The 141,609-nt window shown below is 37.3% G+C and overlaps 2 protein-coding genes across 6 annotated transcripts in view; both read left to right on the top strand.

Moving 5' to 3' along the window:
- The first annotated feature begins 42,693 nt into the window (after positions 1 to 42,693).
- Positions 42,694 to 117,585, top strand: LOC106096069 (cytochrome P450 4c3). Its single transcript, XM_013263615.2, has 7 exons — positions 42,694 to 42,928; positions 103,629 to 103,744; positions 109,991 to 110,107; positions 110,172 to 110,331; positions 110,523 to 110,592; positions 116,469 to 117,034; positions 117,111 to 117,585. Exons 1-7 carry the CDS (start codon positions 42,694 to 42,696, stop codon positions 117,449 to 117,451), a joined length of 1,605 nt encoding a protein of 534 aa, XP_013119069.1. The 3' UTR covers positions 117,452 to 117,585.
- A 15,601-nt stretch (positions 117,586 to 133,186) lies between these two features.
- Positions 133,187 to 141,609, top strand: part of LOC131995177 (uncharacterized) — a 10,334-nt gene continuing 1,911 nt past the window's right edge. For 2 of the 5 annotated variants that reach the window (XM_059363345.1, XM_059363342.1), the window contains exon 1: positions 134,825 to 135,226. The gene's annotated coding sequence lies outside the window, so the exon portion shown is untranslated. Of the gene's footprint in view, positions 133,384 to 134,823; positions 135,227 to 141,609 lie in introns of those variants that run through there. The other 3 variants (XM_059363344.1, XM_059363343.1, XM_059363346.1) reach the window with 3 other exon arrangements.

The following is a 141,609-nucleotide window of genomic DNA, read 5'->3' as shown; positions in this document are numbered from 1 at the left end:
TCAGATCAATATTTCGATGTGTGACAAAAAGAATGACAATATTCGTATACCCCCATCCTATGGTGGAGGGTATAAAAAAGGATTGAAAGACATCCTTGAAAGACATCTACTTAACATTTCAACATCTTACAATTTTCCTTAATATGTTTATGTGAAAATTACGGGTTTATATGCTAACGGTGTTAAGCGTGCATATTAATTATTTTTAGAATTATCCATATCATGGACAACAAGCCCAATATTTCATTCATTGGGTCATTGAGAACGTCCAATGGCGAGGTCTACTTGAAACTTCTTTATTTTGTAAATCGATGGATTGATCTTCTGCCATTTATTCTATCGCCTAAGCCAAAATAGCGCCCAACAATGGCCAAAGAGAAGATGTGATTAGTTAATTATTGACTTTAACCACGATTTACTTCTGTAACTGAAACGTGTTTTCCAATAGAGCTCAAGAAGTCGATGACTTTTGAAAGTGAAGTTGAGTCTGCGCTAACCACCCAGCAGTTTTAAAGCGATCGTTTGTATATTTGTTGGCTACATCTAAAGCATTTGTTTGGATGCTGTTGCTGATGGCGATTCCGCTTTATGACGATTGTTTGGCCGTATGGCCGGTCTGTGCGTTCAATCTCGTTTTCTTTTGTTATGGTAATTAACATCTAAAATTCATAAAAATGTGCTGTTATTTTTGAATCAAAGGTCAAGTTCATTTCCGCATTTTCAATGGCCATGCATGTTTCAACGCTAAGGTTTTAAACGATGCCGGCATAGGCAACTTCTGACCCATGGAGTTCCAATAGAAATATAGAAGCCAAGCATTAGAGGGACTTGTTGTTTTAGGTATGGTAATATAAAGTTTTTAAGTCATGCTTGTTGTTCTTTTCCCAGCAGAATAAAAAAATGCATGTGATTTTATAGATTTATTTTCGATTTGGTTGGTTATTTGTAAACTAACAGTTCTTGACCCATTAAGTGGCCAAAGTCATCGCCTATTAATATTTGTAATGAACGAGAAAATCTTATATTTTTTCAGCATTTTGTATACTTCCGAAGTTTTATTGGCAAAAGCAAATCAATTTATAATGGATTTTTATGGCAATATTGTGCAGAAACTAGAAGGTTTTCCGTAGCAAGTTTGCATGCACGTCATTCAGCATTAATGCCTATAAGTTTTGTCATTTGAAACCAGAAACAATAATATGGGTAATATGGGACGAGGGTTATCCCGAAACTAGCCGACCTGACTTATAGACGGCGATAGTGGTATGAAAAATAAATACTTTCGTAAAAAGTGTTAAGCTTCTAAAAAACACGTTTTATGCTTTAAGGAGCACTTAAAATTGAATAATCTCAGTGAATTTGTAAATATGAAAAATTGGTCACCTATCTGCAAAACAATACTTTCATGCGACTTTCATGCGACGGTCTCAGATCAACAAATACAAAAACAGAGCTGGATTTGGGGAGTCAGGGGCTTCGCTTACAACCATAAAAAATGGGTGGCTGAGATTAGAACCACTTCCTTCCATCCGAGAGATTTGTCCCAAAATTTAGATATCAGAGTGTTATTATTCTACCGAATACCCTTTAATCTAGTCCCGTTTTATTTCTACTACACGCAAAAAAATACAACATTTCGGACATTTTTACGACAAACAAAATACTTTTACCAAGTTTTTCTTTACTGTAACTGTACAACGATACACTTCAACATATCAAAAGTTAGCCATAAACGTAACATTATTGAATGTAGGTTAGGTTAGGTTGAAAAGAGGGTTCAGATAGTAATCCTCCCCATGGCACTATGGACATACACCTAACCCAGTAATCGGCTTGTTGTGCGCTCTAAAAACTATAAAGTAACCCCTAAAAAAATTTTTAATTTAGGAATCCTGTGCTACTTACAAAATCCTTAATTGTTTTCAATACCACTCCCCTAAGTTGGTTCATGTCTGATATTGTGTCCCCATCTAAGTACCGGTATCCGTTAGACGCGAAAGCCGGGCAATAACAAAGGAAATGCTCCAACGTCTAATCATCTTCCCCGCATGCCCTACACATGCTATCACTTGCCGCACCGATTTTACATAAGTGAGCTCGTAGTCCTATGTCCTTCCTTCTTGCTTCCTTTCAGTAATAGACTCGTCTTCTCACGATCTGGATCACCCCATAGGGTATTCGCCATCCTACCGACCGTTTCGCTGTTTCACAAAGTTGCATGCGCATTCGTCGCCCACTCTCTTAACTCGGACTGCGTCGAACCGAAAGGCTTCGGGTTAACCAAGTTTATTGATGGCAGTCCTTTGGCCTTTCTTGCCAAATCGTCTGCCCTTTCATTTCCCCTTACTCCGTTATGGCTCGGCTCCCAAATGATGCGGATTTTGCCATCCTCAGAGAAGGCGTTAATCTCCTTCTTACACTGCAAGACTGTTCGTGGCCGAATTATTGAACGTAACTAACTTTGTTTATTGTAAACCCTTTAGCAGCTTCGCCTACGGTAAAAATACCTTTCTTTTGTTGTAAAACCAAAAATTCTTTAATGGCAAAAGGGTTTCTATAGCCGCAAACAAATATTCGTTTGCAGTAGCAATAATTTTTCAATTAATTCTTTCCTAATAGAGAGAGAGGCTGAGTATTTGAGCGTATAGACCAGTGATTGGAAAATACACACACTATTGCAGATTACAGTGTACGTAAACCAGAAAATAATTGCAAGCAAGCCCACGGTCTTGCGCATAATTGCAATTCTATGCTCGTCACTGGTTTAGACACATTCTCACACACAACATTTTTTCCTTTTTTTGACTGCGCAAAGAAGAATTTGCAGGAATTTATCGCAAAAAACATTAACTTTCCAACGTTTTTCACAAAAGAGATTTACTTTGCGAAATTTTCCTTTGAGTCAAACGAATTGTTTTGTTTGCGTTTACGTGTCCATTTTTATTATCTCAAAAATCTGTATTACCAGTATGAAACAAAACCATAAGAATTGGGGGCACATGACATTTTGAAAATCGGTATAAAAACTTTTGTTTGTTAATTAATTTTAATTTGGAATATAAAAAGAACTAATACAACTATACATTTATTATTTGTATGGAAAAGAGATGCCTTGATTTAACATGGTTTCATTATTATTCAGAGCTAGAGTTTGAATTTTAATTTTTTAAAATTAATTTTCTAGAATTTAGCAAAAAAAAAAAAACAACTAAATTATAGACAGGAGCACAATAGAAACGAAAAGAATCTACACCTATTAAAAGTCAATGGCCGTCGAAATATTCATTTCCTATCCCACATTTGCATTCCCCAAAAAACAGAATTGAAATTTGCATTTCTCCAAGAGCAATGACCTATTTAAAATCTTTTTTAAAATCCGCCGGAACTGCGTTCTTCTTTCTTGAAAGTATGGAAGAAATTAAATCCAATTTCGTCTAATGCAGAAAATAACATTTTAAGCGCTTGTGACCGGTAATCAGTTGAAGATGTTGATATCATTTCTCACAAAAGTTCTTAATAAATTGGAATCGCGGTGATAATTAAAAGTCAGAAACTATGATAATTAATTGGTAAATTGTTTATAGAGTTGACCTTTAAACTAAAAACCGAATTAAGTAATTAATCTTAAAATTCGGTAAGTGAAGTTTTTAAATTCATAAAAAACTAAGTTTTACACAAGCCAATCAACAAGGTTCGATCTCCCCAATTTTACTACTTGAGCCTGAATAAGGGTTTTTTTTTATTGATTTCATTAAATTTTCTAGTTTTTTAGGAACTTTGAGTTGGGGCAATCTTGGTTTCAAAGTTAAAGTGAGTTCGAATTCGGTCTAGAATATAAAAAACGTTTTTCATTTGTAATTCTGTCAACCTTGTTAAACTTCTCTACAAAGATGTGTCATTCAATGACTGAATTGTCTCATGAATTTTATCCCAAAACGTAGCTAAATAAGAAAATCAAATTTGAAAGCTTATAAAAATAATTCTTATTAATTCAGGTCGGTTTAGATTGTAAGTAGACAAATCTGAAAGAGATAGGAGAAATAGAGATTTTTCTAATCGTCAGAAGTACACAGATAGGTATGTATGTTACCGCGAGCAGCGAGATTACTTGGTACAAAAAGAAATCTTTCGAAATAGAAGCTATAAGTTTCGAATTTAGAAAACTATAGACTAGCGATTCAACTTTCACGTTTTTACTAAAGCAATCTAGGTTTTGTTATATACAACCAGAAAAAATTATTGGTTGGACTTCGATTATAAGAACAAAAAGATAATAATGCTATCTTAAGCTAGCTACAATAGCTATCTGAACTATTATACAATAAAAAGGATGTTATTAACCGATATATTAGTTCCATCAACCATTTTCAAAAACAAAAGAATTATTTAGCTTGTACCAATTGTAACAACAACGTTTTATTTTCCCCAGTGCCATCAAAGAGTTAGTAAAAGACCCATACGATTTACTGCATCAAAATCCTCACATGCCACTGAAGATTTTGAAAAAATGTGCCCTCCCCACATTTTTTCAAAATCGAAAATTGCCAGAATTCTTCTGTTACAGTGAAATTGGTAAAGATACCAAACAAATTTAGTTTTTTGAAAATAGTGTTCGCTATTTGGTGCAGGAACTGACCCATCGGCGGTGGCATTTGGTCATAAAGTCAAAGCTGAATTTTGTACTAATTGCCAACAAACTACTTATAGGCCGATGCTTATCTATCAAAGTGTGGTGTTCTTTGCGAATGTCTCAGTTTTATAGTGAAAGTTTCGGCAAATAAGCTTCTGTATTTAGATGAAATTTTTTATTCGTATTCATATTTGCTCTCAAACTAGTTTTATGATTTCAACAGGTTAGTGTTTCAGTCGGGCTATTGGTTTTAAATGACTTTTATATCCCCAAAATTTTTCGCAATCAAATGATGTCGTTTACTTCTTCTTCGAACATAACTAAACACCATCGAAAATCCGCTTTTGATGGAAAATATGTCCGGTAAAAATTGTATCCAACTATTGTCGTATATGCTTATAATTTCCATCATGTTTTTATAAGTCCTAAAGTTTTATTTATTTATTTGTAATCAAACTCTCTTAGTGAAATATAAATTGATAGGACGGAAGTTTCATTACACAAAATAAAAAAAAGAACTATATATAAATATTTAGAATTTAAACACGCGAACATACAATCGAATTGGTGAATTTTTCAAACATTAACATAAAAAATAAAAAAAACTTTTAAACATAGGAAAGTAAAAATAAAAATCTAACACACTTTTCCCTACGTAAAAAAATTATAATAAAAAGCAAATTGTCAGGGAGACTCGAAAGAAAAGACCTTAAAATATGACTCAATAAAGTTTATGGTAATAAATTACAGCAACAGTTACTTTAGCTGCTTAAAGAACAGAAATACAGAAATAAATTTCTTTCGAATGCTGAAGAACTTACATCAAAATTTTTTAAATTTTGTGGTAAGGAATTCCACAGACGTGAAACCCGATTATGGTAAGAACTTTCAAGAATAGTACTACTGTAACGTTCATTAATAAGTATGTGGGAGTTTCTGCCACTAGTTAGAAAGTTGATAGTGTTAAACAAATAACAGGGCTGTCCATGTTTAGTAATGCAGAAGAGATAATATAGACACATAACGTTTATTTAATTTTCCTAATTTATTGGGGATAAAATAAGAAAAGGTGGAAGAACTAAAAATCAGAAACACGAAGAGATTTCTATGTTATGACAGTTGTAAACTTATTTCTTTCTTTGCTCACTAATTGATGTCAAATGACCTAGCGGCAAATTTAAGTGTAATATTAAACATGCTCTCATAGATAAATGTCTGTTGACCATTATTATCTTAACACATTTTCTTACTTATGGTAGGTATCATGTTCGTGTTTCACAGTGAAAATTAATATTTTTTACGATTACTCTTTGAAGATAATAGATTTTGAAGCAAAAAGACTTTCTGATTTCATTCTCTAGGGCATTCCCATTATTTATGATAACATTTTAATAAAAGTGTTACGTTATCAGTGATATTTTTATAGTTTTTTCAAAAAAGCAATAGTGAAAAACATGGGTATTTCACTGTGAAACACGAACTAATTACCCACCTTTTTGTAACCATGGCATTAAAGGCTTTCGTACATAACATTTAAGGAAATAATTATTCGCAAAATCTTTTTATTGTAAAAAGACTTTCTTGAAAAAAAATCACAAATTCCAATAGTAAATTTAAAAATGTTTTAAATAATATTTCACTGTGCTCAAATCTACGGTCAAAGCTAACAGAACTAAAAAATTTCTACTAGAATTTTCGCCCCTAAATCACTATGAGCTCTGTATCAATTGCCTTAAATACTGTATTGTGCATTACGGAATTCCAAAAAAAGTCGAAATATTTTATTTGAAATAATAATTTACAAATGTAAATTAATCTGGGTGATCAGAACGGGGTTTTAAAATTGTGTTTCCGAATTCTTAAAATTTTCATGCAATTGCTGATATAATTCGAATAATTTATAATTAAATATTGCTAATTATTCTTTGGAAAAGATTTTCAGACTAATAAGCAAAATATTTAATTTAAAAAAACATGTTTTAATTTACATTTTTTTTTACAGACAAAATTTCAATTAAAATAATAAAACGATAATAAATAGAGAGAATTCATACAGAAGTATTTCTTAGAATATAGCCATTAACCTTAAGAATATTGCCATTAACAATATATTTTTGTCTCTGGAAGAAAAAAGAAAAGTGGTCGCGTATGCTGATGAAGTGGCAATTGCGGTTAGGGGAAAATTTCCCAGCACTAAGAGATATACTTCAGGAATCTCTACGTGCAACAGCAAAGTGAGCTACCGAAAGTAGTCTGGGTATAAATACGTGCAAGACAGAAGTAGCTTTTGTCAGCAGCAGATACAAATTGCCTACAGTGGAACCTGTCTCCTTGGGTGGAGAGAATATTTCATTTACAGAAAGCGCAAAATACCTGTGGATGGACAGGATACTGAACTTCAAATCCAACATTTTGGAAAAGGCAGGAAAGGCCACTCCTGCCCTATACAACTGCAAGAGAGCTATTGGCAAAAGTTTAGACCGCGTATCATGCATTGGGTATATACTGATGTTTTCAGACCTATTATGCCATATGGTATTGTGGTCTGGTGGACGGCGCTTCAAACGTTTATCTACTGCTCAATACTTAACCGGATCCAAAGGATGGCTTGTTTGTGCAACACAGCCGCACTGATAACAACACCATCTGATGCAATGAATTTAATGGTACATCTTTTACCTCTGGACATTGTGGCTACCCAAATTGCAGCGACCATTGCTGTGAGGTTAAGGGAGCTTTTTAATTGGTCATGTGGCGGCCACGGACACTGTGTTATACTTGATACAATATCCGATGTTCCAGGCAGTTTGGATTACACTCTACCAGAGCCGCTTTTTGATAAAAATTACTGTACCATTATTCCAGACAGAACCGATTGAAACTACGGTATACATGGTAACAGAAGTTACATAGACTTCTGTACGGATGGTTCCCAACTAAATGCCCAGGTGGGCTTTGGGGTGTACTCTAAAGATCTAGAACTGGTCATATCGAAAAGGTTACCCGACGACAGTGTGTATCAAGACGAGATCCTTGCAATTAAGGAAGTGGTGGAATGGCTAAGGTATCCATTCCACCATTAAATCCCTGAAAAACGTATTTCTGAACACAAAAACCGCCCACGACTGTCGCAGATCTCTAAACGAGATGGCTGAACAGTTCAAAATTAACCTGTTCTGGGTGCTGGGCCACAGAGATATCCCAGAGTATTCTAAAGCAGACGAGCTTGCGAAACTAGGAACTACCTTACACACTCAAGGGACACTGGGTATGCCTCTAGCGACATGTAAGCTAAGTTTTCAGGACCAGGCCCGAAGGGCAACGAATAATAGATGGTCACAAAGAGGGGGCTGTGAGCATCCTAAAACTATGTGGCCTTATCTAGAGGTCTATTGCTTTCCTGTCGTTGGCTAGAATAGACGTCTCAATCATTGTGTCCGTCATGACAGGTCACTCTCTAATCGGAAAACATGCTGACAGACAGAAGGTTGCCAGCAACGACTTTTGCAGAAGCTGTGGGACATCGAGGAAGAAGAGACTATAGAACACCTTCTGTGTGTGTGTCCCGCACTAGCAGTTAGAAGGAGTTCCACTTTAGGTTCTCATTTCTTTGAGAACCCATCTGATTTAGCGGATATGAACATTCGCAAGTTGCTGGGCTTTTTAAAGCGATCTGGATGGTTCAACGGTAGGAACTAGAAGGCATCTTTCTTCTTCTGTTCCTGTGGTATGACAATGGACGAAAACGTTTAAGTGAGTCTGATGGCAGACTGTCACTTAAACCTAACCTAACCTATGCCTAAGAAAATTTTTTTTAAATGATAGTCTTTCGGAAAAATTTTAATAAAAAAATTTTCGGCAAGAAAGTTCCATGAAGATTTTGGTTTAAAGAAACTTTCAATAATTCACAACAATTTTATCTTTTGAAAATAATACATTGCGATTCGGCCTTTAAAAAAATTGCATTAGAGTAAAGTGGACGACTGAAATCAGTTACAACAATTTTTGCCGTCATGGTTTGGGGGGAAATTGGCTTGTCGAAAGTCAGTAATTTTTTATATCCCAAATCAAACGAAAAAAATTCTCAAAATTCTTAGCAGAGAGATTTCTGGAATTCGTTTTAATGTCTTGTTGCATTTGATGGTTTCTATATAAAAAAATACATTTTTGGCAATAACCCTACATATTCGATATATTCGTCCGATTTTAAGAAATATTGCAATAAAGTGCTCATTTGTTAACGGATTCTCTCGAAATTTGGCAGGAGGTATTTTATAAAGTCAGCACCGGTCGACTTTTACCTTTCCTTATTTGTTTATAAAAAATCAACTAAATATGTTTGAATGTTATTCATCTACATCCATCTGTAAATAGCTTGTAGAGTATCATCTCTAACAATAATGAAAAACTATCAAATCTTAACATACATTGTATAGCATGACAACTAGAAAAGCAGCTGTGAACTTTTGCCCAATGCGTTTTATTTCTTGACTACTGTGTCACGTTTGCACTTGTTTTTAATCACTTATTAAAAGTTTTATGGAAAATTTTTAAAAGTGAAACTATAAATTCAGGTATGACTGTCAACATTTTCTTATTATTGTTTATTAACTTTTTGAATTTTTTGCTCATAGTCATGCATAACATATCTCCGTATCATACTTGTTTCAATAAGTGGCAATGAACAGAATATCAGGATTTTGGTGGTTATTCGAAAGTGAATTTTATTAATGGTTAATCGAAAAATATATTCAACCCAAGGTTTGTTATAAGGTCCTATGCTTTCCTTTCCATTGTATTTCTATTCTTTTCTATGATGTGACTTGGAACGTTTATTTATGTTTGACTTATTTCCTAATAGAGAAAAACTCGAATAATAAGTTATCACAAGAAATCAGTGGGTTTGTGTTCTCTGACGGCGTGTGCCATTCTAATTTAAACTCGCTACTGATACTAATCAGCAATTGAAATGAATGCAATGTGTTTCATCAATTCTTTTTATACCCTCCACCATAGGATGAGGGGTATACTAATTTCGTCATTCTGTTTGTAACTACTCGAAATATTCGTCTGAGACCCCATAAAGTATATATATTCTTGATCGTCGCGACATTTTATGTCGATCTAGCAATGTCCGTCCCTCTGTCTGTCGAAAGCACGCTAATTTCCGAAAGAGTAAAGCTAGCCGCTTGAAATTTTGCACAAATAATTCTTATTAGTGTAGGTCGGTGGTATTGTAAATGGGTCATATCGGTCCATGTTTTGATATAGCTGCCATATAAACCGATCTTGGGTCTTGACTTCTTGAGCCTCTAGAGTGCGCAATTCTTATCCGATTGGAAAGAAAGTTTGCACGACGTGTTTTGTTATGATATCCAACAACTGTGCCAAATATGGTTCAAATCAGTCCATAACCTGATATAGCTGTCATATAAACTGATCTTGGTTCTTGACTTCGTGAGCCTCTAGAGTGCGCAATTCTTATCCGATTTGGCTGAAATTTTGAATGACGTATTTTATTTTTACTTTCAACAGCTGTTTCAAATAAGGTGTAAATCGGTTCATAATCTGATATACTTTACTTTAATTTGCTATGACAGAATATTTCTTCCACTAGCCGAACGTAGAATAGCGTTCCAAGCGCCTCGATCTTCTGCGCTCATTCTAAAATCTCTGACACCAAGTTTCGAGGTGTCTCCCACAAATTGATCTTTCCATCGGGCTTTTGGTCTTCCCGGTTTGCGTGTACCACCGTGTTTGCCTTCAAAAAACTTCTTTGCTGGAGCTTCTTCATCCATTCAGACAACATGACCTAACCAACGCAGCCGTTGTATTTTGATGCGTGTAACTATGCTATCGTCGTCATACAGCTCATACAGCTCATGGTTCGTACGCCGCCTATATTCTCCGTTAACGCAAACTGGTCCATATATTTTACGAAGAATCTTTCTCTCAAATACTCCAAGCACTGCCTCATCTGCTTTCACAAGTACTCATGGTTCAGAACCATAACAGCACGGGTAGTATCAGTGTCTTGTAAAGTGTAGTCTTCGTCTGTCGAGAGGTGGCCTTGTTTCTAAACTGCTTACTTAGTCCAAAGTAGCATCTGTTTGCCAGTATTATTCTTCGCTGTATCTCAAAACTGGTGTCATTCGTTTCGGTTACGGCGGTGCCGAGGTAGATAAAGTTACGGACTATCTCAAAGTTGTGGTTCCCAACTTTCTCCATGTTCTTTATCTGCTCAGTTGTACAAGGCTTTTTGGAAGTGGAAACCATCCATTTCGTCTTCTCTCCATTTACTGCCAGACCCATTTTCACTGACTCTCTTTCGATTCTTTCAAAGGCTGCAGTTACTTCTTCCGGTGACCGACCTATGATATCGATATCATCGGCATAGGCGAGTAGCATGTGCTCTCTTGTGATTAGTGTGCCATATCTATTTACTTCTGCATCTCGTATTGTATAATCTTCTCCAGCAGGATATTAAAGAGATCACACGAGAGGCTGTCCCCTTGTCTGAAAGCTCGTTTGGTATTAAATGGTTCGGAGAGATTCTTTCCTATTCTTACTGAGGAAGGCGTATCAGCAAGTGTCATCCTGTAGAGTCTTATTAATTTTGCAGGGATACCAAACTCAGACATGGCTTGAAATACCTTTGAACGAAAAGGAGTATCGAAGGCGGCTTTGTAGTCAACAAAGAGGTGGTAGGTGTTGATTTGTCCTTCTCGGGTCTTTTCCAGGATTTGGCGCAATGTGTATATATGGTCTAGGGTGGATTTACCTGGTCTAAAGTCGCAATTATCAATTGCGATCATTGACTTTAGGTTTTAATCTTTCACACAGTACGCTCGAGAGTATCTTGTATGCGATGGGGAGGAGACTTATTCCTCTGTAGTTGGCACATTCCGTCTTGTCTCCTTTCTTGTGTACGGGACAGGTATGCTGAGATTCCAATCATCGGGTATGCGTTCTTCTAGCCAGATTGCGCAGATAAGCTTATCAGTGTGTCGCCTCCGGTCTTAAATAGTTCAGCGGGTAACCCGTCGGCTCCTGCTGCCTTGTTGTTCTTTAGACGGGTTGCTGCTACTTGGACCTCATTCTGACTAGGAGGTAAACATTCTATACCATCATCAGGGATTGGTTCTGCGGTATCCTCTTCGCCGCCAACATCAGACACTAGCAGTTGGGTAAAATGTTCTTTCCATATCCTCAGCATGTTGTCTGTGTCAGTTACCAGATTTTCTTCTTTGTCTCTGCAAGAGGATGTGCCTACACCAAAGCCATCGGTTTGGTGTTTAATTCTTTGGTAGAATTTCCGGACTTCATTCTGATAGTTAATAGTTTGCCACTGCGCCATTATATCATCGGAACAGGGAGTGCTTTCATCAAGCAGTTGGGTCAGTCGAGTGGAGTATGCCGCTGCCATTTGATGTGTCTGCAGCTTTTCAATGTCCAGCTTCCGTGCAGTGTCAGATCGTACTTTCCTTGCCATGTTCAAACGGGTGCGAACCTTTGCTGCAACAAGGTAATGATCCGAATCTATATTCGCTCCACGGTTCGATCGTACATCTAACACGCTGGATGAATGCCTTCCATCTATCACAACGTGATCAATTGGGTTTCTCGTGTTTTGATCGGGTGACAGCCATGTGGCTTTGTGAATATTTTTATGTTGAAATCTGGTGCTACTAACTACCATGTTTTTTGCCGATTTTGGACGTTATCTCGTGGAGGCTAAACTTTCCGACTGTTGGACCAAAAATGTCTTCCTTCCCTATTTTCGCATTTAAATCTCCCAGAACGATTTTAATATCATGGGCGGGGCAGCGGTCATATTCTCTCTCTAGGCGCTCGTAGAAAATATCCTTGGTCTGCTCGTCTTTGTCTTCCGTCGGGGCATGGGCACAAATAAGGCTGATGTTGAAGAATTTGGCTTTTATGCGGATTGTGGCTAACCTCTCATCCACCGGAGTAAAGCTGGAGACTAGGTGTTTCAGTCTTCGACTAACCACAAATCCGCAGCCAAATTCATGCCTCGTGTTATGGCAGCTATAGTATAGTTCGTCACCGTTTGGTGTTGTAGTAACGCCATTCCCAGTCCATCGCACTTCCTGTAAGGCGGTTATATCTGCCTTGTACTTCTCTAATACATCCGCCAGCGCGTATACTGCACCTTCTCTATAAAGAGTGCGGACATTCCAGGTGCAGATTCGCAAATCACGGTACTTTTTTCGTTTGCGTGGGTCGTCAACGTTGGGGGGTCCGTTTTTACTATTCCTTTGTTTTTCATAGTAGTTCTATGTTTTCCGAGGGCGGGTTACTGGCCCAGCGCCCCAACCGCATGGGTTTGTGGGATTGCATGTATCCCTTGTTGTGGCGAGCCGCTTGCTCCAAGATCCGACGCTCGCCGCCAGTCGCCCCTAACCTGGGAACGGACGCTGATGTTGGCCATTGGTTATTTGAAGGCGCCAATAACTCGCCTTGTCATCTCGAGTATCATTGGCACTCAGTATTTAAATAAGAGCCAGTGCCACCTGACTCCTGAGAATCTCCACTCGAAAATCGCTGACTGCCCGCGGCCGCATTTGCAGCTACTCCGCATAAAAACGGAGCTTTCCACCATCCGCAACCTGTGGACGCGCTCGGTAGCTTTCAGCTAAGCTTCCCGTGATAACAATGGGCACCATACAAGTCGGAGCTCAAAGGTTCAGCCTGTGTGGTGCTCATAGTCATCCCGTATCGGCCGGTAGCTGCCTGATATAGCTGCCATATAACCGATCTGGGATCTTGACTTCTTGAGCCTCTAGAGGTCGCAATTATTATCCGATTTGCCTGAAATTTTGTACGACGGATCCTCTAATGACCATCAACATACGTGTTTATAATGGTCTGAATCGGTCTATAACCCGATAAAGCTCCCATATAAATCGATCTCTCTATTTTACTTCTTGACCCCCAAAAGGGGCGCAATTCTTATTCGAATTGGCTGACATTTTACACAGGTCTCCAATATATAATTTAATTGTGGTCCAAACCGGACCATATCTTGATATCGCTCTAATAGCAGAGCAAATCTTTTCTTATATCCTTTTTTGCCTAAGAAGATATGCCGGGAAAAAAAACTCGACAAATGCGATCCATGGTGGAGGGTATATAAGATTCGGCCAGGCCGAACTTACCACGCTTTTACTTGTTACATTCAAAAATATCCCAGAAATTTTTTTCTCAAAATTCTTAGGAGGGAAATTTTTGGAATCCATTTTAAAGCTTTGTTGCATTTGATGCTTTCTATAGTAAAAAAGTTTATGCCGATAAGCCAGCAGGTACTAATCAATGTAATTAAATTACAAATTGTGGTTTAGGAAATAAAAAGAAGATTTTTAATTTTTTCAAAAATTCTTGTCTGTTTCTCTTTCGAGACGAGCTCAATGATCGGAGATGCAAATGGAAAAGGAAAGCCAAAGATAGCAACACACACCAACCACTATGGGACACATTTTGTCTTTGGTTAGAAGACTTTTCAACGATATTAGGTGTGATGACTTTAAAATATTTTAAACTTTTTTTTGAAATTGTCTTTAAAAAAATTGTCGTTAAAGAAATTAAAAAAAAAAAAAAATAAATACGTCAATATAAATTCTCTAAATAATGAAAATATGAAATTTCATCCAGAATGGATAAGGGAATCCATTCATCCAGAATGGATAAGGAAATAAGCGGAGGGTCAAGCGTAATGGGTTAAAATATTTTCTTTAAAAAAATTTATTGAAAATTGTTTATAGAAAAAATTTTAGGCAAATGTTTTTGTGTCAAAGATGTCATTGAAATTTATCAAAATCTTTCTTGTAGAAAAAATAATTTCGAGGATGCCCGGGCCAGACCAACATTTTGTCTTTAGACAATATTTCATAGAAATGTTGCCTTTAGAAAAAATGTCTGTTTTATCTTAACATAGAAAAAATTTCATGTTGTGTTTTATTTTGTGATTTTTCATTTTGTTTTTGTTTCTATTTCGGACAGATAAAAAAAACTTAAGAAATGTTAAAGCAAACTGTAGAGTAGCATTGAGCAGGCGCAAAAATTTTATTGAAAATTTGGCATTATAAAATAATTTTTACTGAAATATAGTCCTTAAAAAAATCATTAAAATGTAGTCTTAAGAAGAATTTTTATTGAAATTTTGTCTATAGAATACACATTTTGCACATAGTTTTCTGTTATTACTTCCAACAACTGTACTAAGTAAAGTCAAAATCGGTCTTAAATCTGGTATAGATCCCATAAAAGCCGATTTGACGATTTGACTTCTTAAGCCCCTGGAAGCAGCACTTTTTGTGCCAAGTAAGGTCCAAATCAGTCTATAACCTGATATAGCTCCCATATAAATCGATCTTCGGATTTGACTTCTGAAGCCCCTGGAAGCCGCAATTTTTGTGTAGGTCGTTGGAGATTGCAAAAGGGCCACATCGGTTTAGATTTAGATATATCTATCATATAAAACGATCTCCCGATTTGATTTCTTGAGCCTCGGAAACCGCAAAGTTTGTCCAATTTAGCTAAAATTTTGGACATAGTGTTTGCTGGTTTGTCAGGAGTTTGGTATGTATTGGGTTGCCCAAAAAGTAATTGCGGATTTTTCAGCGTTGACAAATTTTTTCACAGCTTGTGACTCTGTAATTGCATTTTTTCTTCTGTCAGTTATCAGCTGTTACTTTTAGCTTGCTTTAGAAAAAAAGTGTAAAAAAAGTATATTTGATTAAAGTTCATTCTAAGTTTTATTAAAAATGCATTTACTTTCTTTTAAAAAATCCGCAATTACTTTTTGGGCAACTCAAAGAATAAAATTATGCCCCTCAACTATTTCGTATAAATTTTTGGCAGAATCCATGGGGGTGGGTTTCCAAGCACGCTTTTACTTGTTGATTTTAAATGGTACGTTAATAAATCCTTAACTTTGCGTCTTGTCACTAAAGACAAAAATCTAAAATGAAGGTCAAAATATCGTTCAAATTTAGGAAATTGACCTTGGGACAAGACAACATTGAACCGTAGATAAAGACGTAAAATAGCCATACAAATAGGAGCATCTTAAAATATTTAATTTTTTTTGGTTAAGAAGCTGAGTATAAAAAAAAGAATTTTTCAAAAGATAATAATTGGACAGTCATCAATGAAGTAAATTAAGAATTATTCAGCAATCAAAATTTGAAACGGATGGTCATGTCCTTTAGCATATAGGAAAGTAAATTTAAAGAAAGCATCTTTATTTTAAAATTTGTTTCTTTGGTTCCTTTTCATTGCTAAGGAAGGACAAATTTTAAATTTTAGTTCAACCTTTTTTTTCAGTGTACTTTGAAAAACAATGAAACCGATTTTTATGAAAAAAATGCATCTTCATGATAAGGCTAGAAATTTATATAGCAGCTCTCAGATCCGACAGATGTTAAAGCTTAAATTGGATAATAGTTTCGTCCTTCAGAGGCTCAAGCAGTATAATTGAGAGACCGGTTTAAAGGGGAGCTATATCTAAACATTTACCGATTTGGCCCATTAACACTCTCAACCGAAATATATAAATAAGAAGAGTTTGTGCGAAAACCGAGCGATTAGAATTAGTCGCTAAAAGTAAGCGTGCTTTTGACAGACTCACTCTGGGCCCAATGATCGGAAGCAGCTAGGACTCTAAATTTTTGAATCAGCGTAGTCTACATGATCTCTGCCACGCTTACTTGCAGTGGTGGGCATTGTATTTTTAACAAATAGAAGAAGCCGAATTTGGCTTCTGAAGACCCTGGTACCATCAATGATTACCTGATTTGATTGCTACAATATATTTCATACATAAATTGTAATATTATGTAGCACATTTTACATGGTGGCAATACTTGTTTTTATCTAATTTGCAAATTTTGCCCATGAACATTCCACTAAGGAGCAGGGGCAAACTTCTTACATATCAATGAGTGCAGTCCGATTCAAGTTGAAGCTCAATGATAGGGGGCCTCCTTTTAACAGCTGAGTCCGAACGGCGTGCCGCAGTGCGACACCTCTTTGGAGAGAAGTTTTACATGGCATAGTACCTCACAAATGTTCCCAGCATTAAGAGGAAAAAACCACGGCTGAAAAATTTTTCTGATGGTCTCGCCATGATTCGAACCCAGGCGTTCAGCGTCATGGGCGGACATGCTAACCTCTGTGCTGCGGTGACCTTTTGTCTAATTTAAAGATATCAAATCTAAAGCTACAACTCTTTCGCCACATGCAATCACATCCTTTTGGGTGACGCAATGACATTAGTAAAAGATTTTGAAAATGACAAAAGTATCGAATTTATAGCCGGGTTTTTGAATTTTGGATTTCGACTGAATACTGATAAATGTCGTCATTATTCTTCAAGTTCTGAATTCAAGTTGAAAAGAGTTGTTTTGGACATTAGGTGTGCGAGCTACCCTCTTCAAAAGAAAATCCAGTTTCTTTCGATTATGTTTTCTTATTTCATGTGGCTCGCGAGTTTGTTTACAAATTTATGTAAATATTTAATTTAGGCATAAAACAAAGATAATTCTAAAGGTTTGGATATTCTTGCGAATTTTGTTGTCCCATCAAAGATATTTAGAAAATAAATGAGAATCAACTGAATTGATAAGCTAGTTTTGAGATTTCTGAAAGTTGCCATTAATTTGCGATTTTATGAGATTTCTTAACTTTGACCAGGTATTTAGTTTCAATTTTTTTTCTTTGAATTTGGTGTTATAATTCTCATGAGGTGCGCGCCAGTCGCTTCTTCATTAACATTTTGATGGCTTAGGCCGTTGCTGATTTATTCACTGCTTTTAGAACAAGTTTGTAGAACAGGTGTAAGATAAACGATTCGCTAAAAAATGTTCAAATATTTCGGTTCATGTCTACAAAACTGACACGCATGTAAAACAGAACTCTGTCGCACGATTTACTGCTTCAAATTTATGTCGCAGTTTTACGTGACGTACGGTTCGGTTCAGACGAAGACGATATTTTGAAATGTATGAGGATTTGTAGTTATACCCTCCACCATAGGATACCCCATTTAGTATCTATATGTATTCTTGATCATCATAACATTTTAAGTTGATCTAGCCATGTCCGTCCGTTTGTCGTAGTCACGCTTACTTTCGAAGTAGTAAATTTACCCGCTTGAAATTTTGCACAAATAAAGGGTGATTTTTTTGAGGTTAGGATTTTCATGCATTAGTATTTGACAGATCACGTGGGATTTCAGACATGGTGTCAAAGAGAAAGATGCTCAGTATGCTTTGACATTTCATCATGAATAGACTTACTAACGAGCAACGCTTGCAAATCATTGAATTTTATTACCAAAATCAGTGTTCGGTTCGAAATGTGTTCATTCACCGTAACGTTGCGTCCAACAGCATCTTTGAAAAAATACGGTCCAATGATTCCACCAGCGTACAAACCACACCAAACAGTGCATTTTTCGGGATGCATGGGCAGTTCTTGAACGGCTTCTGGTTGCTCTTCACTCCAAATGCGGCAATTTTGCTTATTTACGTAGCCATTCAAACAGAAATGAGCCTCATCGCTGAACAAAATTTGTCAAAATTTGAACACATTTCGAACCGAACACTGATTTTGGTAATAAAATTCAATGATTTGCAAGCGTTGCTCGTTAGTAAGTCTATTCATGATGAAATGTCAAAGCATACTGAGCATCTTTCTCTTTGACACCATGTCTGAAATCCCACGTGATCTGTCAAATACTAATGCATGAAAATCCTAACCTCAAAAAAATCACCCTTTACTTCTTAATGTAGATTCGTTGGGATTGTAAATGGGCAAAATCGGTCCATGTGTAGTTATGGCTCATATAACACCGACCTCCCGATTATGCTTTTAGAGCCTCTTGAGAGCGCAATTGTTATCAGATTTGGCTGAACTTTTTCATATATGTAGACTTTTTCAAAGACATTCAACTGCTGTAATAAGTACGGTTTGAATTGGTCTAGACCCTGATATAAAGGGTGATTTTTTTGAGGTTAGGATTTTCATGCATTAGTATTTGACAGATCACGTGGGATTTCAGACATGGTGTCAAAGAGAAAGATGCTCAGTATGCTTTGACATTTCATCATGAATAGACTTACTAACGAGCAACGCTTGCAAATCATTGAATTTTATTACCAAAATCAGTGTTCGGTTCGAAATGTGTTCAAATTTTGACAAATTTTGTTCAGCGATGAGGCTCATTTCTGGTTGAATGGCTACGTAAATAAGCAAAATTGCCACATTTGGAGTGAAGAGCAACCAGAAGCCGTTCAAGAACTGCCCATGCATCCCGAAAAATGCACTGTTTGGTGTGGTTTGTACGCTGGTGGAATCATTGGACCGTATTTTTTCAAAGATGCTGTTGGACGCAACGTTACGGTGAATGAACACATTTCGAACCGAACACTGATTTTGGTAATAAAATTCAATGATTTGCAAGCGTTGCTCGTTAGTAAGTCTATTCATGATGAAATGTCAAAGCATACTGAGCATCTTTCTCTTTGACACCATGTCTGAAATCCCACGTGATCTGTCAAATACTAATGCATGAAAATCCTAACCTCAAAAAAATCACCCTTTATATCAGGGTCTAGACCAATTCAAACCGTACTTATTACAGCAGTTGAATGTCTTTGAAAAAGTCTACATATATGAAAAAGTTCAGCCAAATCGGACTATATCTTGATATAGCCCCCATATAGACCGATTTAGGGTCTTAGGCCCATAAAAGCCACATTTATTATCCGATTTTGTTGAAATATGGGGCAGTGAGTTGTGTTAGGCACTTCGACATCCTTCGTCAATTTGGCTCAGATCGGTCCAGATTTGGATATAGCTGCCATATATACCGATCCTCCGATTTAGGGTCTTAGGCCCATAAAAGCCACATTTATTATCCCATTTTGATGAAGTTTGGGACAGTGAGTTGTGTTAGGCCCTTTGACATATTTCTTCAATTTGGTCCAATTCTTCAATTTGGTTCAGATTTGGATATAGCTGCCATATAGATCGATCCTCCGATTTATGGTGTAAGACCCATAAAAGAGGCATTTATTGTTCGATTTCGCCGAAATTTGGGACAGTGCTTTGTGTTAGGCTCTTCGACATGTTTATGCAACTTGGCCCAAATCGGTTCAGATTTGGATATAGCTGCCATGTAGACCGATATCTCGATTTAAAGTCTTGGCCCCTTAAAAGGCGCATTTATAGTCCGATTTCACTGAAATTTGACACAGTGACTTATGTTCGGCTTTTCGACATCCGTGTCGTATATAGTTCAGATCGGTATGAGGTATATGAGTATAAGGTATGAAATTTTCACCGAATTTTGATGAAAGGTGGTTACATATATACCCGAGGTGGTGGGTATCCAAAGTTCAGCCCGGCCGAACTTAACGCCTTTTTACTTGTTTTATTCTAAACAATTTATTTTGTTTCAAAACTAAGTTCTATATCCATCAAACTTCGCTTAAGAACTCAAAATGATCCAAAAACAAGTAAAAGCGTGCTAAGTTCGGCAGGACCGAATCTTGTATACCATCCACCATGGATCGCATTTGTCGAAATGAGTGTTGAACATTATAGAAGTCATTGTGTAATATTTCAGTTCATTCGGATAAGAATTGCTCCTTGTAGGGGCTCAAGAAGCAAAATCGGGAGATAGGTTAATATGGGAGCTGTATCAAGCTACTGATCGATGCTGAAGGTCATGAGAGAAGCTGTTGTACAAAATTTCTGCCAAATCGGATGATAATTGCGCGTTCTAGAGGCTTAAGAAGTAAATATCCCAGATCGGTTTATATGGCAGCTATATCAGGTTATGTACCGATTTGCGCCATACTTAGCACAGTTAGTGGAAGTCATAACAAAAAACACCTCATGCGAAATTTTAGCCAAATCGGATGAGAATTGTGCCCTCTAGAGGCTCAAGAAGTCAAGATCCAAGATCGGTTTATATGACAGCTATACCAGATTATGAACCGATTTGAATCATACCAAACACTGTTGTTGGAAGTGATACCAAAACACTTCGGGCAAAATGTGATGGTGTGGTGCTAACGACATCGTGGAGTGTGAACATCTTTACGGACAGTAAAATGGCCATAAGGGCAATAACAACCAGGAAGGCAAGGTCACGAGCAGTCTTGGAATGAAAGAAGGAGATTAGCGCCTTCTCTGAGGATAGCACAATCCGCATCGTTTGGATGCAGGGCCCTAAGGGAGTAAGGGGGAATGAAAGGGCAGACGATTTGGCCGTGAAGTCTAGAGGACTGCCGCCAATAAACTAGGTAGCCCTTCCGGATCGACGAAGTTCGAATTCAGAGAGTGAACAACGAACGACATGTAAGACTGTGGATCAGTAAAACAGCCGGTAGGACGCCGAAAATCCTATGGGGTGATTTGGATCGTGAGAGGACGAGGCTATTACTGGATGGAGGTAAGGAGGAGGTCAGTATAGCTATTGGTATCATAACGGGGCACATAGGACTACGAGCTCACTAATGCAAAATCGGCGGCAAGTGATAGCATGTGTAATGCATGGGGGAAGAAGATAAGACGTTGGAGCATTGCATTGCCCGATTTTTGTGGCTAAAAGACACCGGTACCTAGGTGGGGATACAATACCAGACATGAACCAACTGAGAGGAGAGGTATAGAAAGCAATTGAGGATTTTGTAAGTAGCACGGAATTTCTAACTTAAAATTTTCTTCTGCGGGATTATTTTTTAGTTTTTTTAATGCTTAACAAGCCGAATACTGTCTTAGGTGTATGTCCATAGTGGCATGGGATGGATTAATATCCGCACCCTCTTTTCAACCCTACCTAACCTAATTTTTCTTTCCATATGAGCTTAATGATAGAAAATTTTATACAATTGAAAGCATCAGGAGATACACCACATCAACCACAAATCGACGCATTTGGACCCCTTTGGTAAGGGGGTCATCCTAAAATTTTTTTTTAGGAGATACACATGGTTCTGTACGCCGTTTGGAAATTGTATTGATGGCTCAGAACGATAAGACGAGGGCAACTGTTGCCCAGACTTCATGGAATCGCAATTTCTTATAGATAAATACAAGATACCAATGTACGACCTTTGACGACCTCACACCTAAAGATTTCTGATGGGGACCACCTTACCAATGGGTCGAAAAGCATCAAATCATGGTTGGTGTGTTGTATCCCCTGTACCTTTTACTTTTTCCATTGCATAAACTTTTCTATCATTAAGGATCAATAAAAAACGAATGATTTTTTTTTTTGAAAATTCCAATCAATTTCTGTCTTATAAACACAGAAGTTTTCTTCCTGGAACATGAACTTGAGGTGCGTTGCACAGTGGGAGAAAATCGAAAAAAAAAACTAGAAAAACTTGTGCCGTGTGAGAACGGGTAGAGATATTTCTTTGAAATGGTTAGAGCTGAAGTATTAACGAGCAAAATTGTGCAAAATCTAAGAATCTAAGACGATCTAGGCATGTCCGTCTGTCTATTGAAATCACGCTACAGTCTTTAAAAATGGGGATATTGAGCTGAAATTTTGCACAGATTCTTTTTTTTGTCCATAAGCAGGTTAAGTTCGAAGATGGGCTATATCGGACTATATCTTCATATAGCCCCCATATAGACCGATCCGCCGATTTAGGGTCTTAGGCATTGCTTTGTGTTAGGCTCTTCGACATTTTTGTGCAACCTGGCCCAAATCGGTCCAGATTTGGATATAGCTGCCATGTAGACCGATATCTCGACTTAAAGACTTTGCCCCATAAAAAGCTCATTTATAATCCGATTTCACTGAAAACACAGTAACTTATGTTAGGCTTTTAGACATCCGTGTCGTATATGGTTCAGATCGGTTTATTTTTAGATATAGCTACTGTACTTATTAGTATTTGGTCCAAATCGGAACATATTTTGATATAACTGATATGGGACATAAGGTATGAAATTTTCACCGAATTTTGATGAAAGGTGGTTTACATATATACCCGGGGTGGTGGGTATCCAAAGTTCGGCCCGGACGAACTTAACGCCTTTTTACTTGTTTGAAACACATTTTTTATTGCTTTTTTCATTGTTGGGTGTAGTTGCTTGAAACTCTTTTTATACCCTCCACCATAGGATGGGGGTATACTAATTTCGTCATTCTGTTTGAAATATTCGTCCGAGACCCCATAAGATATATATTTTCTTGATCGTCGTGATATTTTATGTCGATCTAGCCATGTCCGTCCGTCCGAAGAAAGCACGCTAACTTTCGAAGGAGTAAAGCTAGCCGCTTGAAATTTTGCACAAATACTTCTTATTAGTGTAGGTTGGTTGGGATTGGGCCATATCGGTCCATGTTTTGATAAAGCTGCCCTATAAACTGATCTTGGATCTAGATTTCTGGTTTTATTTATTTATTGCTGTTTTATCGCTATCACTTGAACATTGTCTTGTTTTGCTCACCACGCGTTTTCTGTGAAGTGGTGAGCTATTTTTTATGTTTGCCTGATACTACTGTTCACGTGTTTTGATTATTTTAAATATTTTTTATACCCTCCATCATAGTCATTCTGATTGTAACTCCTCGAAATATTCATCTAAGACCCTATAAAGTATACAAATTGTTGTTCGTCATGACGTTTTAAATCGATCTAGCCACGTCTGTCCGTCCGTCTGTCTGTCGAAAGCAGGCTAACTCTCGAAGAAGAAAACTAGCCGCTTAAAATTTTGCACAAATACTTTTTATTAGTGAAGGTTGCTTGTGATTGTTAATGGGCCAAATCGGTTCATGTTTTGATATAACTGCCATATAAACCGGTCTTGGGTCTTCACTTCTTGAGCCTCTAGAGGGCGCAATTCTCGTCCGATTTGACTGAAATTTTGCATGTAGTGTTTTGGTGTCAATTCCAATAAATGTATTTATGATACAAGTCGGTTCATAATCTGGTATAGCTGTCATATAAACCGATCTTGGATCTTGACTTCTTGAGCCCATAGAGCGAGCAATTCTCATCCGATTTGGCTGAAGTTTTACATGAGGTGTTTTGTTATGACTTCCACTAACTGTGATAAGCATGGCGCAAATCGGTATATAACCTGATATAGCTGCCATATAAATCGATCTGGGCTCTTGACTTCTTGAGCCTCTAGAGGGCGCAATTATTATCTGATTTAGAAGAAATTTGGTACAACGGCTTCTCTCATGACCTTCAAAATACGTGTCTAATGTGGTCTGAATCGATCAATAGCTTGATTCAGCTCCCATATAAACCGATCTCCCGATTTTCCTTCTTGAGACCCCAAAAGGGCGCAATTCTTATACGAATTGGTTGAACTTTTACGGATGGATTTCTACTATGGTCTCCAACATGCAAAGTATGGTTCAAATCAGTCCATAACCTGATACAGCTGCCATATAAACCGATCTGGGATCTTGACTTCTTGAGAGCGCTATTATTATCTGATTTGGGTGAAATTTTGTACAACGGCTTCTACTATGACCTGCAAAATACGTGTCAAATATGTTCTGAATCGGTCTATTACCTAATACAGCTCCCCTATAAAACAATCTCCTATTTTACCTTTTAAGCTCCTAAAGGGCGAAATCCTTATTCGGTTTGGCTAAAAATTTACACAATGACTTCTACTGTGGTCTCCAACATTATGGTCCGAATCGGATCATAACTTGATATAGTCCAAAGCATAGCAATTCTTTTCTTTCCTTTGTTTGCCTAAAAAGAGACACCGGGAAAAGAACTCGACAAATGCGATCCATGGTGGAGGGTATATAAGATTCGTCCCGGTCGAACTGAGCACGCTTTTACTTGTTTATCCTTTGTTTGCCTAATAAGATATACCCGGTAATGAACTCGACAAATTCCATCCATGGTGGAGGGTATATAAGATTCGGCCCTGACAAACTTGCCACGCTTTTACTTGTTTCTGGTTACGATCAAAAATATAAAAATACTACCACAACTACCACATTATAAATTAAGCAGCAGTAATTTTCTGTTCTGAAGTTGCAAAACATTTATCTATGACACCAGAACTACTGTGATAATAGCAGTAAAATTAACTACTAGCTACTAACAGATGTTTGCTACCATCAGCAGACTTTTTTCTATTATGTAATATATGTTCCGTGCGGAGTTTCCATGCTACTTCTCCCATCGGACGCCACCCCAGTTCGCGGATACGGCAAAGTTAATTAGACATGACGGGCACCGCAGAAATAAAATATGCGGGGCAAAGCAAAGCGATGTGTCCGTGCAATAGGGTCGGCTGCAGATGGGTCAAAGGAAATGGCCAACGGTGGCGCCTGCAGATCTCCAGAAGATTTACCATCAAGAAAGCCCGGCCTAGAGGGTAGCTGGCAGCCCCGGAACTAAGTACCGATGCGATGACCCAATCCTCCATCCGCCTAAAAATCATGATTACAGAAACATCAACAAGCAATAATTCAACTGACATCCCCCCGATGACGACCTATAGATTCAGAATACGGTTTATTATTTGAAATATACCGAGTAAACGGGTTCGGTTTTTATTATTGCCAAAAGCAAAGCGAGCTCTTCTATCATGCAATGTCATATCTCATGACGGCAAGATTAAATCAAAAATTCCGCAAAATATCTATTGTACAATGCTACGTGTCAACCGAACCCGATGACGACGAAACATAGGATCAATTCTAGGACGGTTGCCTTTTATATTTCGGAATTGTACAACCTTTGTGTTGCAATCTGTCAGCTCTATCGTAAAGCTTGACATTTTTGAGGTTATATGTACTCCGTTGACATACGTTTTGACATACGAGCGCTATTTGTGTTATTTACAATAACTTAAAAGATTCATATCAAAATCGTGAACATTTTCGTGCAATTATTTTTATACAATTTTCGACGTGGATTAACTCAACAAAAGTGCATCGATGAACTTAATTAAATTTTTTCGGTGAAGCTTCATCAAGGACCTGTGTTTATCGATGGTATGGTGAATTCAATCGAGGTCGTAGTTCACTCCAAGAAGAATTTCGTGAAGGTCGTGCAAAATCAGTTGTTGTTTCAAAAACCATTGATGCTGTGCGCCAACTGCAATTGCAAGATCGTCATGTGACCTATGGTGAGATTAAGACAACCTTAGGAATTATTGGGACCAGCATGCATTCAATATTGCTTGACCATTTGACCGTCAAAAAAATTTGTTCGTGTTGGATCTCAGACAATTTGTCAACCGCTCAAAAAAGGCTCGTGTCGATTGGTCGTAAGAAATGCTCCAAAAATAGGAAACAACAAAATTTTTGAGCACTCAAAACATCGATTTGTGGAGTCATCCGCCGTATAGTCTTGACTTGGCACCGAAAGACTTCTTTTTATTCCGATACGTACAAAATAAAATGAGAGGTTTTTCGTTTTTCGACACCTGAAGAAACAGTTGGTGCGTTCAGAATGCATGTTTTGGAGATACCTAAACTGAATGGCAAAAGTGCTTCGACAATTGGTTCAAAAGCATGCAAAAGTGTATAGATCTTAATGGGGAATATTTGAAGAACAATGAAGCGATTTTCGATGATAAATATTTGTTTTTGTTCTCTAATCCCGAAATATAAAAGGCAACCCTCGTATTCCCAAGTCGATTCAGTGAAACAGTATCTAACAAAAGGAGACATTAAACTTGTTTTGGGGGATTTCAATGCCAAGTTGGGCAATAACAACAATAATCTACAATTAATCATGTTAATGAAAGGTTTTGGCGAAACCAGGAATAACAATGGCGATAGACTGGTTGATTTCTGCACATAAAACCGGCTGTTATGGGAGACACAAAATTCCCCCATAAAAACATACACAAATACACTTGGGAATCACCAGATGGAAACACCTGTTATCAAATCTAGCATGAACTTATCAGCAAATTCTTTCTGGGATCAATGATGGATGTAAAAACTAGACGAGGAGACGACATCGGTAGTGATCACATGCTCTTAGTGTCCACTCTACGTCTTCGCCCAGCCATCGTAAAAAGGATTCAATCCAAAGGTAACCACTTTCACCTAAAAAAAAACCCGAAACCGCGCGCGGTAAAAATATCACCCGTACGGAGACGGCCATCTCTATTATTGGCACTGCTCGACGATCCCAAAAACCATGGATAAGCAACGAAACTATATAGGAAATAAAATACTGGAAACGTCCACGCAACGCTCTTCTATGGGGTAATTCAAGTGTAACAAAAATCGCATTGAATATCGCGCCTCCGCCTCGATGGCGCTCCAATGAGAAGGATTAGTTACCGAGGACGTATGCTCCGATCCTGTTAATCCCCCTGTGTGCCGAAACCCATGCAGGGATATAACTACAGCCCCACCCACCAGCGAAAAAATGGAGGTCGTTCTGGTCTCACTCATAAACGGCAAATCAGCCAGTCCTGACATCGTATCTGCTGAAATGTTGCGGTATGGGACACAGCTCATCCCATCACCCCAATAATCAGGGAGGTCTGGAATATAAACTCTGGAATGGAAGAATGGGATCATGGTCTCAACCAGTATAAAAACTGGAGGGGGATTGCGTTGCTAATCGCACTAAATAAAGTGATGGCAAGCCTTCGTTCATGTGCCGATCACATTAACTCCCTACACATAATCATTGAACAGCATGCAGAACTTAATACACACCTATACCTTTTTTTCATCGACTTTCGGCACAGTTTTCTCACAGTTCGATGTTGAGTAAGGGCATCCCTGAAAAGATCGTGACGTTAATTAGGGAGCTGTATAGCAATGCAGAAGTTTCAGTCTGTTTCAATAGAAAAGAGAGCCGTCCTTTCGAGATCAATAAAGGAGTGAAGCTGGGGTGCATCTTTTCGCCGACACTATTTTTGATTCCACTACATTCCGACAAATGCTGAGGCACCCTATGACGTTCGCTGGGGTATAAACGACTACTTTGGCGACATCGATTACGCGGATGATATATGCCCCTTTGCGTATGGCTTTCAGCACTCAAAAGGAAAATTCGAACGCTTAAATGAAAACTCGGCCAAAGAAGGCCTGAAAATAAGCATAAGCAAGATGCGAATGTAATTGAAGACGCAGATAGCTTTTCCCATCTTGGCAGCAAAATAACGAAGGGCGGAGCATCAGAAGCAGATATACGCGAATGTATCCACAAGGCTAGGATCGCATTTCTCAAACTCAACCAAGTTTGGAGATGTAGTGAGATCTCACATAATACAAAAGTCAGAATCTTCACCAGTAGTGTGAAATCTATGTTGTTATATAGTTTCACAGCTTGGAGCTTGACACAAGCAACTATCCGTAAAGTCCAAGTTTTCATAAATCGCTGCCTAGGACAAATACTTCGAATTTTCTGGCCAAACCATATTGTAAATAGGAACACTTCCCCCATTGATGTAGAAATCCGGAAGAGAAAATAGACTAGGTTGGGTCATATCCTACGACGACCGCACGATAATATAGCGAGAAATGGCCCAGATTGGAACCCGCAGGGACAGCGAAGGAGGAGACGCCCAAGAAACACATGGATCCGCTGTACGAAAAGAATCAACCCATATACCGTGGAATCAAGCCAAGGCTTTGGCCAACGATAGAGCTAGATTGAGAGAGCTTGTTGATGCCCTATGTTCACACTGAACTTTTTTACTTTTGGTCATATTTTATTTTAATATACGACAGGTTGAATTGGAGCAACCTGTCGTCTATAGTTGGTAGAGAAGACTTTAGTTGATTTTTCCGCGGTTTCGATAGGGTATCAAGAATCCTTTTGATATATAAATTGCATACTGCAGGATTGTCCACCATGAAAATATTGATAAATTACTATGACCAACTGAAAAGTCAAAATCTAGAAGCTCTATTTTCACCGTAAACGTATGATCTATAAATATTCAAGATCTGAAAATTTCAAAATATTTTTTGTGGGAAAATTCAAGTATTTGTTTTGATTTGTCTATTTGCTCTTTCTTTTTTCGTTTTAAAATCTTCCTGCGATTCCTAAAATTTTATATTAATTTTCAAAATTTCAAACAAATGCCAGGAAAATAAATGAATGCGGCACAAGGTTTCAGTGTGTCATGGCTCCAAGTTTGTATGAATGATTTAGTCCTGACCGTATTAATTAGTTATTTGTAGAATTCAAGGATTTATGATCAAGACAAAGTAAAGTCTTTTGGCCGAATCTCGACCAAAGTGCGACGTGGCTAGTCTAGAGGTTAGCTCAAGGTGGCAGTCTATCGTCTATCACAGAATCACAAAGTCTGTATTACTTATCATCGGTTAGAAGAAAACTGATGAATTACTTGCCTCTGTTGAGAGATTTCTGAGTGCAGTAACAGGACGCAATGCTATATATATATGTCCAAAGCCAGGAAGATAGAAGCGCACAGCATTAAAACATTTGTACACTAGCTTAATTTATATCCGAATCTACAGGAGTAGACACACGGATGGACGGATATTATACTAAATAATTGGTTAAGCTATTTTTACTTTGCTTATCTAATGTACAAATTTCTAATACCTTGTGCCAGTGGTAACTGAAGAACATTATAGTTCATGTTTATGATCCTGAACTAAAATCGAAAATCAACATTTGCATATAAGGAACAAAATACTCCGTGCGTTAGGAACTAAAGTTCCGAATCAACATAGCAACATATATTGCTGTTATTAGGGAAATGTGTACTAGGCTTCAATGCTGGAGAAGATGTGATTACTTACATAAGTGTGTGGGGGTAAGTGAAACAAACCCCTTACTTAATAACGTTTTATACAAAATTATAGCATTAATTATTCATAAAATTGAAACATAGGTCTTAAATATAGTAAAATAAGTTATTACTAAATCGGAGCTTGTTTCAAAAACGACAGGCACATCCATTCAAAAAAGCATGCTCGTGGAAGTGTGCTTGTATATTATTAACCTTTGATGAACTCTTAGCTATGTCGCAAATTTAAATTTTGTTTTGCCAAAAAACATTTTTTTTTTGATTTTTGCACAACTCTTCAAACGGTATGCGGTTTTATGCAAAAATAACTAGAACTGAATTTGTAATTCGTTGCCCGTGTGGCCATTATTAAAATTAAAATAATATTAAATATGTATGAGGAGTAATTCTGGCGATATGCTGCTATTTGTTTAAATTTGTGACGACGTTTGTGCTTATCAAAATAGATTTTTCGCCAATCGCATTGAGTTCTAGACATTTGAAAATGTAACCGAATATTTTAGCAAACGAATTAAACATATTTTATTCGAATCTTCAAAATGCAAATCACTTGCAAAAAAGTGAATGTTTCAAAAAAGTTGACGTTTTTATTTCAATAAAATTATAAAGAATTTGCTTGTAACGGTCGTAACGAATTTTTTAAATGTGTTAAATGCCAAATCCAATAAAATACGTAGCGCCACTTGTTCAAGCATATGTGGCGTATTGTTTGAATATGAATGGCTTTATTTTGGTTGAACATGGTTGATGTAATTGTGGATTTATCAACAGGAATACCATCTGTGCTACCGGTAGTAGAAATGTCATTACGTACAACATTCGATGAAGATCAAGAATAAGCAATTATTTGTGATAATAGAAAATATCATTATTATAACTTTGGTATTGATAAAAATGCCATTAAGAAACTGCGTGCAAAATTATCTCTGCTGTCCGTTATAAGGTTAAGCTAAATGATAAGGGACCTCCATTTTATTGGCGAGTCCGACTGGATTGGCCCAAAGCGACACCACTTAGTAGTATCGGAGGGAAATACAGGGGCGTTATTAATATAAAACACTATCTGAACCGGGCCCGCTCCGCTGCGCCTTCTTTTACTTTGTATGGAGCAAAAGTTTCCTTAGAATATTTAACAATTAAACAATTAAAGATCTTTTAGTGAAATACCATGCTACGAAAATAGTATATCGCTTGACTAACAGTTTAACAATATAAGTGCCTTTATCTGAATCCCATATGATCTTTATTGGTCTACGAATTTAAGTTTGGATGTAAGGTGTACTCCATTCTTAAAATACTTAATTTCAGCCCGATATTCTCATGATGTCTGATTTTGTGGTGATTTAGGGGGAGAGGCGGTCCACCAGATACTTGGCCCTGAAAAAATATCAGCATCATGGGGGTGTTTTGGGAAAGGGGTGATGCCCTAAATACATGGTCCTACATTTGGACATCAAATTTGTATTCTACTCCCAAAACCTTTATTTGAGCCTCATATTGCGATGGTCACTAAAAAATTGCTATTTGTGGGGTATTTTGGGTATCAATTCTTGTGAAAATGGGTATCAATTTTTGCTTACCCCCCTACACCTTTCATTTAATCTCCACATTGACATGGTGGTTAAATATGCCCTTTTTAGGGGTGTTTTGGCGATTTGGGTGGTCCCCCAAACACTAAGCCCGGAAAATATATCAGCAACGTACTCTATTTCCATATATCTATATATCATTAACCATTTCCCTCATAACGTGCCAACTCCTTAATGCAAAAGTCAGCAAATAAGTCCGGTTTGGGGTATTGGCCCTAAAAACTATAATTATTTAGTTCCACTCTCTTTAAGACCCAAATTGTCTTTGTGAGCAAATACGTCCTATTTGGGTCTTGTTATGGTGGTGGGACGTCCGCTAGACAGTTGGCCCCTAATGTTGATATCAGATAAGTAGTCTACTCCCACATATTTTTAATTTGAGCCCCATATTTCCATAGTCGTCAAACATGACAGGCTTGGGGGGTGTTTTGGGGGATGGGCGGCCACTTACTGAGTTGGCCTTGAAAATATATATCGGATTCGTGTTCCACTTTAAAAACCCTCTTATTTGAGCCTCATACTGCAATAGTCAGAAAATACTTACTATTTGGGTGGTATTGTGGGGTGGCCCCATAGGCACTTTTCCGAATATTGATATCAAATTCGTGCTTTACTCCCAAAGACCTTTCATTTGAGCCCTATATTTCTATGGTCGTAAATTTGTTCCCTTTGACGGATGTTTTTTTGGGGGTTGGGGTGCTCCCCCTAGCACTTTGTCCGACAATTGGATATCAAATACGTTTTCTTATCCTAAATACCTTTCATTTGAATCCCATCTTGTCGAGATTGGTCTTAATATGTGTTTGGTAGGTTTTAGGGTAGGGCAGCCCCCCTAGGTACCCCATCCGAAATTTGGATACCAAATTTTTATTTTTAGGGTACTATATGAGAGCACACAAAATTTTGCTTAAATCGCACCACCCATCTGCGAGATCTGACGTTTCTGAAAATTAGGGTAAAGGGGAGTGTTAAATTATAAATTATGCACCATCTGTGAAAATTTCAAGAAAATCGGTTCAGCCGTTTCTGAGTCTATAAGGAACACACAAACATACAAACAAATCTACAAACAAACACAAATTGATTTTTATATATAAGATTTTTTTAATTTTTTCCATCTGCCCACAAATCCGTTGATTGTTCCGCATGCTGCGGGCATAATTTTAAAGAAATAAAATAATTAAAAATCGTTTTGCTGGTCTGAGATTCGAACTCGGGACTTTTGTATTGTAAATCTTCTGATGTACGATCTGTGCCACAAAACTACTAAAATCACTCCCATGTGTTAGAATATTGTGTCTATAAACACAAAGGCATGACCACCTTTGATGAGCTAGAATTAAAGTTTGCTTTTGTGTTTTTAGCCAATATTGAAAGGAGAAAATAGTGTATTATTCAAACAATAGTTCAATGGTTCAACTCTCCGTTGCGATGAAGGTAAAGTTTTAATTTCATTTTTAATTTCAATTATTCATATAAAATTTGTCTTCTTCAAAGAAACTAAGCATTAAAAACGTGGTGGGGGGAAAGGCTTGACATGATTGAGTCCTAAGTAGTTATTTTTTAGCAACGTTCAACTAAGGTAATATGTCATTATTTTTTGACAACTTGTATGCTTAGGCATAAGTACTTATTTATATAACCAATATAACTATTGGTATGCTTGCGCGGAAAAACTTTCCTCCTAGGACACCCCCACGTAAAAGTAACTAAAACGATACCTAAAAATAAGTAGTTATTAGTTTTGGAATGACCTTACCTTTCTGGTTATTTGGTAATGTGAGTTTTTGCTGGGTTAAGAAGTGTTTGCATATTAAACATATTTTCCTGATGCCAATTCTATTGTATTATTGTCTATTTTAAGTTGTCATGTATTACGGAGTAGTTTTAGTTCATATGTGTAATTTCTAATAGGTCCGATGGCTTTTTAAGGTAAGGAAATCACGTCCCACAACTCCAGAAACCTCCCGCAGGAAACGTAGACTGATAGTGTGGAAATAAACAAGTAAAAGCATGCTAAGTTCGGCCGGGCCGAATCTTATATACCCTCTACCATGGATCGCATCTCTTCTTCTTTTCTCTTTTCCCGGCATCTCTTCTTAGGCAAAAAAAGGATAAAAGAAAATATTGGCTCTGCTATTAGAGCGATATCAAGATATGATCCGGTTCGGACCACAATTAAATTATCTGTTGGTGACCTGTGTAAAATGTCAACCAATTGCGCCCTTTGGGGGCTCAAGAAGTAAAATAGAGAAATCGATTTATATTATATTTGAGAGAGGATACGTCATGCAAAATTTCAGCCAAATCGGAAAGGAATTGAGTCCTCTAGAAGCTGAAGAAGTCAAGTTCCCAGATCGGTTTATATGACAGCTATATCAGGTTATGGACCAATTTGGACCATACTTGGCATAGTTATTGGAAGTCATAGCGAAACACGTCGTACACGTCGGAGAAGAATTGCGCACTCTAGAGGCTCAAGAAGTCAAGACCCAGCTATATCAGGTTATGGACCGATTTTAACCATACTTGGCACAGTTGTTGGATATCAGAACAAAACACGTCGTGCAAAATTCATTCCAATCGGATTGCGCCCTCTAGAGGCTCAATAAGTCAAAACCCAAGATCGGTTTATATGGCAGCTATATCAAAACATGGACCGATATGGCTCATTTACATTACCAACTGACCTACACTAATAAGAAGTATTTGTGCAAAGTTTCAAGCGGCTAGCTTTACTCCTTCGAAAGTTAGCGTACTTTCGACAGACAAATGGACGGACGGACGGACATGGCTAGATACATAAAATGTCACGACGATCAAGAATATATATACTTTATGGGGTCTCAGACGAATATGTTGAGTAGTTACAAACAGAATGCCGAAATAAGTATACCTCCATCCTATGGTGGAGGGTATAAAAATATGTGGGACCAGTGTGCGAATTAGACAGCCCCCTCTTTGTGACCATCTATCGTTCGTTGTCGTTCGGGCTTGGTCCTGAAAACTTAACGTACATATCGCTAGAGCCATACCCACAGATTACAGTATCCCTGGAATGTGTAGGGTAGTTCCTAGTCTAGCAAGCTCGACCGCTTTACAATTCCGTTGGATATCTCTGTGGCCCGGCACACAGAACTGGTGAATTTTGAACTGTTCAGGCATTCTCCAAGGATTTAATGACTGCCTGGCTGTCTGAGAAGATATTTATGCCAATCATCGTAATGACATTATATCATAGCCATTCCACCACTTCCTTAATTGCAAGGATCTCTGCTTGATACACACTGCAGTTCGGGTAACCTTTTTGATATTGCCAATTCTAGATCTTTAGGGTACACCCCAAATCCCACCTGGTCATTTAGTTGGGAACCATCCGTATAAAAGTCCATTCCACTTCTGTTACCAGTACCAATCGGTTCTATCAGGAATAGTGGTACAGTATTTTTTATCAAAAAATAGGCAAAAGTGTGCTAAGTTCGTCCGTGCCGAATCTTATATACCCTCCATCATGGGTCGCATTTGTCAAGTTCTTTGCCCGGTATATCTTAAAAGGCAAATAAGGGATAAAAATGTCCACCCTAGTGGAGTTTTATCTGGAAATGGACCCATTCGGAGGTCATTGTGCAAAATTTCAGCCAAATCGGATAAGAATTGCTCCCTATAGGGGCTCAGCAGATATTATAAGGTTATGAAGCGATTAGAACCATATTTGGCATAGTATTTGGGAGTCGTTTCATTCAAAACTTCAGCCAAATCAGATAGCAGTTGCATTCTCTAGACGCTTAAGAAGTCAAGATCCGAGATAGATTTATATGACAGCTGTATCAAAACACTAATAGAAAATATTTGTGCAAAATTTGAAGCGCCTAGCTTTGTTCGCCGCACCTATGGGTGACCACCATAAATAACCTATTACGGATGCTGACTGAGGAAGGATTTGAACCCGTCTGCTATGCAGACGATGTTATGATGTTTCTAAGGGTAAGGATCCGAACCAGAAGGGTTTTTGCAGATGGCATATGACTGGGCTAGACCCAGGGGTCTCAATGTTAATCCAAACAAGATTGGAGTCTGCCTGTTCACGAGAAAGAAGAATTTAATGCACCACGTTTCTCAGTAGAACGATTTCGATATCTGACAAGGTCAAATACTTAGGAGTGATCTTGGATAGGAAGCTTAATTGAAAATGTTACATTCAGGAGCATACTGAGAAGGCTCACAGATGTTGGACACTCGAAATGAGGCCTGATTGCGAGAATAGTCTACTGGCTCTACAGTAGCGTGATAAGACCAATACAAACTTACTCCTCAATGGTTTAGTCGACTGCTATGGAGAAAAGGTGCAACATAAGGACTATACAACAGGTTCAGAGAGCATGTTGTCTTAGCATAGGCGGAGCGATGAGAACCACTCCTACTAGGGCACTGGAGACTATTCTAGATATCCGACCCATTGACATATAGATTATGTGTGACGCAGCCACTGCGTCTATGAGACTTAAGGCGATGGGAGAAAGCTGGAAGGAAGGGAAGAGGTTTCCAATCCTATACCTAAGATGAAACTTGAAGTCGAGCGCGAGGCACTGCTGCCAGCGCCACAGTCTTGGATTGACGGAAGGATTGCCGTCTAGAAGATCATGTTACACGAATGGAAGCTAGAGGACAGAGTGGGCCTGGGGGCCTACATTGTAAACTCAGAGACTGAGGGGATGCCCCGGGCCATAGCGGAGTAAGGGGGAATGAAAAAGCAAACGATTTGGCATTGAAGGAACAGCGAAACGGTAGGACGATGAAAATCCTATGGGGAGATCCGGGTCGTGGGAAGGCGAGGCTTTCGCGGCCAACAGACATCGGTACTGATGACATCGGATCTGAGAAGACAAGGCTATTACTGAAAGGAAACAAGAAGGAAGTCAGTATAGCTATTGGTATCATAACGGGACACATAGGACTACGAGCTCACTTATGTAAAATCAGTGTGGCAAGCGGTGTGATAGCATGTGTAGGGGTGTGTCCAGGGAGATCTGAGTCTGAGTCGAGTGGGTATGGCTGGGCAGTTAAACAGGTGACGTGTGTCGTTTGGTCCCAGGTCATAATCGGGACACACATCCTGCACGTTGGCATCAATCCTTACTCTGTAGGAGTTGAGGCGGCTGCATCTGGCGGATCGTAATTGAGCCAGGACTACTCTGGTTTGCAGGAGGAGGTCAATTACTTCAGGTGCAATGAGTAGCGGTCGAAGTATCACATTCACCCGGTAGTTTTTCACGGCATCTTATACCGTGTCTGCATGAATATTATCTAGACCCGCTTATGTTAGAGGTTCTCTCTTGTAACGCTGAACCTCTCGCTTAAGAACATCATGATCCGCTTTGATGACTTGAGTTCGGAGAGCGGCTTTCTGACGGATCTGTATATTATTCCACCGCGTGTCACATAGCTGTCGAGACCACAACGGCGCTGGATAACTTACCGCAGACTGGTCCATTGCTTTGTACGTGGTCAACAAGGTTTTTTTGTCAGCACCCCAAGTGCTGCTGGCAACTGACTTGAGGACCCTGATTCTATATTTGACCTATTCGCAAATTGCTGTGGCATGTGAAGAGAATGTGTAAGAGCTGTCACGCATATTTGTAGTAAACAATGTGGCTGAAGATTTAGTGGCAGATATCTTAAAATTTTTTGCAACGAAATAAGCGGCAAGGTCGTTGAGGTAAACGTTTGAGCTATCGCAGATGTCAACAATGGGTGGTAGCCTGATGCCATGATAGTGCAATCGTTTGAATATGATACAATCTCTATGCCGTCTGGAGGGGGTGGAATGGTAGAGGTTAAAAAGTGTCGCATTAGAGGAATTTCCGCAACTCTACGATGTGACTTCTTATCCCTAAATTCAACAAACGAATTCCAGACAGTTTGGTATGGCCGACCGTGTTGGAAACTTTCAACGGGTCCAGTGCTACGAGGATAAATGTTACCAGCATTAGGAGGGGATAACCAAAGCTATTTCTAATTTTCCCGCCAGGATTCGCACCCTTGCGTCCAGTAGCCTAGCCGAACATCCTAACTTCTTTGCCATGGTGGCCTCACGGTGGCGAAAAGCAATGAGCAATCTTTTTTAAGTTTTTGACAATTTTCAAGGGACGCCAGGTTTGTCAAGTTATAGGAACGCTAGGATTCTGATTCCCTCAGTTCGTTGTTACATACCCAATATGTAGCAACCAGAGAAACTTATCTACTTGAAAGGTCAATGAAAACAAAAGTACTTCAGTTATTGTTTTAATTATATTATTTAAAAATACAATATCCCAATTTTTTTTCATGTATCGGGTAAATGGCGACCCCCATTGTGCATAAACTGATTAAGTAAATTTTTGAAATTCGTGTCCACTCTTTGCAGCATATCAATCGGTATGCTGGCAATGGCGTCGCGAGTGTTGTTCTTGAGGTGTGCTATGACGCATCTACAGGCAGGTTGTCAGTGGCTTCCGAAATTTTTACAGCAGCTGCCTGTTTGCGTGCCCAGCGCCGGGGAGAACGCACAACCGACTGCCTCTCTCATTTGATATTTTCCGGAGTTCTGATGGTCCCTTAAAGTCCACTTCTGGGTTTCATTTCATTTATTTAACAACACTTCCATACTCCCGAAATAACTTTACCCACGACAGAATCGAATTACGGCCAGGAAGGAGTCTGTGAGACGGAATTCAAAGCCAGCGTAGCAACAAGTAAGCGATGGTTAGAAAGAGCTCTCGACGACGAAGACCTCCAGATGCTCTCTTCAAATGCGCCCCCACCTTCGTTCTACCAATCATACATGCCTCGTGTTTACCCTTTGCCCACCCACGATTTGTTCTGCCGATACGTGCCATTTGTTTGTTCCTCGGCTACTTTATTCCGCCAAACGAACTTGTCTACCCAGTGAACCAAAAGTTCAGAATTCGGTCAGAAGTCTGTCCTTATTCTTAACGAAAAATATATGAAGTGGTTGGCACGACTTTCGAACAAAATTTCGAAAGAAAAACCGGTGATTTTGCCTATATTTCCGACAGAATGCTTACAGAATTCTGAACCGAAATTATGGGAAATTCGTAAGGGATCTTAGAATTGTCATTATGACTTTTCACCGAATTGTGATGTTGTCTTAATGAATACGGATGTGTCTTCCGACTTGTCATCGATTTCCAACCGAATTCTGAATTAAAATTTTTTAGAATTCGGATGTACTTTCCGACTTGTCTTATCGAATTCCAACCGGATTCTGAAAGAACTCTTCTCTTGGGGAGAAGTTTTTACACGGCATCGTATCTTAAAAATGTCGCCAGAAATATGAGGGGATAACCACCACTAGAAAAAAACAAGTAAAAGCGTGGTAAGTTCGGCAGGACCGAATCTTATATACCCTCCATCATTGATCGCATTTGTCGAGTTCTTTTCCCGGCATCTCTTCTTAGGCAAAAAAAAAGGATATAAGAAAAGATTTGCTCTGCTATTAGAGCGATATCAAGATAGGGTCCGGTTTGGACCACAATTAAATTATATGTGGAGACCTGTGTAAAATGTCAGCCAATTCGAATAAGAATTGCGCCCTATGGGGCTCAAGATATAAAATAGAGAGATCGATAAATATGGGAGCTGTATTGGGCTATAGACCGATTCAGACCATAATAAACACGTATGTTGATGGTCAAGTCGTACAAAATTTCAGGCAAATCGGATAATAATTGCGACCTCTAGAGGCTCAAGAAGTCAAAATCCCAGATCGGTTTATATGGCAGCTATAGAAGGTTATGAACCGATTTAAACCTTATTTAACACAGTTGTTGAAAGTTAAAATAAAATACGTCATGCAAAATTTCAGCCAAATCGGATAGGAATTGCGCCCTCTAGATGCTCAAGAAGTCAAGTCCCCAGATCTGTTTATATGACAGCTATATCAGGTAATGAACCAATTTGAACTATACTTTGCACACTTGGTGGACATCATAACAAAACACGTCGTGCGTAATTTTATCCCAATCGGATAAGAAATGCGCACTCTAGAGGCTCAAGAAGTCAAGACCCAAGATCGGTTTATATGGCAGCTATATCAGGTTAAGGACCGATTTAAACTATACTTAGCACAGTTGTTGGATATCATAACAAAATACGTCGTGCAAAATTTCATCCCAATGGGATAAGAATTGCGCACTCTAGAGGCTCAAGAAGTCAAGACCCAAGATCGGTTTATATGACAGCTATATCAAAACATGGACCGATATGGCCCATTTACAATACCAACCGACCTACTCTACTAAGAAGTATTTGTGCAAAATTTCAAGCGGCTAGCTTTACTCCTTCGGAAGTTAGCGTGCTTTCGACAGACAGACGGACGGACGGACAGACGGACGGACATGGCTAGAACGACATAAAATGTCGCGACGATCAAGAATATACATACTTTATGGGGTCTCAGACGAATATTTCGAGTAGTTACAAACAGAATGACGAAATTAGTATACCCCCCATCTTATGGTGGAGGGTATAAAAACCAGTCGTGGTTAAAACTCCATGCGACAGGATGTTCAGACATCGTTTCGAATTCTTTCAGAACTGGAGGAATAAAAATTTCTACAGACAAACAATGCAGAAACCATAAGACGTCGCACAGTGGGCCAAAGGGCAAAAAAAATTGCAAATAAGTCTTCTACTTTTTATCTGTTGAGCTTAGCGGTACAAAATGTTCTAAATATTTGTAAGGAACACATAGGCTTTCAGGGAAATACTGCTGTAGGTCCATATCTTTAATACAGTGTGTCATAGTTGACCACTTTTGACTTCTCCAACCTTCTGGGGACTATAACTTTTGATCTATTGACCCGATTTGCATGGTTTAGGACTCTAGAGAAAGAGATCCCAATCGAATAAAGAATACCCATTTTATCAGCTTGATATGTTTAATTTGGACATTTCTCTTTATGGCAGCTATACCAATCTCTAGATTATATATCTTAAGTTTATAAAATGCGTATTTTTTATCCGATTTGGAATATGGAGTTTTTTTTACATATTTACAGCTGTGCCTTATATAGTCCAGATCGGCCCAACTTTACGTGTAGGTCCCATACAACCGTACCCCCGATTTGTGATACTTTTGCTCTAGAACCCACATTTTTACTCAAATTTTTTGAAATTTGGCGGGGGATTTTTTTTCGGCTTGAAAAACATTTACCCATGGACGAATCGATCAATATTTTTATAAGGGTAAATTTCAAAAATAGAGATTTTTACACCTAGTTTAGTAAAGTCTAGATTGAATTTAGAGTAAATAGAATCCGAATTGGGAAAAGTTTTATATATCGCGAAAAAGATATGGAAATTTCCTTTAACGAAAAGTTTATTATGGAAGTAAGACGGACGTTTTTCATGGCTAATGAAGACGACAACTACAAAATTTGGAAAAGTCGACATTTTTGAAAAATTTACCTTCAAGTTGCCGGTTACATTAAATTGGATGGAATAGGGATATTTGCAAGATTCTTTTTGTGTTTTGTAGAAGAAGTGACACGGAATAAAAGTTTCTTACACGTATATGCAACAGCACTACTTGAAAATCAGCTTTTTTAGTATTTTAGCTGCCATGTCATCTCCTATGGAACTATATTTCCAGTGAGAAACTTTTGAAATTTATTAACAAAATTGGCCATATTAGTCTTAAGATAACGGGTTGGTTCGATATCAAAATGAGTCAAACTGGCACTTAATACTTTCTCAATACCTCTACATTTTGAAAATGGAAAGAAATGATAATACTTTCATGGCCAAAGTTAGCGAAAACTTGAAGGAAATGGGAGTTTCTTTTTTGAAACATTTTGCAAATTTTTGACAAAAAAAAAATATTTTCCTTATTGAAAACGATGCCATTTTTAAACGGCTAAGACATAATTTTTTTTTTATTTTGTTCAAAAATGTTCTGCCGCAGTTTGTGTGAAATTTGAATTATAGCTCAAAAAATTACGAAGTTATTAAAAAGCACTGAGCAAGCTTTCTCTCTAGAGTCTTAAATCATGCAAATCGGGTTAGCAAATCAAAAGTTATGGCCACAGAAGGTTGGATAAGACAAAAGTAGTCTACTTTGACACCCTGTATCTCACTCTGTTTTAACGATATGGACCTGCAGCAGCACTTATTTGATTTATTATTTTATTTGGTTTTTGCAGAAAATTTATTCCTCTAGCCAAAAGTAGAATAGATGTCCAAGCGCCTCGATCTTCTGTGCTTCCTCTCCAATCTCTGAGAGTTTGATTTTTCGCTCTCCACTTGGTCGCTCCATCGAAGTTTTGGGCTTCCCCTTTTGCGTATTCTATTATGGTCGCCTTCAAAAGTCTTCTTTGCTGGAGCTTCTTCATCCATTCTGACAACATGACTAAGCCAACGCAATCGTTGTATTTTGCTATCGTCGTCATACAGCTTATGGTTCAGCTCGTGGTTTATACAATCCCTATATTCTCCATTAACACAGACTGGTTCATATATTTTACAAAGGATTTTTCTCTCAAACACTCCAGGTACCGCCTCATCTGCTTTCGCTAGTACCCATGCCTGGGAACCATGCAACAGCATTGGTAGTATCAGTGTCTAGTATATTGTAATGTTCGTCTGTCTAGAGGTGGCTTTGCTCCTCTTCTGCTTGCTTAATCCAAAGTAGCGTCTGTCAGCCAATATTATCCTACGTTTTGTGTCAAAACTGGTGTTATTTGTTTCGGTTATGGTGGTGTCGTGGTATAAAAAGTTGCTGACTATCTCAAAGTTGTAGGTCCCAAATTTCTTCATTTTAAAATGAAACATATAAATATACATATAACACACTTGGGACCAACTTATAGAGTAAGATTTTTAAGTCAACCACTGCAATTCGGATGAAGTGTTTATGATTTTAAGACATATAACTTTTGCGTCTCCATTTCAGTATTTTCTGATTTTGGCCAGTGTGATGCGACGATTCCCACTAAGTTTTACATTTTCATAGAAAACAAAAATTAAAACTTTGGTATGGCAATACTACCACATCCGGAGCTAGTTCGTTACAACCAAATGAACGAATGGGCCAGCCGATTTTGATTCGGCTGGCTGTTTTCGTTTAGAGTTTTTTTTTAGTATTCGCGCATGCGTATATGACGTTGCTAGAGTGGCTATTGGTGTGAGTTTGCTTGTGTGCGCCCGAGTCTGGCTGTTGGGTAGCAGCATCGCAACAGCAACGAAACAGCAAAATCGGCGCTTTCGACCAAAAACTCAAAATTTATTCAAACCAACTGAAAATTTTAAAGACTTCTTTTAAAAGTTTTGTGCAATGCTCAAGTGATGGTTAGTTGACATTCGACCAGCAGAACCGAAGCGTCTCGTCGCGACAGCACCAAAACAAATAAGTGTTCGTTATTTTTTTTGAGGGAAGCGCGCGAATTTCAAATTTTCTTATCAACAATAAATTCAACAGAATTGCACAAATAATTAGTCCACATGAAGTGATAAGAAAAACCAATTGAATATTTGAAAATTACATAGAAAAAAGAGAAAAAGAAAAATATTTATAACTAATTGTTGCAAATACAAAAAACAAATTGAAAAGAACAGTGTGTATGTGTGTTTAAATTAGTGTAGCCCATTGATTTTGTTAAAGTTGTTATAGGCAAGAAATTCCCTAAAATGTCATCTCGTGTCATAAGCTCGTTGATGGCGGAGAGTTTCCTTCTCTCAAAGACCGTTAAGTACATTTCCGGTTATTCGCCAGTCACTGTCTTCCTAGCTGCTGCCATTCTCATTGGTGTGTTGATCTACAACAAACGTCGTTCCCGCTTGGTGCGTTTGATCGAAAAGATACCTGGACCGAAAGCAATGCCCATACTGGGCAATGCGGTCGAGATGAGTGTCGATCACGATGGTAAGTAAATAAATGTTCAATTATTTTCTTATTTCCTATTTGATTGCCTCAGCACTGCCTCGCTGTTTCTTTCGAGGTTGCAGTGAAACGTTAAGTAAATACAATCACTTTCATTTATGGGGTGGTCTTTGTTTTGGTCTCTGCTATAGCCATCGCCACCATCATCATCGGCGCTATGATGACGCTATTAAGTTTTTTGACTCTTTTTTCTATGTCTCTCTTTCTTTGCATCTCTTCCGTTGACGGGACACTTCGTTGCCATTTCATTTTGTCTGAATTTTCTGTTTTTAATCGAGATTGAATAATCGTGGCCCAAGGGTGCGAAACGTTTTAACCCTGAATTCTTACGTTGCTTTTGGTTATGATGATTTATTTGGAGCTTCCCTGTGCACTGGGTAGCGTCGACGATACCGTTTACTATTTGTTGACCACAACAAAAAGTGTTAATTAATTACTTAAATCTGTATCAGTTCGATTTGTGTAACTGAGAGATGGTCTTATAATTCATACTCATACTAGGTGTAGTGTAAATCAGGGTCCGAAAACACTTGGAAATTCAATAAGAAATCTGTCTAATCATCTAGTCCATTTTTAATTAATATTAATTAACCACTCACAATGCGGAAACAAAGAATTATTTTCTTGGATGCCTCATCTTTTCCTCATAAAGCACAACACATTTAAATAATATAAGAGGAACTAAATATCTACCAAAAAAATATTAATTTGCAGTTAGAAATAAATTAACTAATCTAATTTGTTTTATTCTTAGGAAGATTAAAAGTTGGAGGCCATAACAGAAATCGATATGTAAAAGTGTATTCAATGAGAAATGGGCTTTGCTGATACTCAAACATGGAAATGTAATCATCACTCTATACATGGTGGCCTCATAGGATTATATAGCTGCTAGGACTAACCGTGGCTAGATGATTGTAATCATAACTGGCCTTTCAATGCAAAAGTTCAGCCAAATCCGTAATTTCAAAAGTTCAAATTGCTGGACAGCTATATCTGGACCGATTTAAGCAGGCATTGCGAAAGAAAGAAAGCTTTGTCCTTCTTCTCTGTTTGTAAATACGTTAAAACTCCATAAGTGAACATTGCTACGTTTATATTTTAGAGCTCAAATTTAAATCGGGCAGCACTCATTGATATGTGAGAAATTTGCCCCCTGTTCCTTAGTGGAATGTTTGTGGGAAAATTTGCAATTGACATATCCAAACCTGAAACTATTTCCATTCAACTCGGTGATATGGTTAGAATTCACAAGAGTATGCCAAATGCAAAATTTCTAGAGAATTGCTAGAAATATGGACACTTCAAATTGAAATTTGAAAGAATTTTTCTCAATCAATAGATTTTGTCCTTGAACCAATAAAAACATGTGTAATATATAAAATAATGATCGCGTAAAAAGTGTGACATATACTTTGGTCACAATATATGGAAAGTAAATACTTCAAGGTGTTACTAACTACCATACTAAGAGGTATGAGGTGTAAATAGTAATCCATTAAAATTTAGTTTAGGAACCAAAATGTACAGAAAATGCATAAGGATTAGAATATTTTATGTATTTTAACTTAAATGTGTCATTATCAATGGTGGCCAAAATCCGAAGACGAATAGGCAAACAAAGAAGAAGAAGAGGTGTATGTTTATTAAGACCATATTTCCTCATAAATATCAGGTGGCTTCATAACGCACGTACAGGGCGTCCGAGATTTTCGACAGCAAATTTGTCCCAAGGCGCATTGGTGAAGACAAAACGGAAAATTTTGTTATATGAAGACTACGTGAAATATGTAATTCTTTTGAAATATGTATTCTTAGTTGTATTTGGATACATGAAATGGTAATTTTTCTATTTTTGAATATATCAAGATTTTTTTGAATATTTTTTTTCCAAGTTTTTTTGCCTGTTAGGGCGAGATCATTAAATTTTACAATTTTTGCTTGTTTCTCTTTCGAGACGAGCTAAATGATCGAAGATGCAAATGGAAAAGGAAAGCCAAAGGAAGCAACACACACCAACCACTATGGGACGCGTTTCGTCTTTGGTTAGATTTTTCAACCATATTAGGTGTGATGGCTTCAAGGGACGTGCGTTGGTATGTTGTATTTAAATCGTATTTAATTGCGAAAACGCATCTATGATACAATTACCACATTAACCAAAATTGACAACCCTGCTTTATTAGCTGTACCTTTTTCCAATGCATTTATTTTTGTGTAATGGCAGACATTCTGTCTGGTAAATTACATTTTCTTCCGTACCACACATGTAAAGTTGTATTGATTGCTTCGTTGGAAGTTGTATTGATGGCTTCGAACGCTAAGACAACGGCAATGGCTCTCGCCGTTGCTCCGTGGTCCCAGGTTCGAATCCTGGCCGGGCTCTGCCGAATCTTAAATTTTTCAAGTTTGTTTGCCTGTTAGGACGAGATCATTAAATTTTACAATTTTTGTTTGTTTCTCTTTCGAGACGAGCTGAATGATCGAAGATGCATATTCATTTAGAATATGTATAACGTGTTTTGGTGTTTTGCCAGCTTCATTTTGAACTAACAAAATTTTTTTTTAGACTTTTTGAATGATTTGAAAAATTAATAAAATCCTCTTAAACGAATTTGCCAACTCTTCAATTTTTCCAAAAATAATATCACAATTATGTTGATCATTTTCAATATTGAATGTTTAGAAAATGTTTCAAAAGAATTAAGTTTATAGAGAAAATTTTGTGAAGTGTCGTAAAAATTTTATCCGCTGAGAAAATTTTGTTGTTTTCATTGAAATTTTATTATTAGGAGTATTTTTATTGAAATCGTTACTGTTGGAGCAATGTTCACACCTAAAAGTGTCCGATGGTTGGTGTTGTTCTATCTTCTGGCTTTACTTTTCCATTGCATAGAAAAATTCTTCGATCATTAAGCTCATCTCGAAAGAGAAGTGGAAATGGGAATTATGGAATGAAAAGGATCTTCGCCTTAACAGGCAAAAAAACTTAAGAGAAAACATTTTTATTTGATATTGAATCATTTAAGCCTGCCCCTCGATTTCTTTATCCAATATAAAAGAAATTCTATATACATATTAACAATTTTTTTATTAATAAAAAATTAATTAAGTTTTAGTATTAAATTTATAAAAAATATGTATATTTGGATTATTTACATGAAGACATGAAAACTAGTGTTTTTGATGTTTGTTTTTTTTTTTTTTTGATAATTGTTTTATTCTTGAAAATCCTGTTGCCTGTTCTCTTCCACAGCAATTTCACTGAAAGTTGTTACATTCAAATATTAATATACACTACAAAAAAATAAACTTTTCTAACAATTCCCATAACTTCTGACAATGCACAGTGTTTCCAAATCGAAAAATCTTGGAAATAGTTCTGAAAACATTTATGGACCGATCAGATTGATTTTTTTTTTAAGATAGAGCTCATAAAACCCTACAAAAACGATGAATAAATGTTCAGTATATCTCTAACGGATTATGAGTCATTGGACTTACAGCGATTTTTTTGAACATTTTTGTCAAGGTATGGTCGATATTTCTGAAATTGTTAGGCTATTTGGAACGCGATTAAACATTTTTAGACATCGCTAGAAAGGTTCCAAAATTTTACGAGTGTTAAAATATTGTGGATTTTGCTCTTCCTCTTCCTATCAAAAGTTATTCGTTTCAGAATATAAAATTTCGAATAAGATCAAAATTTTGTTTTTTTTTTTGTAAGAAAAGTAACATTATTATTTCCTTTATAACTTTTTTTCTTGAAGTAGGTGTTGTTTTCTTTTATATGTTTCAAAGAGGACTAAAGGTTGATGCTTTAAATGCTACGGAAGTCCCAATTTGACTAACTCACATATATATTAAAGTCGTCCCAAAATTAGCTTTAGTATTTTTGCAGAGCACCGATTCCTAAGTTCCTAGCTATAAACATGCGAGAAACAGATATTTTATTAAAGGCAATTGAACAACTTTAAAGAAAAATTTGTTAACATTTTTTAGTACGCAGATAGCAATTGGTGGATAGCTAAATCCATCTTCGGATCATATATTTGCCCAATGGTATTATATTCTCGTACGTCACCTATTCACGTAATGTGAAAAGTGCAATGGTGGCAGCATGGTGCTTCAAAATGTTATACATATGTATTGCACCCATTTGCATCGTAGCGTTTTGTTTGTTGGGAATATTTGCATTTTGGCCTTAAAACCATTTTGAGTTAACGAGATGCTTCTATTTAGAAAGAGTCTTAAAATAACTAAAGCATATTTATTCTAATAATTTTCATCTGGTGAAATTGCTTCACTTCTCTTTAGAGAAATAAGAAAGTAAACAAACAATTTTTTAATCGGTTCTAATGCATATGTAAACATTAATATCAAATATAGAATAATATAAAAAATTGTGATAATTTTTTTAATTTTTCAAAAAAAGTTTTATTAAATAGTAAAGAAATATCTTCGAATCTGCAGCAGAGTTATTAAAATTTTACTTCTATTTTACCTCTTGGAGACAAATACCTAAGATTGGTCTTATAAAATGTGGTTGCATTTACATTGGTTACAACTCTTTCACCAGAAAATTTGTTAGATATCTAAACTGGAGAAAAGCAAATTATTTGGTTGTGACAGTTTTATGGTATTCACTTGATTAGAATGATTTATAGACACCGAATTGAAAACACAATTTAAACACTAGCTTACAGATATTTCCCAGGTTTAAATTGGAAAATGTAATTCAGTTGGACATCGAAAATCCGGAATGATCAGTATCGATTTTAAATGTTAATTGAAGTAAAAGTTTTTACAAAAATATTTCTTTTATTTGTTATATATGCAATTACAAAATATATTTGCAAATACAAAATATATTGGGTTGCCCAAAAAGTAATAGCGGATTATTCATATAGTCGGTGTTGACAAATTTTTTCACAGCTTGTGACTCTGTAATTGCATTCTTTCTTCTGTCAGTTATCAGCTGTTACTTTTAGCTTGTTTTAGAAAAAAGTATAAAAAAGTATATTTGATTAAAGTTCATTCTAAGTTTTATTAAAAATGCATTTACTTTCTTTTAAAAATCCACAATTACTTTTTGAGCAACCCAATGTTACATATTTACTTGAAAAAATATTTAAATATGGTTTGGGTTTTCTTTTGGGATTGCAAAACTCACGGATTTTTGAGGTAATCATGGAGAATTAAAAATATTTTCCTTAAAAAATACTTTTCCTTTCCTTAGCCGATAATCAATACAAATCTGATTATTTTCACAATAAATGAATGGCTTTAGTATTTTTCTCTTAAGAGAGTCAGACTTAATGACCATGACAAGTGTGCTGGAATGGAAGATTTAAATTTTGAAGGGTTTGCAAAGAGACAATCTAAGGTCCAAATTCACAATAACGTGCACTACCATGCGGGGAATGAATCTATCCCAATCAAGACTATATATTAAATTAACCAAATCTATTTGGGACTAGATTAAGAATTTGTCATTATGGTACTCCTATTATGATAAAGTAGGAAACGTTTGTTAAAAAAATTAAAAAAAAAAATAATGTCTTGCAAGGAGGTTTTCCATTGTGTGAAAACCCCGAAATACTAAAATAATAGTGGCTGAGATCCTCAGCATATACATCTAAATCTTAACTTTACCATGCCATAAACCGATTTAGGCAATTTTTGCCAAATAGGATTTTCACCTTTTGAGAAGAAGAAAATGTGGTTAAAAGCTTTGAAATGCCAGGCGGTATCCCTAGATTGAAACTATCCTGGAGAGAATATCAATAGCCTCGTGTCAAAATTTAAATCTTTATATTAATTTTAACGACGATAACGACGATTTATTGCGGACTCTTTATCTTAGCTGAAACCTAAATATAAAGGGCCATAAAATATAATAGTCTGAGAATATTAAAGGCTTTCAGTATTTTGGTTTGTTGACCTTGTAATGTAAAGAATTATAATAAATGCATCTTTACTGGATGTGTGGTTGTAAGGCACTAATTTATGTATTTGAGGCCACCATAGCGCAGAGGTAAGCATGTCCGCCGGTAACGCTGAAAGCCTGGTTTTGAATTCTGGCGAGAACATCATACAAAATTTTCAGCGATAGTTATCCACTCCTAATGGTAGCGACATTTGTGAGGTACTTTCTTCTTCTCCCCAAAGTGTTGCCGCTGCTATAAGAAGAAGTTCTCTTATTATTAAGCTTAAACTTTAATCAGAATTCCAATCTTTAAATTTTCTTTTTCGAGGTTACTTTTTAGTTTTTTGAGCGCACAACAAGCCGATTACTGGTTTAGGTGTATGTCCATAGTGGCATAGGGCGGATTAATATCAGCACCCTCTTTTCAACCTAACCTAACCTAAACTTGAATTGGGCAGCACTCATTAATATGAGGTGAGAAGTTAGCCCCTGTCCCTTAATGGAATGTTCATGTTGTTATATACTAACTAAAACTAGCAACAAAACTATAGATCTTATACATATTATACATACTGAACCACGCCCCAACTCGAAGGCGATAAGCACCCCATGCAAGCGCTAAGGAAATGCACTCATATGCAGTACAAGTGCTTATCATTCTGACTCAAAATATTTTATTACTATACATTACATGATCTGCATTTCATTATCTACACATTACCTATTAAAGACATTCTTTTTAGAGTCACACACTTGAAGTTTCCATATTCTCATCTACGTCCGCCCTTTCGAAAATAAAATTCTTAGTTAAATGAGTTTTAGAGCCTAAATTAATTTGAAAAAATCTTTGTTTAGAAATCGAAACAGACCTAGTATCTTTATCCTTACTTGAATTTGTTCACATTTGACAAAAAACAATTACCTTTCATAAGATCTCGAGCAGAATTTTCTGATACGTTAAGTGAAATTTTTGAATAACAGGGTAAAGTGCTTTCAATATCACACTAGGTGATAACAAAATGTTCCATATGCATACATATGTATTACTATTCATTTTCTAGCTATTAACTTTATCAGTAAGTCACAAAACATTTAAATATATATGGAGTTACAGAACAAATCGGCCACTTTATATTTGAATATGTATATGAATTGAATTAATTTTCTAATACTTTCCAAAAAATTCGTAATAAATCATACACATTGTCTGCGCTCCACACATAACTTTCGTGGGACTACTCGGACTTCTTGGTTAATTTTTAGTTGTGGTGTTTTCCATCAATAGATTAATACAATATTTTGAACTCTTCCTATACATTTTTTGATTTTATAGGTCAAGGTTCTTCCCACAAGTTTCTATTTTAACCGTCGATTGGAAGAGAGGCAAGGGCGATTAATAACTTTTACAATGTATATGTGTTTGACACAAAATATGTATCATACTGTTACACAGTGTATTTGAATAAATCAGCAATTTCTCACGCTGATTATGGAAACAAAACATAAAACATAGCGCATGCCACATGACAGAACGCTAGACCACTTAAGAATACTAATATTGATAGAAATTCCTACTAACGCTCATTCAAATGTTATTGCCTATTTATTTTTAACTTTTAATTGTTTGTTTGTTTGCTTCTTTTTTTTTTACTGTCAACGCCGTAAGTAGAAAATGTAGGAGATTTGAATATTAAACAAAACAAAACGATTAAATTGGGAAGCAGTGTTAATTTTTTCTCACACGCATATCATGGTAATTGAAAACTCAAAAGACATCAACAATAATTACCTGTCCAAAAAAATTGAATATTTGAAAGAAAAATTCATAATGAAATGATACAACATACTCGTAATATCTCGCTACAAACAACCACGTTAGGTTGAAGATTTACAAAGTATTATCTTAATTATATTTCAATTATAATTTTGGATTATGCTTCTTTATTTCGTTCCCGTCTTATCTTTATGATGCCACCAACTATAATTGTGACATATATTTTTTCTTTTTTTAAGGAAGTGGTTATTATTTCCACGTGTAATTAGATTTGATTAACTTGTACTTTCAACACATTTGTTTTAAATAGGGAACGAAATTGTATGATCTTTTTTATGTAACAATGAAAATTGTAGCAAATTGCACTAAAGGTTGACAATTGAAAAATTTTAGTGGTAATTATGAAGAAGCATGTAATTTTTTACTTTGTAATTTCAACAGCAAGTTTTGAGGTGTCCTGTAAAACTTGATCGTTGATTTCGATTCGTGCGTGGACAGTTATATTACTATGTTCGTCTTTTTTACATTCTCACAACTTTAGTGATGATGGCAACAATTTACCAGCAAAAAGCATTGTAAAAGGGTGGTACAATTTATTCTAAACAAGTAAGAGCGTATTAAGTTCGGCCGGGCCGAACCTTATATACCCTCATCCATGGATCGCATTTGTCGAGTTCTATGCGCGGTATCTCTTTTTAGGCAAACAAAGAATATTGAATAAGAACTGTTATGCTATTGGAGCTATATCAAGTTATAGTCCAATTCGGACCATAAATGAATGCTGAATATTGTAGAAGTCATTGTGTAATATTTCAGAAGCAAAATCGAGAAATAGGTTTATATGGGAGCTGTATCAAGTTATTGATCGATTCAGACCATATTAGACACGTATCTTCAAGGTGATGAGAGAAGCCGTTGTACAAAGGGAGCCCACTAGAGGCTCAAGAAGTCAAGATCCCAGATCGGTTTATATAATAGGTTATGTACCGATTTGAGCCATACTTAACACAGTTGGAATATATATCTAAATCTTAACTAAACCATGGTGTAAACCGATTTTGGCAATTTTTTCCAAATAGGGGTTTCAACTTTTGAGAAGAAGAAAATGCGGTTAAAAGCTTTAAAATTCCAGCCGGTATTCTTATATTGAAACTATACTGGAAAGGAAACCGATATGGCCATTTTTCAATATCAATGAACTGGTGTCAAATTTTAAATCTTTATATTAAATATAACGAAGTGTATCGAAAATTATTGAGTACTCTTCATCTTAGCTGGAGGTTAAATATAAAGGGCCATCAGAATTTTGTTTACTGATCTTGTAATGTAAAGAATTATAATAAATACAACTTTACTGGATGTGTGGTTTTAAGGCACTAATTTATGTATTGGAGGCCAACGTAGTGCAGAGGTAATCATGGCCGCTTGTAACGGTTTATATGGCAGCTATATCAGGTTATGTACCGATTTGCGCCATACTTAGCACAGTTATTGGAAGTCATAACAAAACACCTCATGCAAAGTTTCAGCCAAATCGGATGAGAATTGCCTGCTATATTGGCTATACCAGATTATTAACCGATTTGAATCGTACTAAACACAGTTGTTGGAAATGATACCAGAATACCATGTGCAAAATTTCAGTCAACTCGGACGAGAATTGCGCCCTCTTGAGGCTCAAGAAGTCAAGACCCAAGATCGGTTTATATTGCAGCTATATTCCAAAAATGGACCGATTTGGCCCATTTACAATCCCAACCGACTTACACTAATAAAAATATTTGTGCAAAGTTTCAAGCGGCTAGCTTTTGCTTCTTCGAAAGTTAGCGTGCTTTCGACAGACAGACGGACGGCGGACGGACGAACAGACGGACGGACGGAAATAGCTAGATCGACTTAAAATGACATGACGATCAAGAATATATATACTTTATGGGATCTCAGACGCACATATCGAGGTGTTACAAACAGAATGACGAAATTAGTATACCCCCATCCTATGGTTGAGGGTATAGAAACAGTAAAATAGCACTAACTTCTATTTATGGAAAATTTCCAAATACATTGCATTCGTATGAACTATTTAAAATCAAGCTAGTTCATTATGGCAAGATTGTTCATATTTGCATATGGCATCTAATTTCTCATTAGAAACAGGCTTTCCTTAAAATTGATAGTTTTTTTTGTTAAATTTTTATGCTCACCACCATAGGATGGGGGTATAATAATCTAGTCATTCCATTTGTAACACCGCGAAATATTCGTCTAAGACCTCATAAAGAATATATATTCTTGATAGTCTCGACGTTCTGAGTCGATCTAGCCTTGTCCGTCTGTCTGTCGAAATCACGATAGCGGTCGAATGCGTAGAGCTAGCCGCTTGAAATTTTGCACAGATACGTAATATTGATGTAGGTCATTGGTGAATGCAAATTGGCCATATCGGTTCAGATTTGGATATAGCCTCTATATAAACCGATCTTTCGATTTGACTTCTTGAGCCTTTCGATGCCGAAATTTTTGTCCGATTTGGTTAAAAATTTGCATGTGGTATCCTGTTATGACTTCCATCAACTCTGCTTAGTACGGTCCACATCGGTCAATAACCTGATATAGCTGCCATATAAACCGATCTTCCAATGTGACTTACAAGCCGCATTTTTTGTCCGATTTGCATGTAGTTTTCTGTTATGACTTCCAACACTGTGCTAAGTAGGGTCCAACAACTTTGTATTATATAACCTGATGTAGCTCCCATATAAACCGCGGTCTCTATTATTCCTGTTCGGTTCGTAGAAGCTTTAATTTTTGATGGTTTGGTATGTAGAATAAATTTATGCCTTTCAACTAGCAGTATCTGTGGTGGTGGGTTCCCATGATTCGGCCCGACCGAACTTAGCACGCTTTTACTTGTTTTATTTATTTTTTGATGGGTTTAAGAACAAGCGTTTATTTTTGAAATAAGGTTATTATGCGAAATATTTGATCATGTTTTTCTATGACAAAAATAAGGTGATTATATTTTAGTTTTTATGCAATGAGATCATATTTAAGAGTAGTCAATGAAAGAAAAAAATTTCAGATTTTGGGGTGTTCTTGTAGGAATACAATTTGAATGACAAATATTTGCAATAGTGGATTACTCAGTTTACAAATAAACCCACAATTGTGAACAGTCGCCCTCGAATGTTATCGCTTTTTCACAGCCCAGCTGTCGATGTTGTTGAATGATCAGAACGACGAGGTTCAAATACTGTAGGTGTTTGTTGTTGGAAGTTTTTGTTTTTCAAGGGAGAGAAATAATAACGCCATTACGGCGATTGTCAAAAATTATCGAATATATAAAACGAAAAAAGTAAGATTTTCCTTAATGTTATAAACATTATTCAAAGGAGTGAAGAAAAAAGAAATAGAGAAGAAATGCTCATCCTTTCGTGGTTTTGCCAAAAAAGTGCAGTGAAGTATCTTCAAACATGAAAGGAAAGGAATATAGCAATAAAACAAAATTCTAATATTCAATTCACATTTAACATATGTATGCGGTAAGAAGGTTGTTTAGAAAAAAGGACAAACTTAAATTTTGTCCCATAGAAAGGGTGGAACTGCATTTTTTGCAAAATATCAAAAAATGATCTATCCAGTACTCGAAACAGTTCTCAGTGATTCGATTTTTATATCCTACTAGCTGGCCTGTTGTGCTTCGCTACACCCTAACTGTCCCCTTTACGACTCGGTCCCATTTTAAAATTAATTTTTATTAGAATACCATACTGCTCCGTTTGGTATACATGACCATTTAGGTCATAATATTGAGGTAGGCAGACCCCCGGGAATCAACTCAACATATTTATATAAGTTTCTTATTTTACTCTCAATTACCTTTCGTTTGAGTCAGATATTGTCCCGTTCGGTGTACATGTGCGTTAGGTGCATAATTTTGGGGTCTGGGAATAGGCCTTGAATTTTTATACAAGTTTCGTATTCTACACTCAAATAACTTTGAACCTTATATGATCCGTTGGGGGCTGGTTTTTAATGTTGAACGCCCCCCCCCCCCCCCCCCTGAGATTTGACTAGTTCCAATTACCTTTCAATTGATATCGCGCCACTCGGTAAACATGTCATATTTTGGCAATTTTTGTGGATAGGGTGGGCCCGCCGACGAATGGTGGAAATTTTTTAACAAAAATCCCCAAATAATCGATTGCGGGCAAAGATGGTTTAAAACTTGGCATTTTTTAGTAAATTTGCTGTGGATGCTACAAATATTGTTTGCATGTGTTTAGGACTTATATGAAGTAAAACAAAGATTATGCCGAACGGGGAATATGGGCTTTGCATTTTGAGAACTCGAGGTTTTTCCAATATTTTAATTAACAACTTAAACCTTGAATTCTGCTAAAAATTTATGCAAAATAAATTTAGTTGAAGGGCATAATTGTATTCTACATGCCAAACTTCTGCCAAACGAGCAAAAATTAAAGCTTCTAGGAACCGAACAAGGATGATCGAGAGACTGGTTTATGTGGGAGCTATATCAGGTTATAGACTGATTTGGGCCGTATTTAGCACAGTTCTGAAAGTTGGATTACAACATCGCATGGAAAATTTAAGCCAAATCGGACAAAAACTGCGTTTTGTAAGGACTCAAGAAGTTAAATCGGGAGATCGGTTTATATGGGAGCTATATCAGGTTAAAGACCAATTCGGACCGTACTTGGCATAGTGGTTGAACTTCATAACAACATGCTCAATTACAGCCAAATAGGACAAAAATGAACGGGAGATCAGTTTGTATGTGAGCTATATCACGTTATAGACCAAATCGGACCGTACTTGGCATAGTTGTTGGAAGTCATAGCGGAACTTCAGGTGAAAAATTTTTGCCAAATCGGACAAAAATTGGGGCTTGTAAGGGCTCAAGAAGTCAAATCGTACTTGAAAAAGATGTGGAAGTTTTAATAAAACACTACATGCAAAATTTTAACAAAATCTGACAAAAAAATTGCGGTTTTTAAGGGCTCAAGAATTCAAGTCAGGAAATCGGTTTATACGGGAGCTTTATCAGGTTATAGACCGATTTGGACCATACTTGGCACAGTTGCAAAATTTCCGCCAAATCGGACAAAAAATTCCCGGGGCTCAAAAAGTCACATCGGGAGATCGGTTTATATGGTACCTATATCTAAATGTGAACCGATTTGACCCATTTACAATCCCCAATGATCTTCATCAATACTAAGTATCGGTCTAGATTAAGACATATGGCTATGGCTCCCATATATATCTTTTGTCCGATATGGTCTTTTAAGGCTGTAGAAGGCACTATTTTAGTCCGATCTTTGCAAGATGTAGTACGAGGTGTTTTATTTGACGTCTTAATACGTGTGCAAAATTTCATAAAATTCGGTTTAGATTTAGATATCGATCCCCGATATATCTTTCATCCGAAATAGACTTTAGCCTGTAGAAACCACAATTTTCGTCCCATGACGTTTTATTTGACGTTCCAATACGTGCGCAAAATTTCATTAAAATCGGTCCTGATTTAGATATAGCTTCAATGTATATATTTTATCCGATATGGACTTTTTAGGCAGTAAAAGCCACAATTTTGGTCACATCTCTACAATGTTCTTTTTGACGTCCCAGTATGTGTCATCAAAATTGGCACGGGTTTCGATATTACTCCCATATAATCTTTTATCCGATATGGCCATTTAAGGATGTAGAAATCCAAATTTTTTGCCCTATCGTAGGAAAATCTCACAAGGTTGAATTTAATATTTCAATAGGTATCCAAATTAAAGTCTGACTAGATTTCGAGATACGTTCTACATATAAAAAGTACTACATACACCAGGTGCTGTAGGGTAATATATAGTAGGCTCCGCCCGACTTTTTCCTTTCCTTACTGGTTTTAATATAAAAGTTACTTTTTCATGACATCGGTATAGGCGGGTAGGGTGTATAGTGTAGTGTATATTTTCTAATTTTATCTGAATCGAACAGTACTCTTAATATGAGTTTCAAGCTCGTTAATGAGATGCTCGTGGGAAAATTTGCTTTTGCGTGGTCTGGGATAAATATTCGCAATACTTAGTTTGAATAAAAAAAAAAAAAAACAATTTTTATATTGAATTCTAACTTATTCGCTCTTAAAACCTTCGCCTCATTATTCAAAATGTTTTTAAATAGACAAACCCTTGCATAACATCAAGAATGTTGGCCTTCTTTAAGATTTAAATAGAAAAAATTTATTAATTTATATTCTGTGATTTTTTTTTTCAAACCCTGCCCCTCAGAAGCTGTGAACCAGCTTTGGCGTTGACGAGCCGTCTAGATGGTGTTGTTTTTTCGGTTACAATGCTAGACTATTAGAATATGACAAATTTCTGTAAAAGCATGACCTCCATGAATGATAAGTCCATTGAATGGAAAAAAAGAAACACATGATTAATATAAAAATCCACCATAGCCACAAGAATGATCGAATATAATGACAGAGATGTTCTTCTTGGGAATCGCTGGCTGGCAGGCTGGCTGGGTTATAAACCGGTTCATTAATGCGATTAATGTTGGTAAATTATTAGAAGCAAAAGTTGACCTTTGAAGTGATGCTTCAGGTTTTAAATAGCAGAGGAAAGGAAAGAAATCGAAAGAGACCAAGAATTATGAATTGTATATATTCTGAATTGATTATGTGGCTTCGATTCAATAACCTCTAAGTACATTTTGTTAATTATTCTTTGAAAATATTGTATATGTGATAAGAAGCACCCACCACACCGTTGGCAACGAACGAACGAGCATACCCCAGAGGCATGCGTGACAAGCACATGAACTAGCAAAAATCGCAAAATAAATAAATAAATTATAATAAAGATCAAGCCATAATAGTTTGTTGTTTTCTTTTGCCTTTTGTTGGGTTAAGCCAAAGAAGTGGTCTGGTGTTGCTTGGAATTATTAACTCTTTTCAACTTCTGTCTGTGGCAAACCTTTTAAACTGCCATCAAGGTATCCAACTACCAATTATTATAGAATACATGGTGGCCGTAATTCGTAGATCTCCACTCTTGGCTACTCTGCATTTTGTTTGAGAACACGGAAATATATTTGGTAATATTTTTTCTTGGAATACGAAATAAGAATGTTTGTTTATAAAGTGCTAGATGGGGAGATTTTAATGTGGTTTTAGTTGTCTATTAAGTTTGTGGCTTAATATTGGCTAAGCTTTGTTTTGTACTGTTGCTATTTCAAAACTTCAATTCATTGAGGAAGTTTCAATTCAAATGGCCATTATTAGAAGTGTGATAATTTTTTTGTTCTCCACTTTGATTAGTTTGGTGTTTGGTTTTTTATGTTGTTTTTTAGCCGATGTCTTTCAATGGGGCTGCTAATGTTATAAAAATCAATTCTTCCGCCTAGGCTTGAGATTGGTTCGAATGCAGCTCATTAGCTGGACCATAAATAAGATCGCATGACTTAGAATGTGGACCATTGCATTGGTTCATTTAAAATTACTGGCGAGTCTAATAAATATTTATCACTCTAGTTAAGTTAAAACAATCCACTATTTTTGTTTAATTGTGAACGAGTTTTTTGGTTAGATATGACAGAAAAATAAAAACGTATTAAAAGGAGATGCTTAGATGCAGCTGTATCCTGATTCTGAGTCGTTCAGTGTACTAAACAATGGGTCTATCTGTTCTTCCACTTACGTTACAAACAAATTCGTTTAATAAATATAACACCCTGGATCACAGTAATGGAGTGGAGTATAAAAAGAATCGAGAATATTCATATTTTATGATTTTAAATATCAAAGGTAAATTTGAGAATATTCTGCCAATGCTACATATGAAAGTATTGCATTGTTAAGATTTGTGCTAAAAAATTTGCATCAAACACGTTTTGCCTTTGTATCACATTTATGAATGTGCCATAACAGTAAAAAATTGCTGAATTGCCGAATTGCGAAAACTGACAATAGGTGAGATGGTAGGTGTTGATTTGTCCTTCTCGGGTCTTTTCCTGAGTTTGGCGCAGTGTGAATGTCTGGTCTATGGTGAATTTACCAGGTTAAAAGGCGCATTGATAGGACTCAAATATCTCATTGACTTCAGGTTGTAATCTTTCACACAGTACGCTCGAGAGTGTCTTGTAAGCGATGGGGAGTAGACTTACTCCTCTGTAGTTGGCACATTCGGTCTTGTCTCCTTTCTTTTCTACGGGACATAGTATGCTGAGGTTCTAATCATCGGGTATGCGTTCTTCTAGCCAGATCGCGCAGACAAGCAGATGCATAGGCCTTATCAGCGTGTCGCCTCCGGTCTTAAGGATGGCAACCCGTCCTGCTGCCTGTTGTTCTTCAGTCGGGTCACAGCTACTTGGACCTCATTCTGATTAGGAAGTAAACATTCTTTACCATTATCGCCGCCATCGTCGGACACTAGCAGCTTAGTGAAGTGCTCTTTCCATATCCTCAACACACTATCTGTGTCAGTTACCAGATTCCCTTTTTTGTCTCTGCAGGAGGATGTGCTTTAACCAAAGCCATAGGTTCGATGTTTGGTTCTTTGGTAGAATTTCCAGACTTCATTCTGACTCCTGTACATCTCAATTCGCTCACACTCACGTCTTTCCATTTCCTTCTCTTCTGTAGAGTAGACGTTTTTCCTTTTCTTCCGATACCTCTCCTTGTTGTTGTTACTGCAGTGTTGCTCTGTATGCCGCATTCTTGGCTACAGTAGCATCTCGCCATTCTTGGTCGTATCATGGGTTTTTTGGCGCAGTACGGATTTCGCGGCATTTTCCATGGAGTAGGCAATGGTTTGCCACTGCGCCATTATATTATCGGAACAGGGAGCACTTTCATCAAGCAGTTGGGTCAGTCGAGTTGAGTATGCCATTGCCATCTGTTGTGTTTGCAGCTTTGCAATGCTCGGCTTTCGTGCACTGTCAGATCGTACTTTCCTCGCCATGCTCGAACGGGTGCGAACCTTTGGTGCAACAAGGTAATGATTCGATTCTATATTCGCATGGCTTTCATCTATTACAACATGAATAATTTGGTTTCTTGTGTTTTGATTGGGTGACAACCATGTGGGCGTGTAAATTCATCGATGTTGAAATCTGGTGCTGCTAACTACCATATTCTTTGCCACGGCGAACAATTTTTTAGCCTCAATCCATTATAGGAAGTTTCTTCGTGTTGGCTTAATTTTCCGACTGTTGGACCAAAGATATTTTCCTTCCCTATCTTTGCATTAAAATCTTCCAGAACGATTTTAATTTCATGGGTGGGGCAGCGGTCATATTCTCTCTGTAGGCGCTCATAGAAAATATCCATGGGCTGCTCGTCCTTGTCTTCCGTCGGGGCATGGGCACAAATAAAGCAGATGTTGAAGAATGTGGTTTTTTTGCGGATTAGGTGTTTCAGTCTCCGACTAAGCACAAATCCACAGGAAAATTCATACCTCGTGTTGTGGCAGCTTAGAATAGTTCGTCACCATTTGGTGTTGTTGTGATCTTGTAAGGCGGTAATATCTGCCTCGCACTTCTCCAATACATCCACCAGTGCGTATACTGCACCTTCTCTATAAAGAGCCCGAACATTTCTGGTGCAGATCCGCAAATCATGGTCATGGCCGCTTGCTCCAAGATCCGACCTTAAGCTGGGAACAGGCGCTTATGTTGGCCATTGGTTATTAAAAGGCGCCAACAACTCGCCTTGAGTTGAATCATTGGCACTCAGTATTTAAGTAAGACTCAGTGCCACCTGATCCTTCACTGAAATCGCTGACTGCCCGCGGCTACATTTGCAGCTACTCCGCATAAAAATTGAGCTTTCCACTATCCGCAACCTGAGAACGCGCACGGTAGCCCTCAGCTAAGCTTTCCGTGATTACGATGGTGGTGCTCATAGTTATGCCTTGTCGGCCGGGTTTGTAATTTGTTTAAGTAATTTAAAACCAAACGATATGAACAGCGAATATTGCCTTTGGAATGCTACAAAATACCTAATAGACCTAATAGTAGAAACGTCCCAATTAGAAACGAAGATGGTTTATGGTGCAGGTCGGATGAAAGTAAAGTTAGAAAATACATTCAAACCATTTTCTTTTTGCCCTGATGTCTAACCCTTAAGCCTTCTGCCTATTTTGGCAAAATTGTTTGAGAAAACTTATCCCAAAAGACTACATATAGTGGCGGAAAAAATAGTGGGGATAACAAAAAATAAGAAAACAGGATTATTTCTGTACTTTGTACACAAATTAACATGAAAAGTGGGACATAGTTAGATCGAATTATAAAGTGTTCCTGATTTTGATTTGTAAACTGAAATTGAAGTATTTAAAGTATTTTACAAAATACTTCCAATTGAATTTGGTCGTTGGGGATTGGGATTGAAAATGGTTCATTACGGTTAATATTTTGATTCAAATGAACCATTTCGATTGATAGTTTGATGTAAATGAAAATTTACCCATGAACAGTCTATTAAGGAACGTCAGGCGTATTTCTATCGTTAATTTAATTCACGTTTTATTTCAGTGATAAGGTACCTACTTTTTATAGCTGAGTTCGAAAGGCGTTCCGCAATGCAACACCATTTAGACGAGTTCTTTATGGCTGAAGACCTCGCAAATGTCGCCAGCAATAGAGAGGGAACATTTTGTTATACTCTTGTTATGATTGGAACCAAAATTTTCAGTGTCATTGGCGGAAGTTAAGTTTGAAACCTCTGTGGCGTATAGAAAGCAAACTTGGTCGTTGACACATGATGAAGCAAAATTAATAAGCTTGCCAGCATTTATTTGCCAGAAGGATTTATGTGGACAGTTTCGCCGTTTTCAACCAAAGCTCGTCCACGACGAGCGAGACGGTCACCAGTCGCCCGTCTTGCATATATGTTTTTTTTGAATTACAGCTACATCGGCTTACTATGGAAAGAAGATCAAGAATATATACAGGTCTCTGATCATTACTTCGATTAATTACAAACGGAAGGACGATGTTAGTATTACAAGATAGTTTTTGATGAGTAAATAAATACTTATTGAAAAAATTTCAAATAACGGATATTTTCGGACCTCGTATACGTTTGTGGGTAATAGATCAATATTACGAGGCATTACACACGGAATGACTAGATTAGTATAACTCCAATTCTAGGTGGTGGGTATAAAAGAAATATGTAATCCGTTTTTAAAAAGAGTTTCAAAAACTTAGCTTTTGCAGCCCAAACAGCAGTTTTTTGATACGAGGGGACCAGCTTTGAGGGCCTGTTAATAGGCCTCCAACCTTTTCGTTTTGCGGGTCAGGATGGCAAAATGCTTTACGCATGTGACGAGTACGTCTCTCGCCTTGTACCGGACTCCGTTATCAACGATACCGGCTAAAAACCCTTCCTATGCCACCCCTCGGGATTAATTCCAGCTCGAACCACATTCGCATTACTTCGAGGTTGACTCCATATCTGGTGATTATCCATATCATCTCCGTTGTGTCTGCGTTCAGAACTCCGCATTCAAAAAATCCTCGCGGCCTTTGTTGTCGCATGCCGGATTTGCTCTACAAAGGTCAGCTTTGAATCCAGTCGTATCCCTAGATATTTGACCAATCTCTTGGTCAACACCAGTGGGTCGTCTGCGCGCAAATCCACTTCCACTGGGATATTTTTTCTCGTCAGATGCTGGCCGTGGGAGTCCAGCCAGCACTTTACCTTCAGCATCACCATCCTTAGTTTGGCATTTTTGTGCGCAGTATACCATCATAACTGGCATTTCAAAGATCCGGCCCAAGTATGGACCTAAGAATTATAGATGAGTACCTTGTTATACAAGTCTTCCATTATTATCATCAGATACGCCGATATATTAAAGTCCTCTCTGAGTGCTTGGAGGACGTCAGAGTATCTGAGGTTATTGAATGAGTTCTTCACATCCATTTTGGCTAAGAGATCAATCGGCCTACTATCTCCACAACATCTCTGAGAGCTCCGATCGTGGACATTCCTGCCCGGAAGCCATGTTGTCTTATTGAGAGTCCACCTCTCTCAATGATGGCGTCCTGGAGCCGTGGCTTTATAAGTCGCTCCCAAACCTTGCCGGCAAAATCCAGGTTACTGTATGAGGATGTTGGATAACCTTTGCCCTTGCTTATGAGCACTAGCTTTTGTCTCTTCCATAACTACGAAAAGACACCTTCCAATAGACACCGGTTAAACATTTGAGAAGAAATTCCGGTCTGTTTTCAGTTATATGTCTGATGACCTAGGTCGGTATTTCGTCTGCTCTGCTTATATAAGAATGTGAGCATACAAGGGGACACACATACATTTTTTAAGCTTTTAAAAATGCAATATCGTAGTAGGTATACCTCTATAATGGATAGTAAAAGTGGATGGCTTGGTAAAAATCCCTTAATTTGTTGTCTAGTGTTTAATTAGTCACCACATGCTAATAGGGATTTCGGAGATGAAGACAAGATTGCAATTGAAACGGACATTTTTGAATGACGTTATTTTTGAAATACATTTTATTGAACCTGCGTTGAGCTATTTGATTATGATTGATATTGTTTAAGCACCTAGTGGCGAGTCCGCTACGTTTAGTACCCACATCACATAATTTAGCTAACAACGCTTTGTTTGGCAATAAGAAAATCTAAATGTACTTTGCGTTCTTTTAAGGAGGAGAAGAATAGCAAAGCCACTGAAACTGGTTGACGCTGGAGCTTTTCTTTAGCGCACCAACTAGATAAAGAAGTAACATTTTGGATTATTTAATAACCAGAGGCGTGAATTACCCCTACAGTGATCATACGATAATCATTAAAATTCGCAATCGCAAATCAGTAATTTGATAAAATTATCTATTTGGCATTGAGAACGCGCGCCGGCGCAACTTCATGCGAACAAATCGAGTCATTAACTAACTGCCGCTCACAATAATCGGTCGGTAGAACAATGGAATACGAAAATTCACTTTGAATCTTCAAACAATAGAATATGTGTTTTACGACTAAAATGAAACACATTAAAATCGACGGCAGTTTTACATTTTTTGACGAATTGCAAAAATTCAATTTTACTTAGAGAATTTAAAAGCCAATCTGCAAGTGACTTGATTGCATTATAGATTTATTAAATAAAAAAATTATCGAATATTTATTGCGGTGAAACATGAATTTTATGAACGTGTGCTACTTCATAATTAAACATCAGTTAAGAAATAATAAAATTCATACAAATATTATAATTTCATTATTCAACAAGAAATGTATCGGGTTTTCCAATAATGACTAGACAACTTTTTTTTAAACTTGAAGCACAATCGAAACATTTATGAATGGATTTCGACTTTGTTCCTATGACCATCTCGGGCACGTGTGTATCTGTCAATGCTTTGAACCCAATTTTCCATGACTCGGTCACATATTTTAGCCGAAAAGGTCGCTGTTTCCCGTTTAATGTTGGCTCTGAGCTCTTTCAACGTCGTCAGTTTGTTGACATAGACCAATGGCTTGACGTCGCCTCAAAGAAAATGGTCTACATTCAGATAAATTTGTTAGTAAAAACAGTGAAAATGTTTGCTAAAACAGCAAAAAGACTTCTGAAAAAGGGATAACAATAATTTTTTGCTAAAATGGCAATTACCTTTTGTTATTTTCAGACAGAAAAACGTTGTCATAATCCTCAAAACGTCGAAAATACTTCAAAGACTTGTGTACTACATTTAAGTCCTAAAGTTTTTCATTCTACAATGTTACCAAATTCAGTACATAACATTTAGGAAAGGGAAAAGTCGGGCAGTGCCGATAATACCTTACACCTACCCTATAGGTACTAAGTGGGAGCTATATCTTATTCTGAACCAATTTTTGTTAACCTCGCCGGATGTTTTTAGATGGGTTATTAAACAATGTTCAAACTGTAATAACTATGGTTGACAAATGAAAACATTATAGCAAATTACCCAAAATCTGACGATCATAAATACGGGAGCTATATCTAAATCTGAACCGATTTCAACCAAAGTCTTTAGATATTGTAGTAGTCGTTGAGGAAATTTGTACAAAATTTTGGCAAGATTGGTCAATAAATTTCATGCAGTGGCTCTAGAAGTGAAAATCGGGCGATATACATATATGGTAGTTATTTCTAAATCTGAACCGATTTCTATGAAATTCACCAGCGATATTAAGACTCATAAGAAAATCCTTCCTGCTAAATTTCGAGGGAGTTGGTTAAGAAATGAGCACTTTATTGCAATATTTCTCAAAATCGGACGAAAATATACGTGAGCTATATCTAAATCTGTTCCGATTTCGATCAAATTCCATAAATATTGTGGTACTCGTTGAGGAAAGCGTTGTACAAACTTTTTGCAATAAATGCTCTTACAGTGGCTCTAGGAGTGAAAATTTTGCGATATATATATGAGAGTTATATCTAAATCTGAAGCGATTTCTATGAAATTTACCAGTAATGTCAAGAGTTAAGAAAAAATCCTTCGTGCCAAATTTCAATAGAATCGGTTAATAAATGACCACATTATTGCTATATTAGAGCAATATGGACGAACATGTATATGGGAGCTATATCCAAATCGGAACCAATTTCAAAGGCTTCGCCTCTACATTAAAAAAATGTATGTGTCAATTTTGGAGACGATCGGATGAAAGTTGCGACTTGTAGTTTGTATACAAATTAACATCGACAGGCATACAGAAGGACATAGCTAAATCGAATCAGAAAATGATTTTGAGTCGATCGGTATGCCTATCAATGGGTATATCTCAATTCCTTTTGGGTGTTACAAACAAAAGCACTAAGTTTAAAACCCTGTTCCACAGTGATGGTGTAGGGTATAAAAATACAACAGCAGCCAAATTACTTAGTAATCATATGGGTTGTTTTATTTACGATTCTAGCGGATTCACTAGTTTATGTGCGTTAAAGTACAAAGCATTTAGTAGGAGCGGTTTATTTGCTTCCGCTAAATGCTTTGTACTTTAACGTTGGCAGCACTGACACACATCCGAAACAAGCAAAATATTGTGTTGCCCAAAAAGTAATTGCGGATTTTTTAAAAGAAAGTAAATGCATTTTCAATAAAACTTAGAATGAACTTTAATCAAATATACTTTTTTTACACTTTTTTTCTAAAGCAAGCTAAAAGTAACAGCTGATAACTGACAGAAGAAAGAATGCAATTACAGAGTCACAAGCTGTGAAAAAATTTGTCAACGCCGACTATATGAAAAATCAGCAATTACTTTTTGGGCAACCCAATAATTAATTTTAATTTTAAAAACTGTTCCTCGGAGTTCATATATGTGATTTTATTAAAATTTCAAGCAGTTGAATCAATTAAAAGTTAATAGAAAATTTCAATTATTTTTTTAATTAATTGATCCAATTATAATTATAAAAAATTAATTACATCAATTAATTTCGTGATTTAAACCGACTTTTACTTTTTTCTGTGTATATTGTTATTAAAATGTCTCTTCTAGAGCAGATAAAAACTAGTTGACACACATATTCTTATGGCGTTTGACTCATTTCTGCTGCAGCTGTTTAAGTGTTTCCAATAAATTTTTATGCAAATAAAAGAGAGATCGCACGGAAACCGTAGAATCAATCTACAGATCGCACGAATTGTTTATGTTTTGTTATCGCAAATTTCCGTGAAAATCGGAATGTAGAGACGATTAATATAATTATATATATACATATATAATATAAAAAGGGCATAACTCGTTTTTTTTATTTTACAGTATAAGGAAAATACTTGCCGTAGGCCTTTTCCTGAAATCGTTATAACTTTGCTATTTGCAATTGAAATTTTTCTTCCATAATAAATAAAAAACGCTAACTAAATTTTTCATTTCTTTACAGGTGAAGAAAAAAATTTTATTAGGCTTTTTTTTGAAATCGTTATAAATCCGTTATTTGAAATTGTATCCATCTGAAATGTTGCGGGAAGTTGAATCTGACATTTGTCTTCAGGAAAAAAGAAAACTCCACATTTAGAAAAATTGAGTTAGGCCATTTTTATATTAAGCCATCGATATATTCTTTTTGGGGTCGCAGATCAATATTTGTCCAACAAATGGAATGACTACATTAGTATACCCTCCATCGTATGGTGGTGGGAATAAAAAAATAAATTGCAAATGCAAATTTGCCCATGAATATACCATTAAGGAGCAGGGGCAAACTTCTCATTTATCAATGAGTGCAGTCCGATTCGAGTTTAAGCCCAATGAAAAAGAGCCTTCTTTTTGAAACCGTGTCCATACGGCGTGTAACAGTGCAACACCTCTCTGTCGAGAAGTTTTTCCTTTGCATAGTAGCTCACAAATGTCCGCAGCATTAGGCGGGGATAACCACGGCAGAAATTCTGTTCTGATGTTTTCGCCAGGATTCGAACCTAGGCGTTCAACATCATAGGCGGACAAAAAATATATTAATTTACTTTATAATTGCTGACATTTTAGTTTTAAGAATTAAACATAAATTCACTCGTGTTTTGCAGCTATGTATATTAGATCGTCCCATCTTACAAAGGAGAATATTTGTTTCTTTCAAATAGAGAAACGCATACCCTCAATTTTTTTCCTTTCGATCCCAATAAGCCAAATACGAAATATTATGGCGGTCGGCTAACGATAACCCGTGCATCCACTATGTACAAAGTTGGATGTAAAGCTTTCTGAGGAATCTAATTGAGTAGTTTGGGTCCTAACATGAAATTGGTTAACTATGTATGGTTAGGTAAGGTTTAAGTGGCAGTCCATCAGACTCACTTAGATATTTTCGTCTATTGTGATAACACAGGGACACACACACGAAGATGGTGTTCTATTATCTCTTCTTCTTCGATGTCCTCACCGCTTCTGCAAAAGTCATTATTGGCAACCTTCAGTCTGTTAGCATGTTTTCCGATTAGACAGTGACATTTCATGACGGACACAATGATTGAGACATCAGTTCTAGCCACCTCTAGACCTCTTCAAGTCTAGATTAGACATTTATATGTAATTTTTTACAAAACTACAAACTGTACTCTGAACCTATACTGTGGCTGTGATAAAATTTGTAGTTGGACTCAGAAATTACTGTTGATTCAGCTTAACCATATCTGTATGTCTTTTCTATGCGGATAGTCCGCATTCAAGGTTCAAAAGGAAAAAAAGATGGTATGCGTTTCAAAAAAATTTTTTCTTATTTTTTGGCACATCCTAATGTATATATTTCTTCTGACAAGTTGTAACAATTTTAACACATTATTCAAGTTTTACATTAAGAACTTTCAATTTGTTTCCACAAAAACTCTAATCATTATCATATCATAGTAAAGGGTTAATCTACTTCCGTGTTCTGACTCTTAAAATTTGTTAAGATTACAATTTATGTATATATGTACTAGCTTGTAAAGACAAAGAAGTTTTCTTGCTCAGCAAGATTTAAAATACATTTACAGTTCTTATGAATCAAAAATCGTGTTTAGAATCATAATGATATATATTCATGTTGAAGGCCACAGACCAAATCTTTCTCATAAAAGTATCTAGCAGATAATGTTGCCTTATCAGCTTCTTCCAATTTACATCATAAAGTATGGAGAATATTCTTATATGTATGCTTATATTTTATATACACATTTCAGCCACTCAAAAGAAACAAATATTATGTTGAATGTAACCTTGGTTAACATGACCAGAATCTTGTTCTCCGCATCTTAAATACAGCCAAATATTATTTCAATTGGAAATTCTTGTTTCAATGCCTGCTTAAGAGTAGCTAATATTCGTTAACGTTCGTTCATAACTCTGCACTAACTTAAGCAAATATACAAAAATGAGCTACCAAATTTGCAGACAATGTAAAGAAACCTGTTTTAAAATTACATACATATACTCTAACCACCAAAAAACTGCATTCTGCAACAAACCGTGGTTGCAACTTAAATCGGTTTTCTAATAACCTGCCAAGGCCAACAAAATAACCAACTTGTGGCTGTGATCTCATATCAAGTTTAATGTAACATATAATTGCATATATAACACTATTTGATGCTTTACAGATGCCATGTAAAGTCATAAAATGGGCAAGAAATCCAATGGTTATTGTCATTAATGTTTGATTTGCTACTCCCTCGTTTGGCGCGAGCATGCCATCACATCACAACAGGTCAAGTGTAAAAGCTGTGAATGAATCGATTTTTCCAGACTATAATAGGAGTGTTTTGTTGATGTCTAAAAACAACAAGTGTCAGAAAGCCCAAATGAGTGCGCGAAAATGTATGGTCAGAAATGTCGAATAGCGAAATGTAGATTTGGGCACAATACAATTTTTAAGGAGCTTTATGTTATTTCGCACCAAGCAACAAATGTAACAAAGACCAGATGATGTCAGAATGTTATAAATTAAAAAAAAAACATTCTAATGCGAATACGCCCCAAGTTTGGTTGCGCGCACAAAAAGTGTAATTAAATTATTAGAATCAACCTGTAGTCACTCAAGCCCCAGCTATGGTCACCCTTAGCAAATAAATAAAATGTATGTATGTATCTACAGTTTGTTTACTTGTATACAACACACTCTAATGCCAAAAAATTCGCAATAATTTTTATCCCAAATTCAATTATACCCAGAAGCAAAATAAACTTTTATTGTTTAACATATTTGACAATTATAGCACCGATTTATGTGTAAATTTTTATTACTATGAAATCAGATAATACGTTTTCATACTACTAAGGAGTTTTATTTCTTTTACTAAAACGTCTCCATTAAAGACAATTTTTTGTGTTTTGTTATGCGCTGTCATATTTTTCAAACGATGCGCATGCGCCCGTGCTCACGTTCAACCGTCAGCAAACGCCAAACAGCTATGTATACAGACAGACACAAAAACATAAAGAGATCGATAATGTCGATCCATTTGGTTGGTAAGAAAGATTGAACTACTAACAACCTTTTTATTTATGCGTGGTACAGTGGTCTCAAAAGAATGAATCGATGACAATTGTATGGTTAGGATATTATACATACATATATACTTACCGAAGTTCTCGTTAAAGCTGCCAGATCGCTTAGGCGTTGTAAAAAAGCCACTTTATTGCGATATGGTATCCAAACAAAACTGCCCGAAATGGGTAAAATATATACTGCACCGTATTTTTATTCAGCAATCCATCGATTCTCCGAAGTAGTTTTTCTATGAATTAAGGTAAGGTAAGGTGGTAAAGAGCGTGCGGTTATTAATCCGCCCATGTCACTAAGGACATGCAATTAAGCCAGTAAACGGCTTTTTGTGCGTTCTAAATACTAACAAGTAAAAGCGTGCTAAGTTCGGCCGGGCCGAATCTTGCATACCCTCCACTATGGGTCGCATTTGCCGAGTTCTTCTCCCGGCATCTCTTCTTAGGCAAAAAAGGATATATGAAAAGATTTGCTCTGCTGTTATTATATTATTACATGTTGGAGATCTGTGTAAAATGTCAGCCAATTCGAATAAGAATTGCGACCTTTGGGGGCTCAAGAAGTAAAATAGAGAGATCGATTTATATGGGAGCTGTATCGGGCTATAGACCGACTCAGATCATAATAAACACGTATGTTGATGGTTATGAGAGAATCCGTAGTACATAATTTTAGGCAAATCGGATAAGAATTGCGCACTCTAGAGGCTCAAGAAGTCAAGACCCAAGATCGGTTTATATGGCAGCTATATCAGGTTATGGACCGATTTGAACCATACTTGGCACATTTATTGGATATCATAACAAAACACGTCGTGCAATTCCAATCGGATAAGAATTGCGCACTCTAGAGGCTCAAGAAGTCAAGACCCAAGATCGGTTTATATGGCAGCTATATCAGGTTATGGACCGATATGGCCCATTTACAATACCAACCGACCTACACTAATAAGAAGTGTTTGTGCAAAATTTCAAGCGGCTAGCTTTACTCCTTCGGAAGTTAGCGTGCTTTCGACAGACAGAGAGACAGACATGGCTAGATCGACTTAAAATGTCATATCGATCAAGAATATATATACTTTATGGGGTCTTAGGCGAAAATTTCGCGGAGTTACAAACAGAATGACGAAATTAGTATACCCCCCATCTTATGGTGGAGGGTATACAAATACTAAAATGTTACCTTGGAAAAAAATAGTCAGGAATACAGTACTGATAAAAAAATGCTTTTTTGTTCTCCGCGCCACGCTCCAAAGTCGGTTTATGTCTTGTATGGTGTCCCCACCTATATGAAATGCTCCAACATTTCATCATCTTCCTCACATGCCCTACACATGCTATCACTTACCGCACCTATTCTGCATAAGTGAGCTCGTAGTCCTACGTCTCCCATTATGATACCGAAAGCCATACTGATGGCCTACTTACTTTCATTGAGTAATAACCTCGTCTCAATCACCATCCGTATCTCCCCATAGGATTTTCGTCGTTCCACCGAAAGTTTCGCTTTTCCACAGTGCGTTCGTCGCCCAATCCCTTATCTCGGATTACGTTGCCCCGAAAGGTTTCGGACTAACCAAATTTATTGAAGAAAGTCCCTTGGCCTTCATGGCCAAATCGTTTGCCGTTTAATTCGCCTCACTCCGCTATGGCCTGGCATACAAACGATGCGGATCGTGCCATCCTCAGAGAAGACGTTAATCTCCTTCGTACACTCCTAGACTGTTCGTGACCATACCTTCCCGGTTGTTATTGCTCTGATGGCCAGTTTACTGTCCTTAAAGATATTCACGCTCGACGTTCTCTCGTTAACACCATACCACCTCACGCATTCCGTGTCAGCCCGAATGTCCGCAAGCAGGACCGTATTATGGTCAGGCAGTTTCTGGGCTTTCAAGTAGACCTCCAGGCTCTCACTGTTATCTAGCTTTGATCCATCCGTGAAATATGATCTCTCTGATGGCAATATTAGAGTTCCGTCCATCCAAGACTGAAACTCTAGCAGCAGAGTCTCGCACTCGACCTCAAGTGTCATCTCACGTATCCGTTCGGAAACCTCTTCTATTCCATCCAGGTTTCCTATCTACGCTTCGATTATATCGCGATGGTGTGACCTGCTCCTGTCCTCTATTTATCTCCCATCGCCTTAAGTCTTATAGCCGCAGTGGCTGCCTTACATTTAATATACAGTCTTTGGGTTGGATATCTAGAATAGTCTTCAGTGCCTTGTGATCTCGGTCCAAACTACAAGTTTCAACAACTTTTATAGCCGAGTCCGAAGGGCGTGCCTCAGTGCGACATCTCTTTTGGGAGAAGCTTTTGCATGGTAAAGTACCTTACAAATGTCGCCAGCATTTGGAGGAGATAAATTTAGAAGTAATATAACATCATCTGCATAGCAGACAGGTTCACATCCCTCCTCAGTCAGCTTTCTTAGCAGTTTATTTATGGTGGTCATGCTTCGGAATTAATGCACGACCTACCCAAGCTGTGTAAAAAACGGGCAGGTGGGGAGCTATATAGTGCAGATAGTAGGAAGCTCCTCAAGGATACCTTTACCATACCAAAAAGGCGTTGTCATATTGTTCTCCATTGTCTCTGCTCTCACTAACTTGTCGGTTACTAACGTTTCAGTATGGACATGGGTTTTTGAGAGAAACATTTTCATATCGACTTATTCGCGGAAAAATGTCCAGGAGGCACGTATTGCCGCTATGATCATCTTTTTGTATTCCTTGAACCATGTGTAATATACATCTCAACAAATTGTCGCTTTTTATACCCTCCACCATAGGATGGGGGTATACTAGTTTCGTCATTCTGTTTGTAACTCCGCGAAATTTTCGCCTAAGACCCCATAAAGTATATATATTCTTGATCGATATGACATTTTAAGTCGATCTAGCCATGTCCGTCTCTCTGTCTGTCGAAAGCACGCTAACTTTCGAAGGAGTAAAGCTAGCCGCTTGAAATTTTTGCCCAAATATTTCTTATCGGTTGGGATTGTAAATGGGCCAAATCGGTCCATGTTTTGATATAACTGCCATATAAACCGGTCTTGGATCTTGACTTCTTGAGCCTCTAGAGTGCGCAATTCTTATTCGATTTAGCTGAAATTTGGCATGACATGTTTCGGTATGATTTGTCCATAACCTGATATAGCTGTCATATAAACCGATCTGCGGTCTAGAGGGCGCAATTACTATCCGAGTAGGCTAAAATTTAGCATGACGTGTTTTGTTATGACTTCCAACAACTGTGCTAAGTATGGTTTAAATCGATTCATAACCTGATATACCTGTCACATAAACCGATCTGGGATCTCGAGTTCTTGAGCCTCTAGAAGGCGTAATTATTATCCAATTTGGCTGAAGTTTGGTTCAAATCGATCCAAATCCTGATATATCTTTCATATAAACGGATCTGGGAGCTTGACTTCTTGAGTCTCTAGAGGGCGCAATTATTATCCGATTTGGATGTACAACGGTTTCTTCCATGACCTTCAACATACGTCTGAATCGGTCTGTAGCCTGAAACAGCATCGGTCTATAGCCTGAAACAGCACGACAGAGATACCGGGAAAAGAACATGACAAATTTGATCCATGGTGGAGGTTATAAAAGATTGGGCCCGGCCGAACTTAGCACGCTTTTACTTGTTTTCATTTCCTGTTTGTTTTGCTGTCGTTTAAGCTCTGACGTGGGAGGCGGTGTCGAGACCCATTTGAGTGTATTCTGAAAACATTATTTGTTTCTTACCATAACATAAAGTATTCCCAAAAGATAAATCTGTAAATTTGTGCACGGTGGGATGGATCTTTTTCAATCACGAAATTAATTGATCCAATTCATTTATTAATTGAAACTGCTTGAATCACGAATATGATAATATCAATCACTGTTTATGGAAAAGTAATTGAAAGCAATTGCATGTTCAATTAAAAAATTTATTGACATTTTTGAAATTTTCAATTAATTTGTTTATTGATCCAATCGAAAAATTATTGCAATTTTTTTAAAATTCGATTTAATTTCTATTTTTGGTACACATATGTTTACCTCCTGCAACATGAACTTGAGGTGCGTTGTTTAGGCATAGGTCCGTGGGCACCCGTATAAAAAAAAAAACTTCCCTACGTGAGTTATCTAAAAATTCAGGTGTCGAGTAGTTATGCCCTATATATTTGTTGTTGTTGTCGTAGCAGTGTATTGTACACTGAGGCGGTAGCCCTCTGCGGATGAAGAACTCCATTGGGGTAATCCGGCACTGGCTGTCATGGTATTGCTATAGATTTGTCGAAATGTGGGACGTATGGGTCTTTGAAATCTCCTTCCCTTTATATTATAGGGGACAAAATAGCCTCTAATTGAATTTACTTAAGGACCATATTGGAAAAATTTTAAGATTCGAATTAAAAAATTTTTCAATCAATTAATTTTTTAATTAAAAACGGCAAATATTTAAATCACGACTATAATTGAAAAAAGAAAATCTTATTCCATTAAAAAATGGTTGAATCAATTAACTTTTCAATTGAATAAGATTTTATATTCAATTGAACGTTTATTTGCAATTTTTTTTGTACAGATTATTTAGATTTTGACCGCAACTGCGAAGAACAGCTTGGTCGAGAGAGTACCATCGACAAAATAGGTCTCTGTTATATAGATGTGAACCATAATCTTAATTAGGTTGGACTCGATATAATCAAATAGAAAAATTAATTGATTCTTCTATTGAAAATAATGGATTTTGACTGCTTTATAAAAAACCATTAGTTGGATTTGCTAAAAACGATAAATATTTTTTCTCTAAGAAATATCTTAATTCTTTTGATAACTTAAACTGCGCGTGTCTTCTTTATTAGGCTTTAAGTAAAGAACATTATTCTTCTTTGGCATCATTTGAAATTCAAACTCAAATGGGACCATTTTATGCTGATTTATAATGGAAAACCACGTCATGGATGGAGATACATACCTGTTTGATAATTAAAACGGTGAATCAGGACAATTTGAGGACTGTGCTCGATTCCGTCAACAGAAATATTGAATAAAAATATATATCATTTTGCGTTCAAAAAACTGAATGTTAAGCCCACAGTACTTTCAGTATTTGTTTTGGTCGTGTTCAGTTGATGCTACGCTTAGTAACACTACCGGCGCTTGTAGCTTTCAGACAGACATTCATTCATCGATCCAAATATGCATGTGTATATGTATGTATAAACATATGAAATATTTGTGGGAATGACTGTTGATTTGTAGAGACAACCTTACATTGATTTCTGTCTGCCCATATGGATGAGTGGATGGTCTTTTGGATGGTGATGCTTTGTCATCGGTTTCATTTAATTTTATTTAATTTAATTTGTAACACCGCAAAATCCTCTTCGGTAAAAGAGAGGCTTCATTTTTTTCAACTATGCGCAATGAAGATGTAAAGAAGACATTACCTATCTAAGATTGGGCTACACATATGCGTTCGTATTCCATTACCATGACATGGAGTTTAGTTTCTGTTTCATCTGTTTTTTTTTTGCTTTGGAAATTTTCACACACACATACTTGCATGTTGTCTATTCCAATATGTGTAGGTAAAGGTGTTTGTGTTTGAATGTTTATGTAATAAAATAATTAAATAATTTGTTGTTGCTGGCTGTATCTCTCAGATGTTCATTTTATGTGTGGCCACATTTTAATTTACAGCTGTCACAAATCGTTGGAGCCAAAATTAACTTCAAAACAAACGAACAAAAAATAAAAAATTCAATTTTGTTTGGTACTCAGGCATTAATAAGAAAAAATTTGCACCCGGCATTTTCAACTAATTTTGTTGTTTATTTACCCCCAAGAAGCTAGCGACGATGAAAGTGTACTTGAACTGATGTTGTTTTTATGTACGAACATTGCTGGGTATTCCCACTGAGGTGTGAATAGTTCAGAGCTTCACTTAATAATTGTTTGTCGACAAATAAAATTACAAGTAGGATTATTCTATTTAGTGAAGTAAACAAAGATGAGTTTAATGCCAAATTAATGTACCATAGCCAATTTGTATACCCTACACCACTAGTGTGACACAGCGTATTATAACTAAGTGCATTTGATTGTAACACACAAAAGCGTGAGTGATTTTCCACCCACGCCCACGAGACGAAAATTTTACTCAGGCACGTCCACGAGAAGTTCACGACTTACGAGACACTCGCGACTCACGAAACACTCACGATATAATCACGAGGAACTCACGAGAAAATCACGACTCTCGTAAAACTTACGAGTCACGGTTAAACAAATATTTTCCCATGAAGCGAATAATATTTTTTTCACGCGTCTCAAATTATACAGCATTTGAACGTACGCAACCGCCTAACCGGTTATTTGATCTTTTCATTTTAATGCGTCTGTAAATAGATTCGTACATTAAAATACCGTATGATTGGGTTGCATGAAAAACATTTTATTGTTCTTTTTTTTAACCTTAGTCGTGATTTTCGCGATCAGTGTCGTGAGTATTATTTTACTCACTCACGCTCACGCAAGAAGAATTGTGACTCACGCGTGATTCTTGTGACAACGACAAGTCACGACTCACGGTTCAGATTTAGATATAGCTGTCATATATACAATATATCGCCCGATTTTCACTTATAGAGCCATTGCAAACGCATTTATTGACCAATCGTGCCAAAATTTTTTACAATGATTTTCTCAACGACTAGTACAATATCTACAGAGTTTGGTCGAAATCGGTTCAGATATAGATATAGATCCCATATATATGTTCGTACAATTTTGAGAAATATTGTAAACAAGTGCTCATTTATTAACCGAAATAAGGATTTCCTTATGACTCTTAATATTACTGGTAAATTTTATAGAAATCGGTTCAAATTTAGATGTAGCTGCCATATATGTATATCGCCGGATTTTCACTTCTATGGCTAATTCAAGCGCATTTATTGACCAATCTTGCAAAAATTTTCCACAACGCTTACCTCGATAAATAGTACAATATCTATAGAGTTTGGTCGGTGCAGATTTAGATATGGCTCCCATATATATGTTCTCGAGATTTTGAGTAATTTGCAATAACGTTGTCATTTATCAACCTTAGTTACTACAATTTGAACATATTTGCTCGAAATGTAATATGGATTGCTTAATAACCCACCTGAAAACATCTGCCGAGGTCGATCAAAATTGGTTCAGAATAAGATATATCTGAATTAGAATACTATTAATTTGAAGTTAATTTTACGAAATATAAGAAGTCATTTTACATTGAACATTTATGTACTCTCAAAAATAGTTTTTTTTTATTTCCCGAAGCTCCCATATATATGTTCGTGCGATTTGGACCAATATTTAGCAATTTGTTAACAGATTCTAAAGAAATTTGGCACAAACAATTTTCATATGAATACGATTTTGCACAGGGAATTCTCGTGCCGGGAAATTTTGAAGACGGAAATTCCCAGACAAATTTTTGTATTTTTCCGGGAATATGGAAATGAAAAATTCGAAAATAGATTTCAAGACTTAAACTAAAACTTAAACTTTAAAAAAATTATGTTTTTTTTTATGTCTGAAAAGATTCCTTAAATCATCAAAAAATCTATTAAATGTGATCAAAAAGTCACAATGGAAGAAGTCAAAACCAGCTCTTTTAATGAGGGTAAAAGCATGCAGTCAAAGAAAAATGTTACATGTTAAGGGTGGTACTATATTCGTTTTTCACATTTGAAAACATAATTTTTTTAAGGTAGCCTTTTTGAAACTGTACAGAAATATCAATGAAAACATACTATTTTTATGAAAATTTTTTCCAAGTAATGCTGAATGAAATCAGCAAGGTTTTTTTCCTACAAAAGCTTTATCTAAAAAAAGTAATCACGAAAAATGTCTCGGAAAACGAATATAGTACCAGCTATTAAGTTAAACCGCACTTATTACAATATTGCTGACAAAGTTTTCAAGTTTTGTATCCAACGATACAACCAATATCACCAATGAGAAACATTTGTGCAAAATTTGGAACGGGTATTCTTACCCATCCTTAGGTTTACGGTATGAACAAAGTATTACAAAAGTTTCGAAAATATTACTTCTACTTCTGTGAAATGAAAACTAAACTCCAAACGCCGTTATTTCCATACTTTAAAATTTGGGAGCATCACTAAAACCTACAGTCCACTTGCAGCTACTTGCTACCCAGCATGTACATGGTGATTTGTTAACCGATCCTCACGAAATTTTACACTATTATATTACTCTTCTATAATTGGTACATACCACCTTGTCCCCTTTCTTTTGTATGGGACATAGTATGCTGAGGTTCCAATCATCGGGTATGCATAGCCAGCACACTATCACATATATCCTTAGCACACTATCAGTGGTAGTTACCGGATTTCCTTCTCTGTCTCTGCAGGAGAATATGTCTGTAACAAAGCCATCGCACAGTGGGGTATTTAACATTCAAAATAGAGATCAATTCAGGGAAGCATTCAATATTGATGAAAATTCACAAAAGTGTTTTTTGGGCCTAGGAAAAATATGAAAATGGAAAAAAAAGAAAATGGGAAAATTTAGATATGGCTCCCATATATATCTTTATGGTTGTAGTACCCTTATTTATAGTCCGAGCTTTACCAAATTTTGTAAAAGAAGAATTATTAGATGTCCCAATATATCGACCACATTTCATAGAAATTCGTTCATATTTAGATGTAGCTCCCATATATATCTTTCACCCGATATGCATTTTTATGGCTGAACTCGATGTTATTTTGGTACAAAATCTTTATAAATTGTATAGTAAAAAATTTTTTTTTGGTTTGCCGATAATTTCTTTGACGTCAACTTTTTATTTGTAGAATTTTCTTCTGAATATCTCGATTCGCTTACACTCACGTGTTTACATTTCAGTCATCTTCTTACGGAAGAGACGTTTTTCCTCTCTCCTTTTCTCCCGGTTCTGACGGTAAGGTTATCCTGTATGTCACATTCTTGGCTTCAGTAGCTTTTCTTGGCTTCGTACCATGGCTTTCTTGGGGGAAGCTTTTGGTACCAAAGTACGGATGTTGCGGCTCTATCCATGGACTGGACAATGGTTTGCCATGATCGATCGATAAGATAATGATCCGAATCGATGTTCACCCCTCGGATCAATCGTACATCTAACACGCTGATTAAATGCCTTCCACCTATCACAACATGATCTATTTGGTTTCTGGTGTTTTGATCAGGAGACAGTGAATCCTTCGATGTTGGAATCTGGAGCTGCAAACTAACATGTTCTTTGCCGTGGCGAAGTCTATTAGCCTCAATCCATTATCGGAAGTTTCCTCGTGTAGGCCTAATTTTCCGACTGTTGGGCCATAGATATTTTCTTCCCTATTTACGTTTTAAAATCTCCCTTTAATATGGTGGGCAGGACAACGACCATATTCTTTTTCTAGGTACCCATATAAAATGTACTTGGTGTGTTTGTCCTTGTCTTCTGTCGGGGGATGGGCGCAAATAAGGTTGATGTTGAATGATTTGGCCTTTATGCGGATTGTAGCTAGCCTCTCTTCCCCCAGATTAAAACTGGAGACAATGTGTTTCAGTCTACGACTAACCACAAATCCACAGCCAAATGCACGCCCCGTTTATGGCATATAGAGCATTAATTTCGGTGTTGTTGTGCAGACCTTCCTGAACCATCGCACTTGCTGTATGGCGGTAATGTCTGTCCTGTATTTCTCCAATACATCCGCCAGTGCGTATTTTGTGCCCTCTCTGTAAGGATTTCGGATATTTCAGGTGCAGATATGGAAATCATAGGGGTCGTCCACGTAGGGGGTATCTGTTTTTATTCTTCTTCGTTTTTTCAAACTAGTACAGTCGAATCCTCTAAATTGATAACAGGAAAATGTGTTTCAATTGTTCGATGTTTTCAATTAAACGGAGTTGATAACATTGAAATTTGATTTTTTCAGCCTAGTTTGTATTTAAATTAACCAGCTTATTCAATTAAACGATATTTAATTGTACGGATTTATGTTTATTGAAGTGATACAGGTGATGGGCAACTAACCCTACGTGTGAACTAGTGGAACATTTTAACCCGCTACCTTTGACGGATGTATCCACATTTGAGATGAAGGAAAACCAAGATAAGCCTGGATTTTGCTAAGTTAAAACCAATCAAAATCCTTGCTTGGTTTCCAACATCCCCAAGTCACCTAAAAATTTGTCACTAAGTTTTCTCATCTAACTCTTCTCGCTGTTGAAGTTCTTATAAATCGGTTAATATTTAGATATAGCTCCCATATATATGTAATTTCCGATTTTTACTTTTAGCGCTTTTGCAGACGCATTTATCAACCGATCTTCTCAAAAGTTTGCACAGCGATTCCATTTTCTACATTTAAATTTGAAAAAAATTGTAAAGTGTCCCACTTTAGGCCGTCCTTACTTGCTTATAATATCGGGTACATGGTTATAACATTGAAAACAACGTTTAACCGACCCAATGGATGAACCCAGGATAGCCAAGGCAAAAACAGATATCGATGTATTATATCGACTCTAATCGATTCAATGGAAGAGTCAAGCAAAAGAAAGAAAGGAGAAATATGTTGTTCTGTAGAATAATGTTAATGATCTCTGTTGTTATAATTAACAATATTATATTAATAATGAAAACTTTCCCAGCAGTTTTGCAAACATATACATACATGCATAACATTTATATATCTGCTAAATGATGAGTAACAAGTAAAAGCGTGCTAAGTTCGGCCGGGCCGAATCTTATATACCCTCCACCATGGATCGCATTTGTCAAGTTCTTTTCCCGGCATCTCTTCTTAGGCAAAAAAGGATATAAGAAATGAGTTGCTCTGCTATTAAAACGATATCAAGATATGGTCCGGTTCGGACCACAATTAAATTATATGTTTGAGACCTGTGTAAAATGTCAGCCAATTCGTATAAGAATTGGGCCCATTGGGGCTCACGAAGTAAAATAGAGAGAACGATTTATATGGGATCGGGCTATAGACCGATTCAGACCATAATAAACACGTTTGTTGATGGTCATGAGAGGATCCGTCGTACAAAATTTCAGGCATATCGTATAATAATTGCGACCTCTAGGGGTCAAGAAGTCAAGATCCCAGATCGGTTTATATGGCAGCTATATAACAGGTTATGAACCAATTTGAACCTTATTTGACACAGTTGTTGAAAGTAAAAATAAAATACGTCATGCAAAATTTCAGCCAAATCGGATAGGAATTGCGCCCTCTAAAAGCTCAAGAAGTCAAATCCCCAGATCTGTTTATATGACAGCTATATCAGGTTATGGACCGATTTCAACCATACTTGGCACAGTTGTTGGATATCATAACGAAATACTTCGTGCAAAAATTCATTCAAATCGGATATGAATTGTGCCCTCTAGAGGCTCAAGAAGTCAAGACCCAAGATCGGTTTATATCGCAGCTACATCAGGTTATGGACCGATTTAAACCATACTTGGCACAGTTGTTGGGTATCATAACAAAACACGTCGTGCGAAATTCCATTCCATTCGGATAAGAATTGCGCCCTCTAGAGGCTCAAGAAGTCAAGACCCAAGATCGGTTTATATGGCAGCTATATCAGGTTATGGGCCGATTTGAACCAAACTTGGCACAGTTGTTGGATATAATAATAAAACACTTCGTGCAAAATTTCATTTCAATCGGATAAGAATTGCGCACTCTAGAGGCTCAAGAAGTCAAAACCCAAGATCGGTTTATATGGCAGCTATATCAGGTTATGAATCGATTTGAACTATACTTGGCACAGTTGTTGGATATAATAACAAAACACGTCGTGCAAAATTTCATTCTGATCGGATAAGAATTTCGCACGCTAGAGGCTCAAGAAGTCAAGACCCAAGATCGGTTTATATGGCAGCTATATCAAAACATGGACCGATATGACCCATTAACAATACCAACCGACCTACACTAATAAGAAGTATTTGTGCAAAATTTCAAGCGGCTAGCTTTACTCCTTCGGAAGTTAGCGTGCTTTCGACAGACAGACGGACGGACGGACGGACGGGCAGACGGACATGGCTAGATCGACATAAAATGTCACGACGATCAAGAATATATATACTTTATGGGGTCTCAGACGAATATTTCGAGTAGTTACAAACAGAATGACGAAATTAGTATACCCCCCATCATATGGTGGAGGGTATAAAAACTGGATTGTATATATAATTTGTCAGCGGTTTTTGAGAAATCTGATGTAAAAGTCAATGTAAGAAACTGTTGATTTTTAACGAATTTTTGGCCCCCTTTACAACTGTTAGTGTTTTCGCCTAAACTGTAAGTTTTACTATAAAAACTGTGTTAATTTATTCAGCTTTACTTGAATTGGCGAAATGTTGCTAATCATCCATTTACAAAGACGAACATAAATTTGTAAATATTTATAAAATATCTATTTTTTGTTCACACTACCATTATTCAGATTTGACCTGTTGGTGTAAATGATGCTTTGCTGGAATACTCCACCCCAAGCGTCTTTTGCATCGTTGGGATTATGTCAACATCAATGCTGATACATTATTAAGCGCTTTATATGGTGACTATTGCCAACAAAATGACAGCCGATAAACACCCATCTGGAAGTTTTTACAGCCTAACACAGCGATTTCAGTAAGCCATAATATTGATTAAATTAAAATACCATTTGATTTGTTCCGCTTATTCAAGGAATCACATTTGTAGGGATTTATTCTTTTCGTTAATGATTGAGAACGTTATTACAAAAGAGATTTTGTTTCTGCGATGAAGCGTCGACCTATTTACGGTTAAATTTTGTACTTTTGTAGAAATCCTCAAAAAGCGGTTTTTGCAATAACAAGTAAAAGCGTGCAAAGTTCGGCCGGGCCGAATCTTTTATACCCTCCACCATGGATCGCATTTGTCGAGTTCTTTTCCCGGCATCTCTTGTTAGGCAAAAACGGATATAAGAAAAGATTTGCTCTGCTATTAGAGCGATAACAAGATATGGTCCGGTTTGGACCACAATTATATTATATGTTGAAGACCTGTGTAAAATGTCAGCCAATTCGAATAAGAATTGCGACCTTTGGGGGCTCAAGAAGTAAAATAGAAAGATAGACCGATTTAGACCATAATAAACACGTATGTTGATAGTCATGAGAGAATCCGTCGTACAAAATTTCAGGCAAATCGGATAGTAATCGCGACCTCTAGAGGCTCAAGAAGTCAAGATCCCAGATCGGTTTATATGGCCGCTATATCAGGTTATGAACCGATTTGAACCATACTTGGGACAGTTGTTGGATATCATAACAAAAAAAACGTCGTGCAAAATTTCAGTCAAATCGGATAATAATTGCGCCCTCCAGAGGCTCAAGAAGTCAAGACCCAAGATCGGCTTATATGACAGCTATATCAGGTTATGGACCGATTTGAACCATACTTGGCACAGTTGTTGGATAACTCCTTCAGAAGTTAGCGTGCTTTCGACAGACAGACGGACGGACGGACATGGCTAGATCGACATAAAATGTCACGACGATCAAGAATATATATACTTTATGGAGTCTCAGACGAATATTTCGAGTAGTTACAAACAGAATGACGAAATTAGTATACCCCCATCTTATGGTGGAGGGTATAAAAAGATATATAGGCAACACTTCCACGATATATTTTATCACCAGCATTATTTTGGTTAAATAAGTTGTTCGCATGGTGTTATCACAAAAAATAAAAATGTAGAGCTATGTTTTGCTAACAATTGTTATTTATTTAAAAGACAATGAACCAAAATGCAACAAAAATTATTTTTTATCATGTTCGCTAACGTTGTATATGGAGTTTCACAGTAAAAACTAAACTTAATATCTACCTTTAGCGGGAATGTTGTACGTCACTATGAAGTTCAAAAAAAGTTAGTCGAATTGGTCGAGAATTTCGCCCTTAAATGCTCAAAAATTATAATCAGAAGATGACCTTCCCGTAAGGATTTGAAACCAGTCATTTAAGATCAAAGTCGGACATGCAAACCTTTGCGGCAAGGTGGTTACTTGATATATGTTTATTCCGAAAAAATATTTCAAGAAACTCTGGAAGGAGAAAATATAAATTTTTTTTTATTGCGTATTACATAGACAATATTAGATACGCTGACACTTTGTTAGTTTGTATCATGGGGGTATACGTTTCGTGACATGTAAGTTAAGTCATCAGAACGAGGCTCAAAGGCAATCGATGGCCGAAAGACGACTTTGGTTTGGAAGAAATTTTGTTTTTAATAAAAATCAACAATTTTCACGAAATTTTGCAGGAGAGATTCTTTTATGACTTCCAACACTACTGGTCAATTTTATAGAAATCGGTTCAGATAAAAATATAACTCCAATATACAGTGACTGACAAAACTAAAGCCAGCCAGCATTTCCTTCTATATATAAATAAATTGATTATTATATATATTACACTTATACAACCATTTCTTCTTTTTGTTTTTTTGCCTGAAATATAGCATAAAAACTTCACACTATAATTGTTAATTTTCTGTATTTGGAAAGTAGTCGAAGGTCTAAAACTGGATTGACAAAACTAAAGCATGTAAGTGAAGTTATTTCCTTTCTAAGCGAGTTCGTAGATTTGTCAACTAGAAGGGCCTTTATACTTCATATTTAATACTCGAATAGCATAACTGAAACGTTTTGACATATTTTCCATATGGATAGTCGACGATGTTCGTTCATTGTCCAGTTTTTCTAAAATGATCAAAGAAAATTGTGTTATTTTGAAGAATAGGGAATATTATAAGAAAAGTTGATGACGTGGTGTTGGTGCCCACAATTGGGTATTATGTATTTTTTTAAGGAATATATTATTATATTAATATATTCCGTTAAAGCAACTTATGATGGTGGACAAAAACAGTGAAGATTCCAAAAACTGCAAAAATTTTGCTGTCTGTAATAAAGACAATAGTATATAGCGCCTACTAAATTCTTCCATACCTTCCGAAATACTACCAAACTTCTGCAATATGGAAGAGACTATCCGATTTGGTACTTTACATTTGAAAAAACTCAAAATATGTTCGCCGTTATCAGACTACTTCACGTGCAAACCAGTACAAGATATTTCATGAAGAATTCAATAGAAACCTATTTTTAAAAAAAATAGCCAAAATTATATAACTTGTTCAAACGTATAATACATACCAAAACGTGCCTAATGGTGTTTCACATTCTGGCCACTTTTTAAGATCTCTGAAGTAGATATCATTGTTTTAATTTCGTCTGTTCTGTAATTAAAACATTTTATCCAATAAACATCGATTTCCTTTTTAGTTGCATTTGTGCATCACAAAAGCTTAATTGATATATCGGCATTTTTTTTTCAGATTTAAGATAATTCTAGTTTTAAGATAATGCAATTTGAAACAGTTTATGGCGAATACCTAAAATAGCCCAAGTGACATTTGATGAAAATTTTCATTTTTACATTTAAATTCACATGAAACTTGCCATAAATATTAACTTCACTACATGATCTGATCGTAACGATGTCCACAAAGAAATTAACACTAAACCAGTGTGGCTTTAATAAAAGCAAAATGGTGACTTTATTGTTTCCATTATTTTTTCCCATGGTTTCTTAGTTCTTTGGGTTTTTTCAACAATCGGTAATGTTGATCAACAATTACTTTAGTTGAAAAAAATTGTTGAAAAAAAAAATATTTGAAAATTTGTCATACCAACAATGGTGTCATTTGATCCAACAATTGTTTTTGTTAAATTTATTGTTAAACCTACGATAATCAACCAATTCTTATTTGATTGGTAACAATTTAGTCAACTATAACAAATTGTTGAAAATCATGACGCATTTTTGTCACATCAACAATTGTTTGTTGAATCAATAAATGTTGTTGTTGAAGCAATTCAAAATTGACAACGTAATTAATTGCATTTAATCGGACGACATTCTGTCGTCATGACAGATCACAGTGTGATCGGAAACATGCCCATGGAAATTATAGAACAACTGCTGCTTGTTTCCCGCAGAAGGAGCTCCCCTTTAAGTTCTTTTGTCATTGGGGATTCGAACATTCGAAAGTTGTTGGCTTAGAAAAAATGATCTGGCTTTTTAAAGCCATCCTGTTGTATCACAATGGGCGAAAATGTCTTACTGAGTTTGATGTAGAATGCCGCTTACACTTAACCTACCTGGTAGCGTATTGGATCTACATAGGTTTAAGAAAAAAAATGTCACGAGTAAGTGATATACATACAAGGACTGATCGAAAAATATTGGGTTGCCCAAAAAGTAATTGCGGATTTTTCATATAGTCGTCGTTTACAAATTTTTTCACAGCTTGTGACTCTGTAATTGCATTCTTTCTTCTGTCAGTTATCAGCTGTTACTTTTAGCTTGCTTTAGAAAAAAAGTGTAAAAAAAGTATATTTGATTAAAGTTCATTCTAAGTTTTATTAAAAATTCATTTACTTTCTTTTAAAAAACCCGCAATTACTTTTTGGGCAACCCATAGGTGTTATTTTATTTTTTCAAGAAGTATTTATTTATTCATAAATAACTTTCTTGTCCCCTTCAAAGTAATCCCCCTGAGATATTTTTTCTAAGCTTTTCCGATTTTGCCAACTACTGAAACACTTCTGAAATGCGCTTTGTGGTTACACAAAACTTAATACAGTTTATATGATCCAATTTTTCGAATATCAAATAATCGAAGAGCAAACCAAAACCCGACTAACATTTCAATCTGTCATACATATTTGGGTTAAAATATCAATACATTTGTTTTTTATTTTCTTTTTTTTAAGAATGCTCGGGCTTCACGAGACACTTCCTAGGAGAGTTAAAATGTCAGATTTGATTTCTTGTATTATACTGTTTGTGGTATTCATACCAAGCCAATTATTCAAGTGAATGTTACATCTAACTTTGTCTTCATTAGATTTGTAGACAAAATATTATGACGGATTAATTATGTACATATATACATACATTATATGGTTTCGTATCCAATAAATTCAATTGTAGCCAAAAAAAATCTTGTAGGCTCTATTGTCTTTAGAGGCAGTTAGTTCAATGTCTTTTAATTGATTGCTTACAACACAAATTAGGTAGAAAATTAGATAATTGTCTCAAGTTGTCATAGACGAGGCGAGGCGGCTTTAATGCTATTGACATTTGGTTGATGGAAACGTGTTGACACTCACACACATAGTCCTCGTTCACGGGCGGCTGTGGCTGTTTTATGACTTGGTATTTTGCTCATTACAGCCGGACTTGATCGGGTAAGCATTCCATGTGTTGTGGAGGCATTTGACATCCGAATTGGATGCTAAAATATTTTACAGTAACTTTTTTTGTTGTTTTTGGGGTTTTTCGTTTTGAGAACTAAAGACACAGAACTCGAAGCCAAGCTTAGCCACAGAATGAATGGCATTTGGGGCCTGCAGCTACCAAAAAAAGAATGGAGTTCAAGGCGAACTTCTACAAACCCAAAACGGACAACCACAAGCACTAGCTTTGAAACTGGTGGCTAAATTTAATTTCGACCCACTACTATTGCTTGGCTAGGCTTGGTGGATAGCTAAAAATTATATGGCTGCAGTGAACACGTCTTAGCCTTGCGGTTGGCGGTTTTCTAATGATCAGAACACCGACACTGAATAGTAACTCCCCTTTCAGTTGACTTCGACTGCGGTTTTGAATTGTTTTCAACTGCAGTTGATTTTCCATTTGGTTTTCGGAATGACTTGAACTTCAATGCTCTTTATTGTGGCACCCTGGGTTTGTTGCCTTTTCAGCTTTTCTACCAAATAATGATGATCGCAGTGACGACGACGATGATGATGAAGATGAATGACATAACAAGACAAACAAAATTAATAAAAATCATATTTTGTAGCTTATTTTCTTTGTGTTGGCCCCTTTGTCATCCAACAACAACAGGGTGATGAATGAAGGTCATCAACCGTAGTCTTTTTTCGGCTTAGATTCTGAATTGGCGTCAGTGGCTCCCGCATGGAAGAAACAAATAATTGTTCATTTGTTTGTTGAAATGACGGCGATTAAGTTCTGCAAATGATTTTATTTATTCTGAGAACCCTTTTGTTCTTCTTGATGGGATTGCTGGTGTTTAATGATATTTTAATTTTTTCACACATTTGCTTTGGAACCGCGTCAACGAAAATTGCATACAATTTAACGTGATTTGAGTCATTCCAATGGCAGTTATTTGAATACCCTACATCACCAAAGTGCTACAGGGTATTATGCAATGCAAGTTTGCCCATGAACATTTCGTTAAGGAACAGGCGCAAACTTCTTAAATGTCAATGAGTGTTGTCCGATTCAAGTTTAAGCTCAACGATAAGGAATTCTATGCATCGCATAGGACCTCACAAATGTCGCCAGCATTAGGAGGTCAAAGCCACTGCTGAAAATTTTTGTACCCTCCACCATAGGATGGGGGTGTACTTATTTCGTCATTCTGTTTGTCACTCCTCGAAATATTCGACTAAGACCCCATAAAGTATGTATATTCTTGTTCGTCGTGACATTTTAAGTCGATTTAGCCATGTCCGTCCGTCTGTCCGTTTGTCTGTCGAAAGTACGCAAACTTTCGAAGGAGTAAAGCCAGACGCTTGAAATTTTGCACAAATACTTCTTATTTGTGTAGGTCGATTGGGTTTGTAAATGGGCAATATAGGTCCATGTTTTGGTATAGCTGCTATGTAAACCGATCTTGGGTCTTGACTTCTTGAGCCACTAGAGGATATAATTCTTATCCGATTTGGCTGAAATTTTGCATGAGGTGTTTTATTATAAGTTCCAAAAACTGTGCTGAGTATGGTTGAAATCAGTATATAACCTGATATAGCTGCCATATAAAACGATCTCGGGTCTTGACTTCTTGAGCCACCAAAGGGCACAATTCTTATCCGATTTGGCTGAAATTTGGCACGAGGTGTTTTAATACGACTTCCAATAACTGAGCTAAATATGTTTCAAATCGGTCCATAACCTGATATAGCTGCCATATAAACCGATCTGGGATTTTGACTTCTTGAGCCCCAAGAGGTCGCAATTATTATCCGATTTGGCTGAAATTTTGTACAACGGCTCCTCCCACGACCTTCAAGATACGTGTCAAATATGGTCTGAATCGGTCTTTAGCCTGATACAACTCTCATATAAACCGATCTACCTATTTTACTTCTTGAGCCACAAAAAGGCAAAATTCTTATTCGATTTGGCTGAAATTTTGCACATAGACTTCTACTGTGGTCTCCAACATTCAGAAGGATTCTTTCATCCTTCTTTTACCTAAAAAGAGATACCGGGAAAGAACTCGACAAATTCGATCCATGGTGGAGGGTATATAAGATTCGGCCCGTCCGAACTTATCACACTTTTACTTGTTTTCTGTTGTTCCCGCCAGGATACGAACCCGGGCGTTCAGCGTCATAGGCTGACATGCTGTCGGTGGCCTCTAGCGTATTTTATTATTGCGAATTTGTTTGCGACGTCAAGATTAAGAAAAGCAAGTCCTATTATTAAGTATATCGATCGGACAAATTGAATCAATTGTCCATGTGTCTGCCCATATATTGTATTCATAATACAAGTTACATTTGTCATCCGATTGCCATCGAATTTCGCAAATTGCTTTGCCCTTGGGCTGTAATAATTGCAATTTCAATATAATTTTCGTAAAACTTTTTTTTTTTAAATCTCGGCATTTACATCTATCTTTTCTGGTCCAGTGATTAAGTTTGTTGAAACTTAGAGCAATCGGTTCACATTTAGATATGGCTCCTATATACAAAATCGAACGAACATAAATTTACAAAAAATAATATCTTAAAATTTTGCGAAGAAAGAAAGAAACATAGAGACAAAATTGTTGTCAGGCGTACGTTCAACTCTCCCGTGAACTCTCAACCGACCCTATTGAAAATTAGTTTTGAAATCTTTTTTTATATGTTCGTTCGATTTTGGTTAATATTGTAATAATGTGGCAATTTGCCAACCGATTCTCACGAAATATGACATTGATGGGAGAGTTGATTTGCCATAGATTTTTTTGCTGATTTCCCTAAAATGCTTGCCTTAAACTACTCGAAAGTTTGACTTTAAGATCGACAGAAATACCATTAGTACTTTTTGTGCCTTAATAGTATGTGTTCCAAAAAAACTGCGCATCCGGATTGAACTTCTTGCAACATTTAAGGAAATTGTGTGTAAAACATGAATACGATGTCTAATTTGTTTTTATATAAATAACTTCTAAATTTGCTTGTATATAATGTATTGTATTGTATATAATGTATATAATGTGACTATTTTGGTTGGAAGTTAAAACTTTAATTCATAGTTCCAACTAAACTCTTTATTCGCATTCACCAAATTCTTTCCGAAGCAGATGGGACGTAGTAGGCTATTTTTAGAAATTTCCTGTTTCATACAAAATATATACAAGAGCTGAAACTAATCAGAATGCTTTCTATGATGTCCCCAAAAGTTGCTGGTTTCTGGTTTCGCACAAGAGGATTTTAGAATCTTAATGAGCCTATAATGTTGATAAATAATGTATGATTTGAAAATTTACATTTTACTACAATGGCCACAGAGACGACGACAAAATGTCTTTTTTTTAAGATTTCAAAACTAATTTTCAATAGGGTCGGTTGAGAGTTCACGGGAGAGTTGAACGTACGCCTGACAACGTCTGACAACAATTTTGTCTTTGTGTTTCTTTCTTTCTTCGCAAAATTTTAAGATATTATTTTATAAATTTATGTTCAATATGTAATAAACTGAGGAGAAATGACTGATTAAAATGAGTTTGACAACATGCAACAAATAAGTCCAATGATATGATGTTTTGAAAAACATCTCAACCGTTCACACTACTTGAGATGTTTTGGAAATTGAATTTTTTCACACTGCAATATAAATGTTATTGTGCACCATTGCTACGATTTATTTATTCTTGCTTTCTGTGTTAATTTTTTGGAAAAAAATTCTATTTTTATTTTTTGACATTATTCAAGGCTGTGTTTTTTTTAGCACAATTTAGACATTTATTTCGGCTCACTAAACTCCGACTGTCTCACAGACCTCAACAAGTTTGAAGGGGTTGTATTCTACGGATTCAACAAGTTGAAACTGAAGGTCTATAGAAGCGGTGCGGTTGGGGAATCAGGAGACGACTCAGCAGTTGCTGCTGAACACTTGCCTGAGGAACTATCGACCACATCGCTAAAGTCTGGCGGATTGCAGGAGACTGAAAATCCATCTGCCACAATCGAGACAGGAAGGGATGGCATCGAAACGGGACCCTACAAGCGCTTTGTGGGTGGGTTATCCGGTTGGACTGGGCTCAAGATGTGCGCCAGCGGGGAAGCACGTAACTTAAAATGTACTTCGACAGCAACAGCTAGTGAAGCATCTAAGGAGGAATCGTCCGCACAGCAGTTGCTGCTGAACACTTGCCTGAGGAACTATCGACCACATCGCTAAAGTCTGGCGGATTGCAGGAGACTGAAAATCCATCTGCCACAATCGAGACAGGAAGGGATGGCATCGAAACGGGACCCTACAAGCGCTTTGTGGGTGGGTTATCCGGTTGGACTGGGCTCAAGATGTGCGCCAGCGGGGAAGCACGTAACTTAAAATGTACTTCGACAGCAACAGCTAGTGAAGCATCTAAGGAGGAATCGTCCGCACAGCAAATGTCCAGTGTCATGAGTAAGAGTGTTTCCATAGCTTTCTGCCCTGCCCTTGGATGCGTACGGAAACTCATCATGACAAGATCTAACGAATATTGTGAGGATGAACTCCTGGATGAACTCTACCATTGTAAGGCCGTTTCGGCGGCACACTTTAGCGGCACTAGGTCCCCCTGATGGCAGGGGAATTTGACGTGGCTCTTATCCTGTAATCATGTAACACTCGGTTAAACAGAAGAAAGGGGGATTGGGATAAATTTCGGCACAAATTCAGCATGTCTATCCCAGAAAAGGAATTGGAAACTACGGAGGATATAGACATAGTCGTCAAGCGGATCACGAAGGCCCTGAATGAGTCGCTTGTTTCAGCATGTCCCAGTGCCAAGCCAAGGGGCAAAGAGCGACCGCCATGGTGGACCCCAGAGCTGTTTGGTCTAATGAAGAACTGCAGAAAACTCTTCAACAGAGTAAAAACCACAAGAGAACTACACAATTGGGACATCTATAAGGCTGAGCTGAGAAAATATAAGGGTAAGCTTAAAAAAGCTTAGAACAAATCCTGGGTAGAATTCTGCAGCTCCATGAAGGATGTCCTCGAGACCTATTAGAATGTATGGACAATGTTTAGTGAGGAAACACTCGAACTACTCGTTGATAAACATTTCCTGGGAAATTCTCCAATGGACAACGTGGCGCCAGAAGAAGACTATTTGGGAAATTGTGTATGAGCCGAAAATCCTTTGGGCGATCAGAAGTTTCGACTCCTTTAAGTCGCCAGGCCCTGATGATGTGTCACTAGAGATGAGTTTCTACCGGGTAAATACCCAATAAATACATATTTTGGGTATTTATAGTTTTAATGATATCTTGGGTATAAAAACATTTTCCAAAAAATTTTTTAAGATTTCGTATATGAACCTGTCCTTCTGATCTCATAAAATCGGATTTTAGTTATGTATAGCCACTATATAGGCCGATTTTCAGACTTTAATTCTTGAGGCAATAAATTGGTAATTTTTCATCCGATTTCGATGAAATTTGGCATAGTGAGTGAAGAGTGGTTTAGATCAGACTATAGACCGACCGCCCGATCTCTCGATATTGGGTATTGAGGCCATAAAAGATCCATTTATTACCCGAATTCGATGAAATTTTGGCACAGTGTGTTCTGCTAGACCCCTTCCTTTAAAATGTGGTGCATATCGGACCACATTTGGATATAGCTCCCATATAGTCCATTCTCCCGATATAGTGCAATGAACCTATAAAAGTAGCATTTTTTTTATCCTATTTCGATAAAATTTGGCTCACCGAGTTCTGGTGTCCCTCTAAACCTTTTTGTTGAATATCGTCCAGATCGGACCATATTTGGATACAGCTGCCATATAGACCGATCTCCCGATATAGAGTATTAAGCCCATAAAAGGAGAATTTTTCATCCCATTGTGATGAAAGGATGGCTTGTTTATGCATCACAGCCGCACTGAGGACTACACCATCTGATGCACTGAACTTAATGCTACATCTAATGCCTCTGGACATTGTAGCTAGACAAATTGCAGCAACCACTGCCGTGAAATTAAGGGAGCTTTCTCATTGGTCATGAGGCGGCTACGGACACCGTGTTATCCTTGATACAATATCCGATGTACCAGGCAGTTTGGATTACATCCTACCTGAGTCGCTGTTTGTTAAAAAGTACTGCACCACTTTTCCTGATAGAACCGATTGGAACTACTATATCCCTGGTAACAGAAGTTACATAGACTTCTACACGGATGATTACAAACTAAACGACCAGGTGGGATTTGCTGTGTACTCTAAAGATCTAGAACTGTTCATATCGAAAAGTTTACCTGACCACTGCTGGGTGTATCAATCGGAGATCCTTGCAGTTAAGGAAGTGGTGGAATGGCTAAGATATGAAGCCATAACGGCGATAGGCATACATCTTCAGCCAGGCAGCCATTAAATCATTGGAGAACGTATTTCCGAACACAAAAACCGCCTTCGACTGTCGCAGATCCCTCAACGAGATAGCTGAACAGTTCAAAATGCACCTATTCTGGGTGCTGGGCCACAGAGATATCCCAGGGAATTGTAAAGCGGACGAGCTTGCGAGACGTGGAACTACCTTAAACATTCTAGGGATACTGGAAGCATCCAGGGAGATTTGGAGGTGAGAAATATGGAGTTTATATTTCAAAAACTGTATAAAAGGTGAATAATATACGCTGAAGTCAATATCTCAGAATTAAATATTGATTATGCCCTCCGTTTGTAACTCATCGAAAAAAAATCGGAAACCCAACAAAATATATATTTTCTTAATCGTCTTTATATTCTTAGTCTATTTAGCTATGTCCGTCCGTCCGTCTATCTGTCGAAAGCACGCCAACTTTCGAAGAAGTAAAGCTAAGCGTTTGAAGTTTTGCACAAATACTTCTTAATACTTATTAGCGCATGTCAGATGGGATTGTAAATGGGTCAAATCGTTCCATGTTTTGATATAGCTGCCATATAAGCTGATGTTCCGATTATGCTTCTTGAGCTTCTGTGGTACAATGTGGTTTTGTGTTTCCCAAATCAGAGGGAAACTAACCTCCTGTTTTATCCGTGAGAAGAAATAGAAGGTGTGTAGCAGGATACATTCTCCTTCAATAAAGACAACTAACATAAATTTTACTTAATAATGTCACATTTTGGGGGAAAACTGAAAATTTTCGTAAATAAGATTAGTGAAGCCTTAATGCTTTCATTTAAAAAATATTGTTGTGGCGACATGGTTGCAAATAAGAAAAACTCACACAGATTCCTCATCAATATGGACCATAATATAGTATTGTGTTATAAATACCGTAAAAATCTGTAGGTCTTTTTAACAGCTACTTGCAGTACCATAAAGATCCTTAATAACAAAATAGGTATAAAGGTTTTATGATGCCTTCATTTGTTTTCTCAAATATCCGTTTGAGGTCATCATATAACAAAGGCAAATTTGCCTATGAGTATTCTACTAAAAATAGTTATTCATACGCCGACAACGTTTATAACTTTGCTGCAACAGCAATTTTCAGAAATAAACATAACACACAATCAGCAGCATAGACTTGTAAAGAAATATCTAATTATTAGTCGTTAGCAGGAGTGGGTACCTTTTTTTCGCTCCGCTCCACGTTCCGCTCAGGGATATTTTTCGCTCCGCTTTACTATTAAAAAGACTATTTATTTTTCAATTTTTTTCTTATACACACGGTCATAGAACAAGTGTTAATTCATTTTGCCATTGCAATTTTTTTTTGCAAATTTTGGCAATGAACATTGCACTTAGGAACAGGGACTGTAGATATTAATGAGTGCAGTCCGATTCAAGTTTAAGCTAAATGATAAGGGGCCTACTCCGAGTCCGAACGGAGTGCCGCAGAGCGACACCTCTTTGAAGAGAAGTTTTACATGGCAAATGTTGCCAGCATTAGGAGGGCAAAACTAACGCTGAAATTTTTTTCTGATGGTATTGCCAGGATTCGAACCAAGGCGTTCATAGGCGGACATGCTCACGGACTATATTTTTATAAACTGATCTTCAGATTTTCCGTCACAGGCTCCTAAAAGGTGCCTTTTTTACCATTTACCATCGGATTAGGGTATACCAATCTAGTCTTTTCATTTGTGGCACTTCGAAATATATATCTTCGAATCTATGAATAAAATATAATCTTGATTTTCATCTAGTCTATCTAGCCATGTCTGTCCATCTGTCTGTGGATATCACGATAGCGTCTAAACGAATAGAGCAAATTTTGTACTAATAATTCTTCACGATGTTGATTGTAAGGGATTACAAATGGTTTAAATATTAATAAATTCATATGAAAAGATACATATAAAATAAGATATGCCTTATTTTACGAAAAATTATAACTAAAATACCAGTCAAATTTTTGGAAAAAAAAATATTATTTCTATATTATTCTGTAGACTCAAAGCAATTCGTAAAAATGTTTTTTTTTTCAATTTAATTTAGTAACATACAACCGATGTAAACATGTAAATGTTCACCAAGTCACTGACACGAAAACGCAACACCTGTTTAAAATGGGTTAATATAAGAATATTGCTGTACGCCAACGAAATCGTTATTTATGACGAGAACAAGCAGAGCTTTGTTTTTGAGCGTTGCGTTGTAAAATGCAACTTTACCAACAAATCCCACAAAAGCAACCCTCAAAAGTTAAAGAACTTTCAATCTGTTTGGCCTTTAAACAATAATAATGAATTTGGTGGCCATAGTGATTCTGAGGTTAGAAAGTTTGCATTTGCAAGAATTTTGAAGAGTATGGTACAAAATGAAGGCCACAGTAGCGCAGAGGTTAGCATATCCGCCTGGTACCGAATCCTGGCGAGACCATCAGAAAAAAATTTTCAGCGTTGGTTTTCCCCTCCTAATTCTGGCAACATTTCAGCGGTGGTTTTCCCCTCCTAATGCTGGCAACATTTGTTAGGTACTATGCCATGTAAAAACTTCTCTCCAAAGAGGTGTCGCATTGCGGCATGTCGTTCGGACTCGGCTATTAGAAGGAGACCGCCCATTGAGAGTAAACTTGAATCGAACTGCACTCATTGATATGTGAGAAGTTTGCCCCTGTTCCTAAGTGCAACGTTCATGGTCAAAAATTTTCACTTTTGGTACAAAATGAATATTTGCAAGTTGAGAGCATATCAACAAATTTGAAATGATTGGGCTGTTCTTTTTACCAATCTGGCGGATTCACTAGCTTAAGGCTGGCACTACGTTTTTTTTTTTTTGGTTTGACAAGGTTACCACATTTTAGTTTTTGGGTTACTTTTGCCAAAATGTTGCCATTAACATATATAAATTAATATAGCACCAATCAATTTATCAGTTGCTTACGTGCATGTGTACACACAAATGTGAGTGTGTGGACCGTACCCAAATTCATATATGTTGTTGGAATTTCAACCAAAACCCACCCCTTCGAAATTTATAAATCATGAAACACAAAACTATTTTAAAAGAAACAAATGCAGCTTTTATTTGTAAAAATAATTAGATTTTGCACTTTTTTCATTGGTATAATTTAAAAAAGCATAACTTTCCGAAAGCCTTCGCCAGCATTTTCCACTTGTATGAAGATAATGTTGTTGTAATTGCAAGACCAAAAGCAGAAGTTGTAAGTCTACTTTATTTTCCTCGATAAGAAATATCATTAATAAATATATGCAAATGGAAAAATGCCCGAGAAATTGTTTAACTAAAATTGTATAATCAACTGGATTTTATTTTAGGAAAAAAAGTTAAATGAAAATTTAAGTTATGTGATGTTCGAAAGAAGTTTTAGCTTTATTTATTTGTTTCTTTTATAGTCCATTTAAATGCACAGCTTCTGTTGATTAATACGAAAATTATCAGAAAAGAACATCAGACGAGTCTTCCTACAAATTATAGCTTTCGTGTTGTTCTATTAACCAGCTGCTAAAAACTGGGCTTGTATCAAATTAATTCCCATAAAATTACAAAAGGAGGTGTTGTTAAATATTTATACTTCAAAACCAATTTTGGCCTTCATTAATTGACTCAGAAAGCGGTTATTGTACTCATATTGTATTGTTATTAAGGGAAATGTTGAGACTTTTGATGAAAACCCATTTTTCACAGGATACGAAGGGACTCACGGATACACCGGAATCTTGGAATAATGAGGTTGGTCGAAGGCTTATCATAACGGAATTTATGGTCAAGGAAGCCTTGAGGAGCTTCAAACCATTTAAGTCACTCGGACCTGATAGAATAATTCCTGCGTTACTACAAAAGGCACGTTATGCGACACGAAAGGCCTACAGCCTTACGTCCTTTCTACTCAAAACCATGGAACGTATATAGTGCCCAACAGATGTTGGGCACTATGTAGGCCGGCAGTAGGGTCGAAATGGGGTCTGACCCGAGGATAGTCCACTGGCTCCATAAAAGCGTGCTTGGACCAATATTTACTTATGCCTCGGTAGTTTGGCGGTGGGCGTAAAAATCATTATGTACTTTTTGTTTTACAAAAGACATACATTTTCCCCAATAACTACTAGGAGTCAATATTATCGCTTCTCTTCCGATTTAAAGACTCTGCATTATAATTGGATTGTTTTTTTTTTTACCAATCTACCGGATTAGCTAGCTTATGGACAAAAAACGCTTTTCCCGAAAAATGCTTTGTATCAGCACTAACACCCATCCGAAGAAATTAAATATCAACAAATTAATAAAATAAGTAATTTTATTTATAACCAATGTTTCTGCAGGTTCATAATTGTTATTGTGCATGGATCTCCGCTTGATACACACTGCAGTGATCGGGTAACCTTTTCGATATATACAGTTCTAGATCTTTAGAGTACACCCCAAAGCCCATCATTTAGTTGCGAACCATCCGTATATAAGTCTATGTAACTTCTGTTACCATGGATATCGTAGTTCCAATCGGTTCTATCAGGAATAGTGGTACAGTACTTTTATCAAACAGCGGCTAGGGTAGGGTGTAGTCCACACTGCCTGGAACATCGGATATTGTACCAAGGATAACACAGTGTGCGTAGCCGCCACATGACCCATGGGAAAGCCCCCTTAACCTCACGGCAGTGGTCGCTGCAATTTGTCTAGCTACAATGTCCAGAGGCATAAGATGTAGCATTGAATTCAGTGCATCAGATGGTGTAGTCCTCAGTGCGGTGGTGATGTACAAACAAGCCATCCTTTGTGTGTGTGCGTTGTAGCAGTGTATTGTACACTGAGGCGGCAGCTCTTGCCGATGGATGGATGGATGGCCGATGACAACTGCAGTATATATATGCATGACACGCGGTCTAAATCCCCAACTTTTGCCAATGGCTCTTTTGCAGGTGTATAGGGCAAGTGTTGCCTTTCTTGCCCTTTCCAAAATGTTGGATTTGAAGTTCAATTTCCTGTCCAGCAAAACCAACCTGGTATTTTACGCTTTCTGTAAATGGAACAATCTCTGCTCCCAAGGAGACAGATTCCAATGTAGGCAACTTGTATCTCCTGCTAAAAAGAACTACTTCAGTCTTGCACGGATTTATACCTAGATCATTTTCCATAGCCCACTTCGCTGTTGCACGTAGAGCTTCCTGAAGTAAATCTCAGAGTGCTAGGAAACTTTCCCCTAACCGCAATTGCCACATACGGCATACGCGACTAGTTTTACACCTTTTTCTTCCAGAGACAATAATATATTGTTAATGGCTATGTTCCAAAGTAGAGGTGATAGTACACCTAGTTGAGGTGTTCCTCTGCTGACCCATCTTTTTAGATCCATAGATCCCAAGCCTGCCGTAATGCATCTTTTAGTAAGAGCTGATGCCTAAAAACTCCAACTTGATTGATGTCGTTTTTAGATTATTGAAAGCACCTTCAATGTCAAGAAATGCTACCATTCTATATTCCTTGACAACGAGAGAACCCTCTATGTAGCCGACTAGGTCGTGAGGGGCTGTTTCATTGAACTTGACTTTACTATATGCATACTGCTGCTGCGACAGGCGATCTACAGGAATTTTTGTCCTAAGATATGTCCCAAGAGTCTGCAGCATAAAGGATGATAGACTAATAGGACGAAAGTCTTTCGCCTTCGTGTGGTAGGGTTTTCCTGCATTCGGAATGAAAATTACCTTTGTGTCCCTCCATCCCACTGGTATATATGACATTCTGATACTAGCAGAGTATATCTCCCTAAGCCAGGGAACGTGTCTATCAGACACAGCTTGTAATTCGACTGGCGATACATCACCAGGGCCTGGTGACTTAAAGGAATCGAAACTTTTTATCGCCCAAAGGATTTTCGGCTCAAACACAATTTCCCTTATATCAACCGACGATTGCAGTGACAACCTCCTCTGGCGCCACGTTGTCCGCTGGAGAGTTTTCCAGGTAATGTGTATCGACGAGTAGTTCTAGTGTTTCCTCACTAGACATTGTCCATACATTCTCTGACTCCTGAATGAACCCCACCGTAATAGGCCTCAGATGTATTCTCCACAGAGCTGCAGAATTCTACCCAGGATTTGTTCTGAGCCTTTCTCATCTCGCCCTTATATTTCTTAGCTCAGCCTTATGGATGTATCAATCGTGTAGTGGTCTTCTGGCTTTTGCTCTGTTGAAGAGTTTTCTGCAGTCCTCCTTAGACCAACTGGGGTCCACCAGTCCATTCGATGCCATCCCCTCATGTCTCGATTGTGGCAGGGGAATTTTCAGTGTCCTGCAATCCGATGGACTTTAGCGATGTGTTCGATAGTTCCTCGGGCAAGTGTTCAGCAAAAACTGCTCAGTCATCTCTTGATTCCCCAACCCCACCGCTTCCATAGACTTTCAGTTTCAACTTGTTGAATCCATAGGATACAACCCCCTCAGACTTGTTGAGGACAGCCTGAGTTGAGTACGAATACTGCATGTCTCCGATTTAGACCAATTAGATTTTTATAGCCGAGTCCAAGTGCAACCTCTTTGAGGAGAAGTTTATCCATGAATGCCACACCATTTTTATACCCTCCACCATAAGATGGGGGGTATACTAATTTCGTCATTCTGTTTGTAACTACTCGAAATATTCGTCTGAGACCCCATAAAGTATATATATTCTTGATCGTCGTGACATTTTATGTCGATCTAGCCATGTCCGTCCGTCCGTCCGTCCGTCCGTCCGTCTGTCTGTCGAAAGCACGCTAACTTCCGAAGGAGTAAAGCTAGCCGCTTGAAATTTTGCACAAACACTTCTTATTAGTGTAGGTCGGTTGGTATTGTAAATGGGCCATATCGGTCCATGTTTTGATATAGCTGCCATATAAACCGATCTTGGGTCTTGACTTCTTAAGCCTCTAGAGTGCGCAATTCTTATCCGATTGGAATGAAATTTTGTACGGTGTGTTTTTTTATGATATCCAACAACTGTGTCAAGTATGGTTCAAATCGGTCCATAACCTGATATAGCTGCCATATAAACCGATCTTGGGTCTTGACTTCTTGAGCCTCTAGAGTGCGCAATTCTTATCCGATTGAAATGAAATTTTGCACGACGTGTTTTGTTACGATATCCAACAACTGTGCTAAGTACGGTTTAAATCGGTTCATAACCTGATATAGCTGCCATATAAACAGATCTGGGGATTTGACTTCTTGAGCTTCTAGAGGGCGCAATTCCTATCCGATTTGGCTGAAATTTTGCATGACGTATTTTATTTTTACTTTCAACAACTGTGTCAAATAAAGTTCAAATCGGTCCATAACCTGATATAGCTCCCATATAAACCGGTCTTGGGTCTTGACTTCTTGAGCCTCTAGAGTGCGCAATTCTTATCCGATTGGAATGAATTTTTGGCACCAAGTATTTCGTTATGATATCCAACAACTGTGCTAAGTATGGTTGAAATCGGTCCATAACCTGATATAGTTGTCATATAAACAGATCTGGGGATTTGACTTCTTGAGCTTCTAGAGGGCGCAATTCCTATCCGATTTGGCTGAAATTTTGCATGACGTATTTTATTTTTACTTTCAACAACTGTGTCAAATAAAGTTCAAATCGGTTCATAACCTGATATAGCTGCATATATAAACCGATCTGGGATCTTGACTTCTTGACCCCTAGAAATCGCAATTATTATCCGATATGCCTTAAATTTTGTACGACGGATCCTCTCATGACCATCAACAAACGTGTTTATTATGGTCTGAATCGGTCTATAGCCCGATACAGATCCCATATAAATCGTTCTCTCTATTTTACTTCGTGAGCCCCAATGGGCGCAATTCTTATACGAATTGGCTGAAATTTTACACAGGTCTCCAACATATAATTTAGTTGTGGTCCGAACCGGACCATATCTTGATATCGTTTTAATAGCAGAGCAACTCTTTTCTTATATCCTTTTTTGCCTAAGAAGAGATGCCGGGAAAAGAACTCGACAAATGCGATCCATGGTGGAGGGTATATAAGATTCGGCCCGGCCGAACTTAGCACGCTTTTACTTGTTTCAAATGGCATAGTTCCTTACAAATGTCGCCAGGATTAAAGGGAATAATAACACTGAACACAGTATTTGAACCCAGGCGTTCAGCTTCATAGGCGGACATGCTAACTTCAGCGATACGGTGGCCTCCAATGGGAGCTATAATGGGTCATAGAAGGAATTGGACCAAACTTTGCATATAAGTTTAAAGTCATAACAGTAGATAAACTGCAAAAATTCACCGAAATTGTGAGCTTTATCCAAATATGAAGCGATGGGGTAAATTTTCAAACACCAAGTACCAACATCAAAAAGAAGAATCTGTGCAAAATGTGAAGCCAATTGCTTTATTCTTTCAAAATTAATTCATTGATAATTTCTCGTTGGATTGACTCTATGGACTACCAATGTCCTCTCTGGAGGACATTTTGCTACAGACAAGCCAACTAATATATAACTATAATTTCCCTTGAACATTCCAGTCGAGTCCACTCCGAATAAAGTTTAAGATCAATAATAAGGTGGCTTCTTTTCCGTGTCCGAACGACACACAGTGGAATAGGGAAAAACAAATAAGTGGAAATAAGTTTGCCATTTTGGAATGAATGGAGACATCATGAAATTACATGGTTATAGCTGAGGTGTTATCCAGTTTATATGCAAAATTTCAGGACCCTAGAAGTCCCAGGGGCCCATTGGTGGGCCTTTAATGTTTGTAACCTCTACCCTACAAAATTTTGTTCGGGCTGTCAAAAGCGCATTTATGGTCCGATTTTCAAAAGCCCTACAGAAAACAGGCCAAAATGTGCGGGATATCTTTTATAGTGACCAAAAAATTTGACTAACAATTTTTTTTTTTAAATTTTCGCAGGGTGCTTGTGAAAGCATTTCTGAACCGATTTCAAATTTTTTAACTGGTTTGGAAAGCTTATACAATTTTCTTTTTTTTTGTCGCGATATATGCTAAGGTCCGATTCTTTAGTCGAAAGTTATGCGAGTTACTAATCATAAAAAATGTGAACAAGTCAATGTTTGGCATTTTTCGGAAAAAAATTTAATTTCATTGTTTTGTCTCTATATATTGGAAGACTAAATGTAGATGCGTTTTAAGTATAATTTTTATAAATTGTGTTAACTCTAGTAGGAGATCTGCGAAGTACACTTTTGAAATTTTTTAACAAAAAAAAACTGGGAAAATCCTTGAAGTTCTCAAAACGCAAAGCTGAGACCCCCAACTTTGTAACATATTTTTATTGCCCCAAGTAATAACTAATTCCATGCATAAAATTTTTTTAAACCATACAAGAATTAAGGTCTCTACATTTTACTAAAAAATGTCAATTTGGCAAACATCTTTCCGCAGTGTGGGTATTTTGGGTGTGTTCATCAAGAAATGTGGCCAAAACTTTTAGTCATTTTTTTTAAAAAGACATTCACTTACAAATTTGTGAAAAATTATAACGATATCTTAAGTAGTTTTGGTTTTATGATATTTTCAATTTGAATTTTATTTTTCACAAAAGTGTATTTTTGGCCTCATTGCCCTAAGATATTGCTCTTGAAGATAAGCTGCTAGCACAAAATCCATTATTTTCTACTCTAATGTTGTATAAGAAAGTTGTTTTTGTATGGGAGTTCTTCGACATCGATATTGTTTAAGCAACATGAGCAAACAGTCACACATGGGAAACGATACGAGTTATAACGACAAAACCCCAATTTTATATCATCCCTATGTGTACTTAGGCTTGCCATTTATAATGCAAGCAATAAAATGTCATATTATTGGAGGGAAATGTTTGATAAAATTTGGAAATATTCATTTGATTTTTATGAATTTTAGTTTAAAGGCTAGTAAGATTGATACAATAATTTACTTTTCAGTGAATTGTTTAATGGATTTCTAATAGTTCTAACTTACAATATAATTGAACTGCTATTTTGGCTTTGCCATTCTATTGCAGTGTTTAAGATAACTACACATTTCTATGTGATACTGTCTTTTTTATTGTTAATCATATGCTTGATTCAAATTGACCAACATTTTCTTAACGTTTCTAATACTAAAGAATTTTTCCAAGTTTAATTGTAATATTCGTTATATAACTTTTGATTTTTTTTTATTTTCATTGCAGAACTATTTGCTAGAGTTATGGGGTCGCAGAAATTATGGGGATCACGTGTTGGAATTAATAAAGTTTGGCAAGGACCAACACCATATGTTATGTTATTCGATCCTGAGACTGTTGAAGTAAGTAAATTCGCATTAAGTGTGGTCGGGCCGAACTTTGAGCATCCAGCACCACTGTTATGCATATATGTGTCTTATCCATATTTTGTCGAAATTCAATAAAATGGCATCATTTATCAACGCAAGAAGTTTATTCGGGAAAACATTCCATTAAGGAACAGGGACAAACTTCTCACAAATCAATAAGTGCTGTCCGATTCGAGTTTAAACTCAATGATAAGGGACTTCCTTTTTATAGTCGAGTCCGAACGGCGTGACGCAGTGAGGAGGGGTTTTTGTAAATGGTACAATTAATCAGAAATGTCGCCAGAATTAAGAGCGGATAACAATCGCTGAAAAATTTTCTGGTGTTCCCATCAGATTTCGCAACGAGGCGTTTGGCGTCACAGGCGGACATGCAAATCTCGGCGCTTCGGTGGCATCCTATATATTGGGTTGCCCAAAAAGTAATTGTCGGTAATAAAGGGTGATTTTTTTGAGGTTAGGATTTTCATGCATTAGTATTTGACAGATCACGTGGGATTTCAGACATGGTGTCAAAGAGAAAGATGCTCAGTATGCTTTGACATTTCATCATGAATAGACTTACTAACGAGCAACGCTTGCAAATCATTGAATTTTATTACCAAAATCAGTGTTCGGTTCGAAATGTGTTCATTCACCGTAACGTTGCGTCCAACAGCATCTTTGAAAAAATACGGTCCAATGATTCCACCAGCGTACAAACCACACCAAACAGTGCATTTTTCGGGATGCATGGGCAGTTCTTGAACGGCTTCTGGTTGCTCTTCACTCCAAATGCGGCAATTTACGTAGCCATTCAACCAGAAATGAGCCTCATCGCTGAACAAAATTTGTCAAAATTTGAACACATTTCGAACCGAACACTGATTTTGGTAATAAAATTCAATGATTTGCAAGCGTTGCTCGTTAGTAAGTCTATTCATGATGAAATGTCAAAGCATACTGAGCATCTTTCTCTTTGACACCATGTCTGAAATCCCACGTGATCTGTCAAATACTAATGCATGAAAATCCTAACCTCAAAAAAATCACCCTTTATAATAGTAATATAGTCGGCGTTGACCAATTTTTTCAACGGCTTGTGACTCTGTAATTGCATTCTTTCTTCCGTCAGTTATCAGCTGTTACTTTTAGCTTGCTTTAGAAAAAAGTGCGCGAAATTTTGTTTACATTTGTTTATTTGGCGTCAATTTTAATATGGGTACCACATGTATAGAAAGAAATTCATTTAACAAACCGAATCAACGCTTGTGGTATGCACCTTAAACGCAATGAATTTGATCCGTTTTTAAAACGAATCATAACTGGAGATGAAAAATGGATTGTTTACAACAACGTTAGTCGAAAACGATCATGGTCAAAGCATGGTGAACCAGCTCAAACCACTTCAAAGGCTGATATCCACCAAAAGAAGGTTATGCTGTCTGTTTGGTGGGATTGGAAGGGTGTGGTATATTTTGAGGTGCTTCCAAGGAACCAAACGATTAATTCGGATGTTTACTGTAAGCAATTGGACAAATTGAATACAGTTATCAAGGAGAAGCGACCAGAATTGGTCAATCGTAAAGGTGTCATATTCCACCAGGACAACGCTAGACCGCACACATCTTTGGTCACTCGCCAAAAACTGAGTGAGCTTGGCTGGGAACTTTTGATGCATCCACCATATAGCCCTGCCCTTGCACCATCAGACTACCATTTATTTCGATCTTTGCAGAACTCCTAAAATGGTAAAACTTTCGGCAATGATGATAGCCTCATCATCGCACTTGGTTCAGTTTTTTGCAGATAAAGGCCAGAAGTTCTATGAGCGTGGAATACTAAATTTGCCAGGAAGATGGCAAAAGGTTATCGAACAAAATGGCAATTATAATTTGATTAAAGTTCATTCTAAGTTTTATTAAAAATGCATTTACTTTCTTTTAAAAAATTCGCAATTACTTTTTAGGCAACCCAATAGATGGCCACCTTACGGAAGGATGTCCCTAAGTTTACTAAAAAATCTGGGAGAGATTTTTGGATTGAAAAATATAAATTGACCACTTCGTCAAAGGGTTATTTGTCAAGGATTATTATTAACAGTTTAGGATATTCAGCTAAGAAACACGCTAACTTTAGAATTGAAAATCGGGTAATACACTTATATGGGAGCTTTTTCTTTTCTGAACCCATTTCTATGAAATGCTCAAGTAATGTGAAGAGTCAATAAAGAATGATAATTGGTTGAGAAGAGAAAGTTAGAGTAATGCGTTGTGCAAAAATTTTTCGAAGAAAATTTATCAGTAATGAAGAGTGTCTTAAGCGAATCCCTCGTTAACAAGTATCGGTGTTATTGCAATATTAGTCCAAATCGGAGGAATGAACATATACATGGGAGCTATATCCAAGGCTTCATATCTATGCCAAGAAAGATGCTTGTACCAAATTTTAGGACGATTGAATAAGAATTGCGACCTGCAATACCAACAGGATTACGACTGCACTAGTGAAGTCTTTCGAAGATAAAACCCTGGATGACCGAGGAGATTCGCAACATTGAGAAAGAGGTCCGCAGACTTCTAAACAGAGCACGTCATAAAAAGTGGAAGTGTATTGGGATGTGTACTACACACGGCTCAAGGAATACAATAAGATTACCAGAAAGGCAAAACGTGCCTCCAGAATGCTATCTGCGACGAGTTCGATAGCGTGAATGACGCCGCCATGATGAAAACTTTTCTCTCAAAATCCCATGTCCAAAGTGAACCGGAGTACATGTTGAGGCTTTTGATGAAAAAGCATTTTCCACGGGATACGACGGGACTCACGGAGACATCGGAATCTTGGAATTAGGTTGATCGAAGGCGGCATTTATGGAGCTTCAAACCATTTTAGTCACGCGAACCAGATGGAATATTTCCGACGTTACTACAAAAGGAGGGCGACTATCTGACCAGATGCGCCCCTATTTTCACAGCGTAAATAGCACTTGAATATACTCCGAAAGCCTGGCGGGAGGCAAGGGTGGTGTTTATACCCAAGCCCAGCAAGGCCTGTGGAGGCTGCTCTGCATGAGGTTGTGAATAAAACAGAAGAATTCTTCCATGTCATGACCTTTCCATTGGTGGTTTGCATTGATATCGAGGGGGCGTTTAATAATATGCGGACCGACACTTTGATCCAATACTTAGACAAGTACTGAGTGGACCAGGTCCTTAGAGACTGGATAAACCATATGCTAAGGAACAGGTGAATAAATTGGGGGTCCCATGACATAAATATAAGGGAAAAAGTTGCACAGCGCATGCCACAGGGGGCATTTTATCGCCACTCCTTTGGGTAACCATATGTTATAATGTTTCTTTGGGGTAAGGATCTGAATCAGCTATGCAGAATGGACGGAAGGGTCTTGCATATGGCATATGATTGGGCTGGACCCAGGGGTCTCAATATTAACCCAGAGAAGACTGAAATATGCCTGTTCACGAGGAAGACAAAGGTGGGACGATTTGACGCACCACGTTTCCTCAATAAAACGATTTTGATATCTGACAAGGTCAAATACTTAGGAGTGGTCTTTGATAGGAAACTTAATTAGAAGTGTCACATTCAGGAGCGTACTGAGAATACTCACAGATGTTGGCCACTTTGTAGACGGACCGTAGGCTCGATATGAGGCCTGATTCCAAGAATAGTCTACTGGCTCTACAGGAGCGTGATAAGACCAATACTTACTTACTTCTCAGTAGTTTAGTTGACAGCTATGGAGAAAAAGTGCAACATAAGGACCATACAACAGAGAACACGTTTTCTTGACTAGGTCACTGGAGACTATTCTAGATATCCGACACATTGACATACAGATTAAGTGTAAGGCAGCCACTGCGTCTATGAGACTTAAGGCGATGGGAGAATGGATTAAGGATGGGAGCACTTCAAACCATCACGGTATAATCGAGGCGACGACAGGAAACCTGAAAGGAAGAGGTCTCCGAGTAATAAACGTGATTTTATTGTCCCAAGAACTTAAATCCGGAGATCGGTACATATAGCCCGATCTTCACCATTCTCGGTACGAATGTCGAGAGTATAGCGCAACTCAATTGTGCCTTATATCACCAAAATCGGTTAATAAACTCTCTTTTATGGGTTTAAAGCCTTATGGCAGTTATATCAAAATCTAGACTGATCTGAGCCGTATTGAATGGGAATGTCGAGCAGCCTAACACAACTCACTATACCAAGTTTCTGCGAAATCAGACAAAAAATGCGTATATTATGAGCCCAAGACCTTAAATCCAGAGATCGGTCTATATGACAGCTATATCCAAACCTGGACCGACCTGGGCCAAATTAACCAAGGATGTAGAGAGGCCTAACATTTTGGAAATTAAACTGCCTATGAACAACACTAGAATCTGTGCAAAGTTTCAGCTCAATATCTCTGTTTTTATACCCTCCACCATAGGTATACTAATTTCGTCATTCTGTTTGTAACTACTCGAAATATTCGTCTGAGACCCCATAAAGTATATATATTCTTGATCGTCGCGAAATTTTATGTCGATCTAGCCATGTCGGTCCGTCTGTCCGTCCGTCCGTCTGTCTGTCGAAAGCACGCTAACTTCCGAAGGAGTAGAGCTAGCCGCTTGAAATTTTGCACAAATACTTCTTATTAGTGTAGGTCGGTTGGTATTGTAAATGGGCCATATCGGTCCATGTTTTGATATAGCTGCCATATAAACCGATTTTGGGTCTTGAATTCTTGAGCCTCTAGCGTGCGCAATTCTTATCCGATTAGAATGAAATTTTGCACGACGTATTTTGTTATGATATCCAACAATTGTGCTAAGTATGGTTAAATCGGTCCATAACCTGATATAGCTGCCATATAAACCGATCTTTGGTCTTGACTTCTTAAACCTCTAGAAGGCGCAAATCTTATCCGATTGGAATAAAATTTTGCACGACGTATTTTGTCATGATATCCAACAATTGTGCCAAGTATGGTTCAAATCGGTCCATAATCTGGTATAGCTGTCATATAAACCGATCTGGGGTCTTGACTTCTTGAGCCTCTAGAGGGCGCAATTATCGTCCGATTTAAATGAAATTTTGCACGTAGTGTTTTGGTATTACTTTCAACAACTGTGCTAAGTATGGCGTAAATCGATATAGAACCTGATATAGCTGTCATATAAACCGATCTGGGATCTTGACTTCTTGAACCTCTAGAGGGCGCAATTCTCATCCGATTTGGCTGAAATTTTGTACAAGGGCTTCTCTCATGACCTTCAACATACGTGTCTAGTATGGTCTGAATCGATCAATAGCTTGACACAGCTCCCATATTAACCTATCTCCCGATTTTGCTTCTTGAGCCCCTACAAGGCGCAATTTTTATCCGAATGAACTGAAGTATTACACAATGACTTCTACAATGTCAATCAGCATTCATTTATGGTCCGAATCGGACTATAACTTGATATAGCTTTAATAGGATAACAGTTCTTATTCAATATTCTATGTTTGTCTAAAAAGAGATACCGCGCATAGATCTCGAATCTCGATAAGATTCGGCGCGGCCGAACTTAGCTCGCTCTTACTTGTTAAACACTGTAGCGTGATTTCAACAAACAGACGGATAGACGATCATCAGATCGTCTTAGATTTTTACGCTGATCAAGAATATATATACTTTATAGGGATAGAAATGGATATTTCGATGTGTTGCAAAGGGAACGACAAAATGAATATACCCCATCCCTCGGTGGTGGGTATAAAAAGTGACTAACCTCTATTGTTGAAGTCTGAGCTTAGTCATAAATGGTGTGAATATTAGCGTCATTTCCAATTACACTTAGTTGCAGTTTTAAGTATTCTTGGTTTTCACGATTTCTCAATTAAAACTATTTGAATGAAGATAACAAATAAACTTCAGAAATCGAATAACATAAATTTTCATATAAACCATTGGATTTTTAAAGAGTTGTACATGATATTCGGAGGCCACCGTAGCGCAGAGCTTAGCATTTCAGCTTATGACGCTGAACGCATGGGTTCGAATCCTGGCGAGACCATCAGAAAAAATTTGATATTTACATTGCTTTTAATTACATTAAGGTTTTAGCCAGTTTGACGCCAGTCTTGGAGATTTTAATATTCTTGCACAAATAATTAGATAATATTTTCCAACTTCATTTCATCCAACACTAATACCAGTATTGTATTGTTCTTAAATAGCCCATTCTAAACAGTCAAAAATTTACTGACAAAAGTGGTGATTACGACTACTTGCAACCCTGGTTGGGTACTGGACTTTTGACAAGTTTTGGTCGTAAATGGCACTCCAGAAGAAAGGTACATGAAATTTCTTGAATGTGGATTTTCCAGAATATTTAATCAACATGTATCCCCGTTTTAGATTTTGACACCTGCTTTCCACTTCAAAATCCTGGATGACTTCATCGATGTTTTCAATGAGCAAAGTGCGATATTGTCCGGCAAACTCGAACGTGAATTATGCAGCGAATCTTTCAATTTGTTCCCATACGTTACATTGTGCACCTTGGATATTGTCTGTGGTAAGTATGATTCCGGATGAATGACAAGGGCAATCTCATGAGTTAGATAATGATCGTTTCCATCATCGCCACAAAGGCAATGATGATGACTTTTAATGAGACATTGGTCACTTGTACTTATTAGTAGCCGTTCATATAACCAGAGATTTGGTGTGCTTCGAAAAAATTTATGTCTTCTCGGTCTATTTCAGAAACTGCCATGGGTCGCAGCATTTATGCCCAAAGTAACAGTGAATCCGATTACGTTAAGGCTGTTTATGGGTAAGTATCCAGCAGCAAATGACAATAAAACGCAGTCAAAACTTAAACACCACTAACGGAAGTTTTCATTATGGCGTCAGAGTTTTCAACACTTCCATGGATTTTGATTTGCATTCCCTCCAAAATGGAGAGGAAGTAATTTTGTCGAATGCTTTGAAGCAAACAATAAAATGAACGAGTACGAACAAACTCTACATATAAAGCGCTTCACTTAGGGTCTTTCCATACACTTTGATTTTGTTCTTACTTATAATATTGTAAAGATATTAGAGGCGTGGCGTATAAAATTGTTTTATTTGCGCTGAGTGCCAGAATTTATGAGAAATTGTTGGGTTCCCGGCTTTGATTTTGAAGCTACAGAGATGTAAATCAAATGCAAATTGCTAGAAACATATTTTTGGCGAATTAAACCGAAATAAGTTAGATCGGGCTTTTATTGCTTTATTGAGGGGTTTTCTTAGACGGCTACTACTACTTGAAAAGAAGTAGGCTAAAGAATTGCAGGGTTTTCCTCCTCTCCATCAGATCATAAGCACAAAAGCTGTGTGATCGAAAAAATCGTATCTATAGTTTATTCTTGTTATTATTGTCTGCGGGGATATGGTTTTCCCCTTATCATATGCCATATTAGTGATGTAAAATTGAAGTTACCAGATAATATTCCTATCAAAAGTTAAAAGATAAATTTTTCAGAAACACAAGTTAATAGAGATGTTTTCCCCCGACATATGCTGAAACATTGCAACGCTCTTACTTGCTGCGAAATGGGCTAATCCTGTCCACTGGCCTTGTGGTGTAGACTTAGTCCATTAATGATCCATGACTTAGAGCAACCTGATGATAACTTTTATTTTCCGACGCCTCCTTATTCTACCTGAAAAGTTCTTATTAGAAACCGATATGAAAAAAATTAGTAAGAATTTATTGTAACTAAAGCATGGGTGAAATATTGCTTTGGAAATTAGTCCAGGCGTATGTTTAAATGGTATAAAATTGTTTTTATTTGCCGATTTATTTTTAACAATAGGCCATTATTTTCGATTTGACTGACCGTTCGTTTCTTTAACATCCAGCCTTATACAGCACAACCGGCAAAAAACCTTGATTTAATTCGGTTTGGGTAAACAAGCATTTTGTTAAGCATCGGATATAATGAGTAAAAGCGTTTTTATTCGGCCGGAATCTTATTCTCATCTCGCAATCTTATTCTCATCTCGCAATCTTATTCTTTACTCGGTTTTTCTTTACCAAAGGATAATGGGACGTACAAACAAGAAATCCGATGGATTATTTTACCATGAGCCACTACTGTGGTACAGGACAGGGATTTGCAGCGGAGCGCAGCAGGCCTATATTTGCCGGAGCGGAAGCGAAACTTTTAGGACTCGGAGCGAGGCATTTTCTGATCTAAAAATCACTCAGCTCAGATAAAAATTTAAAAAAAAAATTGTTCGTTTGGTGAATTAAAAAAAATTAAGATTATTAAGTTAACAAGAGATAACTATAAGGTTAACTTTTGTTAAATCGTTATGGAAAACATATATTTGAGAACCAATTTATACCAATTTTAAAAGGTTTCGTCTGTCGTATTAGATGGGCAGATAGACGGACTTGGGTTCATATACTTATTCTGGTGGTACAAAAAAATTCAAAAATTTATAATTACCACACTGTATACCAGTAGTGGTGATTGGTATAATTACATTAATCGGGCAGACGTTCAATTCGAATTATGACAAGTAAACGCGTCTTAAGTTCAGACGGGCCATTCTTAAACCATTGATAGCGTATGTTTAGTTCCCGAACGACACACAGTGGGATGGGGAAAAAATTAAATTAAATTTTTGGAAATTTTTCATCAAAAAAGGTAATTTCATTGTTTCGTCTCAATTATGAAAATTTGACCTAACCCTCTCAGTTTTCTTGTTGTACTATAAAGAGGATGTAATTAATGTAAATGTTTTAAATGTAATTTTTAATAAATTTTGCTGGCTCTTGAAGTAGATATGTGAATTACAATATTGGCATTTTTTTCACAAAAAAAGATTGAAAAACCATGCGAGTTATCAAAACACAAAGCTGAGACCTTCAACTTAATAACATATTTTTATTGCCCCAAACGGTCCCTAATTAAATGCAAAAAATGTTTTGCGCCATTCATCAGGGTCCAGGACTTCTAGGGCCCTGAAATTTTGCATATCATCTCAGATAGCGCCATCTACCCCAATTAAAAAAAAATCAGATCATAATTGCAATTTGAACTTTGTTCACAAATTAATCTAGACAGATATGCTAACGGACAGACAGACGGAAGTGGCCAAATCGAATCAGGAAATGATTCTGCATCAATCGGAATAGGTTAATCCTTTTTTTTTTTTTTTCAATTTAATAGACAAATTCATAAAGTGAGAAAACCCTGTACCGCAGGGTATTTCACAGACAAATTCATAAAGTTATTATACCCTGTAGCACAGGAGTGGTGCAGCGAACACAAAATCATAACGAAACAACATACCCATCAAAAAATTTGGAAATTATTCTAAAAGAACAGCATTTTATATACTTCCAAAGTGAACAATTTTGTTCTTTTCTACATCTTGGAAAGTAACGTATTTAGAATAGCAAAGCAATAACGTAGAATAGAATGACAATGCTGAGTTTAACCACTTCTGTGAAATATGAAATGGGGGAGCTATGAATAAATTGCATGTTTAGTCGCTTCACAGTGACATATACTTGATTGATCGCTGTACGTCATTTTTGACTATTTGTACTAGGTGCTTTAAAATAGGTTTCATCATACTTTTACACCGACCGATTTGGCTCATTTATGATCATTGGTGAACAATTTCAAGCAAATTGCTTTCTTCGTCTACACGCTATCGTGATTTCCACAGACAGAGGGACGGAGCGACCGATTGCACAGACATGGCTTGAACGACTTCAAGTCAACCAAGAAAGTATTGTATATATTTTTATTGAGTCGCTGGTTTATATTTCGAAGCTCTATAAACGAAATGAGATAAGTATACACCATCTGTAAGTAGCGGGTTAAAAGAGGTATATTTGACACAATATAAAGAAATGGTGCAATGTAGATGACTATCAAGAATACATATAATCGAAGGTGAATACTGCCAGATTTTGTAAACGAGAGAACAAAATTAATATTCCACTTTTATGAGTGTGTAAGAAGAAAATTGAAAAATAAATAGTAAATTTTTACGAAAACAAAATTTACCGGAGCGGAGCGTGGAGTGGTGGGAAAAATTGTTGCCGGAGCAGAGCGGAAAAATGGTACCCGCTCCGGATCCCTGGTACAGGGTATCATTATTAAGTGAAGGAAGATCGACTCAGAATCACTTTCTGATTCCATTTAGCTATACATCTGTCTGTCTGTTCATGATAATTGTATGTAAATATCGCAATTTTCATCGGATAATTTCCAAATTTGCATAGGCATCTTTTTGGCCTAGAGGAAAGAAATCGGTTCCGATTTAGAAATGCTCTCAAATATATGTTCTTCCGATGTGTAACACCTTTGTCAGCGCATTATCAACCGATTTTTTAAAAATTTGCGGTGTCTTTTTCGATGGCCTTTAATATGTATACGAATTTTGTTCGAATTTAGTAATAACTCCCACATATGAGAAATATTGCTATAATGAGGTACATTTTCAACCGAACCTGACGAAGTTTCATATATACCATTATCTTATGACAGTTGACATTTCTGTTAAGATCGATTCAGACCAGGTTTATACATACACAGCCATAGTTTTTACACTTTTGTTCCTCTGCCAAAGCCCATCAAAATCATTTCAGAATTAGATAAGGGGTGATTTTTTAAGAGCTATAGGAAAGTTAAAAAAACACATAAAATTCAGAAAAATGTTTGAAATCATTATTTGAATCGATAGTATGGTTCATATAATTGAATGTTTGAAGATTATTTCATGCAAATGTTGACCGTGACTGCGCCTCAAATTGTCCATCCGTTTAGTCTAATTTTGTCATACTCTTTCTAACATTTCCGCCGGTATCTCACGAATAAATGCTTCAATTTTGTAATCCAATGCGTCAATTGAAACGGGCTTGTCTGTATAGACATGAGCTTTAACATAGCCCTACAAAAAATAGTCTAAAGGCATTAAATCACACGATCTAGGCGGTCAATTGGCCGGTCTCGAACGTGAAATAAAATGTTCACCGAATTCGCATCTCAATAAGTCCATTGTAAGCATGTGGCAACGTCTTGTTAAAACCACATGTTATACAAGTCAAGCTCTTGCATTTTGGGCAAAAAAAAGTTGGATATAATCTCACGATAGCGCTCACCGCTCACCACCCACAGTTACGTCACGGTTAGCGCCATCTTCTAAGAAGTACGATCCAATGATGTGACCAGCCCATATACCGCAATAAACGTTGACATTTTTTGGATGCATTGGTAGCTCTTGCAATGCTTCTGGCTGATCTTCATTTGAAAACCGACAGTTCTGCTAATTAACGTGCCCATTGAGCCAAAAATGAGCTTTGTCGGAGCTTCGGAAGTAGCGCGCGATGGCCTTTTTTAACACGCACGCATTTTGATAATAAAATCCAATATTTTCAAGCGTTGTTTGTTTGTAAAACGATTCATGGTTAAATTATAGACCAAACTGAAGATGTTTGACAGTGAAAAAAAAAAACAGTGAAAAACAAAAAACATATATGGGGTAGGTGCAATACAGTACCGCCTGACTTTTGATCTTCCTTACTTGTTTTTGAATTAGAATTGCTTGGTGTGGCTGCACAAGAAATTAAATCGAGAGATCGGCTAATATATAGGATTTTATCGGGCTATGGACTGATTTGCGCCATACTTTGTTTAGATATTGGCGTTAATAGCAGAAATCACTATGCAAAATCTTACATAAATTGGATTCGAGTTCAACTCTCTAAAGACTGAAGAAGTATCATCGAAAAATCAGTTTCTATAAGAGGCATATCAGGCTATGGGCAGTTTCAAACCATGTTTTAATGGAATTCATCGTGCGAAATTTGAGCCAAATCGGATAGGAATCGAGCCCTCAAGCTGTCCAAGAAATATAACGTGGAGATCGGTTTATATGGTAGCCATATTAGGTAATAGAGGTCATAATCGCCGAATCGGTGGATAATTGCGGGGATCGGTTTATAAATTTTTCCAACTTTTTTAGGAAACGTTTCCTTTAGTGAAGGATATTTTCTTTGAATTAAAGTTTGTTTTTTGTGTTAATTTAAATAGTTAATAGATTCTTGACGCGCGTCTTATTATTAAAGACAAAAATCTAAAATGAAAGTCAAAATATCATTGAAAGTTGTCAATGAACTTGAAAAATGCGATCCATGGTGGAGTGTATAAAAGATTCGGTCCGGCCGAACTTACCACGCTTTTACTTGTTTAGGTGATAAGTTCGGGCGGGCTGTTACTTCTCTATGTAAATTTTTAAAACCCTAATATGCGTGTTTTCTCTTGTTGTCTCCGCTGTCATAATCTGTGCCATTTTCCAGTTATTTTTTGTTGTGTTCCACTATGTTATTAACTTAATTCTAAATATTACATTTAGCCGTAGCGCATGGGTTAGCATATCGGCCTCTAACGCTGAAGGCCAAGTTTCGAATCCTGCTGAGAACTTCAAAAACATTTTTCATTGGTGGGTATCCCCTTACTGAGTCTCGCTGATTTTCGTTTTTTTAATCATTGGCCCACTTTTGATAAAGTAAGGGCCGTTTTTTAAAACTGAATAAATTTTTTTCCAAAAAAGATTCGAAAATATTAATTTTTGTTTGAAATCGGTTGCATTTATTGAACAAACTTTACTGATTATTGGCAAAAATTGTTTTTTCCACAGAATTGGCGAGGTTGTTCAAAGTCGCCAGTCCAAATTGTGGCTTCACCCTGATTTTATATTCCGAATGACAGAAGACTCCAAACGCCACACCAGCTACATCAACACCCTGCACGGATTCTCCAACAGAGTGATTCGCGAACGCAAAGCCGAACTGCGTGAAAATCTTATGAACAACAACAATTTGGAGAGTGTGGCTGATGCCTATGATGATCTGGGCAAAAAGAAGCGTTTGGCCTTTTTGGATCTATTGATAGAATACTCAAACGAGGGTGCTAGATTGTCGAATTCTGATATTCGTGAGGAAGTCGATACCTTCATGTTTGAGGGACACGATACAACTTCAGCTGCCATCTCTTGGACTTTGTTCCTATTGGGATCTCATCCAGAATATCAGCAACGCGTGGTTGATGAACTGGAATCGATTTTCGGCGATGATCGTGAGACCCCAGCCACCATGAAAAATCTCATGGATATGCGTTACTTGGAATGCTGCATTAAGGACGCCTTGCGCTTGTTCCCCTCCGTGCCAATGATGGGTCGTTCAATCAACGAAGATGTGCAAATTGGTAAGTATTAGAGTTACCAGCAGCTAAATGGAATTTGTTATACACCCACCATTTTTTTCTGTTTTCCCTACAAAAGCTAATTACACCATCCCAGCTGGTACCACCGCCATCATCATGACCTATATGTTGCATCGCAATCCCCGTATCTTTCCCAAACCCGAACAATTCAATCCTGACAACTTTTTACCCGAGAACTGTGCGGGTCGCCACCCCTTCGCCTATATTCCCTTCAGTGCAGGTCCCCGCAATTGCATTGGTCAGAAATTCGCCATTTTGGAAGAGAAAGCCGTCATATCCACAGTATTGCGCAAATACAAAATCGAAGCTGTTGACCGCCGCGAAGATCTGACACTCTTGGGTGAATTAATTTTGCGGCCCAAAGATGGTCTTCGTGTTAAGATCTCCAAACGTGTCTGAACGTTGAAAGACAAACCGTAGACAAAAGTTGAAATTATCTTGCCACATCCATTTTATTAACTTCTAAGGAGACGAGACAGTAGTTTAAGATAGCTGTAGCGATTATTATGTAGTTGTAGTATTACATGTATATATGGATGTATAGGTACATGTGCGATTGTACTCTTAGTGCTTATGAAGAGGGTGCTTAGGTTACTAATCACCACTTCCGTTTGATGTTTGTATCTCAGTATCTATAGTCGCGATGTCCTTGTTGTGAATGGGAATTCAAAATTTCAGCCTTAGACTTTATACCAAAATTTATTTTATTTTTATTTATAAACTAAACAAACTCGTATCACGTACATGATATTATAAGAAAATATACGAAAATTTTAAAGAAATGTCTTGTTTAAATTTTTTAATAGAAAGGATATACGAATAGAAACGATTCCAAGGATAATGTAACGTACAAACGTATTAAGTACGGTCGAAATCCAAAATAAAGCCTCTTTTTATAGGGAGATTGGTCCATACCCAGATACACAGAAAGAAAAAAATAACGCAATTTTTTCATAATTCTATTCATAATTTATTTTTACCTACTATTAATGTATCGAACTTAGAATACATGAACAAGTACTTATATTAATGTACAAGCCAGTATTTTTTCGAAAATATGTAAGAATTTTTTAAATCGAAAATTATTTTCTAGTTTTTCCTCACCTCAATTTAAATAGTCTTCCAGAGAAGACCATTTAAATTAAGGTGGTTTTTAGTTTATGTTGTTAGTGTGTGTGTAAAATTGATACTTGATGGATTTTTCTCTTAAGGCCAAAACATAATTAGCGCATTGAGCTTTGGCAAGGCAAGTGAGTGTTTTAAGTAATGAATGGAGGTGATTTTAAGTGCAAAAAAAGTTTTCTGGTCGACTGCAATTTTAACAAGTAAGAAGGCGTTAAGTTCGGCCGGGCCGAACTTTGGATACCCACCACCTCGGGTATATATGTAAACCACCTTTCGTCAAAATCTGGTGCAAAACTCATACCTTATGTCCTATAGCAGAAATATGTGGAGGTACTTAACTTAACTCTTTGTCCACAATTTCGGCAACACCGGACAATAAATTCTTTTTTTATGGCCCCAAAACCTAAAACCGAGAGATCGGTCTATATGGCAGCTGTATCCAAATTTGGACCGATCTATGCGATAATGCAGAAGTATATCAAGGGGCTTAACTTAACTCACTGTCCCAAATTTCAGCGACATTGGACAATAAATGCGTGTTTCATGGGTCTAAGACCCCAAATCGGAGGATTGGTCTATATGGCAGCTATATCCAAATCTGGACCGATCTAAGTCATATTGACGGAGGATGTCGAAGGGTCTAAGAAACTCACTGTCCCAAATTTCAGCAAAATTGGATAATAAATGTGGCTTTTATAGACCTATGACCCTAAATCGGAAGATCGGTCTACAGGGTGGCTGATGAAAGCCGCTACCAAAAAAAAATGTAATAACTTTTTTTCTATTTAATAATAATAATTTAATAATTAATTTAATTAATTAATTAATTAATTTAATTAATAATAATTTAATAATTAATTTAATAATTTAATTTAACATGAATAAAAGAAAAATGTATTCCATACACCGAAAAAAAAATGTAGCAATATTCATCATTGTAGCAATATTCATCAGCCACACTGTATATGGCAGCTATATCCAAATCTATACCGATCTGAGTCAAATTGACGGAGGACATCGGAGGGCCTAAGACAGCGCACTGTCCCAAATTTGAGCAAAATCGGATAATAAATGCAGCTTTTATGGGCCTATGACCCTAAATCGGAGGATCGGTCTGTATGGCAGCTATATCCAAATGTGAACCGATCTGAGCCAAATTGACGAAGGATATCGAAAGCCCTAAGACAACTCACTGTCCCAAATTTCAGCAAAATCGGATAATAAATGTGGCTTTTATTGGCCTAAGACCCTAAATCGGCGGATCGGTCTATATGGGGGCAATATCAAGATATAGTCCGATATAGCCCATCTTCGAACTTAACTTGTTTATGGACAAAAAAAAAAATTTGTGCAAAGTTTCAGCTCAATATCTATATTTTTGAAGACTGTAGCGTGATTTCAACAGACAGACGGACGGACATGTCTAGATCGTCTTAGATTTTTACGCTGATCAAGAATATATATACTTTATAGGGTCGGAAATGGATATTTCGATGTGTTGCAAACGGAATGACAAAATGAATATACCCCCATCCGTCGGTGGTGGGTATAAAAATATATGACCTGAACAAGTTTCCAAAAGAGTACGCAAAATATTTCTGATTGTGGTGAAATAGTGATAACAGTACAGTAACGAATAAGAAGAATCCTAGGTTCAAAGTCGGTTGGATAACCCAATAGCATGGCGAGATTACATGTATTATCTTCTTCTTAGCTATTGCGTTCCCTAGCTAGGGTGTTTGTTCATTAAATCGGCTAATATTCCATGCCTTGCTAAAATTGTCCTTTTATTTTATAAAATTTTTAAAATGGAAGTCAGTCACTGCTGCCAACGACTAAAACTTGCTCAAAGTTCCGCATAATGGTACCTTTTGCTTATTTATAGTGAAATTAGCTGTTTTGAAGTGGTTCACCAGGATAGAACCACATTAAGTTTTTGCCTACCTATACAGTCGGGAGCGATAAAGTTTATTGAAACCTTTATGAAATCTATATCGTATCTTCATGTAATTTTGCAACAAAAATAGGTAGAAAAACGTTTTAGAGTTCACCGAAAACAGTAAAAATTGGTGTTTACAACACTAAAAGATATTCCTATCGGAGGGACAGACATGGTTTAATTGGCTTGGAGTTTTGCAAGGGCCAGGTATATATATATACACATATGTACCTCTAAGGGTCGGGAAAGTACATTTCGATATGTGAAACGGAATGATAAAATGAATACTCCCCGGACCCTTGGTGGTATTTATCATTTATTTGGATCTGACCATATCATTTTTATACCCTACATCACTACTATGGAACAGGGTATTATAACTTAGTGCACTTAGTGCACAATCACTTTGTGATTCAATTTAGCTATGTCCTACTGTATGCTTGTCTGTCCGTCTGTCCATGTTAATTTATGTACAAAGTGCAGGTCGCAGTTTTCATCCGATCGTCTTCAACGACTTGGTACAGGCATGTTTTTCGGGGTAGAGACGAAGCCTATAGAAATTGGAATATATCGGTTCAGATTTCGATATAGCTTCCATATATATGTTCGTCCGATTTGCAGTAATAATGCATTAAAATTGTCATTTGTTAACCAATTCCTTCGAAATTCGGTAGGAAGGATTTTCTTTTGACTCTCGACATTACTGGTGAATTTCATAGAAATAGGCTCTCATATATATCTATCGCCCGATTTTAACTTCTAGAGTCGCAGCAAGCGCATTTATTGAAACATCTTGCCAAAATTTTGCAAAGCGCTTTCGTCCATAGAATCAGAGAAATTTGCTACAAATCGATTCTGATTTAGATGTAGCTCCCATATATATGTTTGTATGATTTGGAATAAAATTCTCATTTTTAACTGATTCTCTCGAAATTCGGTAGGAAGGATTTTCTTTTGACTCTCGACATTACTGACGAATTTCATTGAAATAGGTCCAGATTGAGATATAGCTGCCATATACGTGTATCACTCAATTTTCACTCCAAGAGCAGTTGGAAGCGCATTGTTCAACCAATCTTGCCAAAATTTTGCACAAGGCTTTCCTCGATGACTTCCACATTATCTGAGAAGTTTGTTGGAAATCGGCTTAGAATTAGACATAGCTCCTATAATATATTCGTCAGATTCTGGGTAATTTGCAATAATTTTGTCATTTGTGAACCGTAGTTATTACAGTTTGAACATGTTTGCTGGAAATTTGATACGGATTGATTAATAACCTATCTGAAAACATCCGTGGAGTCCATCAAAATTGGTTCGGGATTGGATGTAGCTACCACATTGTACTTATAGGGTAGTTGTAGGGTATTAAACAGTCGGAACCGCCCGACTTTTGCCCTTCCTTACTGGTTTTTTACTCGTGTTGGTATATTTTTAGAAAAAACAGCATAGTCTTCAAAAAAAAAAAAAAAATAAGTATTGACGAGAGAAACTCAATACTCCTTATTTTTATATCCACCACCATAGCATGGGGTTATACTAATTAAGTCATTCTGTTTGTAACTCCCCAAAATATTCGCCTAAGACCCCATAAGGAACATATATTCTTGATCGTCATGATCAGAGGTTAGTATGTCCGCCTATTACGCTGAACGCCTGGGTTCGAACCCTGGCGAGACCATCAGAAAAGAAAAAATTTCAGCGGTGTTTTTCCTCTCCTAATGCTGGCAACATTTGTGGGATACTATGGAATGTAAAACTTCTCTCCAAAGAGGTGTCGCACTGCGGCACGCCGTTCGGACTCGGCTATAAAAAGGGAGGCCCCTTATCATTGAGCTTAAACTTGAATCGGACTGCACTCATTGATATGTGAGAAGTTTGCCCCTGTTTGCGCCTGTTCCTTAGTGGAATGTTCATGGGCAAAATTTGCAATTTGCATGACAGCCATGTCCGTTCGCCCGTCTGTCTATCGAAAGCACGCTAACTTTGAAGGAGCCGCTTAAAATTTTGCACAAATACTTGTTATTAGTGTAGGTCGGTTGGGAATGTAAATGGGCTATATTGGTCCATGTGTTGTTATAGCTGCAATATAAACCGATCTTTGATCTTGACTTCTTGAGCACTAGATGGCACATTTCTTATCCGATTTTCGCACGACGTGTTTTATTACTACTTTCAACAACTGTGCTGAGTATGGTTGAAATCGGTCCATAACATGATATAGCTGTCATATAAACCTATCTGGGGTCTTGACTTCTTGAGCGTTTAGCGGGCGCAATTCCTTTCCGATTTGGCTGAAATTTTGCACAACATGTCACATTATGACTTCCAACAACTGTGCAAAGTATGGTTTAAATCGGTCCATAACCTGATATAGCTGCCATATAAACCGATCTTGAATTTTGACTTCTTGTTGATCTCCCGAAATAGAGTATTGAGCCTATAAAAAGGGCATTTTCATCAGATTTCGATGAAATTTGAAACAGTGAGTTTTAGTAGACCTCTACACTCCTTTGTCGAAAGTGGTCTAGGATCATATTTAAAGAAGTTTCTCCAAAGAAACAATGTGTCTAAAACAAAATCATAATCCGCGCCTCTCGACTTCAAAAATTTTATACCCACCACCGAAGGATGGGGGTATATTCATTTTTTCATTTTGTTTGCAACACATCGAAATATCCATTTCCGCCCCTATAGAGTATATATATATTTTTGATCAGCGTAAAAATCTAAGACGATCTAGACATGTCCGTCCGTCTGTCTGTTGAAATCACGCTACAGTCTTCAAAAATTAAGATATTGAGCTTAAACTTTGCACAGATTAATTTTTTGTCTATAAGCAGGTTAAGATCGGAGATGGGCCATATCGGACTATATCTTGATATTGCCCTCATATAAACCGACCCACCGATTTAGGGTCTTAGGTCCATAAAAGCCACATTTACTATCCGATTTTGCTGTAATTTGGGACAGTGAGTTGTGTTAGGCCAGTCGACATCCTTCTTTAATTTGGCCCAGATCGGTCCAGATTTGGATATAGTTGTCATATAGACCGATCTCTCGATTAAAGGTTTTCGGCGCATAAAGGGCGCATTTTTGTCCGATGTCGCCGAAATTTGGGACAACGAGTTAAGTAAAGTCCCTCGACATATTTCTGCAATATGGCAAAGATCGATCCAGATGTGGATATAGCTGCCATATAGACCGATATCTCGATTTAAAGTCTTAGGCCCATTAAAGGCGGATTTATTGTCCGATTTTGCCAAAATTTGGGACAGTGAGTTGTGTCAGGCCCCTTGACATCCTCCTTCTTTTTGGCCCAGATCCGTCCAGATTTGAATATAGCTGCCATAGAGACCGATCTCTCGATTTAAGGTTTTGGGCCCATAAAAGGCGCATTTATTGTCCGATGTCTGCGAAATTTGGGATAGTGAGTTAAGTTAAGCCCCTCGACATATTTTCGCAATTTGACTTAGATCGATCAAGATTTACATATAGCTGCCATATAGACCGATCTCTCGATTTAAGGTTTTGGGCCATAAATTGCACATTTATTGTCCGATGTCGCCGAAATCTGGGCCAATGAGTTGTGTTAGGCCCTTCAACATTCTTCTTCAATTTGGCTAAGATCGGTTCAGATTTGGATATAGCTGCCATACAGACCGATCTCTCGATTTAAGTTTTGGTCCCATAAAAAGCACATTTATTGTCCAATTTCGCCGAAATTTGGGAAAGTGAGTGTTAGGCTATTCGAAATTTTTCTGAAACTTGGTCCAAATCGGTCCAGATTTGGATATAGCTGCCATATAGACCGATATCTCGATTTAAAGTCTTGGACCCATAAAAGACACATTTATAATCCGATTTCGCTGAAATTTGACGCAGTGACTTATGCTAGGATTTTCGACATCCGTGTCGTATATGGTTCAGATCGGTTTATTTTTAGATATAGCTACTAAAAAGCCTAACAGTGCAGGATCTGACTCATCGGTGGTGCATCGGCATTTGATCGTAAAGTCAGAGCTAAATTTTGTATTGCTTGCCAATACATTATTTAAAAGTCTATCCTAATCTTTCAACTCATTCTAAATGTTCTCGTCTTGGTGAATGTCTTAGATTTATGATGATAGTTTCGGCGAATCAGCTTCAGTGTTTTGATAAAAGTTTTTCTTTCTTTTTGATTTGCTCTAAAAATAGTTTTATGTGTCGGTCAATTGGTTTTAAATAACTTATGTTTCCATAAAATTTTACGCAAACAAGCTGAAAACATTAAGCAACTACTATTGTTTAATATTTACAAAAAATATGGATCATATGGAAGCTATATCCAAATGTGGTCTGATCTAGACAGTATTCTGTACGGTTGTTAGGGGATATTTTACAAATCATTTGGCATAATCTACTGAAAAAACCGGTGCTTATAAAGCGCTAGTTGGTATGTATGGAAATCGGTCTTTTTAGGGATAAATATTAAGATATAGTCCCACAACGTTTTTATCTAAAGATTGTGTGAATGGGATCCACCTCTTACCTCAATTTTCAAAAATGTCAGATATCGGAGATGGTTGCTACGATTCAAGTGAAAACCAAACCTTGACCAGTGCAAGAGCTCGGGGCGAAACATTTTGCAACCGCGCTATCCCCAAAAGATCCGCAGACATGATAAATTTCTCGAACATTAGAATCTTGGGCTCAAGGAAAAGGTATTGCAGAATTAAAGTAGGAGCAGGAGAGCGGACCCGGTCCTAGTAGTATTTATATGAAGTAACCCAGAGGGGTTTTGCATTAAATGTCATGATTTTGACATAGGGCAGTCGAGCGAAAAATTCTACTTTTATTCTTCAGCCATTTCAACAATTTTTCCAAGAACATTCCATTAAGGAACAGGGGCGAACTTCTCACATATCAATGAGATTAAAGTTTAAGGGCAATGATAAGGGGGCCTCCCTTTTATAGCCGAGTCCGAACGGCGTGCCGCACATGGTTGCCATACCAAATGGTATAGTACCTCACAAATGTCGCCAGCATAAGGAGGGGATAACCACCTCAAAACAATTTTTCGAAACCGGGCCTTCAGCGTCATAGGCGAACATGCTAACTTCTGTGCTACGCTGGCCTTCAGCCATTTCCCTGAATTATATTCTAGAAAAATATCGAAAAAAGTAACAAAGAATTCACTGAATTGGCTGAAGACCAAATATAATTGTTCGACCGATAGCCCTATGTTAATTTCATGACGTTAAATGTAGTTTTGGAAGAAAAATGTAAAAAAAAAATTGCTGGGAAGCGTTTTAGTTTTTTAAACGTTTTTTTTAAAGTTCAAAACTTCGAAAAGGTTTAATAAAGTTAAACAAAAACAAGTAAAAACGTGCTAAGTTCGGCCGGGCCGAATCTTATATACCCTCCACCATGGATCGCATTTGTCGAGTTCTTTCCTGGCATCTCTTCTTAGGCAAAAAAGGATATAAGAAAAGAGTTGCTCTGCTATTAAAACGATATCAAGATATGGTCCGGTTCGGACCACAATTAAATTATATGTTGGAGACCTGTGTAAAATTTAAGCCAATTCGTATAAGAATTGCGTCCATTGGGGCTCACGAAGTAAAATAGAGAGAACGATTTATATGGGATCTGTATCGGGCTATAGAACGATTCAGACCATTATAAACACGTTTGTTGATGGTCATGAGAGGATCCGTCGTACAAAATTTCTGGCATATCGGATAATAATTGCGACCTCTAGGGGTCAAGAAGTCAAGATCCCAGATCGGTTTATATATGCAGCTATATCAGGTTATGAACCGATTTGAACCTTATTTGACACAGTTGTTGAAAGTAAAAATACAAAAAATACGTCATGCAAAATTTCAGCCAAATCGGATAGGAATTGCGCCATCTAAAAGCTCAAGAAGTCAAATCCCCAGATCAGTTTATATGACAGCTATATCAGGTTATGGACCGATTTCAACCATACTTGGCACAGTTGTTGGATATTATAACGAAATACTTCGTGCAAAAATTCATTCAAATCCGATAAGAATTGTGCCCTCTAGAGGCTCAAGAAGTCAAGACCCAAGATCGGTTTATATGGCAGCTATATCAGGTTATGGACCGATTTAAACCATACTTGGCACAGTTGTTGGGTATCATAACAAAACACGTCGTGCGAAATTCCATTCCATTCGGATAAGAATTGGGCCCTCTAGAGGCTCAAGAAGTCAAGACCCAAGATCGGTTTATATGGCAGCTATATCAGGTTATGGGCCGATTTGAACCATACTTGGCACAGTTGTTGGATATCATAACAAAACACGTCGTGCACAATTTCATTCTGATCGGATAAGAATTGTGCACGCTAGAGGCTCAAGAAGTCAAGACCCAAGATCGGTTTATATGGCAGCTATATCAGGTTATGAACCGATTTGAACCATACTTGGCACAGTTGTTGGATATCATAAGAAAACACGTCGTGCAAAATTTCATTCCAATCGGATAAGAATTGCGCACTCTAGAGGCTCAAGAAGTCAAGACCCAAGATCGGTTTATATGGCAGCTATATCAGGTTATAAACCGATTTGAACCATTCTCGGCACAGTTGTTGGATATCACAACAAAACACGTCGTGCAAAATTTCATTCCAATCGGTTAAGAATTGCGCACTCTAGAGGCTCAAGAAGTCAAGACCCAAGATCGGTTTATATGGCAGCTATATCAAAACATGGACCGATATGGCCCATTTACAATACCAACCGACCTACACTAATAAGAAGTATTTGTGCAAAATTTCAAGCGGCTAGCTTTACTCCTTCGGAAGTTAGCGTGCTTTCGACAGACAGACGGACGGACGGACGGACGGACGGACGGACGGACGGACGGACGGACGGACGGACAGACGGACGGACATGGCTAGATCGACATAAAATTTCACGACGATCAAGAATATATATACTTTATGGGGTCTCAGACGAATATTTCGAGTAGTTACAAACAGAATGACGAAATTAGTATACCCCCCATCTTATGGTGGAGGGTATAAAAATTAAGAAATGCCAACGCAGAAATGATTTCCGTATTTTATGGGGTCGGAAACGGATGAATGAAATTTCGATGTGCCGCTAACGGAATGACTAAATGAATATACACAACGACATTCTTTGGTGGTGGATATACAAAAACTACGCTTGACACGTGCACTTTATGAAATATAACACTTCAATATTTCATGCCATCCGTTAAATTTCCCCTTATAGCTATGCGAAATTCCCAATCAGCAGGGAATTTTCTGTCCTTTCTTTCCTTAGCTGCCTAAAAGTATGTGACAGAAAATATTGTTAGTTATGATACCGTAAGTTTGTACAACGGTGTTGCAATGCATCATGCAGCAGGCATTTGGCAGTTTCTGTATTTGTGTAACAATAAATTCGCTGCCGTTTTTAGTTGAAAATTCCCACAGCCACAGGCTGTTACTGGCTCAAGCAGTATGGAAGTATTATTGTTCGAATAGTCCTATATCCAAAATTTATATATTTTCTTTTATGAACGCATTTGAAAACAAATCTGTTCATTTTAAGCTTATACTTATTTGCATCGGTATTAACAAAACTAAATGTAGCTTTAAAATAGGTTTATTTGACAGATTTCCCTTTTTGTACTGTCTAATAAAACCGTATTAATTCTTCATTTAGGTTTGTGAGTATGGTCGTTGTCATTATTTCTTCGTTTTCGTTTTAGTTATTTAGCTATTTTTGGCTGCCAAAAGTATGTGTCAAGTAACGTATTGTAAATATTTACTATAAAATGGACAGGTAGAGCTGAAATGGATCATATGTTAACGTTTTAAATGTTTTCGAAATAACTTTATAACCACCACCGAGGGCATATTTATTTTTCCATTCCGTTTGGAATACTTGGAAAAATTAATTTCCGTCCTCATAAAGCATATATTCCTTTGGTATCCTTAAATTCTAAGGTGATTAGTCAAGAAATATTTCAAAGGATTATTTTTAACCATAGCCAGGTTAAGTTCGAAAGAGGGCAGTATTTAACAATATTTTGATATATTGGGTTGCCCAAAAAGTAATTGAGGATTTTTCAAATAGTCGGCGTTGACAAATTTTTTCGCAGCTTGTGACTCTGTAATTGCATTCTTTCTTCTGTCACTTATCAGCTGTTACTTTTAGTTTGCTTTAGAAAAAAAGTGTAAAAAAGTATATTTAATTAAAGTTCATTCTAAGTTTTATTAAAAATGCATTTACTTTCTTTTAAAAAATCCGCAATTACTTTTTGGGCAACCCAATAGTTTTCGAATAGACCTATATCCCGATTAGACTTTTAAAGCCTACAAAAAGCGTATTTTTAGTCCGATTTCAATGAAATGTGGAATAGATTTATATGATTTTATAACTACCATATAGACGAATCTCCAGACTTTAGCTGTTGGACCCATAAAAGGCGCATTTCGCTGAACTTTGGTACAGTTATATATTTAGACTTCTACATTTGCATGACATATATGATCCAGATGAGAAAATATTTTAATACATCAGAATTTAGAAAAATTAGTTGAGTTAGATACCAACACATCTAAGCTGAATTTAGTCCAGATCGGAACAAATTTGAAATAAATGACATAAAAATTGCGTTTATTACCCGATTTTCCTGAAATGAAGTACCGTGAGTTGTGTTAGATGCCTTGACATCCTTGTGGGATAAGATCTCAGTCGGATCATTTTTTGATATAGCTGTCATAAAGACTGGTCTACCCATTTTGAGGTCTTGGACCCATTTATTACCCGACTTTGCTGATATTGGTATTTTACTCCTGGACATTCGTGCGGAGTATATTTCAAATCGGAGTATATTTTAAAACCCCTAATACTTTTCCAAACCAACACCCCTAAGTTGGTTCATGTCTGGTTTTATATCCCCAACTATATACCGATGTCTGTTAGCAGCGAAGCCGGGCAATGACATAGGAAATGCTCCATCATCCCATCTCATCATCTTCCCCGCATGCCCGACACATGTATCACTTGCGAAAGGCTTCGGGTTAACCAAGTTTATTGACGGCAGTCCTCTGGCCTTCACTTACAAATCGTCTGCTTTTTTATTCCTCCTTACTTCGCTATGGTCCGGCACTCAAACGATGCGGATCGTGCCATCCTAAGAGAAGGGTTAATCTTCTTCTTACACTCCAAGACTGTTTATGACCCTACCGTCCTGGTTGTTATTGCCCTGATGGCCAGTTTACTGATCGTAATTATGTTTACGTTGGATGATCGCCCAGATCTCTGCCTGCAAGACCATATTATGGTCAGGCAGTCTAAAACAGATTCCAGCCCTGGGTTCTCAATGCAGACACCCAGACAAACTCTGTCATATAGATTTGATCCATCTGTGTTGCATGATCTTCCAGATGGCAATACCAGGGTTCCTTCAATCCAAGACTGCCGTTGGCAGCAGTGCCTTGCACTCGACCGCAAGAGTCGTCTCAGGTATCCGATCGGAAATCTCATCCATTCCTTCCAGGTTTCCTATCGTTGAATCACGATGGTATGACCTGCTCCTATCCGCTATCCAATCTCCCATAGCCGCAATTGATGCCTCACATTTATTCTGTATGTATATAAGCTTGTTATCTAGAAAAGTCACCAGTTCCCCAATGGGCGTGGTCCTCATCGCTTCGCCTATGCCAAGAAAACATGCTCTCTGAAACTGTTGTATAATACTTACGTTGTACGTTTTCTCCATCACAGTCCACCAACCTATCGAAGCATAAGTAGGTATTGGGCTAATCACGCTAATGTAGAGCCTGTGAACTATCCCCATTTCAAGCCTACCGCCCGTCTACATAGTGCCGAACATCTTTGAGCCTTCTCGGCACGTTCCTGAATGTGATACTTCCAATTCAGTTATCTGTCCAAAATCAGTCATAATTATTTGACCTGGACAAAATTCGGTAGGCTACTCAGAAGAAGATTTGGACAATACAATTTGTCCAAGCATAGAAGACATTGACGAAAATGTCAACAGGGTTACGACTGCAGTGGTGGAGTCCTTCGAATATAGTTGTCCTCTTCGGAAAAGGAAATCAGCCCAAGAAAAATCCTGGATTACTGGGGAGATTTGCAATATTGTGAAAGAATTCGGCAGACTTTTTAACAGATCACGTCGTAAAAAAGCGGAAGTTTATTGGGATGTGTATTACAATCGGCTCTAGGAATACCAGAATACCAGAGCGGCAAAATGTGTCTCCTGGAAGCTTTTCTGCGAACACGTCGATAGCGTTAAAGACGCTATATCTCAAAAACCCATGTCCACATTGAAACAGGTAGATGACAGAGATAGTGAGAGCAGAGACAACGGAGGACATGTTGAGGCTTTTGATGAAAACCCATTTTGCACATGATACGACGGGACTCACGGAGACACCGGAATCTTGGAATAATAATGTTGATCAAAGGTTTATAAATTTGCGGACCGCCACGCTGATCCAATACTTAGGGGTAAGGATCCGAACCAGCTATGCAGAAGGGCCGAAAGGGACTTGCATATGGCATATGATTGGGCTAGACCCAGAGGTCTCAATGGTAACCCAAAGAAGACTGAAATATGCCTGTTCACAAGGAAGACGAAGGTGGGCCAATTTGACGCGCCTCGTTTCCTTTCGCTTCGATCTTGGACAGGAAACTGAATTGGAAGTGTCACATTCAGGAGCGTACTGAGAAGGCTCACAGATGTTGGATACTACGTAGACGGACCGTAGGCTCGAAATGGGGCCTGAATCCGACGATAGTCCATTGGCTTTACAGGAGCATGATAAGACCAATACTTACATACGCCACAGTAGTTTGGTGGACTGCTATGGAGAAAAAGTGCAACATAAGGACCATACAACAGGTTCAGAGAGCATGTTGTCTTGGCATAGGCGGAGCGATGAGGACTACGCCCACTAGGGCACTGGAGACTATTCTTGATATCCGACCCATTGACATACAGATTAAGTGTGAGGCAGCCACTGCGGCTATGAGACTTAAGGCGATGTGAGAATGGATTGAGGATGGGAGCAGCTCATACCTTCGCGGTATAATCGTAGCGACGATGGGAAATCTGGAAGAAAGGGAAGAAGTTTTCGATCGGATACCTGAGATGAACCATGAGGTCGAGTGCGGGACACCGCTGCCATCGGCACAGTCTTGGATTGATGGAACCCGCTGCCATCGGCACAGTCTTGGATTGACGGAACCCTAGTAGTGCCATCTGGAAGGTCATGTTACACTGATGGATCAAAGGTAGAGGACAGAGTGGATCTGGGGGTCTACATTGAGAACCCAGGGACTAAGATCTGTTTTAGACTGCCTGACCATAATACGGTCCTGCAGGCGGAGATCCGGGACCGCGAGTGTGAACATCTTTACAGACAGTAAAATGTCCTTAAGGGCAATAACAACCAGGATGGTAAGGTCACGAACAGTCTTGCAGTGTAAGAAGGAAATTAAAGTCTTCTCTGAGGATGGCAAAATCCGCATCGTTTGGGTGCCGGGCCATAACGGAGTAAGGGGAAATGAAGGGGCAGATGACTTGGAGGTGAAGGCCCGAGGACTGCCATCAATAATCTTGGTTAACCCGAAGCATTTCGGGTCGACGCAGTCCGATAAACGCGCAGGCATCACTGTGGAACAGCGAAACGGTCGGTAGGACGGCGAAAATCCTTTTGGGGATCCAGATCGTGAGAAGACGAGGAAAGGACGGCACTACGAGCTCACTTATGTAAATTCCTTTGTCATTGCCCGGCTTTCGCGTCTAACAGATAGCGGCACCCTGCACCCTCTTTTCAACCTAGCCTAACCTTAATAATCAATAGCCATAACGTTCCATAACGTTGTTTACCTATGGAACATAACGAGGACCTCTACTTCCTCATACAAACACGTGTCTATAACAACAAAATGAAAGTTTCAATTTACACAACGAATATTGCAAAAAAACTTGTCAATGATAATTGCCCTGTTTCTTGTTTCAGAATTTGAGAATTCTTAAGCAACTACAATATTTTTGGTAATTTTCAATATTTTTTTTTTTTAATCGAACTTGCCGGAGAAATGACCATAACAAGCATATATAAGTTAAATGAGATTCTTTATAAAATTTTAGTTGAATTTTACTGAATTCAACAGGTCTAGGAATAATCTGGTTCAGCCTTTCACTGAAGTATGTGTAATATATATATAATGCAAATAAATGGTAATTTGTTTACCGATTCTCTCGAAATTTGGCAGAAAGGATTTTTTTACGACTGTCGACTTTACTGGTGAATTCAACATGGAAATCGGCTCAGATTTAGATATAGCTCTCATATGTATATATCGCCCGATTTTCACTGCTAGAGCCAGAATTGGATATAGGTCCTACATTGTACTTATAGGGTAGGTGTGGGGTATTATACCGCAGAATTGTACCGCAGAGGTAAGCATGTCTACCCTTCACCTTCTCCTGGTAAGAACATCAACATAATTTTAGTGGTGATTATCTTCTCCTACTCTGGTTGTATCAGCATATGTATATACCTATGGGATGGAGGTCATTTTCATTCCAAAAGCCTAATAACCTTACAACACGAAGGCGAAAGATTTTCGCTTATTTTGTTCAATTTTGCAAAAAAATGTATCTTTGCCGATAGTATCAATCGGAAAAATATCAATCGATATTCAGACAAAAAATAATATACCCATGCCATTGATATTTTGCCAGCACTACGCTGAACACCCGGGTGCGAACCCTGGCGAGAACATCAGAAACAAATTCAGCTGTTGTTATCCCCTTCTAATGCCGGCAACATTTGTGAGCTACTGGGCCATGTAATAAACTTCTCCCCAAAAAAGTGTTGCATTAGCCTTTAGCTTATACTTGCATCGGACAGCATTTATTGATATGTGATAAGCATATCCGCTGTTCTTTAATGGGATGTGTTCAAAGTACGTTTGAACATGAAGTCATGTGCACCCATGTGCAGACATGCGTTCACGTATGCACATGACCCACTGTGCATAACGGTATATTGAAGTAAGTTCTTAATCGCTGATTCCGCCTTGACTTCATATTTGTTTACCTGGAATTGTTGCTTGTAGCTTGGAAAGTTGACCGTTTTCGCGGGGTCCAAGTGACAAGCAACAACCAAAAAAAGATCAGTCTCGCTTTTAAATCTCAAACCCGCGCATCGTATTCTCTCCCCCTCAAAGTGAACCCAAGTGAAGTGAAAAGCAAAAAAGTGATCTTACATATATACATATAAACAATCGTTAAAGAAAAGAACATTACAAACAGTGAAACAAAAATTAACAAACTCAGTTTTCAGACGTGAAGAAGACACTAAGATACAACATAAACCCACAAGAAGACCCAAAATCAACACAACACATGGTTAAACCATCAAAGTGCGGGACACCAAAAATAAACACAAGTGCGGGCCACTCTACACACCATCAACAAATTCCTATATCCTTAGACCCAAAATCAAAATGTGAAATAACCTACTTACCCTCTAAAATTAAATTTTCCTACTTAAAGCTAAAGTTAAAATTTCCTATCCAAAACTAAAAGTAAAATTCGCTACTTAAACTAAGAATAAATTGTGCTACTTCATCCTAAAAGAAATTAACTACTTAATGCTACATGTACAATTGTCTATCTAAATTTACCTACAACAAAAGACTGAATTCGATTTACTACTTATAAATAATGAAATGAGCAACAAACACAATAAACCATTACAACAGCATTGAATTTTAAACCTAATTCTCCCTCTGATTTTTTATTTCGAAAGGCAAAACCCTTAGTTTGACCCCAAACATTTGGTCCATTGCGAACCGGATAAGTGGTTTTTTTAAATAATTAAAAAACCAAAAATCAAAAAAAAATTTTTCTGTTTTGTGCCCAAAAATAATTCATTTTCATTTCAAAAGACCCAGTGACCGAAACACAAAGAAATTCGCAACAACAAAAGTGCAGTGACCCAACAATTAAAAGCAAATGAAATAGAGAAAAGTGCGAAAAAAGGGTTGGTTACACACAACCGTACATACATACACGTATGGACGGACGGCCAACACAAAAATATCAAAACACATAGAAGATCAGTTTTGGCAATTTATTAAAAACAAAATAATACACAAATCACAAATTAAAAAATATATAGCGGCTCTCAGTGTTCTTCGTTTGGTTGTGGCATTTATTTTATTGAAAATTTGATAAAATATTCCAACCAAATGAAGATCAAAACGAAATAACAAAAGAAAATAATAACCAAATTGCAAAGTGACAATTAAAGTACATAAAGACTCAAATAAAACAAAAACTAATTAAATTAACAGGGTGACCCGTGTAAAAATAAAAATAATTAATTAAATTTTAATGTGCAAAAATTGACCCCAAAATCATTAGAAGTTGTGGTAAATCAAAAAAGAAGTGTGCAAAAGACCCAAAAAACGTAAAGTGACCCGCACAGTGGAACAGAAGTGGAAAAAAGTGGAATTTCAAAAAAATTATAAAAATCAAAAAATTTTTAAATTGTTTAAAGAAGTTTCTTTGTGTTAAATTGGAAAAAAAGAGCTAAAAAATTGAAAAATTTAACAATTTATCGTCCAACCCAAAATTTATGTTAATTTTTTTCTACATATTTTGAAAAATTTTTTTTCTCTAAAAATCATAAATTTTTCAGTATTTTAACTTAAAAAACAAATTAGAGTGTTAAAACAGAATTATGGGTTGCTCGATAAATTTGTAAATTTTATCCCAAACTAATTCTTTCTTTTTCTATCAAACATAAAATATTGTGCATTTTCAAAAAACCCCAACAAAATCAAATTCGTGCGTTCCGTGTAAAAACACAAAAACAAAAAATCTACGCTCTGGGATAAAAACGGAAAAACCCGCTACAACGGTTAAATTCCCAAAACTTCATCAAATCAAAAACACTAAAACAACAAAATCCAAGACTCTAACGACACAAAGCTACAAAAATTGCAAAAGGCGCCAACACACAATTCTGGACCCAAGCCAAGCGCCCACCTACACACACACACATACACACACATCAAAAAAGAAGCTTCAAAGTGAGTACCATTTTGTTTTTCTATTAAAGTGCGCTTGGGTATTACGTCATACATAACCTTTTTTTCAAAAAAGGAAAAGTTCATACATTTACCCAGCGTACTTTAATATTGTTTTTGATCGTTTTCTGATTATGAATCGCTAATTCGGTTGTCTGATAAATTTTGACCCAATTAATTTTGACCCAAATTAATTTGATCCAAGTGAATTTGACCCAATATAGCAGACCCTACTTTCAAGGCAGTGTGTAGGATTTTCGGGACAGACATCCACGAGATTTTTTGTTGAAATTTTTTATAAAGAAAAGGAAAAGTGTCTAAGAAAAATCGAAGTGCTTTTAGAAAAGAAGAAGTTTTTTTTTATCAAGAATTGTTTTTGTGTGAGAAATAACGAAAATAATATTGCGTGCTGGCCTCATTTGTCTTCGAAATTTTAAAACTTCATTCTATTGCACAAATTTAGGTGGAAACGGTCGGAAAGGACTGTGGTTGTTTGTGCAATCCTTTGTTGTTTTTTATACAGAAAGCAAATTGACCCAACGAGTCAAAGCAGTATTATTGTAAAGAATCATCTAGTTCTGTATGCCAAATTTTGAAAAGTGAAAGTTTAATTTTTTTTGGAGAAAAATAAATTTTTTTTTTGCAACTTTAATTCGAGCGGAATTAAATTGCTGGTGTATTGCGATTTGAAAGGAAAATTTTTCTTACAATTTTTTGCGGCTATTGTATAATCGATATCATCAGAAATATTAACCTGTTTTTTTTTTCTAGTGACCCAGATAAAACATTTATTACGAATTTTGTAAAAAGTTTCAGGTTTGACCCTTAGATATTTGACCCATCATCAAGACACACATTTTTTTTCTCGCATTAGGTTTTTTTGAAATAGATTTGATTTCTACAAATAACCAGTTTTTTTTTAGGACATTTTGTTGTAAAATTTTCCTTGGTTTTATAGTTTTTTGACCCTATTTAAAACATATACAAGCCAATTACAAAATGGATAAGAATTTACGCGAAAGATTTGTAAACTGTGTGGATGATTTAGTGGATTTTGAGACCGTTTACTCCGCGGCTAAGTCGGATGATAATATACATTCGTTAGAAATCACGCGGGTAGAACTCAATTCTTTATGGGATCAAATCAAGAAGGCATACTTAGATTGTAGGGATCGCATTCCGGAAAAGGATGAGACACCTATAGATAAAACTAAGCTTCGAAATAGCTACAAACAGGCACTAGAAACTTATAAACGGTGTTTAAGCTCTCTTAACGGAGAAATTTTGGCCCTTAACGAGCAACAAGATCAAGAAAAACAGGAGAGAATATCGATGACCCAACAGCGAGACACTAATGATTTTTCACCAGCTCTAAGATTGCCGCCCTGTGACACAGATGTTTTTAAAGGGGGATATCGCGAATGGCCTACCTTTAGGGACTTATTTTCAGCAATTTACATTAACAATTCAAAATTAAGTAAAGTCGAGAAGTTGTTTCACTTAACCCAGAAAACAGCAGGAGAAGCCCGCGAAATAATTGCCAATGTTCCACTGACCCATGAGGGTTTCGACATAGCGTGGAGAAATCTCGTTCATAGGTACGAAAATAAACGCATGCAGGTAAATGAGCAATTGCGAGCTCTTTTTAATTTACCTTCGGTTTCCGTTGATAACGCGTCAACAATCCAGAAATTACAGCGCACTATAGGTAGTTGTACCCAAACTTTACAGACCCTTGAAGTAGAAACGGGGGGATGGGACCCAATCTTAGTTTATCTTGTGTCAACCAAACTACCAAGAATATTTTTAGAAGAATTCGAAAGCAGCCTAGCAGATTGTTCGTCTCTTCCATCGTGGAATCAACTAGATGTATTTTTGACCCATAAATTCAAGACCCTAGAATCAGTCGGCAATATCAAGCCACAATATTCGAGATATAATCAACCCAGATCGGAGTACGATAAGCGGGAAAAGCGAGTTAATAGTTTTCAAACAAATGTAAATCCCAATTTCAAGAACACGGGCTCAAGACCCAGCAACAACACACAATCACACTATAATGCTCAGAATAACAAACCGGTTTGTCAACTTTGTAAATCCAATCATTCTTTGCGAGAATGTCCTCAATTTCTAGAAAGGTCGATCAACGATCGAATAAACATTGTTAAGACCAGTCATCTTTGCTATAACTGCCTTTCTTCGGATCATGGAGTCAGGGAGTGTAAAAGTCGTTTTAGTTGTAGGGAATGTAGTCAACGACACCACAGTTTGATACATAAAGGCAACCAGACCCAGTACCCTACAACAGGCACACTCCAACGAGACGGAGCACGACCCAGCACAAGTGCTGCCGCTCTCAACACTTTAGTTCAACCCGGTAGACAGGAAGCACGACCTAGCACCAGTGCTACTGATCCTACCACCCTAGCTCAACCGGTTAGCGAATACGCACGCCCTAGTACCAGTGCTGCCGCTTTAACCACCCTAGTACAACCATCGGTATCGCCAAATATACAGTCCACACCTTGTTTAGAAGCACCTTGTTCAACGACTTTGACACTTCAGGAAATCAGACCCACTCCGCAACCCAAAGAGACACTTTTGTTCACAGCAATAGTTCAAATCAAATCTAGAGGACATAGATATGATGCCAGGGCAATCATCGATCCTGGGTCACAATCAACTTTCATTTCAGAGAAAATTAGAAACAAACTACAACTTCCAACAGTTAAGAATTTAATTCACGTCACAGGTTTAAGCGACGCAGTTTCTGAAACATCGACAAAAGCTTGCGTCTTCAATCTTTGCTCACGAGTAAATCCTAGTTTTGAGCTGGAGGTTTGGGCACCAGTCTTAAAGACCCTACCTTCTCATTTACCAACACACGATTTAAGGCAAAATCAATTTGGAGATTTTGCACACCTTAGTCTCGCGGACCCTCGATTCTTTGAAAGTCGACCCGTGGACATGTTAATCGGATTAGATATTGGACCCCTTATATACACAAAAGGCGGTACTATGAAATCCTGTGGATCACTTTTAGCGCAGGACACCGTTTTTGGGTGGATCATAGGAGGACCCATTACGGAAGACCCTAAATCCGACAGACAAATCACACTTTATAGTGCATCATCATTAGAAAAGATAATCACTCGCTTTTGGGAGGTGGAAGAGACCCCAAAAAAGGTTTTGAGGTCAGCAGAAGATATTTATTGCGAAAATAATTACAAAAATACAACACGACGTAATGAGGCGGGGAGATATATCGTAACTTTACCTTTTAAAAGCTGTTCAGAGATCGGTTCATCTAGGAACATCGCATTGGCACAGTTTCATAGAATGGAGAAAAAGTTGTCTAAGACCCCAGATATTAAAGCACATTATGATGCAGCCATATTAGAGTATTTGGAATTAGGACACATGAGGAAGGTAGACCCAAACAGCGTATACAAGACCCCTCACTACTACTTACCTCACCATGCAGTTATCAAACCAGATAGGGTTACCACAAAACTTAGAGTGGTTTTTAACGCATCTAGCCCAACATCAAACAAGAAAAGTCTTAATGATATCTTACATACAGGACCCATACTTCAGCAAGACCTTGTCGTACAAGTGTTGAACTGGAGATTTTTTAAATACGTCTTCAATGCAGACGTGACAAAGATGTATCGTCAGATCTTAGTAGACCCCAATCAAACAGCATTTCAAAGGATCCTCTTTCGCAAATCAGAAAACCACCCAATTGAGGATTACGAACTCTTAACTGTTACCTTCGGCATAAATTGCGCCCCATTTTTAGCGATTAGGACCCTTCTCCAGTTAGCAGAAGACGTGAAAGATTCTCATCCGTTAGGATCAAGAATTATTAAAGAAAATTTATATGTCGATGATGTATTAGCGGGCGGACACTCCATAGAAGAAGCTACAGCAGCTAGGAAAGAATTAGCCTCCGCATTAGAATCAGCTGGTTTCAGGCTAAGAAAATGGGCGTCAAATGACACACGTTTGTTAAAGGATTTAAATGAAGACATGCTTCTTCCAATAGATTGGTTAAATATTTCCGAAGCTTCTTCGACAAAGACCCTAGGAATTCGTTGGAATATATCAGGTGATAATTTCACTTTTACGGCCCCTACAGTTGAAGAAAGGCAAATGAGCACCAAGCGAGAAGTATTATCAACGATAGCAAAGTTTTTCGACCCATGTGGATGGTTAGCGCCAGTAATTGTTGTAGCCAAGTTAATCATGCAGCAGGTTTGGCTAGATAAGGTAGAATGGGATGACTCGTTGAAGCCAGTGACTCAAATGAACTGGAATAACTTTGTGAGAGGTAGCCATTCTATAGACACTGTATCGATACCAAGATGGGTTCGGTTTACACCTGCTAGTATTGTGGAGATACATGGATTCTGCGACGCGTCAGAAAGCGCATATGCAGCCACAATTTATATACGCGTTGAACACATCGATAAAACTGTAGACACTTTTCTTCTAGCAGCCAAGACCCGAGTAGCCCCAGTTAAGAAAATCTCTCTGCCAAGGTTAGAATTATGCGGTGCAGTTATGTTGTCAAGGTTAGCAAATGCCATTGTGCCTAAGCTTCGATTATCAAAGTTTACGACCCATTTCTGGACCGACTCTACAATCGTTCTAGCCTGGCTACAAAAGCCACCATGCTCATGGAGCGCTTTCGTTGGTAACAGGGTTTCAGAGATATTAGAGAACGTCGGTGGTGAGAATTGGAAACATGTTGACTCAGAATATAATCCTGCAGATGTAGCAAGTCGTGGCTGTTCTCCTGACGACTTAATATCTCATAATTTATGGTGGACGGGACCCCAGTGGCTCAAATTGCCGCATGATCAGTGGCCGCAAGACCGAGTTAATACAGACACTAATCTTGAAGCAAAACAAGTTAAAGTATTCGCAACAGGCACTTTTGATGACCCTTTGACTCGATTTTCGTCTTTAGCTAGAGCATATCGTGTTTTGTCTTACGCAGTTAGGTTCTGGCGTAACACAGGTTCAACTAGATCCTCACTTAAAATTTCATCGCAAGAAATAACCAGCCCAGAGCTCATAGACACAAAGATGCGTCTTATAGTGGCAACTCAGAAACATTACTTCGTTGAGGAATACAGTTCTTTGACCCAAAAGAAAAGGCTTTCACCTAGAAGTAGTCTTTTACCATTCAACCCCTTCATAGATAGAAAAGGAGTAATTAGATCCAATGGTCGTTTAGTTCAATCGCCAGCTTTGACGTACAGCGAACGTCATCCAATCTTAATCCCATATGATTCGCGATTTGCACTCCTTCTAGTGGAATTTGTTCATAAAGTCTCAATGCACGGAGGCAATCAACTTATGACCCGGCTCATCCGTACGGAGTTTTGGATATTCAGATTGAAACAGTTGATCAAGAAAGTTATACACAATTGCAGAGTTTGTACCCTATATCGATTAAAGACTCAGACCCAAATTATGTCATCTCTTCCACCCGAGCGTACTACTTTATCCAGACCCTTTACGAATACAGGGGTAGATTTTGCAGGACCCTTCGGAATCAAAAGCTTAACAGCACGAGCGTGTTTAATAACCAAGGGTTATATCTGCATATTTGTTTGTTTTGCGACAAAAGCCATCCACTTAGAAGCAACAAGTGATTTATCGACTCAATCATTTCTGGCGGCATTAGCTCGTTTCATAGGAAGGAGAGGGTGCCCAGAAAAGATATATTCCGACAATGGAAAGAATTTTATAGGCGCAGCAGAAATGCTCAAGAAAGATCAGAAAGAGTTTATGAAAAGTTTACAGAGCAGCGCCATTCAGCAACATGCTCATCAGAATTTAGAGTGGAAATTTATTCCTCCAGGAGCTCCCCATATGGGGGGATTGTGGGAGGCAGGAGTTAAATCATTCAAGATACACCTTAAGAAGTCTATGCCCAAAATGAACTTCACGTTCGAAGAACTGTCAACCATATTGGCACGTATCGAGGCCTGCCTCAATTCACGACCCCTTAGTCCAGCTTCTGAAGACCCTAACGATTTAGCACCCTTGACCCCAGCTCACTTCCTTATAGGCTCTTCCCTTTTGACCCCGGCAGAACCCGACATCTCAGAGGAGGACATAACGCTTGCAAATCGGTGGAAGAGATTAAAGATTATATCCCAAAACTTTTGTCAGAGGTGGAAGTCAGAGTACTTAAATGAGCTTCACCGTAGATACAAATGGAAGTATCAGCAAGATAACATACAGGTCAATGATTTAGTTGTCATCAGGGATGAGAGATATCCCACCGAGTGGAAGTTAGGACGAGTTTTTAAAACATACCCCGGTGTTGATCAGAACACTCGAGTTGTAGATATTCGAACTTCCAATGG

Source organism: Stomoxys calcitrans, chromosome 2 (genome assembly GCF_963082655.1).
Source record: "Stomoxys calcitrans chromosome 2, idStoCalc2.1, whole genome shotgun sequence".
NCBI lineage: Eukaryota > Metazoa > Arthropoda > Insecta > Diptera > Muscidae > Stomoxys > Stomoxys calcitrans.
This window is presented reverse-complemented; position numbering and strand designations above follow the sequence as displayed.

What these genes read in the sequence shown, in the direction of transcription:
- LOC106096069 (XM_013263615.2), top strand. Translation starts at nt 42,694, where the DNA reads ATGTCATCTCGTGTCATAAGCTCGTTGATGGCGGAGAGTTTCCTTCTC. An exon ending in TCGATCCTGAGACTGTTGAA is followed by an intron (nt 103,745 to 109,990) that starts GTAAGTAAATTC and finishes GTTCTTAAATAG; the next exon opens with CCCATTCTAAACAGTCAAAA. An exon ending in CACCTTGGATATTGTCTGTG is followed by an intron (nt 110,332 to 110,522) that starts GTAAGTATGATT and finishes GGTCTATTTCAG; the next exon opens with AAACTGCCATGGGTCGCAGC.